This window comes from Pungitius pungitius, chromosome 2, assembly GCF_949316345.1.
Source record: "Pungitius pungitius chromosome 2, fPunPun2.1, whole genome shotgun sequence".
Classification (NCBI taxonomy): domain Eukaryota; kingdom Metazoa; phylum Chordata; class Actinopteri; order Perciformes; family Gasterosteidae; genus Pungitius; species Pungitius pungitius.
Genome location: NC_084901.1, coordinates 16,443,642 through 16,587,820, shown reverse-complemented (window position 1 = coordinate 16,587,820; position 144,179 = coordinate 16,443,642). Strand labels below are relative to the sequence as shown.

Here is a 144,179-nt window from a genome sequence, read left to right as displayed (position 1 = left end):
CGTTTTGGGTTGAATTGTGCCTTTAAATAAGCTCCGCCTTGGCCAGCTTTATACACTTGTAAAAGGAAAATTCTGCGTTGAATACTGGAACATATTTTTCTAGCCATTAAAGGATTTATTTTTTTCTGTAGCTGCCGTTTTTAATTAAATACGATCTGAAAAGGAATGAACCTCACATCCAAATTAACCACATCGGTCCGTGGTGTGCAAAAAAAAAAAAAAAAACAGAGCAATGATTCTCGTTTTAGAAGAAATATTGATTCACTGTAAGATGTAAGAAATGGACTTTTATGGACTGCAAATCAAACCACATGGCGCGAGACAACATGTGCCATGTGATCTATCTAACTAAGGCTTCGAACGTGACAGAGATCGGCTTCGTTAGGAATAAAACAAGCTCTGGATCTGGACGCCATGCGCTCTGCTGTGGGTGGGCCGCGCAGAATGACACGCGCCGCGCACGTGCTGTCACTCACTGCACGCTTTTACACGCCAGTCTGACACAGCCGGTTAAGTCTCTACTCTGGACCGAACCCGCTCGCCGTTGTTTGCCCCGGGGGGAGGGGGGGGGGCATGGATGGAGCTGATTGTGAGGTTCTGACAAAATATCGAGTTCTGCAGTTTGCAAATCCAGGACGAGGAAAAAGCGCTTCGCACTGTAAGGCTCTGACGAAGCATGTTATTTGAGGGCAAAGGATGAAAATAGAGGCGATGTGGGGGGGCAGACTTCCTGTAAGGGCTATAAAGTTGTTTTAAAATCAGTGAGAAGTTCTGCGCTGCGCCACGCCAGCAGCACAGCGAGCGAGTGGACATGTTGGTGCATCACTCCTGCATGGATCGCATGTGGACTTTCTGCAAAGCATGCGCGCTTCCCAGAGGACGAATCCCTCCGTCTTTGATGGTTTAGATGACCGTTCCCTCTGGCGCCATCACCAGTCGACATTTTTGATGTCCTGTGAGTTGTTTCACTAACTTCTCAATGCAATGGCAGTGAAATGATGAGGAGTCATTGTTCCCAGAGGGTGAACCCTGATCTCTCGACTGTGTTCAAGCTTTGTTCAGTATAAACAAGATGAATTGAGATAAATTATAGCGTTATTAAGATGAGTTCAATTATAATTTTGTTATAATGTGGTTATTGGCAAGAAACTTTAATTTTGTTTTCAGCAGGGTTATGGGACGTTGTTAAAAAAAGGTTCTGCAACTTTCAAGACACGGATTATAATAATGACACTTGAATCGACTCCTTTAATGCTCTTTAAATGAAACCCTCATTGTTCCCTTTTCGTCTGAATTACGTTCCCTTTTCTCCAGACGCTCACCACATAATGCACACGACTCCATCAACATCGATGAGCAATAAAGGCCCCTTTCTGGATTTGTGTATAAAAAGCCATTCGCCACTCAGGCCCATGTTGCAACCGTAATGTTTTGATCTGGTTTCTGTTTCTCTCGCAATGTAAGTTACCCGACCGTAATGAGTCACTCTCTGCAGCGCCGCCCGTTCGAGCATGTGAACCAAACAAAGAGCCAAACAGCGGACGGGTGCGCTTACGCCTGCATTACGTTACGGAGGGCCTCACTCATCGCATCTATAAACCATTGTGTGTTTGTTTGACACACGGCGCTGGGAAACTCGACTTCCCGTCCTCTCGAAGACTGGGATCGGCCAACAGAATTATTTCATCACCAATTTATTACCACCTAATCCTGCAGATCTCTGCCTTGGCGAGGAGCTTCTCTCGAACAAGAGGACGGAAGAGGGCGGCCCTTAATCATCTGCTCTCCTGCTGGCTCCTCTGGTGAAAAAACCGGGGCCCTTTCCCCGTCTTCTCATCGCTGCTGCCTTTGATTTGGAGGACAATTCTCTCGTAACGAGGCTGTAATTAAGGGGATTGTCTTTGAGGTTTGGAAAAAGAATAGTGAGAGGATGCAGTCACAGCGCATTCAAGAGGTTTCTCATGTTCAGGATGATTACAGGCAAAGAGATGGGCCGCATGTGGTTGAAAAAAAAATGCCCCATATTGTAGTCTTTATTTGGAAAGTATCCGATGAGGAGGGGAGTCTTGATATCTTGAGATCAGAGAGGACCGGTAATTTATTCATTTTTAACTAGCACTTAAAACATTAAAGATAACGCTAGACCTTGTAGCTTGAAAGCAGAATGTTTACTGAAGGAAGGTTGAACGCATCGTATTGTAACTCAGCGAAACGTCGATGCGCGTTGGCTGTTCGCTCTGTTCCATTTTGGGGCTTTAAGCAGCACGTCTGACACGTGCACTGCAGAGTTTAACCACCCGGGAGAGAGCAGACGATTACATATTTGTAAAGATTTAGCAGCCGTTCAATCCGGAAAGCGGACAGTGTTCGGGATCAAACTGCGGGTTTTCCTCAGTTTATTTAAGTCGTCACAAGACACGGCGACAAAGGAAAATGTTGTGGACAAGCTGGTCGCAAAAGCCGCTCCATAAATCACATCAGCGGGAAGAACGAGGAATGCATGACTTCCCAAAAACATACAGTCATGCATTGTACACAGAAGGAGGTGAAGAGGCACAAATTACACACTTCTTTGTCTGGTTGAATCGTAAAAACAGAACTGCTAAGACTAATTAGCTCAGAGTGAGGGAGGGGGGGGGTCATGGGGGGGTCCAACCCAGTCGAGCTGATGAGCATGCTGTGAATAATAGCCCTCAGTTTGCACGCAGCGTACGAGCTAACAACCGCATTCCGAAAGGAAAGACCTGGGAGTGAAGGGACTCCATGAGGAGTAGCTAGGCAGTAAAAACCAGAGTGTGTGTGTGTGTGTGTGTATGTGTTGGCCAACCTCGATTTAGTCTCATACCCATTGCACACTGACGAACAGCTCTCTGGGGGTCAAGTCAGGAAAGCACAGAACACAGTGTTTGGAAAATAGAGAAACGCATAAAAAGAATTGGAAGCTGGAACAATAATTTGGGTTAATTTAGACGAAAAATCCTTTCCAAATTAATATGTTGGATGTGACTCAAGTAATTGTCATCCAAGCATGAGATATTCTTGGCGCTCTTCGGAGTGTTTAAAGAGGGTTTCCACCGTATTTTTGTATTTTGTTTATCAACGCTCCCATTCGAGATCATATTGGCCCTTTAAATCTTGACTTTTTTCTTTTCTTATATGACTCATCAACGCAGTAATAAATATTAAAGCCAGTGACTTTAAACTCAAGATTCACTTCGCGGCGTCTCTCAAAAATGAAATGAGTAATTCCCACAGCGTGACATTCACATGAAAGACTGCGTCTGAGCATTATTGAACCGGACGCAGACCATTGGCTCTGTGTCTTTGCAAAACACACAAAAGAGTTAATAAACCTTGATCACGAACAATGTAAATGACCCAGTTCTGGGATCGCACCACTGAGTGAGTGCAGCGGGTTCTGTGTCCTCTCCAGTGATCACTTTTTAAAGCATCTGGGGAAACACGAGACGTCTCTCTCAGCTCACATTTGCATCCCCACGTATCCTCCGTGATTCCGTACGGTAGCCTGTATATCACACAGGTCGAAAGGGGGGGGGGGGGGGGGGGGGGGGGTCAGTGATAAACTTCACTGCCAAGGGCCGGAAAGTTTGCCTCTGCGAAAGTCGGTGGCCTGCGAGACGTTGCTTATCGCCAGACCTCGTCCTTTAATGTGGGCCGCGAGATCGCGCCAAGCTGCACAAAGCAGCCGTTCAACCCCAGAGAGCATAAGTGTGGTTTCAGAGGGATCCCCCCCCTCCCCCCCCCCCCGACCCCCCCATCCTGGATGCTGCCTCGCCATTTGCTTTTTTTTTCTTTTTTTTTTTGTTCAGGGGGGGGTGCTGCAGATGTGGAGTTAGTGGCTGGCACAAGTTACAGCATGGGACTTTGTGGACTGCGAAGCCTCACTGTGGCAATCAGGGGCGCGATGGACTGGACTGCAGACACTAAGTGGGCCGCTGCCAGCGCTTTGAACTGTGAAAATAAATAGTGAATAGGGCTACGTTGTGCTAGCCAGGCCTTGAGTCCTATAGTCATCCGTCTTGGTGTACACACCGGTGGGAGTGTTTGCCTTGGACGCCGGCCACCGCATGTGGTAGCTGAGGGTTCTTTCTTTTTCTTTTTTCTCTCTCTCTCTTTCTCTCTTTCGCTGGATCACACTTTTTTGAGGTGTGCATTCATTATAAGTGTGCTGCCGAATATATTTTAAAAAAAGAGGGGAGGGGGCAATGAGTCAGACTCATTTTGCACATGTGATATCTCCCCCCCCCCGTCCCTTGTCAGCGAGGGAATCTGCACACAAAGAGAACATCCCTGCGTCTGGTAGAACCGTTGGTTTTTGTCTCCCAGGGCTGTAGGGGAGGGAAGGGGGGGGGGTGGGGGGGTAAAGGATGTCGGCCACTCAGAGGAAGGAGGCCAACGAAGCACCTGGGACAGGTTGATCTGGATGTGTCGACGTTCCACAGGAACTTTGTTGGCCGGCCGGCGCTCTGCTTCTTCACGGGGGCGGGGGGGTTGGGGGGGGAGATTGGATGTCACCATACAACGTTTCTTCATACCGAATCCAACAAACATAACACCTTTGAATTGAAGCAGGAGCGAGGGGATTAAGACGGGGGCCTCTAACAAGACGTCCCCCTTGTTAACCGGGGGGGGGGGTGGTGTTTGGGTTTAACGAGGTACGGGTGGATTATAGGGTGCGCCTCGCATGCTTTGCACTACCCCGCTCTTAGTTTTGATTGCAATATCCTGCTGCACCGAGTTAGTTCAGTTTGGTGTCCCTCCACACGCCGAGAAACACTCTAGCATGTTATGTGCACACAGTTTTTGAGTAATTCCATGTTATTGCTCTTTCATCCCCCACCACACCCCCCCAAAAAATGGCTTCGCTGAGTGTGCATTCCCTTTTTTAATTCTACTTCATTCTGCTGAAAGACATTCACCGTTGGGAGTCAGCCAGTTCGACCACATTCTTCTACCGTTGGCAACTAAAACAGCTTCGCCCGAGCAATTGGAGTAATCCTCGAACCGAGTCCTCACAACGGGCTTCATTTGAATTTAAAATGCAGCTGGATATTCTGGCAGCCCGCATGTTAAACGTTCTATACGGTTTAGTTTTGCATACAAATGTTTTATCACGTTTCCTCTCCTACTCTCCTTTTTATTTCTCGCCTTGTTTTCTTAATCAGCTCTTTTCAGTCTGTTTTTGTGCTTTGTGGAAAACATCATAAAACGTATGTAGTTGTTTAGTACAGTGTTTGGGTTTTTATTATGGAACAAGCATTTTGCTAATTCTACACCACTGCGAATGTAAAAAAAGTTGCACCATTATCCCTTTTTGTGGTCCAAATGCAACAAAACAAGAACAAATGAAAAACAAAAAATAAAGTGCCACAACGACCACGACAACAGAACGTTTATCCACTCCTTTAAGGATACGAATGTCATCCAGAGAAGCAGGAAAAAGCTGTTTTCTATGTTTCCATCCGACAACAGACGCCCCCAAAAACTCAATACGCTGCAAAAGTGTGCTGCCACGGAGCTTAAAATGTTACTTTAGGATCCTGCTTTTACTGTCATGCCAAGCAAAGCCGCCAGGTTCCATCAACCGCTGACAGAAAACAGATCCCATCAGGACCTCGTGACATGTTAAAGGTGCGGAAGATGCCTCGGGCTGCTTTCACAAATTAGCCCGTTTTTTTTTTGCTTTGGTGTGCAGATCGTGATCCAGGATCAGATTTTCACAACTGGCTTCCCTCCATTCCCAGACTTTGCTCTTTTCCATCTGGTTTGGAACCAACTCCATCCTGTTTCTACCCGTGTGCCATCTCCTGCAGCGGGTGGAAAGCGAAATATGTTGGATAAAAAAGATAAGCATTGTCCATCTTTTGGAGAAACAGGTGCAGGAATAGTTTTACAGGCGTCTCTCAGTGTGCATTCACAGGATCGTAAGTGCTCCTTGTGTCCGCTGTTAAATAGAATTCATGGCAAACCATCACAAAGAGCCTAAGTGCTCATATCGCTAACATGAAGGTATTATGATAGGGATAAAGAACCAGATGTTGGTAATAAATCTAGATAGCGTCAACTCTGTTTCAGTGATTTATCCAAGATTTTGTTTTGTTTTCTTAGGAGGAACCTAAAGGTCAAGTGCAATAGGCATCAATATCAAAGTAAATGCTAATACAACTCAATGTATTTATTTTTCTTCCATATTGTCCAAATTGGCGTGCGATGAATGAATACGTTGTCACAAGTCGACCCGCCCCTTGCCAGATTTTATTAAGAGAAGATGGGACACCCGAGGAAAGCAACGCTGACGCATTTCTAGTGACTTTCTAAGACCGTTACCATGGTTACCAAGGTCGTTTGGACTGGAATGCCGTGTGTTTACGTTTTTTTTGTCTCGACTTTCCAACTTTAAAACAACTTTACTTTAAACCCTGCATCAACGAGCCGTCATTGTACAAACTCCTGTTCCATCACGCGGTCGGTGGCGGGCCGGGGACCTCGCCGATTCTGGCACAACGGTGGTCCCCCGGGCCCATGTGGTCCGTCGAGAAGGGAACCAGCGAGCGGCCGTGCCCGGCGTCGACGGACGAAGCGCCAGGCGGCGTTTGGCTGAACTCGTAGCGCCGGTAACCCTCTGCCACGCACGTGTCTCTGATTCCTCTGCATGGCTTGAATAGCAGCATCTTCTTGACATCGCAGATGCGGGTCATTATCCAGCATGTGTTTGTCATCTTTTTTTTTTTTTTTTCTGTATTGCGTATCCTAACAGCTCTTGAACTACCTTTTTTTTATCACTTTCGTTTCCTTAGTTTCTTGGAGGAACATCTGAGGGAGCGTTTTATGATTTAGTGCCTTGTTTAAATGAAGCTCACACGAAAACGGAGGTTGTAATATTGTCCTCATGTGGAACCTCTTGAAGATGACTCATGTAACAAATGGTGGCTTTTCAACTTCTTGGAACAATTAATTGCAAAGGCCTATGATGGTGTGTGAGTAAGACTTTATGCCACTGATGGCTCCTGCGACATGCTCAACTTGACCTTTAAGTCTAATTCATTTTGTTGTCTTTTTCTTTAATCTCTGCACATTTGTAAACATCATAAGACAACAAGCAGGATTTCTAGGCTATGCATATACTTAACCCTAACCCTAACGCTGTTTAATAATCACACCGTTTGAGGTTCTTTTCTTCGAGTTTGTTATTCCAAAGAGAGCCATATTTTTCCTACTATCATTATCCTGCTGGTTTTGCATAATTGGCATGAGGCATGGTTACTTGAGACAAGGGCAACCTAAGACACTCGCGCATACCGTCCGATGTCATTCGATGCAATGAAAGCTGCGCAAAAGTAACTCCGCCGCATTTATTTACTCAGGGTTGAAATGAGACATTTTCCAGAGGAAGGAGAGAGCCTGGAGAAGTCACACTAAAAGATTCCAAACACATGCTTTGCTGCCTGAAACTCGGACGGTTGAAGTGGTTTCGAAGAATCGTCTCCGTTTGCATGAAGGACTCGAGCCTCTGCGAGCGACTGGAGAGACGTAGACACGCGGAACAGAAGGCCAGTCTGTACAGAGGCCGACCAAGGCTTCAGTGTCTGACCTGCCATGTCAGATATTTGAAATAAGCTACCCCCACGACTGTTACTGTGACCGGCATATCCGATAAAAAATGTGGACCACAGCAGTGTTGGAACAGCACGTGCAAACAAAAAGGACATCAGTGCTTCCGTTGCTTTATAAAAACCATCACAAATATTACTGTCGCTTAGTACTTGAGTCCGGTTTTCTTTCAACATTATTTACTGGCGCTGACACGTCCTGATTTGACTGTTTAATAACAAGCCGCATGGGCAGGGAGTTAAATGCCTTTCAGACCCGAAGCGGATCGCTGTATTAAAAACATCCGAGCTCCATCCCGTTGTGGGGGGGGGAAAGGAAAAGTGAGCCATTTTGTGACGCAGAGCAAACAGAGACCATTGATTTGCATGGATTGATATTATTATTATTATTATTTCCCTTCACTTTGCTTTACAGAATGAGAACATAGTAATCGGATCTACAACCTAAAGGCTGCTTCCACATTCTAGTCACTATTTGAAAGCTTCTTTCCACTTTCAGGCCAAAGGAACAGCTTTTCAACCTGGCCCGACGTTGCCTAAACTTTAACCAACAACTTTTTACGACCACTTCCTCGGTCTGAGCACGCTGCGGTGGTGTTGTTTGGTTGGGACGGCGGCTCTGGGAACAGGTGCCGGTAGAGGCTTAATCAGCCTCAGCTGTAATGAGTCGGGTAATCACGTCTTCCCTCTTAAATCAGGAGCAGCGCCTGCAGGGGCGAAAGCGCGTAGCGGCAGCGCCCCCCCCCCCCCTGCCCCCCATAGACACAATAGCTGCCTGTGTTTGTGGGAAAAATACATAACACATGTGGAGTAACTTTTCTAAATACATCATACAAACTGTAATGAGGCGACTTTGACTTTTGTGAACCACAAACGGACGTAAATCAGTGTGTACTCTGCTGCGCTGTATGACATGACAGACAATGCAGAGTCATGGATGACCCACCTGGGGTCTCAGAGCCGAAGGTGATTGAGGGAGGGGGGTGGGGCGTTCCCCAGATGCCTCCGGTTTCACAACCAGGGGCTCAACCACCACGCCGACGTTGTTCGGAACCGCAACAACGCCGCGCAACATCCCGTTTATGTCCTCAGCTTCGTGGAGGAGATCAGTCACGTTCGGGTCAATTTGAACGAGAAGCACTTCTTTTGTAAGCTAAATGTAATCATCTTCCTTCACTTCCTGTCGCTTTAAGAGGCTCAATCCTTGACTGCAGCCTGAGTCGCGGCGCATTATCATCTCTGTCTCCCTCAAATTAAATTTGCTGAACGGAAGCGTCTGACAAATTAAGTTTGAGGCAGCTGGCATCGTGACGATGAGCTCTCTGGCTCCCTGCCCTCGTTGGTTCCGCTACCGGGAACCCGGCCGGGCCGCCCCGCCGCTAACGAAGCAAAAGAGGGGCCTGGGGTGAGAGGAGGTCACTGAGAGGAGGAGGAGGAGGAGGAGGAGGCAGAGCCAAATGGAAAATGTGTCCGTACTTTGAAACAATAGTTTGGCTGATTTAGACCGTCTCCGTCGCATTCTGCCTTCTGGTTTCACTTTTTCTCGGAAGCAGCCTCAATCTGCTCGGCCTCTCTGAGATTGATGCCTCCAATGCTTTCCAAGCCGCTCGACACACCGCTGCAACTCCCACTCTCAGGGACGTTAGAACAACATCGGGGGGGGGGGCAGGGGGGGGTTATATCCGCCGCCATGCGTGAGCACCGTGCTGTAGGTCTCCAAAGCCCGCTGTGAATCCAGGGGCTTGATCGGGTTGTTATGTAGGCTTAGCTTAAATTAAAAGCCAAACACACCCTCTGAGAGCATGAATGGCCTCGTGAACGCAACGCATGCCTGCCCCGCATGCGACGCCACAGGGCCGCCGCGTGTGTGGTACAAAAATAAAGCCTGCAGTCGAATGGGAGTCGTGCGCTGCGGCTCACCGGGGATTTCCTGCGGCGCAGTCTCCCGGCATCGCAGGCCGGGATAAACCCTGTGATCGGTGATGGGGGCCTCGCCGTGAAACACGTGGAAGCCTTGGCGCGTCCGCCCGAGAGCTGCGTCTGGAACATACCGCTTGGCTGCGGCAAGGACGGCAATGGCGACGGGAGCGTTGATGCAGTCAAACAAAAGAAGATGCATGGCGCACGCCGGGGAAACACCTGGTGCAATCCGGCACCCAGGGGAGAGGGGGGGGGGGGAGAGGAGCCAGGGTCAACAGGTGGGTGCAGACACTCCAGCGGAGGTCAGCCAGGGTTGAGTGCGAAGAGACAAGTGCTTCTTCTCTTTTTGTGCGTGTCTCTCATCTTGCAACAGTCACTTCTGGTTCTCATTCCACCCGGGTAGTTAACTCCACACACGCGGGATTTGTGCAACAAGGGGGGGCCTCACACAGATTTTAGTTAATGGCTTTCTTCTGCTTTCTCTGTGGTTTTAGTGCTTATTTGGTCACGAAGAGGCAGAAGGAGTCCATGCTCCCTTGAATGTGGAGACGGAAAAAGACGTGGCAGAAGCCTTGGGAGATTTGGCGCTTTGTTTTTTGGATGTTGTGAGAATAAACGCTAAAATAAATACTTTGGTACCAAGTTGATGCTGTATGATGTATTCCTCTTTTCTACAGTAAAAAAGGAAAATTCAATCAACCACTAAATGAATGTAACCGATGATATCAAAAGGTTGGCTTGATTTCTTTTATCATTATTGGGTAGTTATGGAAAACATTTTGATTGGACACGGAAGGAGCGTCGTGGGAGAGGATTATTTAGACCATGGACTCGGTCTTCAGAGGGGGCGTCGGTCTCAGATGACAAACAAACACAGCGTTAGAGAGTGAAGTGAAAGAGGAGCTGAACCTGCTGAAATGTTACACGGCACATGGACTTGGAGGAGAATCCACCGGGGGCTACTGTGCTACACGGTGGGACGCGGTAGGACCGCGGCGCTCCCATCCACGCTTCCTCTGTGCCGCCTCGGTGGAGCTTGAGCTGATGGGAGTTTCGCAGAGGGTCTTGTTATTTCTGCAGTCGTTAACCTTTGCTTTGGACTGAAGGGAAAAAAAAATGATAGAGGCTGAAAGGCAGATGTTTGCTTTTGTATGCCACATGTCAGATGTTTCAACACGTACTGTACATCGGGCGGTTCCTGGTCACTGAAGAGCCGCTGGAGCCTCTGCTCCAGCGCTTCTGTCTCCAAGATGTTTAGTTACTTGGAAACAGAAGGGTCAATGCTAATGATGCCTGTGACATAAAAAGGTGCTATAAACCCGTTGATGCGTTTATTATATGTATATTATATATAACAGACATTATTAATGGGATTATTTGACTTTAAAAGCATTATCAGCAAAATAAAGGTGCTTTATATATAGGGTTCAATGTGGACCTTCTCAAGATGTTTTGTGGTATATTTAAATTAATTTGATGGTCTTGTTCATTTATTGTAATTTTGTCCAGGGCGTCATAGCTCTACTGGATGAATGTAAGGGTTAACAAGGAATGGAAATAAATGAAATAGTGAGCTGAGCCTCATGCTGCCGTGTAGCTCAGAGATGCTCCACGAGGGAGACAGCAAGATGTCCTTCAATCATAAAGTTACAGGTTTGATCCCCAGACAGAAAGTACTGAATGCTGGTTGCTCCTCTGGTGTTTGCAGCAGTCCTCTGCTCCTAAAGACCAGGGTCAAAGTTGATGCACGTGATGAATAAAAAGTTCAAGATTATGGTTCTGGCCAACTTTGAGGTGTCTTCTGATTGTTTCTGGATTAACCTCTTTTATGCAATTCACATCAGTATTTCTTTGTTTTGTGTCTTTTGACTTTTCGTGTCACTCTTGGAAAGGAGATTGTTGAATCTTAACAATGCTTTCCAGCGTACATACGAATGTACAACATTTTCAAGAGCAAGAGTCTCTAAAACTCGGCCTACTAATTGAAAACTTCTACAAACTACAATGCATTTCTGAAGCAATGAATGGACTCTTATTACCCCACATGACACTCACACAACCTAAATGGAGGGCTTGCATGTCAGGAGCAGCTGGCGGTTTACAGGGAGACACCTGTGCGGATTAATCTCCGGTGTCAGGTTGAGTTTCGCTCTCCCAGCGGCCCCCCAAGCCTAGACTGATAAATGACTCCCAGCTCTGTGGACGCATAGCTTACTGACACACATCTCACAGACATGCTGCTCTGATTTCACAGTGGAAGTCGCCGGATAGAAACACATTCAAAATAGAACACAGTCATTTTGCCCATCTAGGAACCAGGGTCGTCGTGGTTAAACATGTTATTTTTTGCAGTCTCGTACCTTTTTTGCTTTTTAAAAAACAAGACTTCTGGAGGCCTTAGATGTTGATAAAAGTCTTGGTTGTTTTCCATCCATCTGAAAGTCTTCACAGAGTTGATTGTTTCTTATTGTATTGTCACTAAAGTGACAGAGAATTCAAGTTCAACATTTTCACATGATCTTTTTTCACCTTGAATGGAATATATAACAATGAAGATCAGGAAACATGGGAGGAAGAACGAGGTTGACATGCAACAGCAGCCCTTGAACCCACATTGTTAGGGCTGCGCGGTATGCATTGAAACTGCTGGGCCTCCGGAGCGCCGTCCATGATGGTGTTCTTGTAGCAAAGGAACATTGTTTGTCTTTAGGAATGTTCTGCTGTGCAAAACGAATGATTTGTAATGCCACACAGAAAAAGCTTGATAGAAAAATATTTGGCCAAAAAATATTTCTGAATGAATGGTCGGGTTGTTTGGTCAAAAAATATCATGAATAAATTTTGCAGTTATGTTGAAAATGTACAAAAAAGTAGTTTAAGAAATCTTAAGAAAAAAAGTCTTGCTTGAAAAATACCATGGAAAAAAGAAAAAAATATATTTAGTGGAAATAAAATAATAAAAAATGTTTTCATGTATTTATTTTGTAATATAAGAAGTAAAAAAATTGACAAAATATATTATGTTAAAATATATGGAAAAGACATTTAAAAAATGTTATTTTAAAAAAGTAGGAAAATGTGAAAAAAGATGTTGGAAAAAAAATTAGATTCAAAATATGTTTGGTCGAAGGGAGGAAAAGTATGTGGAAATATATGTCCAAAATGTAATTGAAGAAAAAAAAGTTAGCTAACTACACAGCTGTACATATCACTCAGTTGCACATTCTAGGTTAACATGGGAACTGCAGTTGCCACCCACACACCAGACACAGAGCAGCCAGAACGTTGTCCATCATGAAGATGAAGCTCGCCGCCAAAAAGTAGAACCGTAACCTTCAAGCCAATCTGCAAAAGCAGAGAAGGTTGGAAAAAAAATCCAAAGGTATTACTGCAACCCAGAAAAGTGTCAGCGGAGCTTTGGAAAGGCAGGTGGCTTCGAGGAGGACCAGTGCTGCAGCTGGGTCTTGAATTATTTTTAATTTAGCTGCTTTTACAGTTCACAAACCGCATGAAAACACAATGCAAATATAAACTCTCCCTGAAGGAATACACTTGTGACTCCAGCTGAATTAATAAATACCAGTCCAAAATAAAAGCCCTTAAGAATGGCATATAAGAATGGTTGTCAGATAAGGAGCGTGAGGGTTGTAGAGAACAAAGTAAACAATAGTGAAACGCTTTTCTCTTGTGATCTGATGGATTCTGCTCAGAATGCTGCTCTCCTCCTGCGTTTTAGAACCATTGGACAGACCAAGTGTGGGTTGGTGGACTTGTAGCCGGAGACGGGCTCCAAACACCGGGACGGGGGGCCTAGACCGATTAAGCAACAGAAGGAACTGTCACCAAATCACTCGTATTTGATAGTGCTACATTTTAAAATTACCCTCAGGTAAGAGTTTATCTTGAAAGCTGTGTGTAGAACACACTAAAATCTTTTATTCTTTTACATATTTTTTTCCAACAACACAAACTGGGACGTGCCACAGTTGCATCAGAGAAGCCACACATTCCAGCCGGCTATTAAATACTGAGCAGCGCGAGGAGGCGTGAAGGCCCCTCGACAAACCGCATCAGTGCACAGCGAGACGAGTCCAGCGAATAGCTCGGGACGACACATGCGAGCTATGCGGACGATTTGCTTCCCCCCCCAGGGGGGGTCACGCCCCCCCCCCCCTCCCCGAAAGCGCCATAAAAACAGACACGCGAGGCTGCGTGCGCCCGCAAACGCCCCCCGAGGCCTCTGGCGGCGTAAATCGAGTTCCTTTTTCTTTTTTCTTTTTTGAATTGCGACGTCTTCTTTTCGGAGAGGCGTCCCGCGGGGTTCAGGCCGGAGCACATCTGGTTCGCATGCGCAGTTCGAGACCGTGGCAGACGATGGCTCGATTTGATTTCAAATTGAATTTATGCAAAGCGCTGTTTATTATGTGCTCCGAATGTTTACGACGCAGGTATAAATATAACCAGAGCTGCCCTTAATTCTTAAAATAAATGACAACCCCCAAAGCAGCCGCGTCGTGCCCTTGGATCGCGTTACCCCCCCCCTCGGCGTGTTGCCCCGCGTATCAGTCCCGACGGCGCTGTCTACATTACGTCAGCACATTAGGAAGTGTGGAGGGTTTTCCAAAAGTTTAACTTTTTTAAACTTTTGGTCGAAGTCAGTTATCCTGCGGCAGAGAGAAACAGCGGCAGAGGATGAGGTAATCTCCCAGCAGCACAATGCCCGTGCAGCGCCGTGTGAGGAAAGTAGCTCTGTAGTAAACAGTAAAGGAGAGGAGTTGAAGTGTGATGAATTGTTAACCCCCCCCACAATGCACAGCTTTCCTCGGCATTACGGTGCTTTTTAAATACACTGTTTTGGTTCACCTACAGCTCTTACGGCAGCCTTTTCGTTTCTCTCTAGCCCCTAAAGAGGCACTTACACTACCGACTGAGCGACAAATCCGCATGGGATCTGTTGACTAGGAGAGGCTGATTCTCACCAGACTTTGACTTGTGGTTTGAATTCAGATTTAATAGGTCAGGTGTTGTGGTTCCCCGCAGGTCTAAACGGCTTCCTCTCGAGTCGCTGCAGAGCAACACGGTCGCTGAACGTGAACAATTCCAACATGAGTCATCCGCTCCTCGCGTTGTCCGCACACTAATCACTAATTAGGGGAAGAAGGGAGCCTTGGCATGCGCCGTTTTATAAGTTGCAAGCGGCGCAGACTTTGGTTTGTGCCCGAGTGAACCCGTCCGCTCGGGTCGGACGTCAGCGGCGCAGTTCTGAGGACGAGCCCAGCGGGCCAGCGCCCACCTCCACAGAGTCCGGCCTTTGAAATCATTTCAGACGGTTCAGAATGGCAAAAAAAAGGGGGGCAGGAAGTGGAATAGTGATGGCAACGCTTTTTAACACTTTAATCCTATTGTCGATTTCAGGGATTAATGCCGTTTCATTGGTCTTGTTTATGTGTGTGTGTGTGTGTGTGTGTATTTGTGCGTGCGGGGTACAGGGCATGTCTGTGGTTAATGGATGACCCAAAACAATAAGGGTCTCACAGTCAAATACAGGTCAGTCACCCTGAACCTCGGTGCTGTTTGGGATATTTTCTTGTGTTTTACCAACAATACGGTGAAACAGGAAAGAATAGGGAGGCCAAAAACAGTGTGCAGGGACCAGATATGACCCTGCAGGAAGCTCTTCATTTCCCTCACACGGAGGTCCGGGCTTTCTTTTAAGAATTTGGGCATTTATTGCAAAACTCTTTTGGACGCACAGTTGCATTATAGCTAGAAATGAATAATAATAAAAAAAATAAACTGACATGGATGTCACCCTTGTTCAACTGGTCTGTGGTTAAAAAAGAAGAAGAGAGCCGACACTGAGGCCGACCGACACAGACTTGTGAAATAACTTCTTTTGGCTGAAGCTGAAAGAAAAAAACTTCTGTGAAAAGTCGAGAAAGGATGTGTGTATATATATATATATATACGTATACACACACATCCTTACACACAGACTACTCTTATTGTTGGATATAGCGGTTACCATGGAAATGTTCACCACAATAATATAGGTATTCAGGGTCCTGCTCCATGCTCTGCTACAAAGTGTTTGAAGGAAGAAATAAGACGCGCTTAACTTCTAGTCTTTTTTTTAGATCAATAAAGTTTAGTTTGTCTCTATGAACAAAACTCTTCTTTTATAAAAAGGGTTTTCCAAGACGACTAAATTAATTACAATTGTGCTTCCTGAAGTAGAGGTGTTCCAAAAGTCTGAGCTTTGTCACGGTTTGGGTCCTCTTCCTGTCTTATTTTGTAGTTTTCTTGTGTCTCGTGTCTTGTGTCTTCCTGTCCTGTCATGTGATTGCCCGATTGCTTCCACCTGTGTCCAATCACCTGCACCTCCCTTTTGTATTTAAGCCCCGTGTGCCTGTTGTCCCTTGTCGCGTCATTGTCTTAGTCGGTCATCGTTGGTGCGCGTTCTTTTGCTTCTGTTCGGTTTTGTGCTGAATAAAGAGCACATTTTGGAAAACTTTGAATCCTGCGCTTGAGTCCTCCCTTCTGCCTGCACCAGCACTCCAACCTGACAAGCTTACTGTCTAATTTAAAAGGGACGGGCTTAACTTGTCAAGCTGACCTTTAAAATGTATACTAGCTAAGCTTTTTAGATAAAATAAACTAGTTATCTAAAGTTCAATTTCAATTTAATGTAAATGAGTCCAATAGTGTGTGATGTATACATCAGAATCTAATTATGCCAAACAAAACAAATATATCCACCAAAGGGAAATAGTAGCCTTTGTGAGCCGTGAGTCGAGCCAGGTGGAATAAAAACTCATATTAATTCTTTTGATAAGTCTCTGGAACACATTAGCCTTCATTCAGCAGACTTTGCATCCATACGCCGTTGTTTCACGGGGCCCAAGTAGCCAGAATAGCTCATTAGTGGCTGATCCCAAAGGGGGGAACGATGGCCTGCCACGAGGAACATCACGCACATGAAAGACACCCTCCAACCGACAGGTGGAAACATTAACTGCCGTTGGCAGGTTGGGCTAACAAGCTGCAGCGCGTTTGCGAGCTTTTAGGGATGTGTGTGCGCACTGCAGCTAATCAACCACAGAGGACTGACACAATGTAAAAGGAGGCAAATTACTGCGCTTCTCCAGGAACAACGCGGATATAAATGGGTGCGCTCGTAATTGATTCCTCATTTTCCAAGAACTTCAAAAGCAACCCTAGAGTTTAAAAAAAATCAGATTAAAGTTCCGGATGAGTCGTGTAGTTATCGGACAAACGGTGTTTAACACACTTTTGGAGTGAATGCATGATTTTATGCTAATGCTCATGAAACATTTTGTTGGGGAGATGCTGTTTTAGAGGTTTGTCTTTGGGTTTCTCTTTACATTCATTAAAAAGCAATCCAACTTTTGGAAGGTGGGATACTCTGGCCTGGATGAAGTCCTCCAGGAGAAGAAAAAAAACTTGGAGAAGCACTTATTAAATTCCCACTTTATTACTTAGTTTACATAGTTTTACATATCCACCATGGCAAACATCTGACATCCATTCAAACTATTTAGTCGACCAGGATTTAAGGCTAAACAAAAAAGGAGCCGATTGGATGTCAGAGTTGGAAGTCTTGGAAGTCTGAAGTAAGCGTCATGAGTGAGCACTTTGTTTAGATTTAGTTTATATTTTGAAAAAGTGACCAGATATTGCATGCCGATGTCTGAGATAAAGCATGCCGGGCCACAGTTACAGTGTTTATGCGATCTTTAACATCCCAGCGGGTTGTTTATCGTGATGGGATTCGATTACCTCGCTCAAGTTTTCCCAAAGCGAGCCATTTGTTGATGCTCTACTACGATCAGTGTCCACTTGTACCGGCTTTATTTTTGTCGGAGATCCCGCTGGGGGGGGGGGGGCTGGCCTAGATGAATTCATACAATCATCCTTATTAGGAACATTCTTTTTTTTGCATTTGAGTTGAGAAACTTCTGGGCTTCAAGGGCATGATTAATGATTAAAAAGGAGAACTCATCTTTTGAAGCTCTTGGAGACATCAAAGCATATTGTTAAACTTAGCCGTGCTTTAGGATATGAGCTAACACTTAAAATGCATTAAAGTTGTTTCACTGAGTGTGGCCACTGATGGAAACTGGCAAAGGAACTGGAAAGCTTTCAAGCGTTGGTTCCATTCAAGTCTATTTACACTACGAACGTACGTTTGGTCGGGTTTTAACGCAGGCCAATCTTTGACCATATCAATGTTTACACTCACATAGAGACGGTTCCTAATTGAACTCATCTCAGCCAGAAAAACGTGGCAATGTTACAGCAGGTCTTTCGTAAAAAAAAAAGCTTACGAAACTCTCAGTTTGGGATGAACAAAAAAGGAGAGGCATGTTTGAGCCGCGAGGTGTGAACCGTTTGTTCTTTCACAGAGGACAGAGATGGACATTTTTCAGAGTGCTATCTGGCCGTAGCTTCTGGTTGTACTGATTCCTCATCTTTTTTTTTTTAAAACTTGTTTCCAGTAAAAGGGAAACTAATCGCCGAATCTGCTTTGTACTGTACTGTTGTTTAGTCTCGCACACAGACAGCTGGTCATCTCCCCAACCCACGATAACAAACACAAGGCCAAAAGTGTTTCTATCGACATGTTGCCCACAAGCGTCCAATCCCGCGAATGAATGTGCTTTTCATCCGAAAAAACCCAAAACATTGAGTGGTTGGATGGTGGCCTGAAGGTTAAGTTGGAGGTCAGAGTGACGAGGACACAGCGTGAGCTTCATCCGACCCCACCGTGAGAACCATCAACCAGGTAGCAAGGCACCCTAGAAGGAAAGACCGTTAAAATAGACAATTTTTCTGTAAGGCGAGCTCAGAGAATTCAAACACCCCGGTTTCACCTCAGTCTTCTCCCCAACTATTTCAGTGATTGTGATCTGTACCTGTGGAGTTCCCCAAAAACAGGCTAAATAACAAGTGTAGGATGATCAAAGTTTGTCGGACACGAGCGGTTTCGCTTTAAGTCAAAAGGGTACGGAGGTTTGGATGAATCAGTCAAACTGCTCCTCGGCCTTCACCAGCAGCCTGATTAATACGACTAAATTTGTTTTTGTGTCAAATCATTCAGTCTGAAAGTTCACGTCAATGTTACCTGATTTCTAATTGGAACATGGAGATATTTTGTTCAGTAGCAACAGAGCTGGGGAGATTGTTGCTAAAAGTCATCTTGAAAAAATAAGACAAATGTTCAAAATAAACCCTACCCTAAACAGCTGGTGGCGATTTAGAGGTCTACGATACACTAATATGTCTGGTAGTCCTGCGAGAACTTTCCCTTACTGCTGCCATAACAAAAGATTAAATAATTATATACTGGATTATCCATTTTGGGGGTGAGCATTTAGTCTTTTATCTGGACCAATCAAAGCGGCGATTAGCAGTGCAGGTTGTTGTGCTGGGCGGCGCCACGAGAGAGAAGCTGGTCTGCATTAAAAAGGAGCATCGGAGCACTGCCCGGGATCACAAAAGGTAAATGAAGAAATGTGTTTTTCGGTAAGAAGAAAAAAAGCCTTCTATGCGCGGTTGAGTTCAAGAGTTCACCCTGAGAGTGAATCGATGCCGTCACCGCGCTCAGTACACACGAGAAGCCGCTCCGTCCTGAAACTCCCCCGATAATCCCGCCGAGCGAGTTGACCTTTGGGTTAAAACGTCCTCAGACAGATCCAAAAAACAGACCGCTTCCTAACGCTAAAAGAGAGGTGTCTTCTCCCCACCATTTTCTTCTGCCATCGTGAACCAATCTAAACCAAGCCGGCGGAGTGTTCCCACTGGAACGACGATTAAACGAACAAAAAAAAACGCAGGGCCGTGCGACGAAGCGAAGGAGAAGGGATGGGGGAAAGCGAGTCGTTGCCAAAACCTTTGGCCGTGTGCAGCAGCATGTAACGCACAGCGGAACACAATGGGTTTGTGTTGAACACAACAGTGAGGGCTTTGGCTTGTTTTTGCACCTGTACCTCTCCCCACAGGTCACCCTGCGATGTGACAACCGCGGCCTTGTTTTGTCTCCGGCGTCCCCCCCCGGGTCCTTTAATTGAATAATCCGAATGGGATTAGTGTGCCGGTCTTTTTGAAGCCTGGTGTTCTCTGCCCACGGGTGGAAACATGGAGACACGGTGCTTCTTTTGATCAGTGCAATCAAAATCAACTCCGGTTTTGGGTCCACGAGCAGGGGGGGGGGGGGGGGGGGGGGGAGGGGGTGACCGTTCCCTTGTCGGCCTCCGAACGCGTTATGAGCTTATGGACACAAAGCGATCAGCTGTTGTGTCCCGTCTGCGTTCAGGTGGACTCATTTATCGGAGGTGGGCGCTTTCTTGCATCCAAATTGAATGTGAAGCCTAACATCCTCTGAGGAGTTTCGATAACAACAACAACAACAACAACATATTTCCCAACCTCCCGGGGTGCAGCTGGGTGTGTGTTTGCCCCGGACATCTGAGCTAATTAGCGCTTTCTGCCAGGATGGGGCGGGGGAGGGGGGGGCTTGGGTTCTCAATCTATAGCTCGATTCACAAATTCCACCTCCCGGGACCGCCGTGTGTGAGAACCGGCTCTGCCGACTTGTTTTGAGGAGAGTTCAAAGTTATTGAGAGGAGACGGCCGCTTTGTGTCTCCTTTCATCGGCCCGAGGAGGCTGAAAGGAGTGAAAAGCGTCACCATGACGAGCTCAGTCATCTGCGAAAATAAGTGCCCGTGTATTCTCACTATAATTAACACGCAGCCACACACTACGGCGCAGTGAGGCGCTCGCGCAGCCTGGGATGTGAAACTAGTCACCGCTATATTTGTCTTTCTATTTCGTTACCAATAACTAAAATAATTGTTTAGTTGATTGATTTAAAAGTGGCAAATGTTTTATTAATTTTTTAATTACTTAAATAGTTGCCAATTTGATTTCTGTCAACCAACCGGATCTAATTTATTATTTAGCTTGAATCTTTGTATAGAATAAGAGATTTGGCCTCATTTGACAAATCTTGCTTCAAGCTGTTAATATGTCATCTTATTGGTTATTAAGAGGACATTCAGATTAACGCCTTCGTCTGATGTGTCAAACGCTTTCCTCTCGACAGGTTTCACCCTCTGTGTGAGTGTTTAAAACAGATTTGGACTGGTTGAGTGTTACACATTTTTCATTTTGGTTTTATGACAGAAACCTTTGGCGCGTAATGAAACAATAAATCAAAGGCAAGAAGAACTTGGCCATGAGGAAACGCGGCGGGGCCCAGTCGACTTTCACACACGAGCACGAGCTCAGGTTAAATAACGTCCGACGCCTCACAACGAGAGCAGAGTGGCTCGCACATGGCGGGGGTAACTGTGGTAGCTTTTGATGTCCCGGCGCGCCTCACAAGCTGATTAAACACGGGGTTCCTAAAGGCTGTGGAACACCGGGGACCACTCTGCACAAACCCAGCGGCATGTGGCGTCGCAGTAATTAAGTTATTAAGTCCTCAGCTAGATGTCCATCCTCTCCGCAAGCTGTCGCGGGGGCCAATTCGTGGCTCAAATTAGATCCACGGCTTACTGCAGCCAGAGAGTAACGTGGCTAATTCTGCAAGGAGTAAAACCGAACCAAGTGTGTTTGACCATGTGGACCTGTTTAAGGCCGAAATGTGTTCCTCACATAGCGCAGCGCTTGAGGAGTTATGGATTAGCATGTGACATGCAAACAGGTGCAGGCGGACAGGAATATCCACGGGCTAAGCTAATGTTTACAGCGCGTGAGTCACAGCGGGCGTAGTGATTAGCATTCCACCTCCGACCGCATTAGCAACACAACCAGTCACTGTGTCACGCTCCGTGCTGATGTCCAATCGGCTCCTTGGAATAGCGTCCACATCTGTTGATACCAGAAGAGGTGCGGGTGGAGGGGTGGGGGGGGGGGGTATTGGAATACAAAACTGCATTCCATGCAGTTCCTTCTCTGCGTGAAACACAAAATATTTGAGCAGTTCATATCTGGTACTTCAAGATGATGGATACAAAACAGGTGGTTATTTGCTAAATCAAACAAGAGCATTTGGAGCAGGACTTCCTTTGTTTATGCGAAGCAAACTGTGAATAAATACAGGACTGGAATTAACTGGAATATATACATATATATATATATAGTCCCTTTAAAAAAAAACACCAGGTTCTGACAGTCCAGTCCCGGACCACGGCGTGCACGATGCTACCCTGCTCTTTAATCGGGTCACAATGACCATTCTGGAGCGCCGGCATTATCCGAAAGCGGGCTGCCGCTCTGCAGGCCGACCCACCGACCCGGAGGTCATTGCGTTTAAAACAGATAACTTTAAATTCAGGAGAGCAAACCACTGAGAACTTCAATTGGATGTTCCTGGAAACGCAGTGGTACACATTCCAAACCCTATGCTTGAATATCCATCCTCATGTAAAGGATACGGAGAGCAGGAGAAGACCCGCTTGTGTCTTTCTATTTACTTTTGACCTTATCTGCCATACCAACATCTTAATATACTTCTGCCCAGCAGGGGAAGACGCTTTTATGCATGCCTCTGCACCCCCGGAGATAGGGTTGACTATCACTTTCTTTTCATCACAAGAGAGAAAAAACTGACACAAGCACTTAGTCTTGATGCAAAATTACTTGGTTGTCTTGCAGTGATTTAACAGAATGCTTCTGCAGCGGGAGGAATGCAAATGGAAGAAACACGGGCAGAGCCTTCTGGCACGCCGCGACCACTTGGCATCGCAAACGGGCTACTTAACTCCACCGGGGAGAGAAGTGATTTTTAAAATCCGTGAAATTGAGGAAGTAACTGTGATTTATTGTGACAAAAGGCGGAGGAATGTGAGCGGGCTGTGCTGTAAATACTCTGGTATCTCTGCTGTGGGGTTCACAGAGGCCACGAGGTTAATCCGGATGATGGAGGTTTAAAGATTGCTGTCCAAACATCGGCCTCTTAAACCCACGTGCTTCTCCTCTACAACAGGACAACAGGAAAACAAGCGCTTTGTGACAGGCGTCGCTCTCGGGTGGATTTCCGCTATTTGCAACAGAAATTGCGTCGACTTAGATGCTTCGCAAAGAGGTCAGTGAACAACCGAAAAAACCCCAGATCATTTAAATAAGTAGAATCAAAATCCTAAAAGCAAAGTAGGTCTAAGTGACGACCTTTTGTCTCATATTGTACCAGTAGAATAAAATACCATTTTTATCACTCACTCAGCTTAACCAGGTCATGTGGTTTGCTACTTCAGCACATTTTACCCAACAAATGTTACAGTGAATTGCAGATTAACATTTAGATTAACATCCTGCGCCTCCAGTCTGGAGAATCACAGCTTCATGCTCCCCCAAACGTTGACTAGACATATTTGAGCAGATCTGAGGAGGCCAAATGTTTTGCTAGGCCCCCCCTCGTCTCTCTGAGATTGCCCTTGACATTTCTGGGGAGGTTGTGAAGTTTTTCGTGGGCTCTAGGGAGAACCACACGGCATCAGACGAAAAGATTGGGGGGGGTGGGGGAGGATGGCTTTTGCAGAAGCATTGGGACGACTTTAAGCTGTACAGCAGAGATGCTGACATGCACAAGTAAACAAAGTGGCCGACTAACCCTGCGGTTTCCTCCTTTATCAGCGACATCGTATGCGCTCTTTCATCTCGCTTTTATTTGGGGTTTTCTAATTGTAGTTTAAATCGTTGCTGCTGCAGTGACCCAGTTTTCCCTCAGGTCATTAAAGTTTTGTTGAGACTGAACTAATCTGCAGATCTGGATGAAATTATGCAGCACACCAGTCCGTTGGTGTTGTTTCAAGCTTTCACTGGATATCTGCTTCAGTCCACAACTTGGGGGAGTTTTTTTTTTTTTCTTCTCATTTTTCCCATCATCCTGCAGTCCACCAGGCGACCATGGGGGGGACACGCTTCGGCTGTTTTCGGGAGTGGACGCACAACTCTTTTTTATGAGGGGCCGTTAAGGACTTAACTACTGAGACACTCTCACACACACTACTGAGACACTCTCACACACACTACTGAGACACTCTCACACACACTATTGAGACACTCTCATACACACTACTGAGACACTCTCATACACACTACTGAGACACTCTCATACACACTATTGAGACACTCTCACATACACTACTGAGACACTCTCATACACACTATTGAGACACTCAGACAGCATCTCACTATACAACATGAGAGCATCTCACTATACAATGTGAGAGAATCTCAGTATACAGTGTGAGAGCATCTCAGTATACAGTGTGAGAGAATCTCAGTATACAGTGTGAGAGAATCTCAGTTACACCGGAAGGCATCTCAGTTACACCGGAAGGCGGAAGCAAAGAGCGCTGATTTTGAACAGCGCAATGCGCCAATCATACGCGCCCTTCCTTCATATGCCTTGAAGTCTGCGGTCGCCCGTCCAAGTTTATAAATACTACCATATTTAAGGGACGGAATGTCATTTTAGGACGTTTTCAGGCGAGAAATTAGGTGTTTAAGCAACATTTCTGCGGTCGGTTTGTTAACATTCAGCCATCGTAAAAATATCCATGGAGGACGTCGGAGACGTGAGGCGTAGTTAACGGGACCACCTGATGCCCCCAGCACGGGGCGATCAGCCTCATCTCACGCCGCAGACAGCAGCCTGTTCTCGGCCAGACATCCGTGAAATGCTCCGCTTCGATCCACTTTTCCGTAGCGGTTATATATACGATAGTATAACTAGGATGAGTGTTCATAACCTCTAATCTGAGACTGGTGTTTGTTTAATGGCTATTTTGCGAGCAGAGTTTAAATTCATAACCTTAATAAACTATACGTAAACTAGACTGTATCCATAGTGTGCGCGCTTATTGTACTGTCTATCATTGTGGAATAAAACTAATCGTGTCTTTATTAAAGGTCTTGTGGGGAGACCGTCATGGAAACCGGCAGCAGGGCATCAGCTTCAAAGCGAAGGATAATAATCGATTAAATAATACATTAAAATCCAAATATTAATTAATGAATATTTCTATTGTAAGATCCACTCGTGTCTCCGCTACGGAAAAGTAGATACAATGTAGGGTGACCATATCCATAACACCATAAAAAAGGACAATATTTCGTGAGGCTCTAAATCAGGGGTGTCAAAGTCGTTTCAGGTTAGCGGGGGTGGCGCGGACGTTACGGCCAGAGAGGGGGGGGGGGGGCGACAGTTTTCACAGCGCAACTCCAGAAAAAAGGAGGACAAATACGCGTCAGGGCATTGCAAATCAGGACGGTCCAACATCCCCCTAGTAGTAGGTGTCAATTTAAGTAGTCAATTTCACAGAAGTCTGGCCGAGAACAGGCTGCTGTCTGCGGCGTGAGATGAGGCTGACCGCCCGGTGCTGGGGGCATCAGGTGGTCCCGTTAACTACGCCTCACGTCTCCGACATCCTCCATGGAATTTTTTACGATGGCTGAATGTTAACAAACCGACCGCCGAAATGTTGCTTAAACACCTAATTTCTCGCCTGAAAACGTCCTAAAATGACATTCCGTCCCTTGATTATGGTAGTATTTATAAATTTGGACGGGCAAGCTCGGACTTCAAGGCATATGAAGGAAGGGCGTATGATTGGCGCATTGCGCTGTTCAAAATCAGCGCTCTTTGCTTCCGCCTTCCGGTGTAACTGAGATGCCTTCCGGTGTAACTGAGATTCTCTCACACTGTATACTGAGATGCTCTCACACTGTATACTGAGATGCTCTCACACTGTATACTGAGATTCTCTCACATTGTATAGTGAGATGCTCTCACACTGTATACTGAGATTCTCTCACATTGTATAGTGAGATGCTCTCATGTTGTATAGTGAGATGCTGTCTGAGTGTCTCAATAGTGTCTATGAGAGTGTCTCAATAGTGTGTATGAGAGTGTCTCAATAGTGTGTGTGAGAGTGTCTCAGTAGTGTGTGTGAGAGTGTCTCAGTAGTGTGTGTGAGAGTGTCTCAGTAGTGTGTGTGAGAGTGTCTCAGTAGTGTGTGTGAGAGTGTCTCAGTAGTGTGTGTGAGTGTGTCTCAGTAGTGTGTGTGAGTGTTGAGTGTCTCAGTAGAGTGTGTGAGAGTGTCTCAGTAGTGTGTGTGAGAGTGTCTCAGTAGTGTGTGTGAGTGTGTCTCAGTAGTGTGTGTGAGTGTTGAGTGTCTCAGTAGAGTGTGTGAGAGTGTCTCAGTAGTGTGTGTGAGAGTGTTGAGTGTCTCAGTAGTGTGTGTGAGAGTGTCTCAGTAGTTAAGTCCTAAACGGCCCCTCATACTTTTTGTTTTATTGTCGTGTCCTGTTAATGGTGTCAAACCACGGTCAAGGCAGAGGTTCAGCGCGTCGGCCACCGCCGAGAGACTGCTTCTCAAAACTCCCCAAATGAAAAAAACAAACAACAACTTTAAAGTTTGAAATTATAGTTTACAAGAGTTCTTCGAAGCCGACGCACTGGGAAAAGATGATTGTTTGCGGTGTGTGTAGAATATGTGCAGCGTCCATGTTTGTCCATTGATGCACATTCAATGTCGTCTATAAATAAAATGTAGCAGCAGAACCAAGCTGCCTGGACCGGCTCACTTTTCTTGCCTTTATTTCCCCCGTTTTTTGAATGAAGACAGACTTCAAACACCAAAAACCAAAAAAAAGGATCACAGTGTAATACGGAGACATCGCACAAGATCTGAATCGGTAATGTAATGCACGTAATCACGAACCAGGGAGAACGGAGGCCACAATCAGCGGTCCTTCCTCCAGGAGACCGCTGTCAACGTTGATTTATTTGTCTGCTGGCTTTCATACTCTCATAGCAAACCAGAGAGCACTCTTTAGGTCTTTTGGCTGGGTGAATTGGTTATTGATGCAACAAGTAATACCACTGTAACGTTCCCTATAATGGTATAAATTACTCAAGATTAGACTGCCAATTTTAGTAAAAGTAGTCCTAAGTACAGTAAAACCACCAATTCTTTGGAAGTACACAGGAGACTTTACTTTGAGATTATATTTCAATCCGTTTTTGTGTTGCCAGTTTGTAAAACCTTGAAGCGGTGATCCCACCAAAAACCAATACATTAATTTTTGGTTTTTAGCTTTTTAACGACTTTTCCATCTTCCCAAGAAGAAAATTCTGGCGGAAACAATGAATCCCCATTAATTTCTTTAAAGGTTTGTGGCACCAATCACAGAGAATTTGGGCACAGATTAGTAGATTTGGCAGCTTGAATCTGAAACTATCAACCGTATCTTCTTTTAAAAGCCAAGGGTTGAATTACTCAGGGTGGCCCGTGCACGCAACATTCCTGGTCCTCTTCTCTCTTCAGTTTCTTTATCACAGCTCAGAAGTTGGACAGCAGAGAGGAGCGCGTAAATCCACTATTTCAGCGTCCATTTACAGTGTGGCAGCACTTCGTGCTGATTGTGTGCCAGGAACACCAAGGCTCTCCTGGCTGAGCTCTAAAGCGCCGCCTCTCTTAATCCAGCCTGAAGAATCACACGCACACGTTCGCACGACCAAGTTGATAAAAACTGATGTTGAACCACTCAAAATGAACCCAGAGGAAAGCTTCTGGATACCGAAAAAAGGCTCTCGAGACTCCGAGCCTCGCTCTCCTCCCGTCCAACCCAAGCGAACGGAGGCACCGGACCACCTTTCGATTACTCGATCGCATCTCTGCGGACCTCGGGCCGCTGGTGTCTTTCGGCGCCGCTAAGTGGGAGGTTGGGCCTCTCCTTCCCCGGAACGCGTGTTGTTGTGGGGATCATTAGTCCCTCGCACAGCTGATGCAGAAGCGCGGAGTGACGAGCCACAGCGGCCGAGGGGACCACGGGGACAAGGATTGACAATTAACTCCTAAACTTAAAGACAAGGAAAGAGCAGCTGGATTGGCCGATGTGTTGCAGAAACACTACTAACTCAGTACGACTATATTATTGACCAATTAGGAAATACACACTTAAACACATTTAGAAATCCCCAAAATGTCCTGTTCAAGAAGTCAAGCGAAGCACTAGAGCCTTTTCCCTTATTCCCTATCAGTATGTGAATGGGTATTTATGCAGTCAATATTTTGCTTATCAGACATATCCAGCTCAGCCAACGTGAGAGTCGGTCGCACCTCGACGGAACACCTGCAACAACAGCGACGTGACACCTTCAAAGAGTCATGGGGTGGAGGAGGCCATTTATTTTACCAAATGATGGTAGTGAGCAGTGATTAACAGCAGAACACCATCAGTGCATTGATTTACATGGAACTGCTGACGATGGCGCTGAGCAATTAATCCCAAAGATCATGTTTTCAAACCACAGGTGAGGCGATATCTTATGAAAAGGTGAAATGTGTGTAAATTTAAAAATGCCCAAACTGCAGAAAGGTGCCGGCCTACGCATCAAAATTTACATATATATACATTGCATGGGACTTTTGTTACATGAAATCCACAAGCGAGAAGTGGATGGAGAAAATGGAAGTGGAAGCCATTTTGGACCGATGGAGCTTAAGGACTTGAAAAAACAGTTCATTCAGCTCCTTGTTCAGCAGAACCTGACTCAGGACTGCTGACACCGGCATCTACCGTCTACAACTTTGATTACTTCAATACATTCATGTCTCTGATGAATTATTTTGTTTTTGCCAGCAGAAGTTTCCATACTTGTGGCCACAGAAGACTTTTGGGAGGACCAGTAAAGCTATCACCATCCATATTACATACCCTTACTCAAGATGATGGCACCAAGCGCAGGAATTTACTGCCATCTAATAACCTCGGAGGCTGCTCCGTTTGCTGAGAAAACTAAATGTAGATCGTCCTGGCCTGTGGGACAGATGGAAATGGAGGCTTGTGTGGGTTTCTGTATCTGAGGGATACATCTGATCACATACTGTGTTTGTTGACACTGTTTAGGCAAAGATCAAGTACATGAGTCCCTTTGAACCATCTCATAAAAAGTACTGGTTCAAGGAATGGGTGCCAAAAAGAGAGAGAAGCAATAATAGAGCCCATAATTGGTGTTATATATGTATACATTCAGTATAATCGAATGACTTTCTGTCTCTTTGTGAACTCTTTTGACAGTCCACACCCTGCTGCCAAATCACAAGAAATCTATTTTCCGAGCGGGTCTGAGGAGCCGCTCTCTCCGGCTCGCCTCGCCACCCCCCCGAAGACGGCCTTTAAGCACCAGCGTGCATTTTTATATCTCAAAGAGCTGAAGTCAAACAAGAGGACGGCGCAGGCGCCAAAGAAAGCAGATTGTAAGGAAGGAATACGAACCAGGTGCAGAGTTTGGAGGCTCTTCACAGGACTCTCACCACTGAATTTAAGCGCATGGAAATATTCATGCAAAGCCTTCATGGCCGACCAGCTGAACCTCCTACTTTCCTCTGAGCAGTCTATTCGGCATGCATTTTGTACAGTTATCACTGACGGGCTAATGATTATTATGAATACAAGCAACATATAGCGGTTAGATCATTTATTAATTGAGTTTTGGGGTAATATGTCTCGTCTGATTGGACTCGAGTCGGAATACAAATGTCCAGACTTGAGTTTCATGACCTTGAAATGACAGAGGTCTTCTAAATGTTTCAGCAGTTTTTAATTCAGGTCTTTCAGCTTAAACATAAATAGGATAAAATACATACATATTGATAAGGATCTACTGTTTAGTTTAGAGAGGGGAGAGACTCTCAGCAGAGGGGACAGCGTGTAGACCTGGGTGCTACGCTAAGAGGGAACGAGGAGTGCCTGTTCAGCATGGACTCCATCAGTTACTAACTCCTCCCTTCGCTCCACCTGTCACGTGCGCGATATCATCATCATCATTCCATGCATAAATAAGGCGGCGAAAGCGAACACCGAAGAGGCATCTGCTTACATTGGCAGCGGCTAGGAGAGCAGAGGGGGGGGGGGGGTTCAGCGGCGGGTCAGCAGCGATAGGGGCTTGTGAGAAGCAGGACTTCAGCATCTGTCCAGAGCGTGGAATCCTTTTTTTCCCCCTTTTTCTATTTTTACGCGTGATTTCACGGTGTTTGAAGAAACAATGGGGGGGGGGGGGCAATGTTTGGTTTCCTTTGATTGATCAAGGAGGGAGAGAGTGTCTGCATTCAGGGTTCAGGGGACGCAGACGTTGACCTCCACGCAAACCAGAGACAAAGACACACTCTCTGCTTTGTTTCCCTAATCCTACTTTCTCCGTTACAAAGAAACATGTGTATTAGCAGAATATTTACTGATATATTTAAATATGTATAATACAATATATTTTAATCTGGCCTCGTCCAACCTCCAAGTGTTTTTTTATGATTTTGTAAAGATGAATAAATATTTAAAAAAAGTTTTTTTAATTTTTATTCTTAGGACAACCGACCACCCAAAACAACTCGTTACTCTAATTTATAGGGACACGTCGGTTGTGTCACTTCCCCTCCACGACTTGAAAATTACAATTAGGTCTTTTTATTTATCTTTTCAAGCAGTTTAATGGACAAATGATAACGGGACCAAGGAAAACATTCAGACTCTGAGAAGAGCTGTGGTTTATTATCTTAACTTTTTCGGCGTCTCCGACTGGCAATTATGAATTGGAACTAGATGAAACGGAGCGTGTGATAAAAACAAAAAAATCTAAAAGCCAAAAGAGAACAAAAGATGTCTCCGGGTCGAATGTGAGGCGTGTTGAAAGTATCACCGGGTGTTGAGGGTTGTAACCCCGGGGCGGCGAAGGGCGGGAGGTTTTCATGTCGCGTGGGAACTCCATCTTTGAACCTCATCACAGGAGGACAACCAATCCGCGCAGGTTTTAGTTCCCAGACACCACACATTCCGTCTGGGAGGCGATCGAGGGTTAGCGGCGGGCGGGATATCGTTTCTGGGGATCCGGGGGCCGGTCTGATCCAAAACAGTGTTTCAGAAGACGCTGGGAAAGAACCGCCATCCAACCTGATCCTCGCCGCCCTGTTTCTGCACTCCGGCAGTGACTTCATAACCCAAACCAGACAGAGCGTAGAAAAACGAAACCTCTCTCCGGAGCCGGCGCGTGAAACGCATTTTTGCCCCCCGAAAAAAGGCCCAATCCATCGCGCTCCCAATTCGAGTTGGCCACCTCTAACTCAGCGGCAAAGGTTTGGTGGCCGAATAAATGCCGACGTTGGTGCCCCCCCGCCACGTCAGAGGCGAACCCCACGACGGGCTCCGGTATTGACATGTCGCAGGGCGTCGACAGTTCTCATGATGCGGATCGAAACGTTTCCGTGGCGATGTCGCCATCGGCTCGTTTTCCCAAGGTAGCGACTTCTCTCTGTCAACTCTGCCCCCCCCCCCCAAACAAAAACACATGTGGATTCTGTGCAAAGAGGCAAATATTTATCCAGCGGTTTTAATTAGCGCAGCAATTTCACTACTAAATTAAGCATCTCCATCATAAGTCAAGCACTCTGTTCCAGAAGCCCATACACACACACACAGAAAATACACAAAATGCAAATAAAACCCCACCAATGTGGAAGCAATTTATGCTAATTAGGCTTTTATTTATGACCCAATAATTGGATACATTTGAATTGTTGATGATGTTTTTTCTACTTATTTCCACCCCCCCCTCCTCCCTCGCGCGCCCCTCCCTCTCTCGGGGGAAGATCAAAGCATGAGCACTCGAATGGAAGTTAATGGTGCATGGCTGCCGTCCTGGTCCTGAGTGGCAGCGATCTCTCCAGCCAAAGGAAAACAGCCAATTTGGGGTCTACGTGGACACAATTAGCACGATTTATGTGCCCCCTTTTTCGCGGCGGCGGTCCCGTTTAACCGCATGACGTCGCTAGCGATTTCTCCGGACCGTTTCCCTCCCTTTGCCTGTTTTTTCACCGCATCCTGGAAGCATCCGTGAAGCCGCTGGCAGACGCGCGCGGAAGCCCTTCGAATCGTAAAAAAGCTAATTCCTGGAGCTAATTCCGAAAGTGGCTCGCGTGATCTTGGTAGCGCCGCCGCTGCCGCCGCGTGGTGGACTGCTGGCGCGGAGAGCGCGCGGCTTTGGTCAAACACAACGGCCATCTCGTGCAGCCGATCCTTCCAAAAGCACAAATTAACCCGCTCGCAACATTAGACGGGGAGCAAATCATTTCTCTTCTTCTTTATCCTTGTTTTGTTTTTTTCTTTTGTCGCTAGCTGCTTAGCTCGCCTGCAGCCCGGAGGCCCCCCCCCCCCCCTGAATTTAAATGAGCCAAAGTGGCACAGCCCGGACCGAGCGGAGGAAACAAGGTGCATTATGTATGTGGGAGGTAACCGTGCCATTGAGAGACAATAAGCATGAAGGCCCAACCTTTGGAGGCGGCCGACGGAATGAAAAGATTAAGACTTGAGAAAAGATAGCAGGGCATGGGAAAGCCCAAAGGGAACCGGGGGCCGGCTGAAGCAGCCAATCAGGCGACCGGCCTTCTCCCTTTTCTCTTTTTTTTTTTTTTTCTCGCGGAAATTAATGTGCTCCCATCAGCTGCCAGAGCGCGCGGGCGCATTCCTCCGTAACCAAAAAGTGCTGTTACTTTGTCTTTGATTGTTGTTTCCAAGCTACACACATGTGGGGGGGGGGGGGGGGGGGTGACGACTATTCAACTCCAAACATTCCACCAGGTGTTTGCATAAACCCGGGATCGGTGGGGGGCTTGTTGGTCATGTGCCAACGAGAAGACCCGTAATGTTCTGATGGATTTAACGAGTCGTCCTTTCACTTGGTCCAAACTGTCTTTCTGTGTAGTTCTGGGTCGGGATCTTTTTTCATGTCTATCTATGGAAACCAAACACTGATTCATGCGATTTAATGGTTTCCTTTCAGTTGTCTTTGTTTCTTCTTATTATCATTATTGTTAACTTTCAACTGCTTTGTTCTAAAATCTCTTTTTTTGATAGTCGCGCTGCCATCTTGGCCGGAAGCCTTTTGTAAAAGAGATTCAAGGTCTTAAAGGGTTCGTATTCTCAAGATAATATAAAGTCATTTGGATATTGCAGTGAAACTGTCACAGACTTTCATTTAACGCTTCTCTCACACAGGCGTAGAATCGGGTAAGGACGATACATTTAGGGCGTACGTACCACATGAGACATTACATGTCATTTAGCTGATGCTTTCATCCGAGGCGACTTACGTTGCATTCTTCACCCACTGTTCTTGCATTTTTGCCAGGGGAGCAAAAAGGGGTTGGGTACCTTGCTCAGGGACACAACGACGTGGCACATGGGGCGGCCAGGGTTTCGAACCACCAACCTTGTGGCTCCTCCCACCACGCCCTCTCTACTCCATGCGCCACCGTCGCCCACGCAGCCGGCGGGTCAGAGGCAGCAGGCCCAGCTGTTGCTCCGTCACACGTGTGTGCGAGTTACAGTTTACATACGTGCTCCACACACTTTCACGCTCCAAACTCCAGGGTTTCATCACAGCAGGCCGGCTGCAGATGAATGTGTGGCGATTCCATGCGGCGCAGAGCAGCTGTTTCTGTGTGTCAGCAGAGAGAAGACGTGCGACGTCGCATTCGTGTGCTCAACCGTTCGGCTCTGCAGTGTCTCTCCTGACCACCAGGGGGGCGGCTCTCTGGCCCTTATACAGTAGAAGTCTATGAGAAAATGGCTCCACTCCTCTCTCGATTTATTCCCTCTGTAAACATTGTAAACATGAGTTTATGGTCACAATCTCCAGTTTCACGTCTTCTTTAAACAACAGAAGCCCAACGAAGACTCTCCTTTGACCACAGCGGCAGCTCAAATGGCCTAAACATTTTCCGCACAGATTGTGGATGTAGACAATGTGGTTTGGTGTGAAACATTTAAATAGTCGTTTGGTTACAGTCTAAACTCCAACGAGGAGCTCACGGCTGCTTGTTTCTGCGCTCTGATCCCTCTGAATTCATCCATCTTCATTGGCCCCCGAGGGGGGAACCTTCTTTGTAGCAAGACGCTAAAAAAGCCCATCACACAGAAAAAAAAGAAAATAACCAATGACCTAACTACCTGGTTACAGACAAATCAAGCAAAGAAAACAAATCTCGGCAAAGTTAAACATTAAATTAAGCTGCACATGTGTAAGAGATCTACATATTCCTGTTTAGAATGTGCGTGCCATACCAGACGAATTGTTTCTCATACGAGCTAAATCTGAGGTGAGGTCTTCCTGAACGATACTGCATGCGCTGAAGAAACAAACTCCTTCTCCTGGGTTCCTGACTGTGGAGAGGCCTGAGCAGCCACAACGTCCCCCTGGTCCATGTTTGTTATGCTGAAGTGAGGAGATCTGGGCAGCACGGACGGCAGCGCTTTTCAGCTTCTACACTCATCGTCTTTTGAAGCCAACACTAAAAAGAATAAATGCTACTGTCCTGACCAACAAAAAAAAAAAGAAGTGGCTCCACACAGAAGTCCGCCATGAGCTGCAGAAGTCCACGAGGAAATACGGCGTATCCCACAGCTTTGATCTGCTGGAGGGAAGTACAGCTGATCACGGAGGATAATACGGCGCTGAGGTTGTACGGTGTCATTAAAATGTACAGAACAGACTCTTAGAGCCAAAGTCATCATAAATGTGTGTGTGTGTTCAGAAGTGGCGTTTTGTTACCGGTTAGCAAGCATTAGACATTGAATTAAGAGCTGTTGACAGCATCCAAGTGAGGGCTCGGTTCAGAGAGAGCAGCGGGTGTTTCAATGTAATTAATGATTGTTTTAACTTGTGACTAATGCCTTGTGTGTGTGTGTGTGTGGTTGATAGGGTTAGGGTGCAAAGCAATGTGACTGGTTTTCTTTTGTAATCTGCTGTGACTGCTCTCCATCCTACTTCCGCTACCAGCGATGCTGATGCTGAGTCGCTCGAGTGCAGCGACACAACCCGCCTCCTCAAATGCAGCCAAATCGTCACAGTTATATCTTGGCGCTGTTTCTGCCTCCGTTTTATGTGCGTTGTAGAAAAGTATTTTATCTCCTCCATAAAACTGTGGCGGTTTGCAGCGAAGAGGTGGCCGGAGGAACAGTAAACGTTTAGACAGCCAGTCCACCGCACCACCAACATCTGTCCACATGTGGACCTCTGTGTGTGTGTAATGTTGTATTCCGGTCTTGTTGACCATCATTTATACAATGTTTTCTTGTGTAAGCCACGGATCACGGATGATATGTACCAGAACCCTCCATGATACGGCTGGACGGAGATCTGGTCCAGACTGAACCCGTGTGATTAAAGACCTGCAGCCACAGAGTTTAAAAGCCGAGTGCCAATGACTCTTTTGAGGTCATTTCTAAACATAAGTAGAAAAGATTATAAAACAGACACGTTTAAAAGATGTTAAATATATATAGATAGGGCCGGATGAAGGATGCGAAGAGTTGAAGCAGGTAATACAACTCACTGAGGACAACTAGTGGCCAGGTGAGGAACAGCGGGGCTTTAGAGCGAGTCCAGTTGCTGCTTCCTTTCAACGGTTGAACGATTAAGACACTAAGAAGGCCTCCATGGATTCACTTCTGGAAGGACCTCGGGCCTCCTCGCCTCCTCGCCGGCGATGGAGCTTTACACTCACAGCCGGGCCGTGGAAGGCGGGGCCGGCCCGCCGCCTCCCACGCGCACGCATCCATCTTTCCCTTTCATTGGCCCGGTGCTCCGCGGCTCGCTGAGGCTTTCATGTGCGTTGAAAGGCACCGGCTGGCTGCACTACACACCGCATTGAGGAACACTTAGCGAAGACGAGCTTTGATCCAGATGTTGGTGGAGGGGAGGGGAGGAGAGGGGGGGGGGGGGGGGGGGGTTGTGTGATAATTTGTGGGGCCGGTTGATGTTGTTTCACCGGGGGATTTGTCCATCAAGCCGCCGAGGCACACGAAGACTCCGCTAATGACGGGAGACACGCTGAGGGGGGAAACTGTGACCTCTGACACCTGGGGAAGTGACATTGAACATTCTAGGGGGGAGAACAACGAGGGACTAAAGGAGACCCTCCTTCAGCGTGGTGGTGGACACGTGACGTCATGTCTTTGGTAATATTTCTGAGCTAATAAAAGTGGTGTTTTCCATGAAGTGGATTTCCTGCACTGCTGCAAAACCCACTGAAGCGAATTACTTGGCTGTTTGACTTCCTGGTTCCACGTGATGATCTGATCCGTTGCGTTTTCTTTTCATCCCACTTGAATATACTGCACGTCAAACAATTGATAAATAATGACAATCTTTGCCGGATGAGCGGGTTTATAATTAACTCTGGACCTTCTCCATTGATTAAACGGTGATATTTGACTGTGATTTGTTTGAAAGACTGATGAAAATAACTCTCACCGCCTCCCTTTTTGAAACGTACACATTCAAAGGCAATCCGAGAGTCTCTTCCCGCCGACAAATGAGAGCAAGAGTGAAACTCGTTCTTTGTTCCAGCAACGAATGTGCTTTTAATTATGAGTCATTTAGATGAAACTCGGGGGGAAGAGCTGCAGCTGTTTGAGGACACTGAAGCGCTGAATAATCAATCTCTATAAACAAGCTCGTCGGGAGGATTTTTTTTTTTTTTTTGCACTCTCAGTTTTAAGGAAGCCACTTGCAGCTCAGGGCCACATCCTTCCATGAATACATTGGAGATCATCTGAATGGAAATTATGTTTGGATGACATTGGACACGCTCAGAGGGAGTAAAGGGATCAAAGGTCAAATAATCTGTGGGAGCTGTTTCTGCCTCCGTTTTATGTGCGTTGTAGAAAAGTATTTTATCTCCTCCATAAAACTGTGGCGGTTTGCAGCGAAGAGGTGGCCGGAGGAACAGTAAACGTTTAGACAGCCAGTCCACCGCACCACCAACATCTGTCCACATGTGGACCTCTGTGTGTGTGTAATGTTGTATTCCGGTCTTGTTGACCATCATTTATACAATGTTTTCTTGTGTAAGCCACGGATCACGGATGATATGTACCAGAACCCTCCATGATACGGCTGGACGGAGATCTGGTCCAGACTGAACCCGTGTGATTAAAGACCTGCAGCCACAGAGTTTAAAAGCCGAGTGCCAATGACTCTTTTGAGGTCATTTCTAAACATAAGTAGAAAAGATTATAAAACAGACACGTTTAAAAGATGTTAAATATATATAGATAGGGCCGGATGAAGGATGCGAAGAGTTGAAGCAGGTAATACAACTCACTGAGGACAACTAGTGGCCAGGTGAGGAACAGCGGGGCTTTAGAGCGAGTCCAGTTGCTGCTTCCTTTCAACGGTTGAACGATTAAGACACTAAGAAGGCCTCCATGGATTCACTTCTGGAAGGACCTCGGGCCTCCTCGCCTCCTCGCCGGCGATGGAGCTTTACACTCACAGCCGGGCCGTGGAAGGCGGGGCCGGCCCGCCGCCTCCCACGCGCACGCATCCATCTTTCCCTTTCATTGGCCCGGTGCTCCGCGGCTCGCTGAGGCTTTCATGTGCGTTGAAAGGCACCGGCTGGCTGCACTACACACCGCATTGAGGAACACTTAGCGAAGACGAGCTTTGATCCAGATGTTGGTGGAGGGGAGGGGAGGAGAGGGGGGGGGGGGGGGGGGGTTGTGTGATAATTTGTGGGGCCGGTTGATGTTGTTTCACCGGGGGATTTGTCCATCAAGCCGCCGAGGCACACGAAGACTCCGCTAATGACGGGAGACACGCTGAGGGGGGAAACTGTGACCTCTGACACCTGGGGAAGTGACATTGAACATTCTAGGGGGGAGAACAACGAGGGACTAAAGGAGACCCTCCTTCAGCGTGGTGGTGGACACGTGACGTCATGTCTTTGGTAATATTTCTGAGCTAATAAAAGTGGTGTTTTCCATGAAGTGGATTTCCTGCACTGCTGCAAAACCCACTGAAGCGAATTACTTGGCTGTTTGACTTCCTGGTTCCACGTGATGATCTGATCCGTTGCGTTTTCTTTTCATCCCACTTGAATATACTGCACGTCAAACAATTGATAAATAATGACAATCTTTGCCGGATGAGCGGGTTTATAATTAACTCTGGACCTTCTCCATTGATTAAACGGTGATATTTGACTGTGATTTGTTTGAAAGACTGATGAAAATAACTCTCACCGCCTCCCTTTTTGAAACGTACACATTCAAAGGCAATCCGAGAGTCTCTTCCCGCCGACAAATGAGAGCAAGAGTGAAACTCGTTCTTTGTTCCAGCAACGAATGTGCTTTTAATTATGAGTCATTTAGATGAAACTCGGGGGGAAGAGCTGCAGCTGTTTGAGGACACTGAAGCGCTGAATAATCAATCTCTATAAACAAGCTCGTCGGGAGGATTTTTTTTTTTTTTTTGCACTCTCAGTTTTAAGGAAGCCACTTGCAGCTCAGGGCCACATCCTTCCATGAATACATTGGAGATCATCTGAATGGAAATTATGTTTGGATGACATTGGACACGCTCAGAGGGAGTAAAGGGATCAAAGGTCAAATAATCTGTGGGAGCTCCTCGGGAAGATCGAACCAATCTGATCCCCCCCAGGATAATATTCAATGCTCCTGAAGGTGCATGATATAATAATAATAAAAATACATGACCACCAAAACGATTAAATTTAATATCTAATTTCAAGGTGACAATACAAAATAAAAAAATGTCATGCAGGAAAGAATAAAACAGTAGTTTTTAAATAAATACTTTTTTTTATTCTGTTATTGGCTTTTTACAGGTACAAAGCATACACCATGTTATAGTTTTATCAAAAGTGGAAAATACTGATGTTACGTATGTAACACATGTAAAAAATAAGTCTTATTTACTTTCCCCGAAAGTAAGAACATACATTTCAGCATATGAAAATATCCATAAAAACACAGCTTACGTAATTTAAGTTAATAAACAGTACAAAAAAAAAGTAGAAACCATACGTGTCAAAATAATGGACAAAGACACCAACAACAAATGACTCCATGATTTCACATGAATGAAAATAAAATGTACACAAGTTCATAGTGTTTTAGTTGGGGACATGTTTATAGGATCCATACACCATCAAACGCTTGGCTGCTTTCTGGCAGAAAAAACGCACAACACTAAACCCCCCCCTCTCCTCCATCCACCTCTTCCCCCCCCCCCCCCGCCCCCCGTACTGAAATCCTCAAATGACTGTAAGGCAGCGGCCATGATTAATCCTCACTTGGAGCGTCTAGCCAGTCTTAAAATAAAATAATTTTAAAAAAGCACCACAATGGCCGTGACGAGAGGAAAAGGGATCACGCCGCTGGCGGGCGGGGGGGAGGGGGGTCGCACCGTGCGAGCAGAGCGGCGCCGACTTCCACGCCGAGGGGGCCGCGTCCCCTCAGCTGCAGGTGAAGCCGGATCAAACACACGTGCTTCCGTTTAAGTAAATTAGAAAAATGGACCCCAAAAGAAGACGCGGTGCTCGGGTAGTTTCCTTTCGGCCCGTGAGTGTTATCGAGCGTCTTATCGCTCGGCTGCGAACGCGACAGAAATGTTTTTAAAAGCCAAGGAGCGGCAGTGCTGGTAATAAAACACAGACATGTTGGATCAAGATAACAGGAGCGCAGCTTCGCAGTCACTAAATTCAATTCTTTTTTTTTTTTTTTCGAGCAGGTTTCGGTGTGAATGGAAACGTTGCGACGAGGCCCCCGGAGGAATGAATGCACGAACGTACAGTTGACTTTGGACCTTTAAAAAAAAAAAAAAAAAAGACTGGTAAACTATTCCCGAGGTGGCTCATGACAAAAAGTCCGTCACGTTACAGGCGCCACACGTCTGCCTTACTGCATTGAAAGTCGTCTTTTAATTCCCAATGAAGAGAAGAAACATGTAGTCCAACGGTCTCCTGAAATGTACAGTCTTCCTTTTTCATTGTTTCCGGGTCGAATGTCCCGAGGAACGCGGTAATAAATAGCCTCATACATATTGCTCGGCCTCCCCCTCGTTCAGGATGGTCACCGAGCCGTCCCCGCTGTTCATCTCTATGTCGTTTGCCGCCGCGTTCTCCGGCAGCAAGGCCAGGTCCTTGAACACGTCTACGTAATGTCCGAAGCCGGGGCCCCAGCTCAACAGGTTGTCCCAGTTGAAGCCCCCGGCGGCCTGCTGCTGGCCCAGCTTGTGGGGCAGCGTGTAGTGCTGCTCGCTGGGGGGCACCTGGGGAACGCCGGGCCCCCCCTCCGCCCTGCGACTGGAGTAGCGCCTCTGCTTCAGCCTCCCGCCGTAGTCCTCGTCGTCGGCGTCCGACTCGTTGACCTGCGAGAGCTTGGGGACCCGGGAGCCGTAGGACGCCGGCTTGTCCCGCTCGTACTCCATCTCCGAGCAGGTGAAGGAGTCGTGCGAGTCGCTCTCCGAGGAGGACTCCGGGGCGGGGATGCCGTCGGCCGGGTTGCGGACCCTCGACAGCGGCCTGCGGCAGTCCTCCTCCGAGCTGGAGCGCCCGTGGTCGGCGCTGCAGATGCTGGGGTTGCGCGGGCGCAGCGTGTTCAGCCGCTCCACCTCCTCGATGGACAGCCCCACGGGGGGGCCCGTCTCCAGGGGGATCTGCTCGATCGGCTGCTTGAGCCGACTGCCCGGCCTGGAGGCGTGGCCGTGGCCCGCCATGGTCTGCGGGCTCTTGCTGCGCCGCCCCAGCCGGGTGGCGTAGTTGAACATGGGCGGCGGCGGCGGCTGGCACATGTCGGCGTGATGGTGGTGGTGGTCCAGCGGGCTGCCCTCGCGGCGGGCCAGGTTGAGCTCCCTGGTGGGAGTGTTCCGGTAGAAGGAGGACGGCTTGGCGAACGGCGCCGGAGAGTGTCTGGAGAGCGGGTTCGGCGTCGGGCACGCCGAGTGGGAGTGGCTGAGCGGGGTGGACCTCAGCGCCTGGGTGTACTGCGGCTGATAGGTGTAGCTGGTCGCTCCGAGTGGGAGGGGCGACTGCCTGGCGAAGCCCAGCGGGCTGTGTCTCTGGATGGAGAACTTGGGCGTGTGGCTGCGGAACTGCTTGTAGTGCTGGATGATGTCGGCGTCGGAGGGGGCGATGCTGCTGGCGTTGTCGATGTCGTAGTGCTCGATGTCCGCCTCCGGGCCGCTGCAGGGCGCGCAGGGGGCGCTGGGCACGGTCTCGTTGCTGTGGGGGAGGTCCGTTTCGTCGTAGATCAGATAGGGGTTCTCCCTCTCAATGATGTCCGGCTTGGGGTTCCCCTCTGGCTGTTTCCGAACCGTCATGTCATCTCCGTACGGCGGGATGTTATCCGGGTCGTCGAACGCCACGTTCTCGCTGCCCTTTTTCTTCTTCGTCTTCTTCTTCTTCTTCTTCTCCTCCTTGGGTTTCTTCTCCTTGGGCTCCTTGGGCACTTTGGTCTTGTTGCGACCCCTGCAGTGGTTGCACAGGATCAAGCTGAGCACCACCAAGGCCAGGACGGTGGCGCAGCTGCCGACGATGGCCGGCACCGCCCAGATGGGGAGCACCACCTTCTCGGAGGAGGGGCTCTCGCTGCAGACAAACCCGCCGTTGTTGGCCGACTTGCAGACGTTCCCCGCGGGGCACTGGACGCCCAGGCACGCCACCAGGGTCTCGCAGCTCTTGCCGGTGTAGAACTCTGAGCAGACGCAGGTGAAGCCCGAGCGGGGGTCCGGCACGCAGCTGCCGCGGTTCTGGCAGGGGCTGGAGCCGCAGTCGCCGGGCGCGACGCACTGGTACGTGTACCACTGGTTGACGCACATCAGGCCGTCCCAGCACGGGCTGCTCTGGCACAGGTCGGGACCCCTGCAGCCGATCTTGACGGACGAGCTGGTCTTGGTCAAGGCGACCAGGCCGTGCTCTCCGGCGTAGGGCAGGTTCTCGCCGTTGTACTTCACGTAGGCCAAGCAGCCGTCGAACCCTGTGGATGGAAGAAAATAAACGGCTCAGATAACAGGAAGCAGCCGTCGACGGCAAACGAGCGTGCAGCGGCGGTCTGGAGGGGAAGCGTTTTCCGACCGCCACCGGACTAATTCTCCGAATGAACGCTGGTTTTCTTCCTTTTAAATAAGAGGGAATTGGAGCTATAATCAGAGCCAAAGCCGTTTTGTTTAGATGGGAAATTGGTTCAACATTAGGACCAAAAAAAAAAAAATTGAACTTGAATTTGAATTTAAAAACATCCATCGTTGGCCAATTTGATTTGATTTAAAGTTTTTCAAATGGTCAGAGCCCTTGTAGCTTAAAGACATCATACATCTGGGTTGAGTCAATGTGTCTGTGTCTAATTATATTTTTTCCTTCGCGTGTAGCCCAACAGCGCTGCCTCGCCGATTTAAAGCCTTCCCAGTGCAGATGAAATCTATTCGTGCCTTCCTCATTAGCTCTGGAACAGGCAGCGCACAACAGACGCACCTTGAGGAAAAGCTCGTTTCAGAGGCCGCCTGCCACAAGTCAGGCTACACGTCTTTTATGAATCCACAAATAAGTCAACATGCTCATTTTTGACCATATTAGTGCATAGTATTAGTTTACTTTTCCTCCCCTTAAAATTTACTGTATTGCATTACCTCCCTCTGGAAAACCCCTCTTTGACCTTTTACAAACATCAGATCTGTGATTTAAATCTCAACAAAGATGAGAGTCCACAGAGATCGGACGAAACCACCAAAAAGACCTCAAAGGAGGTTCTGAGACAAAGTCAAATTAAATCAGTATTAGTTATTTTGTGCATGAATGATACACTAAAAAAGAAACATTTATTTAAGTCATTTTAAACTCACAGAAGGTAAATCTAAGCAGCACCAAATAGGGTCAGAAGTTTGAGCTGCAGACTATAAATTCATTTGGGGAAAAAAAGGAGGTTTGTGCTGGAATCAAAGGGAACAGTATGTGCATGCGTACACATTTTTAGTATATAAGTGTTTGTTTTTTTACTTTAGTTTGTAAACACTGGGCGAGTTTCTTTGGAAGCTTCAGCATGACGCGACCCGTAAATATGCATGTACATTCCCACACATACACGTAAATAGTGTACATTCAACGAGGGGCTGAGAGGAAAACATCTAAACTGTGATTAAAAAATGACATACCTCTTGTCAATACTTTGAAAAAAAAATGTGCGAAAGAGACGTTATCTAATGGAACATTTGGGTAATTTAGGAGAAATCTACCAAAGCAAAAAGACAAAGCAGTAAAATAAACCTAAATGTCTTTTTTGGATGTTTGTAAAGCCTTGTTTTCCTGCAGTCAGTCCAATCCTACGCAGGAATTAAAACAACATTGTTAACTAAACATCCAAACGAGGGGGAGGGCCTCACCTGCAGCGGTCTTCTGCTGGGCGGGTCCCGGGGGGATCCCTCCCAGGGACAAGGTCACCACGCCGAGACCTCCGAAGTCCTGGGTGGCGTGCTGGATGACCCTGGAGTGGCTGCCGTCCACCAGCAGCACCGTGGTGGAGCCGTTCTTCAGCAGGTGGAGCGTGTGCCACAGGCCATCCGCCAGCGCCGCGTCCCCCAGCGTCCGCTCCACCTTCCCCCCGACGCCCGCCTCCGAGACGTAGTGGACGTTGCCGTTCCTCAGCTGTGAGCCGGGGGGACAAAGCAGGGATGCGTATGTTAGTGCGCACATTAAACCGCAGATGATAGATAAGAGGTGAGGAGATGGAGTGGATGAACTCCTTAATTCCTTAATTCCGCCTGCTGGTATAAATCGACTTAATACATTTCAGCCGGATGATGAACATTGTTCTCCGAGTAGGGCAGCTTCTTCTTCAGATTAATGCACTGGGCTTATCACGTCAGCGTCAAACATGAACCACGAGAGGAAGACTCCCCTCGGCCTTCACCCAACTCTCTCCCGCCCCCCTCCTGCAGCGCTCTCAGGATCCGACGCTGTGGTCAGAGATCGAAAACCAAGATGCGGCTCGTCGCTCGTGAATCTTTCTCCCGGCGCGGGACGCGCCGCCGTCAATCCCCGTCTCCCAGGACCTTTCGGGCCGGCGATGTTATTCGGGCCCAGAAGCCCGGCGATTAACCAACTCAGACGCAGTTCGTCCGAGCGGCCACTGGTGAGGGGGAAGGACGGCGCGCTTTCATCAATCCATCGAGCTCGCTCGGGCCTGGGCCACAAATTTGCGGCTTTTAACTGTGGATGGGAATCCCATAGGCGTGCTCCCGTCTTCGATGGAAAAGTAATCCGCGTTTTCCTCCCTTTTTCAGAGACCCCCAAAAAATCAGCAATGATAAGTAGCTTCCCGAAAGAATTGATTTAAAATGGGAAAAGCGGCCGGTGCCCCAGGCCAAAGAAAACTGCGCTGGAAAGCTGGGAAACCAATCAGGACGTTTATCTATTAAACATCTCTGAACAAGTTCTTTTTTCTTTTTATACGTCAGTATATATAGCTCAGACTCCACACACGTACATATACTGTGGCTATTCCCCTGCTGTTTTGCTGTTTCAGGCGTCATGGTATTTATAATACTTCCCTGGGCTGTTTAAGGAGCAGGAACGAGGATTCATAGACGAGAGGAAGTCTGACATATTACAGGGGGGAAGAGGACAAATGAGCGCTCAGGCCTCTTTGGGCAGCTGCCCAGGACCAGGGAGAGTGCAGAGGGGGGGTGTAGGGGGGGGTGCACAATATAAGTGAAGAAAAGGAGAATTGCACGAAAAAGGAGGTGGCTGAGTTTACCTAAAGGACACACACACACACACACACACACACACCCCTGCTGCAAACGCAGTAGATCAGGACCTCGGCTCTGTCGTCTCCAACGGGTGCATGATTTGATTTGTGTGTTGGCGCCGCGTGGAAACTAATCACGATTGTGAACTAATTATGACTTCACTAATGAGCCTTCTGATCCTGGCTGACGAGCAGGTTAGCGACGGCTGCCATGCTAAACTGGCGGCTCAATTAGCAGAGTAACAAAGGGCAAACTGAGCTGAATCTCCTGCTAGGACGTCTGGTTCTTTTGACTTAGGAGGGGAGACTGTATTGAAATGTCCCCCCCACACAATCAATTAGAATTTGGTTACAAATTTCACTGCACGTATACGTTGACCCCGATTCTCCATCGGACCACACAGGTTTAAGAGGGATTGAGCAATAAAGCTCTTAAAAAGCTATAAAGTCAAATAGTTCGAAGCTCTGTTTTTTATCTTTGGCTTCATACAACCTTAAAAAAAAAAAAGATTGACGAGAATAAACAGCAGAAATACAGGAAGTAGAAGTGGGCGGGACTTCTACATACCTAAACTGAACTGTATTCATGTGTGCATATTAATTTGTTTTAGTAGGAAGCCTTCCTATTGTTCTTAACCTTATAGTGTCTGCTACATTCATTGTCTGCTGTTGTCTGCTAAAAAAATCTAAACTCTAGACTTCCTCCCATGACCACTTCCATAAAATGTTTTTATTGTGAAACCACGACTCGAGGTGCTGCGATTCATTATCTGAAGTTCAGGGTAGAAAGCATTCTGGAAGAAAATACAAAGTATTCCGGAGAATTGGGACAAATGTACCAAGCGAGGCGCTGCGGTGGGTCCTTGTGACTCCTGCACCAAGTCAGCGTGCACCTCCTCCCCCTCACCTTCACAGTGGTGTAGTTGCTGCTCTCCTGCACGTGCAGCAGGGTGACGCTCTTGCTGCGCGTCCTGAACTTGACCTCCAGGCTGCTGGGGCGCGCGGGGTCGGAGGTCGCGCCCTGCAGCAACCGCCTCAGGAGGACGTCGCGCTTCGGGCCCTGCTTCAGGGAGTAGTCCAGGCGGCCCGTGCCGTCCATGGACAGGGCCGTGTCCGCCGTCATGTCTGCGGGAGGGAGGTGGAGAGCGTTACTAAGACCCGCCCCCAAGAATTCACACCGCGGACGACCCTCAGGGTCAAAATGATACTCCTCTACCTCACGGCTCCTCGGCTTCGTCTAACTGTGGCCACGGTTCGAACGATCATCGATCATGCTGGTGGCTTTTGGGGAGAAATGATTGCCGCTTTACCTGCTGTTTCATACCTGTGTACTGTTGGGATATACGACTTTATACAAGGCATCCGGGACACGATAGCTGGCTTTTTAAAGAGCTATTTTAAATAAAAAGTACTTGACCAATACCTGAGCAATGATGGCTCTCTGTATTCTTGTTGTTCTGGTTCTGTTCCCTTTATGGTCGAATGCACTTATTCTAAGTCGCTTTGCATAAAAGCATCAGCTAAATGATAAGATAAATAAGTCCCTGAGCTTCTCGCACGTCCTACTTTAGAACAACACAGCAGGTACTTTGCTGGTGGGTAAAAATGACTCAATTCACTGTAAGAACAAAGAATAAGATGAGTGGCAGCATCATTATATTTTAAACTCTTCTCTCCTACGTCCTGACCTCACTGGCTTCTTGTTTATTTGTCTCTTCCTGAAGAGGAAACACATAACAGAGAGAGCACGCATCCTTCTGTATTAGATGGAAAAGTGCTGTGAATCGTTTTCGTGCCACGAAGCAAGCCGCATAATTCCCCACGAGATCGACCCTGACGGGCAAACAGAAAAACCAAGTGCAGACTTCTCAAGCTCTTTGTTTGTTCCCAGTAACCGTTTGAACGTTTCCAATTGAATGTGGAATGGATAATTGGTAACAGTGTTTGACGTAGTGTAGCACCTCACACAGTAGCTGCATCTTTCCGGCGGTCTTCATCAGCCTCAAATGTCTCTCCGTGTGATTCTCTGATGTTGAGAATTAATGTCCTTATAACCCACTAACGCTTTGAAATAAAACGCATATGTGCGGCTGGTATTAAGCCACGCGGTGCGGTGCGATGACTCATCGTTCCGGGAGTGAAGAATCATAAATAATCAAGATGGAATATTCCTTTAACGAGTGCAGCCTCAGCGATAAAACTTCTAGAAAGGCGAATCGAATGCACTCCGTACTCACACTTCTCACAGAACCTGCCGGTGAAGCCGTCCACGCACTGGCACTGCTGCCAGGACCAGCGGTCCAGGCAGGTGCCCCCGTGTCTGCAGGGGCTGGCGGTGCAGGCTCCTTCCAGTCTCGGGCATCTACAGACACGACGACAAACACCACGTCAGTTTGACAGGTCAGCCGCTCAGCAGCGGGGGAGAAGGAGGGGGGGGGGGGGGGGGGCGCCGAAAAAAGGAAGAAAAAAAGGGGCCAGATGAGCTGTGATTTTTCTCTCCCGTGCGGCTACATAAAAAACTGCATAAAGAACCCCGAGAGGATTAGCATATTAAAAGATCTGTTCTAGCCTCACTATTCAGCAGCGATCTCCGGAATTCTGCAATTGGTTTCCCCCCCCCACCCCCGTCAAATAATCTACCGTTTGTAATAAATAAAAAAAAAACATCTTTTTAAAAACTCTGGCGAGCGTCTGGGAGTGTGAACAGATGTCCCACAGCGAGAGTCGAGGAGGTTAGAGAAGACGGACAGATGGGAAGAAGAAGGAGATGATGGAGAGGGGGTGAAAGCGGGAGTAAATGGGTGGCGGGAGGAGGGCATGAGGGAGGGGGGGGGGGGGACCTGTCAAGGATGCCACGCGATGCCAGCGCCTGACTGGGCTCCAGCGGGCGGCCGTTGACGGCGAACTCCATGATGCAGCCGACAAAGTCGTGGGTGGCGACCTGACCGCGGCGGTGAAGGACGGGTTCTATTGACCCGACGCCGCCGACCGAGAGCCTGTTGGGCTGCACGTCCAGGATCCTGCACACACACACACACAGACAGAACAGTTAAATGCAGGCAGACACAAAAGTGCACATGCACACAAATCAGAGACGCGCACACAATGCGACAGAAAGACACCGCGGGTCAGCAAGTTCCACAACAACAGGGTCCTGAGACCCTTACAAAATAAACCTTCTGCTCTCTCTCTCTCTTTCGCTCGCTCGCACACATGTGAAGCGTTGAATGTTCACATCACAGCGCCGTGTGGAGGAGATGGCGACCCGGCGATTCAAAGACGGCTTACATCAGATATCGTAGATTTGCAATCATTTGACTTCTTTCATCGGTGCACAGTAATGTACGTGTTTTGCATTTTTACTTTTACACTGTATAATTTGCATCCATCTAGATAAAATGAGCAAAAAGGTAAACAAATAAAGAGTGTACGTTCTCCACAGAGCTGTGATATGTTCTGCAGTCCTTTCACTATTGCAAGGAAGGGATAACAAACATAAAGATTTTAGTTGCAACGCGCACGTAGCTCAGCTGTGGGAGCAGAGTCAAACTCAACAAACACATGGGGTGCATGAACAGATCTAATGAAGAGAGCTTTTGTCAGACTATAGCGGGGCAACAAGCAGCTAAACGATGCTAATATGTTCTCACAAAGTGCAGAGAACCTAATATGGAAAATGTCCTTGTGCGTTGAGTACCTAAAACTGTCAACGCGGTTGTATACAGCTGGATCACAGAGACGGAACATCTGTGTACTTTAGGAGGGGGGGGGGGGTTTCTCACCAGTCCGTGTGCACTGCCACATTGCTCACGGCGCAGTAGCCTGGTTCCTGGTCGTCACCACACAGGTCCACCGTCAGGGAAGCAGCCTTCGTGACAAAACACACACACACACACACACATGAACATCACGGCAGAGTCAGTCATTGGCCTGATGGTACGTCATCTTTTGGAAGCGACTCCTGAGACTGGGGGTGACGTAGTTGGTTGTAGTCGCTCCGTTTCTCTTTCTTTATAATCACTTGCACGAGTCAGCGAGTGTGTGTCACTCGTGTCGCTTTCGATGCAAAGGTGCCGACGTTTATTCAGCCAGTAGGACACGGAGAGACTCACAGTACATGCACTAAATACACAAACAAACACAATATCTGCATTTTTTATATTACCGTAATTTGATTGTGTACACATCTTTATCACTGGAACCAAAGCCGACTTGACATCATCTCATGCACATCACGTTCCCTCCACGGTCACGCTTCAATCCATTCAGAGTCACTTCCAGCGCTACAGTCATTTCTCCCACAGCCTTAATATGAGTTTTGTCCACCAAATGGCATGCGGGCCAATTACTTTTCATCAATTCACCGCGCTGTTTGACAGACAAGCGGCATAAGAGAAGCCATACATTACGGTGAAACATTACAGTGAAACATTTCCTATTTCCCGTTAATGGTACTAAAGCTTTCGTCCAGATGTGGCTTATTCTCTCTCTCTCTCTCTCTCTCACCGCCCTACCAGGAAGAAACTAAATGGGCTGGTAAAGAAAACTGTCCGGTTTAGTGTGTGAAAGTGTTGAAAAACCAGCGCAATCACGCTCCACCTCTCCTGGACCTTAAGTAAACACGGACCACACCGGCCCGGATCTACGACCCAAATCACTCACGCGCCCTGTCGCTCGCAACAACGAGGCGCAGGACACTCTCTGAAGTACAAAGAACGTTGAATAAGCTCCTTTCCTGTGATCAAAGGCGCCGTGGCCTCACATTGGGGTTGAGATTGCACTGAATGGGTTCTTGCAGACATGAAAATCCCTTTTTTTTTTGAGGGCTTGGCGGAAATGTGAAGGAACCGCCTCTGGAGATCATTTGTTTCCGCCATGAGCGATTTTAATGGAGGCAGCGTTGCTTTTCTTGTTGTGGTGCAGACACGGAAAAAGAGATTTTCTGCTTGTTTCAAGTGTAAATAATTAATCTAACCAAAATCTTCACGATTAGCTGCTGGTGCTAATCAGCTACGGCGAGCCCTAATTTGCAAAACCTCAAAGAACACAACAAACAAAAAAAAGCTCTCTGATTAGATGATCTCAGCAGTGGTCACATGATCACACAAATGATCCATGTGTTACTCAAAGTCAATGTTGTGTTTTTGCTCTTTGCAACCCTCCTGATTGCTTGAGCAACAAAGATTAAATCAATGAGCAGTTTCCCGACTGAATCCCTCTGATAAGGTCAAACATATATGTCTACATATTCAACACATGGCCTATTGGATAAATTGGCAACCGGCTCTCCTGTTCTGAGCCAAACAAACTTCATTTTTCATCATTCATCATTCTTTGGATGAAGTCTATAGTTAGTGGAGTGGTACCGTTGTGCTGCCTCTGAAGCGGTGCGTGACCTCGTCCGTGACCTCGTCCGTGAGTTTCTGTCTGCTTTCGAAACATCGGCTCGGATGAAACCCACCGCCGAAGTGACCCCCTCCTCCCGTCTGCAGACACGGCGATCGGGTTCACTTCTCGGAGCCGTTACGCGCACGCCTCCGCACGGGCTGCTCGCTGGGCGCATGGCGTGGACCCAATCGCAGGTCTCTCCGACGTGTGCTGGATGCCGCCCCCCCCGTCTCAACGCGGACTACTTAACGACTCTAGCAGCTTCCTAAGAAACTCTGGGCGCACGGTGGGAAGTGACAGATTTGAAGTCCAGCGGGAGAGCTACATTACAGGAACTCTGACAGGGCCGGTTGGATTCTTTACAGCCCCCCCCCCCCCCCCCCCTCTTCCCTTTGCCAGCAACGCAGGGGCATTTGGGATCCTCCTACTGTAAATCACAGCGAGCGATAAAGTACAATTACAAACCTCAAAAACCATAAGCTGAGCCCCCCCGTGGTTTGGAGCTTTTCTCTACGTAGCCCATAAGAAGTATTAATCCTTCCAGCATTCAAACAGACGCTCTTACCATCCCGGCTCTCCTGGCGATCACTGTGTGGAACTGCCCGTCCGAAACTTTTATCATGGTCATCAGTTTATAAGTTCCACTTCCCAGGTTGAAGGAGAAGCGCATCCGTCCCTCCAAGATCTCCAGAGCCAGGAACTCGGCCTTGTCTCCGGTCTGGTTGTCGTGGTTGTACATGAGCAGCGCGTTGCTCTTCAGGGTAGCAAACTTGATATAGATGTAGTTGTTGTTGGGATCCAGGGACGGAAACTCCATGTAGGAGAGCTCCTCGAAGCCGTAGCTGTTAAGTTCACAGTGTTTGCCGAAAACCCCTGAGGAGGGAAACAAACCCAAAGAGGAATCAGAGAGGAAGCCAATGAATGATTCACACGATAAAAATATCTACAGATAAAACAGAATCGTGATCAAGCGATATAAGTTCTTTATTTAGTTATAAAAAAGCAGACATTAAAGGCTGTCAAGTCATAATTTTAGCCTTTTTGAAAACTTAATTTTTGATGACAGCAGCAATAGAAATCGTGGCAAATGGAGAGACAGGATGAAATGTGTCCACATCCCAATTAATCTAGCATAACTTCATTTTCTTTAGCGAGACAGCACGACTGAAACGTCTTGTTTTCTACTCCACAGAGGCTGGCCTATGCCCTGAAAGGTTTCCTACTATTACTTACCAAATGGACAATGACAGTAATATCCGTCCACCCGATTCTGACAGGACCCGCCATTAAAACAAGGGTTACACTCACAGTGATTGATGATGGAATCACACGTTTTGCCTGGGTTCACAGAACAACACAAATTAAAATGGATGAGGTGACAGACAACACAGGGAAACCCCGAGGGGACCACAGTTCACTTCCCCCCACCAGGCAGAGTCATGCAGGTCTTTCATCACCTCACAGCTGAGAAAAGAAAAAACCTGGGTCCAACAAATCATTTAAAGTTTTACCGTCTGTTTGAAACAATCGTAAAATATATAATATGAAGCTGTATTGTCATCTGTTTTGGTGCAGTTTCACTTATTCTAAAATGTTTTTTGACACAAGTGATGCTGTTGTGGAATAGAAACGGCTTGTCCAAGATGACATAATTTGATCCGAAACATCTTGAAACCTTCATGATCTCACTCAACTGGCAGAATTGTTTCTCACTAAGAATAATCGTCTTTTTCAAAACTCGCTGAAAGATCAAATAGTGTTTGGATAAGGCTGTTGTTTTTGGTTCGCACAAAGACAACCGTTGCAATGCATATGGTAACATCGTGATAAAAGAACGTGACAATGACGATGCAGATAATGGACAGGAGCGAGACAATAAATGATCCATGCACGAATGAAGAAAAAAAACTGACAATGAACCTGAAGCGAATAGTTTTCAGGTTGTAAATCCGCACACAAGTCGCTTAATGGAGAACGATTCTGCTGCCAAAAAGCAGGCGGGGAAAACAGGAAGTTGAGAGTTCACTGTGAGACCATGCAAACTACTGTAAGTCAATAGGTGCACTTCTTCAGCAGGGTCATTTATCTTGATAATTTTCTATCGTCATAATAAAAAGGGACAGTAATGACTTGACTTGAGGCAAATTGTCTGCCACGGCCGCTTTGAAAATGTCTTTCAGATGCTGAAGTCAGCGGCTGGACAAAGAATAGGATTGAAATGACCGTGCTAAGTAATTGCACTTAAAATCCGCTCCCATTTGGTTACGGGTAATAACGCAGTGTATTCATTACAATTGAAACATAAGAAGTCCTGATTGGATCTTTCATAAAACGGTTCCATTTGTCATAAAACTCGAACCAGAGGCGAATGAGAAAAGCCTTAATGCAGAAATCTTTGTGTGTCCAGTTGGATTAAAACGCTATCTGTGTGTGGTCATAGCTGCATGCACATGAAGGCCGCAGTGAAACGCGATACCGGTGAGCTGTGTACGGAGTCTACACTCGTCCTGACACGGGTCAGCTTCAAATCATCCTTTTTATTAAAAGCAAACATGGAGTTGATACCCCCCAACTAGTAATCCAAAAAACAAACTGTTTTTGGCAGCCGTGCTTGATAAGCTATGGCTGCAACACCTCTTAGAAACATTCAGAAGAAAATATTTTCCTTGGACCCAAAGTACATTATCTTGAGAGTGGGTGTCCCCATACGTCCCCTCACCCCCCCCCCCCCATGTGACTTGCGTGTGCAGTACCTGCGAAGCCGGAGTTGCAGAGGCAGTTGAAACCGCCGGGGAAGTTCTGGCAGAGCGCCCCATTCTTGCAGGGGTTGGAAAGGCATTCGTTGACATCCCTCTCACAGGCCATCCCCGTGAAACCTTCAGGGCAGGTGCAGGAGAAACCCCCCACCAGGTTGTGGCAGGTGCCGCCATTGTGGCAGGGCGATGGCTGGCACTCGTTAATGTCCGTCTCACACAGGCCCCCGGTGTAGCCCGGCCTGCAGCTGCAGGCGTACGGCTGCAGGGGGTGGTTGGAAACAAGGATCACTGGGACGCTTTCCTCTGTCTTCATATCAGGCCCGACACTGAGACGCCGCTTGCAGCTGCCCCCATTCTGGCACGGGTTGCGCGTGCACGGATCATGGTCCACCGCGTCTATTTGCACCCCGCTCTGCCTGTATAAAATGTCTTTGATGCTCTGGAAGAATGTGGCCACGCCACTGGGGTTGACATATTGTCCGTGGCCGCGTTTCACAGCTGCCGTGATGAAAGTCTGATTGTTGAGTTCAAATGCTCCGTAAAGCAGCACCCCGGTGCCCAAGCCCGCCAGCTGAGAGTTGGCAATGCGCAGGAAGCTGAGGTAGTGGTTGGTCAGGAAGTTTCTAACTCCTTGAGACTGGAGTCGAATGAGAATGCTGTTGTCCACCGTGGCATTTGTGAAACCCACGAAGAGGACTCGGGCCGTGTTGCTGACCGAACCGTGGACGCCGTCGCTGCTGCGGATGGTTAGTTCGAAAGTTCCGTCCGTTGAGCGCGCTTTGGAGTTGAGGCTGCATGTTCCAGTCGGGATGTTAAACAGGCCCGAGGACGGGGGAATAAGTGAGCAGTGGAATCTGTCCTGGATGTCGGGGTCCTGGGGTTTGACATCTCCCAAAGAACCCCCAGGAAACATGTTCCCGAAGTAGTGGACGAAAATTTCCACGGACCTCGTTTCTGAGGGGTTGTCGTTCTGATCGTTTATTTTGACGTGAATAGTTCCCGTGGAGGACATTTGAGGCACACCAGAGTCCTTGATCACGACAGAGAGGTAGAAGTTGCTAATCTGTTCCCTGTCAATCTCCCGACTGGTGGTCAACACTCCGGCCGGACTAAGGCTGAAGTAGCTATTGGCCGAGCCAGAACCGAGGAGGCTGAATAGGAAAGGGCCCTGGTTCGGTGGTAGATCCGGGTCGGACGCCGTTAGCGCCGTAACGACAACGCCCGCTCTCTGATTCTCCATCACCTCGGCGTAGGCGGCTGTCAGAGTGGGACCGTTATCGTTGATATCTTCCAGGTTCACTATCAGGGTGGTGCTCCCGGTTGCAGGCGGCGTGCCAGTATCCACAGCGAGAACTGTGAGATTGTACACAGGAGTGGTTTCTCTGTCGAGCTCCGCTGCCACCGACACCTGGCCGGTTTTCGGGTCGATTGTGAAGACATTTTCATCAAAGTCAGGAGCGATGGAGTACGAAAATCGGCTCCAGCTTGGGACCGAGTCTGAGTCCACAGCACTCAAAAAGGTAACGAGACCCCCGGGCGACAGGCTTTCACTAACCTGCACGTCGTACAGTTCTTGGGTAAAAACGGGGGGGTCGTTGGCATCAAGAATTGTGATGTTCACAAACACCTCGTCGATATCCGCCCCGCGGATGCTCCCGGCGTTCTTTGCCAAAACCTTCAGTGAAATCTTTTCCTCTTTCTCGCGGTCCAGACTCCCTGTGACGTAAATCTGGCCCGTTTTCCTGTTGATGCCAAAGCCCTTCTTTCGACTCTTACCGAAAATGAGGTAGTAAACCACTCCATCGTCTCCTTGGTCTCGGTCGCTGGCGAATACTTCCCCGACCACTGTGCGTTTTGGAGCGGCTTCAGATATTTCAAAGTAGTACTGCTTCGAGACAAAGCGGGGTACGTATTCATTGGCTCCCTTCAGCTGAATGTTGACGTTGGCGAAGCTGCAGCGCTCCTCGTCTGGGACGTTGAAGGCCTTCACTGTCAAATGGTAGACCTGCTTGGCCTCGTAGTCCAAGAAGCCCTGGGTGGTGATGGTGCCCGTGTTGGGGTCGATGACGAAGAGGTCGCTGTCCGACGACTGGATGACGTACGCCATGACCGCGTTGGCCCCCGAGTCGCGGTCGACGGCGTTCATTTTGACCAGGGTGGTGCCGCTGGGAACGTTCTCCTGCACAACGGGGAAGTACTCGTCGGGGTCAAACACGGGAGGGTTGTCGTTCACGTCGCTCACGTGCACCGCGACGGAGACGTAGCTCGTTTTAGCGATCCAACCGCCATCGGTGGCTGAGACTCTGAGAGCATGTTGCTGCTTCTCCTCAAAGTCCAGAGGGCGAGCCAGGGATAAGACGCCCGTCTTACTGTTAAGTGAAAACAGACCATCGTCGTTGCCTGAAGTAATATCGTATGTGATGAGGCCGTTCATGTCTTTGTCTTTGTCTCTGGCAGACAGAGTCCTGATGGCCGTTCCCACAACAAGGCTCTCGGATACGGTAGCCGAGACTTGGCTCTGCGAGAACTCCGGCGTGTGGTGGTTCTCCTCCGTGACGGCGACCCGAACGGAGGTCCGCGAGGACAGAGGAGGGTTTCCTCTGTCGGTCGCCGTGATGTCGATGAGGAAAAATGTATTCGCGTCAGACGTGAGGGAGGAGGCAACAGTGATCCAGCCGCTTGTTTTATCTAGCTTGAATTTCCTGGAGCTGTTTCCTCCTGTTATCAAGTACTCAACCTCAGAATTAAGGCCAAAGTCTTTCTGGTCGTGAGCTACAATTCTAATCAGCCTGGTGCCGACCTTGACGCTTTTGGTGACCGGGGTGAAGTAGCTCGATGAATTAAACTCGGGCGGATTGTCGTTGCTGTCCACGATGTTCACAATCACCGTCGTCTCGCTCATCAGAGGCTTCAGCGCCCGGTCCGAGGCTGTGACTATGAAGCTGTGGCGGTTTATATTAATGCTACTAGCGCCCGTCGAGTTCTGATACTTCAACTGCTGCTTCACAAATATCTCCCCGGAGCTGGCGTTGATTCGGAAAAACTCAGACTGGGACCTAATGAAATAGAAGATTTTGCCATTGAATCCCTCGTCGGGATCTGTGGCGGACACCTGTGTGACCAGGGAGCCCACCTCCGTGAGCTCAGGGTAGTCCAGATAGTAGGAGGGACGACTAAACCTGGGGGCGTTGTCGTTGACATCCGTAATAAATATGGTGACATCGGTGCTTACTGTCCAGCCGGAGTCGTGGGCCGACACCTTGACGACGTAATGGCTCGTGTCTTCTCTGTTAAGCGGCCTGCTTATTGTTATGTCTCCTGTGTTTGGATTGACGTTGAACGGGAGGCTGGTGTCAGTGATGGAATATCGGCTAACGGCATTCGAGCCGGCGTCCTCGTCTGTGGTGGTGACCCTGGTGACGGTGTAGCCCACCGGGGCGTTTTCGGCCACCGCGGCGCTGAAGATCTTGGAAAACCTGGGCGCGTTGTCGTTCAGGTCCAGCACGCTGATGAGCACGTTGACCGCCGTGTTTTTGGGTGGCAACCCGCGGTCGGTGGCTTTGACCCTCAAAGCGTACTGAGCCGCCTTCTCCCGGTCCAGCGGCCTGGTGGTCCGTATCTCGCCGGTCGCTCTGTTCACGCTGAAGCTGTTCTCCTTGTTTCCGTCGACGATGGCGTATTCGAGCTGCCCGTTGGGCCCGCTGTCCAGATCGACCGCAGAGACCATCAGCACCCGCTGAGGCGCGAGGTTCTCCAGTATTTCAGCGTGTAAGGGATCCTTATCGAACACCGGGTGGTTGTCGTTCACGTCCAGCACGGTTAGTTCCACTTTCTCGTAAGAGGAATAAGGTGGGAATCCCTGATCTCTGGCCTCAATCCAGAGGACGTATTTCTGAACGTGCTCGTAATCTAAGGGATGTCTGATGGACAACTCGCCGGACAGCTGGTCGACATGAAAGGCGTTATCCAGGTTGCCGCTGGCGACGTAATACGACAGTGGCCCTCCCCTCATAGAGGACCCGGTCACCGTGGTGACCACGTGGTTGGTCGGCTGGCTCTCCGGGAATGTGAACGCACGCTCCGTCAGCTTGATGACGGGGAAGCTTCCTCCGGTGACGAAGCGGACCGTCACCGTGGTCGTGTCCGTTCTGGGGTTCGCGCCGCCGTCTTTCACTCGAACCGTCAGAGTCACTTCCGAGTTCCCCGTTAGCTTCTCATTGGCCGTGATCGCACCCCTGATGGGGTCGATCTTGAACTTGTCCGAGTTGCGCCCTACGAGGGAGTAGTGCAGCTGGGCATTGGAGCCTGAGTCCTCGTCGGTGACAGTAACGGCAAAGACCAGCGACCCTAAAGACACAAATTAGTTTTGTTATGGTCATTTTTCTTTATTTTAAAGATGCTAAGAATGCAAAAACCTGCACATAAACACATGTTAGCTGTGCTTTTTTGATCTACTTAAAAACTGGATGCCATGTTTGGAGGTGTTTGCTTTCTTATGTGTTCACTGAACTGAAGAAACAGCGGGACCCGGCGGCTTTCAAAGGCATGCACTGACCTGCTGCCGTGGAGGCGGGTATGTGGGTGACGTAAGGGTGGTGGTGGAAGCGCGGGGGGTTGTCGTTGATGTCGGCCACCGTCACCGACACGGTGGCGGAGCTGGACAAGCCCTGAGGCTGTCCTCCGTCTGTTGCCACGACCAGCAGCTGGTAATTGTTCCGGTCCTCTCGGTCCAGCAGGGAGCTGGTGATGATCTGCCCTGTGGCCGGGTTGATGGAGAACTGTCCGTGTCCTCCGCTCAGACTGTAGCTGTGGGGAGGAAAAAGTAGGACAACTTTCAGCGAAAGCTCTGTGAATTTGATGAAAATGAAGAACTAACTTGTGAAAACATTCTCCAAAGTAATTTTCATTTTTGATTGCTTTAACACTCATGTCTATTGGAAATCTTACAAGGTTGAACTATACAAAGTAAAATTAATAAAAACCTTTCAAAAGAGCCGAAAGTTGTGTCTTTATGCTCCAAATAAGGCAGAAAAAATATGAAATTACACTATCATTCTTTTGTTTCTTAAAATTAATTATTTTTAGTGGTGCTACTTTAGCTTCTGCAGTGTGTGCCCATCTGTTCTTGATGATAATGTTAAGAATGACCAATGACCGTGTAATGAGTAATTCTTCTGAAACTGTGAATCCGAGACTGAAGGCTCTTTTTAAATATTGTCCTTTTGTGGCCTAAAGAGAGCGCTATTTCTGCCTTGACAAAAGCACATTTAATAGAAGAATATGCCCCCGTGATGGTCACCGCTTTGTTTGGTTAACGGACTGATTGCATCGACTGCAGCTGCTCTGCTGAGTGCTCACAGGGAGCCACTGTGGTTCAGTCCGGAGAACTCAAATAAAAAATACATGACAAACAATACCAATGAAAGACCACATAACACGCGCCTACTCTGACTGAGGGGCCACAGTGTGGGGCGTCCAACCTAATATCGTGTTTCACCAGCAGGACCCAGACGTAAATGTAAACTGACACGTCCATGTACACACCAGTGCATATTTTGAAAAGGGCTCCTTGAAAAAGCGTCGCCCTCCAGAGACGGGAGGACAAATTACAGAACACCGTGTGAAAGAGGAGACGACGCGAAAGCTTATTTGGACACCGTCAGCAACGTAAACTGTCACCAGACCCGAACACAGTCCAGAGGCTCGTCCGGGTCCGGGACATGCCTTTAATGGGCTGGGAGAGTCAAACTAATAACTGAAATTTACCAGTTCTGTTCTCCGTTGAGGGCCTCGAACCCCCGATGTGCACAACTCGTGCTGTCATTGGCAATTAACGTCCTCGTTATCGCGTTTTGGGAAACTGGAGCGCAGAGAGATACCCCCCAATGTGCACCCGGAGGAGTTAGGGAGGAGGGAGGACGGGTCGGACCGGAGTCGGTGTCCGGCTGGTGAGAGACCGGGCCAGGGGAGGGGGGGTGTGCAAAAGCTAAGGTCCAGCTCGAGAAGGGCGGCTGGAACAATGACTTTGGGCGTTGACTATAGCGCTGCAGTCTGCTTCTTAACTCCTGTCAACAACTGCGACGTCGGCCGGGAATTTCTCGAAGCTGGTGATGAGGTAAAAGGTTTCAGTGAAGGCGCGAGGAAAAGCCGAAAGCCAGTCCTGGAACGGCCGCGACACACGAGGGAACCGTAGCAGGGCGAAGCGGACCTGACTGCTTGCCGTGGTTACTGGATCCCGGGTTTGTTTGTCTCGTGCACCCAAAAGATTTTATTCTTGCGTTAATCGGTCAAATAAAGTAGAAGTTGGAATAAACCTTTTGTGCAAATTATCTACCGTTTCCTTCAGAAGTCCCTGGAAAAGCATAATCAAACTATGAGGTCATTTTTGTTTTATGACTTTTCTTTTTTTTCCTAATGTAATAGATGAAAGATGCAATTTCAGTTGTTAAGTGTTTTCAGAAAAATAAACCATTTAAAGATCATAGTCATTGTGATTTCAGTGAAATATCGTTTTGCACAAATAATGAATGAGCAGAAAAAACGGACCAACTCTTAGACGCAAGTTGGATGGATCTAAACCATGCACGGTACACATCTCGGTCTCAGCTATCTCGTTAGAGCATAACAAAAACAAAACATAGAGACAAGTCGATATTCTTTATCAGTGCAATCCAGACCTGTAGTGAACTGGTGTCTGCTGGGAAATGGGGACGGTCTTGTTAGTGTCTGGGCTCACAAGCCCGTAAATAGTCAAACTTTTACTCTTTATGTCTGTTTTCCTTTATTTTAAAGCATATTTACTTTGTCCGAAATGTTCTTTTAATATTTATTGTATTTTGATATTAAGACATTTGAAAGACTTTTTTGGGGGTCAAACATTTTTGAAAGAATAGAATGGAAAATCCTCCAAAGGGCCATTAGGAGAAGAAATAAACCAGCGTTAGGGAAGCCGATGAGTGCACGGGTCCGAGCGGTACCTGATCACGCCGTTGACGCCCACATCCGCATCGGAGCTGTTGACCAGCAGCACGTCGGCCCCCGTCGGGGCGTTCTCCATCACCGTGGTGTGGAAGGACGAGGCGGTGAAAACGGGCACGTTGTCGTTCACGTCGTCCACCACAACCGTCACCGTCCCCGTGCCGCTCAGAGACGGAGAACCTGCAGACGGGGGGGGGGAGAGAGGACACCCTGAGTGACTACGGCAGGAAAAAAGAAGCGAAGCAGAAGAAGCAGAGGACGGGACAGAAGCAGGCCGTCAGTGCTTTTTATTCCCATGGTACGTTTCCTAAACTGACACAATGAGGAATTCCCTTTCCGTGCCACAGTGAGCTGGTAAAGGAGGGGGGGGGGCGATTGGTAACATGTGAGCGCCATTAAGACCCAACATCTCTGGCTTTCGACACGCGGAGACTTATTGCACATGACTCGTCATCTGCACATTGAGGCGTTGGGGGGGGGGGGAGGTTCTCAGGCCGCCGGCTCTGGTTTCCATCGGGCCTCGTCGACGCAGCGCGGGGGCACATCAGAAGGGCTCAATGTCTCTGAAACCAAATCTTTCGGGCGTCCTTCCTGGGTTCCTCGTGGATTTAATTTCTATTCTAAGGTGCACGCCACTGAGCGAGTCTGTGGAATTCCGCTGAGGGAGAGGAGCTATTTTCAGCAACAATCTAACCGTTTTTCTCCCTCGGCTGGTGACAAAACAAGGCTCGCCCCTAGGAGGGGGGGGAGGGGGGGGGGGTTTAAATCAATAGCAGATGAAAACAACCCGCAAAGCAGAAATGACTGGAAGAAAAACTAAAAAGATTAAGACGAGTTCATAATCCGTCCTTGAAAGGCCTAAACACAAGTTCAGCCTGGGATTTGGGGACATCTTAAAAGACTTGGAGGTTATTTCAAGCTCTTAATGATTTGCATATATTTACATTGTTTAACAGGACGGGGAGCACCTGAGGACTGAGAGAAGTTTGGGATCTGCTAACGGTTCTTTTCCCAACCTCTAACTTGTAGTTGTTCCCCTCCTGCAGCTCTCTCCAGGAATCCATGTGTCAACTATAATACACCCCAGTGAAAACAATCACAATCCCGAGCTCGTGTCCCCCCCGTGCCTGTGATCTCAGCTCCTGAAAACATCAGATGCTTGAACTTTATTGGATTAATAAGAGATACGGAGAAAAAAAAAGATCTCCTAATGTGGAAATGTGCAAAAATCTAAACATCTGAGTCTGAGGCAGAAAAAGAGGGTGTTGAGGGGGTGTGGGGTCAGGAAAGAAAGCTTGAGGGACACGCCACGGATCTGCAGCTCAGCCAGCGCGGATTATCTTTTCAATTTAATAAAATTAGGGCAACACGCTCGCGAGATTTGTTTCAGATTCTTCTCACTTGGAAGTGAGATGGATTATCTTTCCCCCGGCCGCCTCCTGAGACAATTCATGGAAAACGACTTATTTCTGTCACACCATCAGTCTCCAAAAGGAAAGAAACATGAGCATCACCGAGGACCCGTTCGCTCTCGACTCATTGTCCAGGCGCTGGATGTTAACTCGAGCCATGTGAGCCACTAGAACACTTTGTTTGCAGACTTTCGCCAAAAAAAACCAAAAAAAAAACCTCTGATGGATCGCCATGAGCTTTGGTCCAGCTATTCGTGGTCCCCGGCGGATGAATCCAAAACTGAGGGGGTGAAGTCTAAAGGCAAACTAGGAAATAGATAAGATCTACGTACAGTTTATCACCTTGATACAAGCATACAGTTTGGTTCACCGAGGCGACAAAGCTAAAATAAGAACGTAACGTAACTACAATACGTCATTGGACTTTCTCTCCATTCAAACTCCTTCGGTCGCTCTGCGATGGGTTTAAAATTGGAGTTTATACATGTAGATGTAGTGTGCCCCCCCCCCCCCCCCCCCCGAGAGAGACGGGTCGGCGGGGTGAGGTTGAACAACTCAAGAAGTGTCCTAAGGAAAGAAACAAAATCCCCCAGAAGCTCTGCGGCTGCCGCTAAACTGCGCGGTGCCCGTGGGCAGAGAGGAGAAGGAGAACTCTGCAGCTTCTTTCAGGAGGCCACGGCCCCCTCCCCGCCCCTCCCTAAATGAGATTTACTGTAGCATCCCCTTGCTGCCTGGCCTTGTGATAATAAACAGACGTTGGACCTTGAAACATGCGTCCAGGTTTTCTGGTCAGAACAGAAGTGGCTGATGTGGGCTTTTCAGAATAAACACAGCCGAATACCAGAAGCAAATTAAATGACACAAACAGAAGTAAGAGTAAACAAATGCTTCGTCCCAAAAGGAGGAACAGAAACCATACAGCACTGGTCTTTGGAGAGCCGTGGGCTCCGCATCTCCAGCTGTAGCCAAATATAGACATGGTTATACTTCGAGGTGCTTCCGGTGTTTCCACCTTGACAAATATTTGTCATGAGAACTCTGCCTGTAAACAAATTACATTTATACAGGGGTCAAGTCATTTGGTGTCGAAGCGAAAAGAATTACCGGCTGCCCGAAACGCAGTCCCAGCTGAGTTTTGGAGAGCGAGGTTGTGTCATCACGGGGCTATTATGCAAACAAGCGACCACAAGCCACTTGGCGGGGTCACGCGTTCATGTGCGTTCATCCCGATCTGATCGACACGTGTCATCGTTCGAGGACGTCGTCATGGGAACAGATTAGAAGAAGCTCTGCCTCCTTCTCAGCTGATCCTCTTAATTGGTGATGGGACCCCAGTCAGCATGGTGCCTGTATCACTTTGAGCTAATCGGGCAGAGTGTGTTTGACAGCTAGCAGCTCCCTCAGACTGTTGTTGATCAAAGACGCTCCCAGGAGATAAGTGGCTTTGCGCACAAACGCCATTAGCTCCCGCCACTGGACGGAGTGGATGAGGAAAACAATTTGTTTTTGAGCTTCAAGCCAGCTGCCATGTTTTTCTGGACTCTTCTGTCACAGTAGTTTTCAAAAGCATTGTTTCCCCACTGAGAGCGGAAGCAGGGCAAGCTACAAGGCTAGCCCTCTGTGTGTGTGTGTGTGCCCTCCTTCCAGGCGTTTCACTTTTGCACAGGATGTGATGTCATAACCTGTTTACTGCCTCGGGAGAATGAACAACCTCTACCGCATGACCTTTTGACCTGCGTTGCGCCAGCACTGAGCGTTGCGGGGCTAATCCTGGGTAAGCCCACGCTGACCCCCTACCCCCCCGGACGGCTGTCGACGACGCTTCAAACGGGCCATTTTTCCCCATTTTTCCTTTCTCGCAGCATCGAGCGCCTTCCTAGCCTCATGGGGCTCACTGATATCACATCACCCCCTGGCAGCTGTCCCCAACCCCCCCCCATGCACACACAGACACAAAACCCGCTTTCCGATGCGTAAATAGTTCAGATGTATCTCGTTACATCGCGTGGGCCGACAGATTTAGTCATCGAGGAACACTATACCATGGCAGGTATGCAAATGTGTGTGTTGTTTCAAATAGCTGCGGGGAGGGGGGGCGCATTTTGCCGCACGAGTAGCTTGTTTCCGATTCTTACGCGCTCCCTGCAACGGTGAGAAAAGTGATGTAGAAACTAATCCCTGTATTTGAGGGGGTGGGGGTGGGGGGACTCAACAGGAGAGGAATGAGTGCAGAGACAGTGCCAGCGTCTCCTGCAAGCGGCCTTTCGCTGGAAAAGCCGAGGAAGGAGTGTCAGGGTCGGTGATTGAGACACCGGAGCAGAGTAAATGGGGGGGGGGGGGGTGTATGGTGAGGAAATATAGGCCTAAATTTGGTAGCTCACAATCTGGCCCACTGCTATGTGACAAATGACATCATTTTGCCTCGGAAATTTTGCAGCGCAGCGTCAGACGCCTGGTGGTTACAACGATTCCTTTTCTCTGTCCAGCAGGTTTGTAGATCTGTTTTTCTTCTTACACACGCCACAGTGTGACTGTCTCACTGACAGTCACAAAACTAATCTCAGGGAGACATTTTGGTGACTCCAGGAGAACCAGGCCTTCCATTTGTAGACCACTCGTCGGCCCGAAACAGACCAACAGATCAATACCGCTACCTCACCGCTGTCTGAAGTTGGTATCATGGAGCATAATCTCATTTCAGAGGTTGACCTTTGGTTGCTTAGGACAGAAAACCAGAGCAACCTGACACCTCTCTACCAGGTGATTACAGGCTCACTTGATCTGTATTCACCGCACGCTGGAGAGTTATCGGCAGCATCGCTCCAAAAGCCAGCGGTGTGTATTTCCTCCAAACCCACCTCGGTTGTTATTGCACGCCGGATGCAGAGGACCATGCTCTCTCAATCAGTAAAGTAAATAAAGGACCTTGTTGTGCCAGGTTTTGCCCCTGCGTGGACACCGCAAAAGGACAAATCCTGGCGATGACCCTGTCTCCGAGACCTGAGTCGGCCTCCATGCACACACAGACGTTACACTCCGGGGTGATGCTGGCATCTCCTCTCGCACAAAGCCCCCCCCCCGAAACCGTCCCGAAAGGGCTTCAAAGTTCCATTCCGTGTGCTAATATTTCACCTCTGAATCCGCGTCGATCACTTTGGTAAAAAAAACACAACAAGTGAAGAACTCCAGAGACAAATAACGAGCTCGCAGGACCCCGAGGCCTAACTAGACCCGCTGACCACCTGTCGCCTCCTCGTCCACCCCGCAGCTCCACAGACAGTATCCTCTGTAAGCCTCTCAACCCCAGAGAGCATTGTCTAACACAAGCATATGACCACGCGTCTAAGCACCTTATCGGTGTACGTTACCGCCGGACAAATCACATCAACCTCCAAGGAGGTGCCGTGGCCATACTCTCTGAACCGGGAGGGGGGGAGGGGGTGGTTAAGCGAGCTGTTTTCTGGCCGCTGCAGCTGTTACGGGTGCGGACTCGGCAGCAGGAGCCTGGCGGGGGACAGTGGGGGGTGGGGGGGGGGACAGTGGGGGTACGGGGACAGTAGCACCCGCCTCCTGGGAAAAAGGTCTGAGCTGCGCTAAGAAGCAGGTTTGAGTGTCTCAGCTGACACAAGAGATAATCTCTTCCTCCAACATGTGACTGACTGATGTTTTATGGAACCCCCCTCAAAAAACCGGATTCTCCCCCCCCCCCCCCCCCCCCCCCCCCCCCCGCCCCCCTCCCTCAGGACAGGACAGGTTGACTCAGGGAAGACGGATGAATGTGCAAACTTATGAGACAGCCCGTGTGTAGCCTGAAGCTTAAGGCTAAACGGTTAATTGCGGTTTATGGACTGGGGCTGGATTGTGCTCTTAAGGGACAGCGTAAATAAAACAGATCATTACTTGAGGGGGGGGGGGGGGATTGGCTGGCCTTGCGGCAAAATTGACATTTTTCTGCCTCTGAGAACCTGTTGCTTTGCAACAAAGCTTCTTTTAATGCGACTCGGTTGGGCTGCGGTGAATGGCCCCGGCGGAGCCGAGTGCAGAAGAAGCCGTCACCGTTGCACCGTTTGCCAAACACGGGCAGAGTCAACACGGGCTTTCTCACACTTAACAAGCAGTGGACAGTGAAAGGGACATCGGAGCAGAAAAAAGCTGCCAGCATAAAGAGGTAAGAGTGTTGTTCTCTGATAATACGGCAGTCTCGCAGGCATTCGTCAAATTGAAGCTAATGGTATGCTGCTTCTCGGTTATTTATGGAGTGCCGCGTCCGGCTGCTTTTTGCATCATTTCTTGGCCATATGTCACGGGTAGGGTTTGCGGGTGGGGTTTACGGATAGGGTTTGGCGGTCAGCGGGCCCCGGCGAGTGAAGCAAATCGACAGAACACAAGTGCTGCTTTTTTGCCTCATATTTTAGGGCCTGTGGTGAGATTTTATGAAGTGATGCGCCTCTTGTGTTTTTAATTTTTTTTTGGGTTAACAATGGTGCTTTTATTTGCTGTGTCGTGACATTATTTGGAAATCCAAATTAGGCGGTGCATCTGGGGAGCCAGTGGATCTTAACCAGCGTGCAAGTGAAGGACACACTGGGAGCACGACTCCCTCAAAGCACCACTCTATAATGTTCATGCCTCGGCCACATGAATCTGAGATATGATATTGCTAAGTGCTAAGGAGGGAAAAATATTCACACACAGTATAATAATGTACTGCTGGTCGTTAAAAAGAGAAAAGCAACAACTACAATGAGTTCTGGTAAAAAAATCTGCTTTACGAGAAAGTGCTAAACCAGATTCCCCAGAGAAACACTGCAAATAAACCTCATTAAAGAAGTGGATTTTGCCAAACCATTCTTCCAAACCCACACCAGCCCCCATTACCTACCAAAGCTATTTACACAAACACTCAGATGGAGCTATTGTTAAAGTGCACAAGTGAGTGGAAAAGAGAAATCAGGCCATCGGAAAAAAAAAAAAAAAACTCTGCAAGCTGCATGTTGTTGCAGTTTTTTAAAGAGCTCATCCATGTTACTGCTGTGTTAAAGTGCACTTGAGGAACCTGGTATTTTATTTGGCTACTTACTGTTTTGCCACCAGACTCTAGACTGGCTGAAGATTTTTTGGGAGCAAGTGATGGATATCTAGAGATATATCTAGATGGATATATAGACGTTTTGAATCTGCGTTGTCAGGTGTGCGTGCAGCACTTAACTTGCTCTAAGTTTCTATTAATGTAACGTGCTACAGATGAATAGATACCTGTTATTTGTTGATTTTGTTCAAAACATGACAGGAGATGAATCAATTGAAGGTGAAAAAGCTCTAGAACCACTAGGAGGGGGGGTTATGCACCGGATCCATGGGAGCCATTTAAGAGACTAAAAGGCCACGCTTTAAAGCAGTGATGGAGAGAAGAATTTCCTTCAGACACCAACATACAGCTGCTGGCAATTTTATTTTACTTACTGCGAAAAAAAAGTGAATTATTCTCTTCATGATCCTTTTATTCATGAACACTGGAAATAAGTGAATCGTTGGAATGAGAATGGAAAGAATGCCATCAAACCGGTTGGTTCTCAACAAAAGGTTATTCAGCTGCCAAAACATCAGACCAGCTGCCAGACACAGAAATACGTTTTCTTTAGCCACTATTACATAAAAACTCAGGGGCAAATGCATTTTTTTCAGATTCTTCCAAATGGCTCATACCGTATGAATCCAATTGGCCTGCAGCTGACTCTAGATGTTGGTGGGATCAGCTTCTCACCCTGCAGCCGCCGACGTCTCCGTCCGAGTTAAACTCAGAAACAACTTTCCGTAAACAGGGGGGGGGGGGGGGGGGGAGAGAGAGAGAATCCTCGAGTTTCCTCTCAACAGGACGCCTTGTAAAACACCTCCATGCAGCTTGAGCGGATGCCACGTTTCGGGAGGTGCCGCACACAGATTTTTTCAGATAATGGCCGGCGTTTGCCAAGTTCTGCCGCCTTCCCGAGCCAGAACCCATTATTGGAATCGGCACCCGGAGAGCTCTTTTCTTTCCATCCACTTCCTGACAGGCTTTCGGGGAGGGGGCGGGGGGGGTAGGAGCGCGGCAGGCACAGAGCGACTTGGAGCGACCCGAGGCGCCGGCCCGGGTGCTGCGATTAATCATTTTATCACCCACTGGAGCGATGGGAAGGGTCCCCCCCGGGGGGTGGGGGGGGGGGAAGACGGCACTCGATGCAACAAACACAACAAGCGCGCACACCGGCGGGTGAACGTCAGTGGATGACTCCGACTCACAGAACAGAAACAGCGGAGAGAAGGGTGCGAGTCGGACCAGTAAAGATAAAGGCAGACGCTAACGTGGTGTGATGAATGTCTGTGGTGGGAATCGGGTCACGGGAGACGGCAGAATCGGAGACATGTCTGCATGTCTGCACCATCCACCTTGGACATCTGCTGCCAGAAAGCGCCTGGGAGAACCATTTCCTCCTCGCTGTCTAAGCCGAGGCCTCAAAAATGTGAGAAAATGCTGCTGGGTAATTTGGCCGGTACCATGATTATGGGTTTTTTGATATTTTGATATTCTACCCCAAGTCCCTCTTTTTTTTTTTTTTTTTTTTGGAGCCACTCACCAACATTGCAATGAAACGTCCTGTCAAAATATTTTGGAATTGTTGTCAGGGCTCTAAATACGGCCTCCTTGTGAGGCGCACAAAAAAAAAAAAAAGGGATCGAATCCTAATGAGTATGTTTGCTTCTTGGTGCAACTTTGTCCACGTGGCACGGACCTCTGCAGAGCACATGGAAGCAAGGGAATCATGACGAAGGAACAAATAACCCGAGAAAGCTGCTCCTGCACGGCTCAAACGTGACAATCTGACCCAAACAACGAACGAGACAACGCACGTAACGGTCCAAGTCTCACTAAACCCCCGTGCACAGTCAAAAATACACGGCGCTATGACTGGTCACATGGTCAGCGCCTTGGAATGACACAGAAGCGCCGTGCCGGAGCGGCTGGGGGGGGGGGGGGGGGGGGGGGGAACGTATACTTAGCTGGGAAACCATGTGATTTGGCTGCGACGGGGATACGCATGTTCTCCTTTAGACTGCACATTAACCGGCCTCCATGCAATAACAAGTCAACCTTTTATCTGGCTATAACAAGCTCTACCGCCGTATCCAAATAAACAGAGGATGCTGTTCCCTTGTACCCGCTGAAAGGACTTCAGGCGGATAGGTCCAAAAAACACCCGCTATTTTGAAAGCTGAAAAAAAACCAAAAAAAACTCCTGATTGTTTAGTTTATGATGCCACAACAAAACAAAAAATAGAGCTTTGCGCACACTGTGAACCCAAAATGCCGTTTGTTGACACTGGTGTTAGTTTATAAAAACGTTATTTTTCAGCTTTTTTTTTTAAACCGGCCAATTACAAAATTGGTTTCTGGCTTTGCCAAAATTCTAGGTCTTCACCAGATGCGAGAGGTTGCACAGGTGGGGACGTCGCGACGCAAAGATGCAAAGACTCAAACGGACTCACCTGAGTCGGTGGCTGTGATCAGCAGGACGTACGTCCCTTGGGCCTCGCGGTCCAGCGTGCGGGTCACGCTCAGCTGACCGCTGGACGACAGGCTGAAGGCGCCCTCGTCGTTCTCGCCGCTCAGCATGTAGCTCAGCTGGCCGTTGGCGCCTTGGTCGTCGTCCCTGGCGACGACCTGGGGGGGGGGGAACACAGGAAAAAAAAAGCCTCTTCAGGGACCCAAACCATCAAACTCCATCTTGAGCAAGAAATGTGTTTTTCATTTTTCCAGCTGCCGAGCTGCAGGTTGTCTGGAGTATAAACAGTCAGAGGCAGCTTCAGCGGCGTGGCAGCCGTGGTGGAAAGTCACATGGAATACACGTAAGCGCGGTTTAGCCTCTGCGATCCAATATTAAGCAAAAGACGATGAGTCACAACTCGTCTTCTGATGTATGAAAAGTTGAATTTGGGACCAATAAATACCACTAGTATTACGTGGCCGGGTCTGACATTACTGGCCATTTTTTTTACATTACCGCTCAATTGACAATTCAATTCAGTTGAGTCCGGTTGGTGCTTCTAATAAAATAAATACCATCGATAGTCTTGCAAAGTAAAAAAGTAAAGAACTTCAAAACCATGTTTAAAGTCCCAGTGGAACGGAAGTCGCGGCGTAAGAATCTTCTGTACTGTGACAGATCCCCCCCCCCCCCCCCGTCGCCTTTTTTTTTCTTCTGATAAATATGTGGCTCAATTCACACAGGCGACTTGAGGTGGCAGTGACCCAGAATGACCGTCCTGCCGAAGCAGCTGAAGGCTAATCACCACCACGGTGCCGGGCGGCACTCTGAAGGTAATTGTTGAGGGAAGGAAGATCATTACTTTATTCACTTTGTCTAATCAGACGTTCCCAGGGAATCCACAAAAAAAAAAAAAAACCTGAGTAAGAAACTATTAATCAAGTCTTTGCCTTTCATCCTGCATTAAACTACCCCGTTGCCCCCTGTTGCATTGTGGGCTCTGCCGTGTCCTTGTGTAGTAGAAGCCTACCTGGACCCGTTCCACCACGTAACTGTACCCTCATTTCCTGACGAGGTACACAAGCGGAAAAGAAAATGGAACTGCGGCATCACTGGAAATCAGTCCGACTCTTTTTTTTCATACACGGCTCATTTAGTCATCAGGTTGGTTGAGACGTTACCGGACCTCTCATGCAATTTAGCCCCGTCTCATATTTTGGCAAAAACCCTAACCGTGCGTATCAAATTGCCGCCATATATCATTTGTGTATCATTTTGTATGTATGATGTATTTTTCATGGCATTCAGCAAAAAAAGTGGTTCAGTGCACCAATACGACTCACATACCTGCACCTATTAAGTTAGTATTACTGAAAATGCAGTTAAGGCATTAGCTTGTTTAAGTCCTTAGAACTTCTTTGCCCTCAGGAAGTCTGTAAAACATCAAGGCACGTCTTCACAAAAAGGTAAAGACAAACACACTGACCTGCAGAATGTTTTCCGGTAGGTTCTCCAGGTTCTCCTGAACGTGGACGGTGTAAGGAGACAGCTCAAACTCGGGGGGGCAGTCGTTGACGTCCAACAGCACGATGTTGACGGTGGCCCGGTCCGCCTTGGGGCTGCTGCCTCGGTCGGCGGCCTGGACCACCAGCGAGTAGGACCCGCGCGCCTCGCGGTCCAGCTGCCTGGCCACCGAGATCACCCCCGTGACCGAGTCGACCCGGAAGTCGGAGTTTCCGTCGCCGCCCCCCGAGACGGAGAACCGGACCTGCCCGTTGGTGCCCTCGTCCGCGTCGCTGGCGAACACCCGCAGGACGTCGGTCCCGGTCAGGGTGTCCTCGCCGATCTCCACGTCGTAGATGTTCTGCGAGAAGCTCGGCGTGTTGTCGTTGACGTCCAGCACCACCACGGTCACGTCCATCGTCGAGGACAGCCGGGGTTCGCCTTTATCCGTGGCCACGACCGTCAGGGTGCAGTTGGACAGCTCCTCGCGGTCCAGCTCGCCGACCAAGCGGACGTCGCCGTCGATGGTGCCGATGCTGAACTTGCCGATGAAGGGCCCTTTGAGGGAGTACTCGACGTAGCTGTTGGGCCCGCTGTCGGCGTCCGCGGCCTGGGCGGTGAACACCACCGCGTCCACCGGCGCGTTCTCCTGGATGTAGGTCATCCGCTGAGAGGTGAAGGTCGGCGGGCAGTCGTTGACGTCCAGGAGGATGACGGACACCTGGGCGGTGCTGGTGAAGCGGGCCGCGGGAGGAGGAGCGAGGTCGTTGACCGTGATCACCAGGTTGTAGAAGGACTGGGTCTCCCTGTCCAGGGCCTTCTTGGTCTGGAGGACTCCGTCCTTGCTGATGACAAAGTGTCCCTGGGAATCTCCGGACGCAATTCTGTAGAGCAGCTGGGCATTCGGGCCTGGAACACATTGGGAGAGGAAATCAGAAGACAACAAGGTCGATTTTGGTTTTACTACAGCGGCATGTTGGTCAGCTCCACTCTTAATAAATGTTTTGTTCGGTAAAGTATGAAGAAAATGCATGAATCTCTCACGACTCAAAGTGACATCCTCGAAAAGGTCCAAACCGTCCCATTTGTTATTCGCTACAACGCATGACAAAGAGAAACATAAACCATCCTATTGGATTAATCTGGCAAAGGTTTGACACAGCTGCTTTAAAAAAAAAGTGACTTAAACGATTTCATTACAGCAAGATAACTGGGAGCAGTTGCTGCCAAAAGATACCAAACATCAACTAAGAATACTGTGTGAAACATTAAATTACATTTGTATTTTGTTCCCAAGGTTAAATGTGTTACTTTCCTCCAGTGGATAACAGACAAACCTGCAACCAAAATGTAATTATGTTGGAGCAATCTGCTATTGGGGGGGGGGGGGGGGGGAAATTAAGTCTTATTAAGTCCCCCCCTCTCTCTGTACTAATCAGGCTGAGGGTTTGGGTTTATTTTTAACAAACATTACTTGTCCAGTTGGCCTCACCGTGCCAAATAGAAAACAAATCGGAACCAGGAACCATTTAGTGTGGCCCTGAATTAAAAGAATGGCCAGATGACAAACAGTCGGGACCCCGCGGTTAGAGGTCGAATGTTGATATTTTCGACCAGCGCGCATTGTTGAAGGCTGCGTCTCGGCCGTGTGCCTTATCTGCATCCATTTCCACGCATTGTGCACGCACCGGCCCCCGGAGCTCCGTCCGATACTCTCGAGTACGCGAACCGGCCGCAGCACGAACCGCCGCTATCGAGAAGTCAAAAGACGGAAACTGGAGGTTGTGTTGCATTGAAAAGCAAAGATTGATTCAAAGTGTCGATGGGTGCGAACCATCCATCTTTGAAAGCCCCCGGGCCTGAGCCGCAGCACTGCCCTGGAAGTGGTAGGGGGGTGGCGGGGGGTGAAATGAGCTTAAATTGAGCGTCTGTAATTCAGCTCAACGGGGTATTCGTGTGGAAAGCGCCGGGCTTCTTCCCACACTCAGCCGTGTGTTTACAGTACACAAGTAATCCCTTATCAAAGGCTCGAGTGCCACTTCCATTCCAGTTCAGACCGAGTCGAGGAGGTCGGGGAGGTCGGGGTGGGGGTGGGGGGGGGGTAGGAAGTGGTAACAATGGCGGCGTTTTATTCTGACAGCGCAGGGGGCAGCGGCCGTGTATCTGCCGCGTTTCGTCGGGGTGTTCGTGCGAGACGCAGAGTAAAAATAAAAAGGGAGGTTGGAGAGCTTCTGTGTAACCAACTGTCATAACGAAATGACAGGGCTGCATTAAATTAATCTGCTTTGGGCAAACTTGCATATTTTAGGGGATTACATAACTGCTTCAGACATAATGACATCTCTGGGATACCTGACCGCAGTTATGAAATATTGTCTCCTGAAATATTTTCCTTGCAGTAAGTCAACTTCTCCGGATCTGGACGTGTGGCCAAATCTTTCTAAATATGTCAAAGAAAAACATTCCTTATTGTTCCCTTGAGATTGTATTTGTAAAGCCAACAAGAAAATATACATGGAAATTAGTACAACGTCAAATCAGTGCCAACAAAAATGTTGATCATGGAGGTGTGTAACGGTTGCCAAATCCATTAGCAATAGATTAATGATAGATTAAGTCGGTACTTTGCCAATAAAAAATTTAAATGGATGCATCTATTAGAGCCTGATCAACATATTATTTCATCACATATGTCTAGTGACATGTTTTACTGAGTTGATATTCAACGCGTTTTACAGATTCGAGTTTCCGTGGATTCCAAAAATAACCCTTGTATTATTTTATCCAATAAACTAAAATCTTTCTCCACTGGTGCGTTCCCTTAGCCCCGCCTCCCACACCACCCCCGCCGGACGTACCGTCGTCGGCGTCTGCGGCCCCGACGGTGACCACGGCGGATCCGGGCGGCAGGCCCTCGGACACCGAGGCGCTGTACGTCGTGGCGTTGAAGACGGGCGCGTTGTCGTTGACGTCCAGCACGTTGAAGTAGACCCGGACGCCGCTGGCTTGGCCGCCGCCGTCCCGCGCCCTGGCCGTGAGGATGTAGTAGCGCTGGGCCTCGTAGTCCAGCGGGCGCGTCACGTTGAAGACGCCCGTCACCGGGTTGAGCAGGAAGGCCTCGTCCTCGTCCTCCTCCTCCTCCTCCTCCAGCGAGTAGGTGACCTCGCCGTTCGCCCCCGAGTCGGAGTCGCTGGCCAGGATCGCCGCCACGATGGAGCCTGCGAGGGTCGGGACGTTAAGACTATATATATATATACATATATATTTATATAGCAACAAGCCTTCTATCAACTCACTGCCTGAACAGAAGCCAAACCCCTGGTACTGATGACATAAGAGGTGAAAACAAGGGCTGGTTTTTATTAGCTTTATTTACTTAATCGTATCTTCATTACGTCGTCACTTGGCTCCCGTTCTTTGATAGATTTCCAAATGGATCAAACATCAGTTACTGGGACTTTGACCTCTCGGAAGTGTTTTAAATCAAAAAGGAAGACACGGAGGATTTGGAGGAGCTGTAACGCTCCTATGAACGTATTCTTATGAAGACGCTGACAATTCGAGTTCCTTGTGAGCTGCACAGAAAGCCGGCGGCGAGTCTTTACCCGGCGCCGTGTCCTCGGGGATGTCGAAGGAGTACACGAGCCGGGAGAACTCGGGCGTGTGGTCGTTGACGTCCTTCACGGTGATGTTGAGCCGCATGTCGGACGACTGCTTCCCGTCGTCGGCGCGCACCAGCAGGGAGTATTTGGACCGCCGCTCCCGGTCCAGCTTCCGGGTGGCGATCAGGTCGCCGGACTCGGGGTCGATGCGGAAGCTGTCGTCCGCCCCGCTGACGATGGTGTAGGTCACCAGAGCGTTGGGACCCTGGGGTGTAAAAAAAAAAACACAGCATATTATAGTTTGTAGCGGATGGAAAATGAAGTCACTTTGCATAATCAGCGTGTAAGCCAGCGCTTACTTATACTAATTGATAATCCCTTTACGATGCATTTACAATGCGTGATGTATTAGAAATATGGAGATTATAAAAATACACTATGATCAGATAAGAATCAGGGAGCAGCGGCGGTTTCGGCTAAATTGATACCAGGCGGTTGGCGGTTGGGATCTAAAAATGAAGGGACAAAGGTTGAAAGTGTCCCTTAACAAAGGTTTAAACTTTTATTGTACGTTTTGAGAAAATCTGAGTTTCGCCAATGAGTGCAGTAGCTGAAAGAGAAGAGGACAGGCCTTGCCCAGTGAAGAGGGAGCCGCTCTCGCTCTTTGAACTTTTTTAGGGGCTCCAGTGTTCCTCTGAATGGGCCCCGACGACAGAGCTGGACATTTGTGTTTGTGCCGTTGGGACAATCGGAGATCAGACAACTGTCTCACTGCGCGTCCTCTGCCAACAAAAAAAAAAAGCGACATCAAAAAGCTGCTGCTATTCAGCGAGATTGAGCTCTGGTTACAGCCGGTTTAGAGCGGAGCTAAAAACGTCTGTGCATTATGCGCACGTCCACACATGCACTTAATGCTGGACAATGGTGCTCGCACAACTAACATGCGAGCAGTGGGGCTGTCCTCTGGCTTAATCTGTGGCTCTCAGGCTTGTATTTGCTGAGCAGGTCCTCCTCTCGCTGAAGGAAGAAAGGTTCCCAATGAAAATGTGACTCTCGCTGCTTCTCGTGGTGCAATATTCTTTTATGATTGATTTACAACAAGGTTTTTTTTATTTATTTATTTTAATTAAAGGGGCGCAATGTGTAAAAAAAGGCTAAATAACAATTTATGGCTATAGCCATTGCAGTTTCATATCATTTCTGGAACAGAGGAGAAAAATAATAAATTCTGTCGGTCACGGAGTGGATTTAAACAGCTTTCCCTTCTATGTTTAACAGACTTTCTGCAAAAAGCAACAAGTCCAGACACGCCGGTCGTTGGCCAAATGCTGCGGAAGGGACTCAATATCAAGTTCATCTTATCTCTTTTTTACGACGGATTAAACCTGGTCTCAGAACCAGGCCCCCATAATAAAAAATGAAAAAAATAACAGAGGGGTGGGGGGGGGGACGATCAGGAGGAACGTAGCGAGGCCACGCTCATCTAACCGCCCTGCGGTCATCAATCAGTGGCTCCAGATCTGGTAATCCCATCAGCCACCTGGGCTGCAGGCCCGGGACCCAACACCCGCGGTTTTGCCAATTAATTTTCTGATAGGGTTCAAAGGCAGAGCGAGGGAGATGGGAGGGGCTGAGCAGGGGGGGGGGGGGGGGGGGGGGCAGGGGGACACTCTCCTCTCCCTCGCTTTGCTAAACTAACATAGTAATTAAGATCTTTCACACACTCAAACACCTACGTACCAAGAGGGTGCCCTCTTGACCTTCACTTAAGTTTGACTACTTTACAGCTTGGGTTGTTTGGAGGGGAGGGGGGGGGCGGGAGAGGGGAACTCATTTACCACATGAGTGGTTTATGGGAGCGAGCGGCCCGCGCGAGGAGGGAGAGGTGCGAAGCGGCGATGGCGAGGCTTCCTGTATGCGACAGCGGCGAGCGCGCGGGCCAATCATAACACAGACTCCCGAAAAACAAGCAACATGTCGCGGCCGACAGCTCCGACGGGAAGCCCACGGAGGGAAGAGGTGGAGTAGCAACGCTACAGTCACAACTGCAGGGAGGGGGTCTTGAAATACACTTCCAGGGGGGGGGGGGGGGCGTGTGAGCCGCTGGAACACATCACCGTGAATTATGGGGGCGACGCGTTCTTCCAGAACATTTATCGATGCACTTTTCTTGATTAAATACGTTTTTTTTTTTTTTTTTTACTGACATATTTTCCACATTCAACATTCAAGGTTCTGTTCTTCCAAATGAGGTGAGAAACATTTTGCACAAAGGCCTCGTCAGCATGACACAAAAGAGCTTTAACTTTTATATCGACATCCTTCTCTTTTGGGGGCTGGAAATGGACGAATGGCGAAAAAACCGGATGCCTAGGAACAGCATTTTAATACCCCTCGCACACGAATCCCACATGTAGCACTGTTAAATTGGAAGGGATCATTACGACGTCTGAATTCATCCCGTCAGCTGGCCAACAGCTTGCACTCTTGGCTCCTCCGCGGCGCCTCACACATGTGGCTTTCTCAACGAGGAGCTGCGGAGCGCTCCGTACGCTCGGTGTCAGCGCGACTTAAGTTTCCTGCGTAAGGATGTGGGCAAAGAGTTGGCCCCGGGCCCCCTTATTTCTGGCTCCGAGCGAGAGCCGGGATGAAGTACAGGCTTCTATTTAAGCGAAAACCTATTCATGGCAGCACTGAAGTTTGGAGTAAACATCTCCCCCCCCCCGAATCTGTAATTCCAAGAAGAGGCTACTCTGCATTCTCTTTAAGTGTCTGCGTGCTTTTCTCCTGAGTTTGAATCCAGGAACGTTGCTCCACCGCAAGTTCTTTGGATCGGCCGAGGACGACTTCTACTCAGACCAGCGCGTGCAAAAGTGAACGCATGATTTGCGGAAAAAAAGAAGTCGCGTCGGCACGCGAGGAAAAAGTGAACAACTGCAGGCTTCGATTTCAATTTCACATGAGATCAAAGCTGTGAATGCTTTGGCGCAAATATGTCCTTAAAAACTCCCTGTTGACCAGCCTCCAGGAGTGAGATTTACAGTCAACATAGTATCCCGAACAAAGGGAAAATGGTCCGAATTGAGGCTTTGTACAACTTTCCTCACATTCGGATTAAAGAGAAGGGGGCGACAGCTGTGCAATAAACGACGCGTGTTCTCAGAAGTAAACATGAAATATGTTACATCTTAAGTCTAAATATTCTCCCTTTCTAATCTCTCTCGCCTCTATGACCCGACTTTTCCGTTCCCTTCCGCTGTGTCCTTTGGCCGTGGGTGAGGCACCGCAGACCTCGGAGGGAGAGCCGTGCGTTTCACTCACAGCGGGATCTCATGTCGTCCACATCCTGCCTAAAGCCGCCGGAGACGGAGCCTTTAACTAATTGAGAGTGATCCCGGTGATGCAATAAGAACTATGGGGGGGGCGGAGGGACAACAAAAGAAAAAATCAATGGCTCTGTGACACCTCGGCGCGTCTCAGATAACGTCATGACGAAGACAGTTTGTGTGTGTGTGTGTAGTTGATGTTTGCGTTCCTACGTGTGGATGAAAGGAGGAAAATCTGTAAACGCGTCAATTAACTCTACTTTAATCTAATAAAATCTAATAAAATATTGTGATGTTTTTTTGTCGATTAATCCATTTTCTGTTTAGTTGGCTGGAAACTTTCCCATTTTTACCCCAGTGCATGTGACTTTTTACAACTCATAAGGATAACGTGTAATAGATTCCTGTTGATTCTGCTGGTGCCTTCCTTCTCCACATTGAACAACTTCACCCACGTGCATACGATTCCTCTCATGATCGCAAGGTTGTTTCAATGGCTTTTCTGCCCTGAGTGTCTGCAGGTTTCGCTTTTGGCATGAAAACCGTCCAACTTAAAAAAGATACTAAAAGTCAAATTTTATTCCATCATTGACAGCTGGGTTGGCCTCCGAATCCCATTTGAATATATAGAGGTTACTCCACTGTAGGAAAACAAAATTGAGAGCTTATTTTCAGCTTAAATCACTCCCAGGATATCTATTCGGAAGGCAGTGGAGTGGAAAAAGGGAGGAGAAAAGTGCAAAAACGCTGTCAGACAGAATAGAACCTGGGAGAGCCATTACCTTGTCTGCATCCGCGGCTGTTAGCTGCATTATTTTGAAGCCATCTCCGACGTTCTCCTCAATGGTCACATCCAGAATATCATTGGGGAAAACCGGCGGGTTGTCGTTGACGTCCTGCAGCGTGATCTCCACCTGCAGAGCAAGAATAAACACGAAATCTCCGGTTAAAAGTGCCGCCTCGCGCCGCCTGCTAAGGCCGTTAGGAAAAAGAAGAAACCCGTGCATCTTCTTGGATTTCAGATGATGAAGAAGCTGTAAGCTGTAAGAAGAGAGATCTGCAGAGGAAAGAGCCTTGAAATGATGAGGTGTGGTAAGTTGACTTGAAAGCTCAAAAACTAGTCTCCCGCCTGAACAGCAGAATATTTTGAAATTGTCTATAATTGAAACACCAAAACCTTGGTTGAATTCGTAATACTACATAAACTAAAGTAGGAACTACTCTTATTGCAATTATAATGGGGGAAAAATATATAAATATGGTAGTTAAAAGGTCCTAACGTAACAGTTTCCAAACCCGGCAGGCGAAAGCTAATATTACCGTGACCCCGGACACTCGTAATTTGACGCTGTTTCCGGCCTTTTTTTTTTCATCGATCGCCTGGAAAACGTAAGTGATGTTCATTCATATCTCAACGAATCTACGTGTCAAATCTCATGAATATATATACATATAGATTTACATCCAACTACTGCAGGAAAGTTACTTTGATGAGAGAAAGTAGTAAGACTCAGTCGGGCCACAGGCAACGCTGAGCCGCCTTTATTACTACTTGGAGGTGTTGAAGCTGGATATCTTATTGTGAAAAGTTAGAATTGGGTTCCCGGAAATGTTGACATCATTGATGGTCATTTTGGCGACCCTTTAACCAATATTTAATCTCAGCAAAAAACAAATGTTTAAGAACATTGTTTTACCGGATACTTAAATCCTGGCTGGGTCAGTTAGTTTAGCCTAGTAGCAGTAATAATTAGACACCTGCTAGTTTAGGATAGCTCGTTAAGGATAGCTCGTTAGATAGCGTTAGCCGAACCTACTTTTCATTGTAGCAACTTAACGCACATTGGCTATTTAAGGCCAGTTTGTGACCTGCTTTTTGCAGCAATTGAATATTTGATGCTCCAACACACGAGTAAGTGTTTGTTGTGCCAAATAAACAATACTGTCAGTAAATTTAACCAAAATGGAGGAAAAAGCAACACCAGACAAACCTAGCTTAGCTTAGCGGTAGCAGACCCTGAACATTTCCGCCTGAACACTGGACAAGATGTGATTTTAAGTTGTAAAATATCGATTAATCACATTTCTTAACATGTTTTTGATAAATCCGAATGACTCATTTGAGAAGAAAGCTGAAAAACAAACCAGAAGACGTGTTCACTGAAAGGCAAACCGTAGCGTTAGCACTGCTCCAGATACAATACCCCACATGTTCAACTCTAATAAACTAACATGCCAAGAGAGCTGTACTATTGTGGGTAGAACTCATTCCCACTGTCACTGGAGATCGCGGAAATTGTGCAATTTACAAATTGACTAGAAGCTCATTTCCGTAGAGTGAGCGTAACAGTAGAGCAAACTAACTGCAGCTCTGGGATTCTCACTTTCATGTCGTGGAAACCAAAATAAACGCACATTACTGTCGACCACAGACCCCCACGAGGACACATTTTGTCCCATACAATGTGTGCTGGTAACCTAAACGTATTACAGTAGCAGAAGTTTTTTTGTAACTCAAATGAGGTGATTTTAATCAAATCAAAGCAGCATTTAGCTTTTTCTTATTTGCCATTGAAATGCAGGCCAGCATAAGGATCCCTAACGGGGCATCCTGTTTTGTAGTTGAAATACCTCAAATCCAAAAGTATGCGGACAGCTCTTTCTCTTTTCCTTCACGTGTATTTGGGGAGGCCCCTTTAATAACGGGAAATGTTTTCGCTCCGGCGCGAAATATTTCAGACAATAGTGTGCTTCCAACTTTGTGGCCCTTTTCCGGGTTCAAAACGAGACAATGCCCCCCCCCCCTCGAATGCAACAAAGCCAGGTTGTTTAATTCCCACCCTGCTCCACACCTCACGTGGGCCACGCTTGCACCTACGGCGGGACGGAGACATTTACGCCTCCAGATGCTCTGTGTCTAGTGCGACGATATGACGTCTCCACTTGTGTCCCACAACTTAAACTGCGATCCCCCCCGCCTCCGCGTCCGCTAACCCAAATATGCATTTCAAAGGCGGGTAAACACCGCTCGCTTTTTGAATCATAAACAGACATTTTGCTGCACATTCTCTGTTTATTGACTCTATAAATATGGAAAAGCCGTGTTTAAATTCTCCAGTGATAGGATCTCCATTAATGTTGACAGTTATTATGGTAATTCTTGTGCCAGGCGTCACAAGATGCTCCAACTTCGCTTTTCCGCACCCCCACCCATCAAACACACACACACACACCTACACAGATGGAGCTATGTGTCAGTGAGACGAAATAGGAAATGGGAAAAGAACAGTTGTCAAAAGTCTACAATGGCTGAAGTTTTTTGAGGCAGCAAGAGTTTCCCAGCAGGCATTTATAGAGCGGACAATAGCCCTCAAGGCCATAAGACCACCGAGGTGGTGTGTGTGTGTGGGGGGGGGTTGCAGATACAGCAGCCTATTCAAACCTGGCTATGGACAGGAAAAGCATACATCACAAATCCCAGAAATCTACAGCTGAACAGAAGCAGGAAACTAGCTGCCACAGACTCCTTTTGTACGGAAACAACAAAGAGAAGTTCAGTTCATTAAAGATGACCCAGAACAAAAAAGCTTGAGGGAGCCGAAATGGTGTCACCGCCTGGCTGAATAAAACATGCTGTTTGCCGCCGCAACGACACCGACTGCAGCCCGGGCGAAATCTGCTGCGCGTTATTAAAACCCGTCACTTACTCCTCTGAGTGGCTCGTGCCAGGACAGGGGGGGGGACGGGACGTTGTCCACTTGTTAAACCCACTCTGACTCTGTGTATGTGTGTGTGCATGAGTGGAGATAATTACAGGAGAACAAGACAGATCGTGTCCCCCGGGTCACCGGCGAGGGGAAGAAAAAAAATGTAGCACGCAAAACGAGGCCGCGTGGTGACAGCGGCAGCTCTCGAGTCAGCCCAGGGACCGGGGCAAAGTCAACAAAAACCCCTTGATGTGTAAATAATGCAAGGCCCACTTCAGACGAGAGAACTAATTAGGGCAGAAGTGCAGTTTTGAGAAATAATTACGCTTCCCCCGAAAAGGAATTATTGCCCGGGCTCCCGCGGGACGGGAAGATATCAAAGGAAAATATTACAGAGCAGAGGAAGAAGAAGCGAGGTCATGTGTGTGTGGAGGGGGGGTTGTTCCCTCCACCTTTGGACCCAGGGCGTCCCAGCGGAGGCAGGTGAAACACATTAGTTTACGAGGCAAAAGATTGTGTTTCATGAACTACTGTTTCAAGTTGCAGGTGCCGCCAACTGGCTGCCAGAGTTGTATTATTTATGGAGAGGCATGAATGATTCACGCGTGAAGCGGTTTCCTGGGGGGCTGTCGATGACGAGGCCTTCAGTGATGGAAGGTTATTTGTCCGAGAGGTCGGAGAGAGAACGGCGCTCCTGACGCGACCGCGATGAATGAATCTCGTCACAAGAGCTTAATGATGAACGCGGGACTGACGAGGTGGGATGATTTAGTTGTCTGATGTAATGTAATCTAGTCTCCTTTTCCCCGAATTTGAATTTAAAACCAGTTCAGCCACATTTATATGAAGGCGTGTTTTTACAATCACCCCTAGCGACATCTAGCCATGCGGCTTGGTTTTTAATGTGCCGACATTTTGAGATATCTGCAATTTCCGCGGTGACCCAAATTCGAAAAAGAATTATTTCTTGTTCCGCTAAAGCATGGGAAAAATTAAACAGAAACTTGTCTTTTCAGTAAAATGTGAGCCCATTATCATAAATATTGAGCTCACAGAAACTTGCAGTCCGTTGGAGAACTGTTGAGCGAGAGGTCTGTGGATTGTGACCAAAGAGTAACCAAAAAACATTGATTCTGGAAAATCATGCTGCTGTTGAGTTTTTAAGTGTGATTATTAAAGCTTTGACCATTAATCCGGATGGATAATAAAAGTATCTGCACGGCTGGCAAAATACTGTGTGTTTCTGTAATTTTGGTAAACTGACCCTCAAAAAAAATAATTAAAGTATCGCTGTGTCATTCTTTCACATTCTGTTAAAGAGACTTGCTTGTTGAAGTGAAGCAGACATCAAAGTATAGAAACTCCCCCTCAAAAAGTAATGGAAAATACAAAAAAACCCACTTGTCTAAGTGAGGAGAAACAGTTCTGGTTACAGCTGAACGTAAAAGAATCCCCTGCTTCCCAGAGCACAAACGACCTTTGCCACGTCGCCCGCACCTGAAAAAAAAAGTTCTACTAAACCCTCTGCAGACGCCGAGCACAATCCCATGAACACTTTGGACATATTTTGTCAGTTACCACTCGGTTATTTATGGAAATTCATATTAACATAAGTATTTGTGCCAAAAACAGGACAAAAAAAGTGGGCCTGTGAATGTTGAGCTTATCTGATGGTAAACGCTGCAGCAGGATGCGATCATTTCAACATGATTAAATGTCTCATTAGATGCTGTTGACGACTCGGGGTCAAAGGTTGGCACAACTTCCAGCTCTCGGTAGACTTGGCCTCCGAGATTGAACGATTCCACTTTGCATCACGCCTTTTTTTTTTTTCCTTTACAGCTTTTTTTTTTTAACTGAGTTGCACCCAATGTGGCAAAGAAACTGGAGTCACGAAGCAATTCCAAATATAACACTTCATCACTGAGCCGTCGTAGTTTGCTGTTAGAAGGAATAATTGAGGTTTTGGCGCTAAATGGCTAAACGGCAGAAAGCAATTCGTTCAATGTCATGAAAGCGAATATTCGACAATGTGTAAGTCAATTAACTAATATGATCCAATACTACAATACATCACATTAAATATCATTTAGGACTTACAAATAAGTGCACTTCAATCATAGGGATACAAACTCAGAAGAGCAAGAAACAAGAAAGTGCAATATCATCAAATAAGCCGATTTACAACTTGGACAAGTACAATTTAAGTGCTACAACTATGTGTGATGCACTGAGTCATCACTCTCATGCCTACAGACGCGGAGCCGACCAACAGACGCGCGGGCGAAACCTTTCGAAAAGCCGAACCCTCGCAGGTCGGTGAGGATGTCCCTAACGATTCCCACAACGGCTCCAGCAAAGTGCCGACATGCTAACTCCCCGCGCATTGGAAACGTCTCACCAGTCGTACGAAGCTGCAGCCCGAGAGCCACTGTCTCGTGTCAACCCTTGAGCAGCAAAGCGTGCGGCGTGATCCCGTCACGTCGGATCAACGCCCCGCTGTGTGAGGGGGAGATATGTAAAACGCTGCCTTCAACTAAACGAACTCCCAGCAACCTCCTGGAGACCTGTGCACAAGGACCATCATCATTTCCACTTCATCCTCCCTTCCTGTCCTTCCTCCCTTCGAGGCCGTTTTTGGAGAGGTTCTTGTTGACTCTCTATGGGGGGGAGTTCTAAAGGGTCAAGGACGCCGCTGAGAGTGGCACCTCGTCTTTCAACAACAGAAGGACACGCGACCGGGCAATCGAGACTGGAGTCTGGAGCGCGGTTTCTCCGGGCGTGTGGAGTGTGCACGTGTGCACGTGTGCATGTGTGCGTGCGCGCTCCGGAGACAGGAATGTGAGAGCGGTAACGTGCCCGGAGAAAAAAAAGCAGACAAAGCTGGACCTCGGCCAAACCTCTGTGCAAAGAGAGGAGTCAGGATACGTTCATCCCGACCCCGGAGCCCCCCCCCCCCCCCCCTCCCCACAAAGAAAAAAAAACACATCTGCAAAAAAACAGAGCTAGAGTGAGTAAGAGGAACAGACAGACAAAACAAAACAGGAGGGCCTGCAAACGATCACAATGCACCTCGGCCGTATGTTACCAGCAAGGGGGAGGAGGGGGTGGTGTCGGACAAATGGTTTCAATAAAGGGGATGACTTCTCGGCGGACCACTTCACAAAGTGTTACAAGGCTTGTTTGTCCACAGGAGGCCTCTTCGGGCTCCGAGCAGAACCCCTTTTTCGCATATGACAACAGAAGGAGAAGCACCGACGGGTCATCAGCACCAGCGGATCGTCTCACTGAGGTTCTGGCCCCCGACAGGGGGTTGGGGGGGAGTGGAAACAAAATCGTGATGGATTGTCATGTTTAATTGGCGCCAGCATCCGGGGGCCGAGAAACCGGGGGTTCTTCTTCTACTATAATAAACAGCCGTAACTCTTCCCCTTCTTATTTCTACCTGAGAGAGTTGGATGAAAAGTTGAATTAGACCTTGTGCAAGATCACAGCAGAACTAATGGAGGCGAGGCAACGTTTAGCTCTCCTTGAAGCCCGAGTACAATTCAAAGCCATCCCCCCCCCCCCCCAAATTACCACAGCCTATTAAATGCATCGCGTTATGCATCCTTGGATTAGGAGGTTAGAAGAACATCAAAACAACCACTTTCTGCTTGTGAGATGAAAAGTGGAAAACAAAAATAATTAGCCTATTTGTGAAAGCAATGCTTTGAAGATGCAAAAAGCGAGATGAATTTTCCTTTTTTTTTAAGGGGACTTTAGGGAAAGAATGGAAGGAGAGCCACTGGAGACAGCCGTCCATCGGTGTGGGTGCCACAGAGCTGCGTGCGTCTACGGCCTTATCGCCGCGCTCTCACCACAATTACCTCCAATTACGGCATTCAAATCAGGCAGACCGTGGAAAAGGGAGCAGAATGGACCCTACAAATAGATCCAATACACAACAACTCAACTCTGATTTTTAACAAGGCTTGTTAAATAATAAAAACATAGATTCAATGTATATTGCCATTTTTGGAAAACGTCCTACAGTTGCTTGTCTGCATTGCACTTTCTGCATCTGGTGGACTAACATGTTGAATCCAAAATATTTTTTGGCACAAGATAAGTTCACTCGCTTTTTTTCAGAAGACAATGTCAGCTTTTCAAATTGTATTTACAAAGAATAAGAGGTAAGAGAATGTGTTCCAGCCCTTAAAGACCCATGTCGTTCTCCAACTGATACTGAGGGAGGGGAAATCCCCCAAATTGAAGACCCAAGTTTCGTCTTTCACCCGACAGCTGCGATGCAACACTTTGCTTCGGCTTAAGCTCTCCAGAAGTGCAACGAAGTAGTCGGAATCCGTGCCACCTGGACCACCACAGCTTCAATAACTGGGAAAGTGAGCTGGTATATTTCAGAATTGGATCCCACTTTTAATGGAGGTTTTTTTTTTCCCCCACGCAAATTTGAGGCCTTTTGTCTGAAGCCATCATATATTCACGTGTAAAGAAGGAAGATTGTTTCCGAACGTCCCGGCATCCACTCGGCCTTTACATCAGTTCTATTAGATCAACGCTAATATCAGGCATCTTCATCTAAAGCCCAGGTAGCTTTCCAAGACGTCTGGTAGGTCCACGAGAGGCTCCAAAGACTCTTATGGCATTCATTTTTATAGTTGCTGTCGACCGGTGATGGATGCACGAGATTTCCAAGAGCTGGGCCCGGATGAAAAGACGCATTATTAAAGCATCTCAGGCTGGATTCGACCTGATTATTATCAAACGACGTATCCCCCCCCCCCCCTTAAGCTTATTCCTTCACCTACAAATGAATGACGTTAGATAATTGGCCTGCTGTAACCATGCTCGCGGCTGATTTGATCATCAGTCCATTAGATCTGGTCTTCCACCACGGATACGGTCTGGAGTTCAGAGCGCTTCAAAGGAAATGTTTGCTGGTGACATAGTTCAGCAGGGAGAGTGGGGCGGGGCCACTGGGGGGGGGGGGGGGGGTCATATTTGTCTCCTTTAGTTCCATCAAAATGATTACCTTCCTTAAAAACAAGCATGAGCGGGACAGCGAGTCCGGGAATGTGAGGACTGGCGTGTTTGGGTGGTGTAGAACACCAGCTTTAATCCAAAACAGGCCGAGGATTGTTGTGTGCAACCCCCAGCAGCCCCTGTTAATGTGAACCCCCTGCAGACATTAACAGTGGGAGGTGCAACAGGGTGGGGGTGGGAAGGGGGCTTGAGTGTGTGAACGGGAGAAGCAGTGGGAGTGGGGTGGGGGGGGGGTCATGCAGTAGTTGATATTGTGGCTGACCTGTGGTCCAATAGGAAGCCTAAAGTGTCACCTGTAGCCCTCCTGCTGGTTAGACTAAAAGTAAGATGGTGGCTTTATAGATTTGAGAATGGAAAAAAGTCTGTGGACGACACAAGGGGAACAGATTCAAAAGCTTTGTTCAACAATTCATCAGGCGGTTCTGGTTAATTTCACTCGTCACGAAACATGCCGACATGTAGCTGAATGACACAACGAATGATCGTCAAGTATTAGTTCACCTCTGGACCATCGTCGGCTTTTTCCTCCTGGCGCTTCGCGTTCAAGCTTTAAAAATACTAAAAAGCGGCGCTCCATAATGGAAATGAAAAAAATGAAAGCACGTCTCTTTACCGGGAGCGGGGGAAGTGGTTTGCCCAATTCAGAACAAAAAAATTAAAAGACAAACAGAATTTTGAGGGGTTTTTTAAGGGGAGTTATGCGCTATGTAGCTTCTCCAGACCAAAATCCCTTATTGCATCCATTTGTGTATTCAAGCAGAAAAAGTCCACATGAATAATAATGTGTCGGTAGCTCACTGGTTGATCAATGCAAACCGGTGACGCTCTTAGAATAAACACCGCTTCATCCTGAGCCAAGAAACCACCTCTTTTTTTTTTTTCGACATGAAATAATTCTGCTCTTGTTGGCGCGCCGTACATCTGCCGTGGTCATTTGGGCCTCAGCAGGAACCAGCTTGGCTAGAAAAACCCGATCTGAAGACATTCTGAGGGGCAAACGATTAAAAAAAAAAAAAAAAGAAAAGAAAGAAAAAGACGGGAGAAATGTTGATGAATATAACATGAGGTGGCATAAAAAAGACTTCTGCCAAATTACTTGACAATGAGGGACAGTTTCCCCCCGCTGAGGGCATTCATGGAAACAGACTGGAGGGCCCTGAGATGGCTCTGGCCCCCTCGTCCCTTTCTCACACGCACACACAGATACAAATGGGTGAAAATGCTAAACTCGGCACCAATCACAGGGCAGGCTGTGACGTGCTCATTCATACATGTGTGATGGTAGGACTGCCCCCCCCAACGTGCACATACCTCCACACGCACTTTGCCACTACAAGGAGGTCTTACAAGACTTCGCATGTTTAACTCTCTATTATCATCATGAAGATGGGCCTTCTTAATAGTTCCATCCATCTTAATTAACAAGCCATTTGTATGCACTTCAGCCTCCTGGACGGGGATAGCATGGGAAGAAATCCCGCGGCCAAAAGAGAACTCTGGGGCTCTAAGACATCATTAGCGGATTAAGGAAAGAAAAAAAAAAAAATCAATGGCCTTCCCATGTTGCCTGCACATTTCATTATCTGCCACTGTTCAAAGGCCTTTCCCAGCCTCATCCCTTTTGCATTGAACGGACGGCCTTCCAGAGGCTCGCTCCCCATTCCTTTAGAGCCCCGCATCATTTGAGGCCGCGGCGTCCGCGGTCTACGGGCCCGGGGGCCCCCAAACTTCAACGCCTCGCTGTCTGCGACCGAACGAGCGCGTCGTTCCGGGGGGGGGGCTGCCAGAAATGCGAGTACAATCGCCCCCGGACAAACGAAATAAGAAGAACTGCCCAAAGCACTATTTTTTTTCTTTTAAAAAGAGGCTCAGATTTTTGGGCAGATTTCTGGCGTTCTGAAATGGTCACTTGGTCTTCCCATAGCGCCTGTGTCTGCCAAACAAAAAGCAAATGGTTCAAAAACAGCCTTATGGGTAATTCGCCTTCACAGCCGTCGCTTCTTTTTTTTTTTCCTCTTCTGTTTTTTGTCCCGGGCGGCACGCTCGAACGCAGCTGAATAGCCGAGAGACAATTCATCTCAATTCGCCATTCAGGAAACCAACAGAGAGTATTAATTGTCAACTCATAAAGGCCCCATCGGCGCCCCGTGAGAGGAAGACTTTTTTTTTTTTTTCTCGCTCCCCGCCTCCTTTCTCTCGGCTCTCTGCTATCATCCATAACACCTTTAGGTTTTTTCTCCCCGGGGTTTATGGGGGTCAGCGCGGGGAGGTCGGGAGGTGATGATTAATTCCTCGCAACAGTTGCATTGTGGGAGCCCCTTGGTTACTCTAGGGTCAAACACCCCCCCCCCCCTTCAGTTTAGCACAAGGGTGTCATTTGTTAGTTGACCTCTTCCTGCGGCTCTGACATCTATTTTGCGGATGAGGGGAAGAAAAGCAGTAAAAGGGGCCGACTTCTGCACTTCATTTCCATCACTTCTTGTTTGAATAAATTCTCCAGAGTTTCACCTCAAAAAAAAAAAACAGGACAGGCCGCCCAGACAACAAGAACTTGTGGGCAATTGTGAATTTGAAAACTCAGACAACAAAAGAGCAATAGTGTCCCGAGTTGGAACGAGAAACCAGCAATCACTCAAACAAAAAGGCAAATATCAAAGTCTGACAAAGTTGTGTGTTTACCAGCGGAGGGGAAATGTTTAGTCTGGCAACAATAAGAAAAGAGGCATTATCAATATCTGTTGCAAACATCGTGGGGATGAAACAGGAGATGTGCAGCGTATGCCAGACTCACTCCACACCCAGAAGAAAACACACAAACAGAACCCAGACAAGTGGCATATTAATTCCAACATTTACTCAGCATTTTAAACAAAGGATCTTTACGAGATAATGTTTGGACTGAGCTGCTTCGGGTAAAACACAAACACACACGTCTTTCTACAAGAGGGCAGACAGGGAGGAGGGCAACGACTCAGGGATCGGGCTTTTGTTTTTCCCCCCCATCAGTGTGTGATTTTAACTGGATGTCTAACAATATATACCACAAAACCAAAGACACTTTCATCACTTGGGGCCGGTACCGCTGCTAAGAAAAGACGCTACATCAAAATAAAAAGAAGGAGGCGGAGGAGGAGGATCTAAGTAGGTCTTACAGTGTCACATGTGATCTAGTCACCGACAGGAGCAGTCGCTACCTGCACCTCCACCTGTCCAACCCCCCCCCCGGTATGCATGGAGGGCCACCACCACTTGTGGCCGGACGGGACAAAGGGAGAGGGTGTGGGGGGGTGGAGGAGGTGTAGGGGGATATGAAGGCAGCAATTCAGAGACCAGAGAAAGACAAGTGAGGCCCTAAAGCGCGACGATCTGCTGTTGAAGATGCCTGACCTTTGAGATGGATGTCAAATCAATGTAGCGGCCATGTTCACGTGTATCTTGGGTGTCCATGTTCAAGTGTTCATTTACTTTACTCAAAGTGATTACCACACAAAGTTTTTATCACAACGTCACGCAGAAATCGCCATTTTGCTTTTTACCATTTAAACAGGGAGAGAAAACTGTTGAATACCTGTTCTATTTCTTTGCTTGACAACAATTAAATTCTAGAGGAATTCCTTAAATACAAATAAGCTTTTATCAGCAATACCAGCCTGTTTAACCCACTCGCCCAAGTGCTTCCATTCTCTCTGCTCACGTGCACATGCCTCCAGTCTCTCCCTCTGTTTTTCCACTGCACACCAGCGCTGTAGCTCAGATTTCAAGTATATCAAGCTCTGGGCCACCACTGTTTATCCATAACCCTTTTAAACAATGGCCTGAGAGCTAAGAAATGCACACAAAAAATGCGTCTTTATATCCGCTTTCTGTGAAATCTAGAGGACACCAGACTGTCACGCAGCGAGAGCTTTATACTCCATTACAGTGATTTCCGTCCGACTTGAAGCTCGGTCATCAGCGGAGTGCTGGATTCCCATCTCTCTCGACCCGGGGGGGGGGAGAAAGGGTTTCGCCGAGCAGCCCGCTCCTCACACCCGGGAGCCGCTCAGCGCACAAACGGCCGTCTACTGATGGCGACTCGAGCGGTTCGACGGCCATCAGTTCGATGGCTTGTTTGAACTTTCCTTCAGATAGCTAAACTTGCTAAAAACCTGTCTAAAAGGACTTCCAGCTCTGCACTCCCGAGCGCATTTTTCCTACATAGTCAACCAATGCTTCTTTGTTTCAATCCACAAAGCTTAAGAATTCTACCTTTTTGAGGAATGTTTTCATAGTTGGGTGTAAATCAGCGAGATCCTCTCTGGCTCGGCATGTCTCCACAGGAATGCCTTTTCATAGCACGGTAGCCCTTAAGACTCGGAGGCCTAAAAGAAACCCTCCAGGCTGGATGGTTTGGTTTGACCCAGCCGCCCATAAAATGCTGAGAAGATCGACCCTTTTTTTTACTCAGTTCCCCCCCCCCCCCCCCCCCGAAGCTCCATGCGGCGTTCTGTAATACGCCGATTCAAACTCGTTGGGCCGCGTGAAGTTTAATTGAATTGCGAGCTGTTAATCCAAGGAAAGAAAATCAACTAATCCAGATTAAGGTCAGCCAGACGGGGAATGGATTTTTTTTTTTTTTTTTTTTTTCAAAAGCACTCCCTGGCCTTTTTTAAGAAACAGGCTCATTACTAGAGAGCAAACATGCTGACGTGAAACAAACACCAAACGGGCCGCAGGGGTTTTGTCACGGCGTGAGAAGATTTTCACATAATCTCAAACCAATGGCTGCTTGTTTCTGCTAAACCGAGGACCCAAATCAGCAAGAGATCAGTGTGGGAAACGCGTGGCCGGACCGATCCGTTCAAACAAAGAGCTAACTGCTAGCTGCTAGCGCTGCAGCGAAATAGCTCTCTGTTGCTACGGTGACGATCCTTTTCTCTGAGAGAATTGCAAGATTATGTCATTTATGCTCATGACATAAATGCGGCAGCAAAAGTGAATACGGATATATATTGTGTGAGGTATAAAAAAGCGACTGCATTAAAACAGTTCATCTCCTGCACTATACAAATATGTAATAAATGGTTTGAATCACATCAATCATTACATTCTGTATTAGCTGATGACACATACACAAAAGGGCACATGATATACAAATAAACCTGAGAAAAGTGTATGATTACTGATTATGGATTAATTCAAGGTGATGTTATTAATGATTCATGTGTCACTCTGCATAACTGTGCCCCATTGTCGTTCAGTTATTCGGGCGCATAGAGGTTTAGAAACGTCCCGTGGCGCTTTGAGGTGCTTTGTGTTAATCTCTTGAGCAATGACACATGGCGGCACTTTGATTCTGTTTCTAGTTGGCCCCCCCTTTGGTATGCAGTAATAACCACAGAATGTAAAGTATGGGGAGGTGGACTCACATTAACGACATCAAATTGGGTGTGCCTACACTGGTCCACAGCACAAGTTTAAACAGAGTTATTTCTATATGTTTTCACACACTCCGAGGCTCCCAAGCAACAGATGGCGGCGCTGCTGGATGATGCGTTCCAGCTGAGGAGGGTCAGACGGTGCCGCCGAGGTGGATGACGCGTGCGTACAGCTCCTCTCCCTCCACCATTGTGTGATTTCAGGTGGAACTGGACTCTTAACATTTATCCACAATGTCTTCATTTCTCTTTGGGCAGCAGTGAAGATAGAGAGAGGTGGAAGAGGGGGATATGGGGGGGGGGGGGGGGGGTGTCAGCTGTGTTTGGGAAAGGAAACTATTAATCAAAAAAAAAAGAAAGAAAAACACGGAGTGATATACGCAAGCCCAGGACCCCCGATTGTGACGTCTCACGTGAGGACCGCTCTTCACGTGAGGACCGCTCTTCACGTGAGGAGCGCTCTTCACGTGAGGACCGCTCTTCACGTGAGGAGCGCTCTTCACGTGAGGACCGCTCTCACGTGAGGACCGCTCTCGGGGATCCGTCACGGCAAACAAACTGACGGATGGGCCGAGGCTTCCGCAATTAGTGCATCGGCAGCTGGGGGAGACCCTTAGACACCCCTGGGTGTCTAGAGAGCGCTGAACGAACAGGGCCCACCGATGAACGCTGCCACTGGGAGCCGGAGAGAGCGCTCCTGAGGACACAAAGTGAATTTTGGGGCCAAAAAAAAAAACGAGAGGAGAGCGGCTCTCGGAAAATATTAAAGACATATGAAGTCATCGGCCTGAGGCCTCCATCAGGAGCTATTTCAGGGTCGTCGTGACGCACACGAGGCCATCAAACCCAAATGCCGGCACCTGGATTCCCACGATCGGACCTTGGATTCACGATTGGACTTCAGGTAGCGTCGAGGTCGGCGGCGGCGGCGGCGAGGGAAGGAGCGAGGGAGTCTGAGGAGTGTCCGCCTCCTCTCTTAGAGAATTAAGATAACCCCAAAGTGAATCAGTCAACGCGGTCCGAGGCTAATCTGACGCTTTCTGCATTATCTCAACTCCACTCAAACACGCGTATGAAAACAAACGGCGTTTTACAGATCCCCCATTCACCCCCCAGGAGTCAAACCGAGGGCAGCGAGAAGCATATGAACCGGTGAAATAAACCTCCACGCCAGATACCCTAAACGTCTGCCTAGAGGAGAAACAAAGAGAGCGCAGACGTCATCGCTTCAGAGAGACTGACGGACATCTTTTTTTTCTTCTTCTTATTCTTGGTTGGAGTTCAACAGAGATTGTAAATGTGATCCATCCAGAAAGGAGTGCTCTCCTCTTTCGATGTTGTTACTGGCAATGAGTGATGCTGTTTTCTGTCCAACACTATCCTCTTTTTTTTTTTTCTTCTCATCTATTCCTGAAATGCTATACGGTGAAAAATGTTGATCTTTTGGTCAAGTTTGGGCTAAAATCGAAGGCTTGTAATCAGTTTCTTTTTAAACCCGCCTTTGCTCGAGCGGGCAGTTTATTTCCATCTTCATGACGTTGTCCAAAGTTCGTTCATCAGGACTCGCTGCTGTGTAGTGGTGAAAAGAAACTAGGCCTGCTTTTTGTTCAAATGAAATATACAAAGTATTAAACTCTCCCGGCACGATAAAGATCTATACAATGTCAAATTTAAGATTTTCCATGCATTCCACAAGTGTAACTAACACAAGTGAATTTACGCTGCCTGTAACCTATGACATGAAAACGAATGGGATAATTAAACTGCTATTGACACTAATTAAACGTTCTCCAACATCCAGATTTAGAAGATAAACATCGCTGAGCCAGATTTAGACCAAACTGTAATTGACTGTGGCCGTTGTGTCTGTAAATCAACTTTACAGCCCTCATGTGGGATTTACAACCAAACTAACGACGCTATATGCTCATGTGAGACTTTCTGCATGTGTGACGATAAAAAGTTTAACTCTGCAATTCCACACCTGGTTTTTAAGAAAATGTTATTTAAAATCCGCGGCAGGTTTGGAGACAACAGATGGATTATCAATCAGAGGACTGTTTATAGTGGACGGAATAACCGACCGACTCGTCCGTTTACTCTCACGTCGAGAGCCATTTAGTCAGAGGAGGAGTGACCGGTGTTTTTCTCCATTTATGCCTCTGAGGAAGAGAAGCTTTTAGCAGACTCTAAAATGACTGAAGAACTGGAGAAAGACTTGAGTGGGGAAGATCCCAGGTGGCCCCGGGACTTTCCTAATAAAGGGCTTTTTGGAGCAGAAAGGACAAAAAAAAAGAGACACACAGATGCGTAACCAGCACGTTTCCTTCTTTGCTTCTAAATATCTAAAGAAGAGCAACAGAAAAATCCGATCCCCGAGTCACAATGCGAGGGGAAACAATGTCCCCCGTGGCGCCGCCAAACCCCCTCCAGGCCGGACCGGGCCGAGGCCACGCGGGGCCGGAGGAGGTCGTGAAGTCAAGTCAGCAGAAGAAAGGGGGAGGAACGCAACACAAGGGTGGCGATTGTTTGGAATTCTCGCAGCGCAGCCACCACGGCTTCCTGTTATTTGTTTTGTAGTAAATGCTGACTCTCGGGCGGTGGGCTTGGGGGGGGGGGGGGGGGGGGGGCTGCCCTGACACAAGTCCTGTTCAGTGTGTGCGCGGCTGCGTGTTGGCTTGGCGTAGTGCGCGAGTGAGAGCTTGTGTGTCTGCACTCAAAGTCGTTGTTTCTTGGCGATCAAGGTCCACTCGGAGGCGGCGATAACCGGGGTTCGGAATTGACTGATTCGCTCGCGTCGCCGAATGTGTTCCTCACCACCTGCAGAGTCCAGTTTGTAGACGCGGAAAAGGCAAAATTTCGTCCGCGCCCCGAATCCGACACTGCTCCGGTGAGTCGGTACATTTCACCAGTGAGTGATTTGACCCAACAGCATTTAAAAAGAGTCATACGAGTCTGCCGCTCTACTCCATCGGAAGCTAATGGGCCGGGGCCTTTTTCCTCGCCTCATTATCTGCTCCTGCTCCTTCTCAGCAACATAAGAGGGGCAGAGAAGAAGAAAAAAAACCTTTAATAAATGAGAACGAGGGAAAAAAGAGGGGACACTGCCAAGGGAAAAGTTGACTTGCGTACGGGAGTGACGTGGAGAACGCTGTGGGGAAAAGAGAGGAAAGCAGAAGGAGAACAAAAATAGAAGTAGAAAGAGAGGTTGAGAAGGACAGAGTAGAGCGAGATAACCTAAAGACGGAACAGATTAAGGAGAGCGAAACAACAAACCCGGAGGGAAAAAAAACTGAAAGGAAGAGGAGTAAAAAGCCAGCGCAGTGCGGTGAGAGCAGGACGCGGAGCACTGAGCAGACTCCACGGCGAGAGTTTTATTGTCTCACTACTTAATTGTAAATAACAGGCCTGGCCGATGTGAACGGCCATTCATTCGCCCAGACAGAGTGATTAATCCATGCTGGGCTTCGGGACAGCGTGCACTGTGTGTGTGTGTGTGTGTGTGTGTGTGTGAAAGAGAGAGAGAGAGAGGCTCTTTCCTTTCTTTCTCGTCTCCATCTCACTACCCTGCAGGTCCTAATTGGTTAATTTCATAAACTTTTTCAAAAGGGGCTCTCACTGCTCCCCTTAAATAAGCGCCCAGTTTAGCATCGCTACCTGCGGCAGCTCGGGCCTTTGTTTCCGCGGGGGGGGGGTTGGGGGGGATGAGAGTCAGACGGTGACCGCGGGGGGTCCTTTACAGGGATACTGGGAGGGAAACTGGGAGGAAGTTGCTCTGCGCCCAGCTTGAAGCTTGGTCACTTCCCAGTGTTTTGTCCAAGGGAAGAGTCCATGACCTGCTCGTTATTTCCTTCTGTGGGAGGGGGGGGGGGGGCTGCCGTGGTATCATGGCTAACGAGCTGGTCGGGATATTGAGCAAATCGTCCGCGGTGCCTCGAGGGGAGCCGCCCCCGCCGCCGCCATGCCGCGCCGACTGTTCGGAGATACAGTCGCTTTTCTGGGCCGCTCCGCTAAAGATCAACGTTCAACGAATGAGGCACAATTGCACGTTACCAAAAAAACAAAATGCCAATACGAGCAGGATTAAACGAGCCCTGAAATGGGTGCAGTCAGACGTCGAAGTGTCTGCATCAGTTACTCTTTTGGAAAAGAAAGGCATTGTGGAAAAGCTCGCTATCAAAGCTCGGGATCAGAGACTTTAAAGTGTTTTTCCCCTAAAAACGAGCGAGCCAGCCGGGGCCCTGGAGCCCCCCCCCCCCCCACACCCCACCCCTTCCGCGGCCAAAGTGGACGCCGCATGCCCGTCTGGTCCACAAAGGACTGATACCATCGAAGCCCCATCCCTGGCCTCCTTTTCCACCCACCTTGACCGATTGTTCCTTTCATTTAAATATTCACGCGAATTTGCGCTGCTGCGGTATCGAGCTTTTACGAGAGGGATTCCAGCCTTTGTACGGCGGAGGGCCCTTCGCAAGGCAGATAAAAAAAAAGCCTAAGTATAAACACGCTCCCATTAGGGAACTGGCGGGCGACCAGCCCTCACCTCAAAGGGATCTGCGTTATCTGCGGGGCGGCCCCCGGGTGATTCACTGCGGAGGACGTTGAGATGAGCCAGGTCCAGGTGAAGCCGCGGTCTACAGGCCAATCTGTCTCCATAAAAATCGACTCGCCCGGCCCCCGGAAAAAAACGACAGACGACGCGAGTGGTGTCAGCGTGGCGGGGGCCCCGTGTGCATCTCCTCTTAGAAAGCCGCTCTAAACGCACTATTAAATCAACCGGTGTATGAGCAGCAGTCCCGTTAAACACAGAGAAGGGACAGGAATTTGTCTCAGGTGGCATCTGTTTTCTACTTGTTTCACTTAAAGGTTGATGAATACTGTCCTGTGTTCCGTCCTGAAGGGGACGTTGAATTGACCCCTCTCGTGTGCAACACTAGAGGTACTGTACCGCCGCCGCCGCCATCCATCAGCGTCTCCGGAGCGCTTTTTTTTACGACTCTATTAAAGTGTTGCTGGGTCTTTGGCTATCTGCACGTCAGGTCTGCGGAAGACTGACATCATCCGTAAAGTAAGACAGGCAGCTAAATCTGAGTGGGGGGGGGTTTCATAAATAACGCAAGGTGGCAATAAAAATGGAGACTGGCGCACCGTGGGAATCCGTTCCGAGGCAGTTTTCTACGCCGCGTGGAGCCTCATGAGGAGTAAATGATGAGAGTCCACGTTGACTCAAAAGCATTGAGACAAGAGATAGAGTTTCAGTAAAAGTTGTGCAGAAAATAAACATAAACTGAGAAAAGGAATATTTTGCGTGTTTCAGTGAGGGGGCCAAAACAACTAAAACAGCAATTTCAACCTCTTCAACTTCCTTTTATCTTTTCGTGCCGTTAGCCATGGCCACTCTTCACTAATCACTAAAAAGCCATTTTTTGCTTATTGAGGCCTCTTATCAGTTGCTGTTCCCAACTCGGCATAAATCCCAACGATTAAACGACTTCAAAAACTTTTTTTTGAGGGTGGGAGGGGAGAAAGTGGGGTTTTCAAAGGGGGGGGGAGCCGACAGGATGAAAAGAAGCTGGGGGCCCATAGAAATGCAAAGGAAGTGACCCCCCCTTTCTCTTTTTTTTTCTTCCCTCCTTGCAAGTCGCTTCGGGGTAGGAAGTTCCCAGCTCCGCCACTTCATTAATTCATGCTATTTAACAAGCGGGATTGTGGTGGGGCTTCTTCGGCCCCCTTCACACTGGAACCAACAACAGCGCCATCAGTAACTGACAACCCCCCGGGCGGAGGGGCTGCGGCCTCCGGGGTCCACGCTGCAAACAAGAGCCACGGGAAGCAGAACCTTGCCATTCAAGAGTTCAGCCATTATTTGTCATCCCTGGTTTCTCCCCACCATACACATCCCCAATCAGGGGCCTCCGGGGGTGGACGCCCGATTGGATGAATCTCCCCCGTTTCCTATTAGGGGTGAGGGGTGGGGGGGTGAGGGGTGGGGGCTCTCGTCAGAAGGAATCAGTATGCTCATCTATAACCACGAGTTAATGTTCGGTTTGTGAGATGTGAGTCTCTTTCTTTCTTTCAGGGGGCAGAAACAAAACCAAAGCCCCAAAATGTACAGTCAGTGGAAGTCAGTGTATTTCAATAATTATTAACAGATGGAGTTGATTATGTCTCATATGCTTCAATCAGTGTAGAAAATAAATGCATTATGGGCTTTAATTGCTTTAAGATTGTTGATACGAGTTTGGACCCTTCGAGGGGGACACAAAATTATCACAGAAAGTTAATGAACTTAAATTGTAAATTTATATTCTAGTCTATTCTTCTAAACTGACATTATTTCAGGACTTGTAATGAATGAATAACAAGATCGAACCCTTTAAATTTATGTCAAAAGATATTTATGTCAACTTTCTCAGTCTTTAAAATGAAAAATAGGTGCGAATCATTGAGGGGGGGCGGCTACGTCGTTCAGACACTCCTTTTCAGCCGTTCGTTGTACCGACAACTGGAACAAAAAACTGATGGAGGGAGGCGTGCGACTATGGGACCACAGCCGAGTTATCCTCTCGGGGAATTATTCAAAACTAAACAGCGTTAATGCCTATCTCAAAGAATGTTACCCAGAATCCTCCAGGAGAGCCTACCAGGGCCCCACATCACTCAGCGTGTCCAAAGGTGTTGAAACCGGGGGGGGGGGTTACATTCCCGTATCTGTAACCCCGACCTCCAGATTTCAGTCGGCCTCAGCTGTTACGACCTGCTCATTTATTATCCTGCACAACCATCGGGGGACTGAGACTGAAAATAAACACTGAGCATGGTGTTATATCGTCAGGTGTTATCTCGAGTGCGTTATCGATTATGGCGAGACCCTAACGACCGGGGGGTTGAAGCGCGATGGGGAGAGGACGCGGCATCGTCCTTTAATTTCCTAATGCGGCGAATATGGGACGCCGATGGGAGGACCACCAGCGAAGGATTGTCCCTAAATGATCACAGTTGCCTTTCAGGGCCCGTGGAAATCCTCTAACGGGGCGATTCAGTATCACACAAGGCTTTTATCGTCGCCCCACTGGGGCCCGAGAGGATCCCCACTAAGACCCACAAAGCAGCGCACCAACCACACGCACACACACACACACACACACGCGCTTAAAGACGAGAATCCATATAGGAGATACAATGGTTGCTTTAAATTTAAAGTACTTTTTCTACCTGAGTCTAAGCTTCGCATTAACTCCACAAAAGGTTTTGAGTGAATGGTGTTTTGGGTGTTTGGGTGTTTTGCAGCGTGCTTTTGAGACCAAAATGTTGATTTATTGATGAATCAAACAAATCAGTGAGCTATTTTGAAAATGAATTAATTGCTGATCTCATTTTTCAAGCAAAGACGCTGTATGGTTAATTGAATATAATCTCAAATGTATTTAAACTAAATAATTGACTTAATTAAATGAGAAAACAAAGGCAAACAATTCTTAATTGGCTTGTTTAAAGCGCGTTTGCAAAGAAAGGGGGACTAGTAAACGTAAAATGTCACAAAATCCCTATAAAACATATACTGTATACTATTCTCTTACAGATACAACCTGTCTTTTCTCAAAATGGGATCGGAATATTAAGTTGGAAACAAAATAGCTGCGGGCATCCAGAATTTTCTAACGAGCCAAACCGCAAAAGCTTCATACAAACAAATACTCCGATACGTCTTTGGAGAGGACAGAAAAATGATGCCACTAATTCATTTGAAGAGAGCTCATCTTTTTAGCTGGAATGGATCTGAGCAAAATCAAAAGTGATGTTTATTCTTCAGATGTACACAGAACCAAATGGAAACACTTGCAATTAATACATACACGTCTCCTCCCGGAGTAAACTTCATTCCCATTACCGGGGGTTAAATATATATCGTGACTGATGTAAAAAAAACAGAGAAATGTAAGTGTACCATTTAGATGACAAGCCTCTGGTCTCTGTGTCTCTCCCAGGACGGGACACATCTCCGCTGGATGAAGTCATGTCAACGTTTAGTGCGCTCTTGCACAACATCATGCTCTATTCTATTCAGTGTTTTTTTTTTTTTTTCCAACTGGCTGATGACTTTAACATACATTAATGGGTAAAATGGGTAGACGCTACTTTTTTTCCCCCCCTCAACCAAACAGGGGGAAATGCCTGGGAATTACCTGTTGGACCCAGGAGATCCCTGCGATCCGCATGCCAAAACCCTCACTTTAACAAACAAAGACAGCGAGGCAGGGCTCGCTCATTAATTCCACTTTGCTTGATTTTGCACGGTTTTCAATGAGCGCTGAGCGACAGAGCTTCGGGAACAAAAGGCCCGCATTGAGACATCTTCACTTCTGTGGCGAAAATCGTCAACAGTTTGACAGGGCCGCCGTCACGCCGCCGCGGCGGCGAAGCTGCCACATTGGCCGCTAATTTGGCAGCGGGGAAGTTTTCCGATCCGCCTCCCCCTCACGGCGACTATGGCTTTAAAGAAAAGAGTCCTTTACGCACTCTTTCCAAATTAAACGCAATATACCGTAACATCTGTTTGCTGGATTGGGCTTTGCTCAGCTGGGTTAAGTTAACCATCCAAACAGTTCAGTGCTTTTTAATGTAACTGGTGGGAAGGACGGCGGTGCTCAATTAACGGTGAAAAGCGGAAATCCTGCAAAAACACTTTCTGGGACGTTCCTGTTGATAGAAGCCGTGAGTTTGGGACAGGAAAAGGAAGAAGAAACATTTTGCCGGAGCTGATGTGTCACATTTCATGACTACATTTCCTCTTATTCTGCCCTGGTATTGTTCCATCTGATAACTAACGATGGAACGGACGGCCCCGGTGTCCCCTTTAGGAGGCGACAAAAGCCGCAACCCCCCCCCCGAAGGCTTGTCGACATCTCGGCTTGTTTAAGACGTAACCTCGGCGGCCCCCAGGCGGTGCAGCTCTTAAGGCACGGCAGCAGCGCGAGCACAAACCTCAGCTCAATCGGTCGGATTCTCACCAAACTCAGGGAGGGGGGGGAATATGAAAAAAAAAAAACACTCAAGCTTAGAGTCAATACAGACGCTGCACCACACAGCTCGCCTGGCAGGCAAAGCTGTCACCCTTCAGCTTGCACCGGTCCTACGGAGAGAGAGACAAGCCAGCTACGAAAACAGTCTGCTGGTGCCTCGGATCACGAGAAGGAGCGACGGGGAGTGAGGTAATCTCAAGGTAATGGAACATGATAAGGGAGAAAGAAAAAAAAAGTCTCTTTGCCAAAACAAGTCAAGATGACAATTGAAAGGTTTGTTTTAATTTGGACTACTTTTAGGGTGGAGGCCTCGGCAGAGGTGGGCGAGATGAATCCTTGACCCCCACAGTGTCTGCAAAGTTTCACTTCGTCTCAAGTGGGACAAACTGTTTTTTTTTTTTTTTTTTCCCCCCCACCATTTCTTTGTCTGACCCACTTTACCACCTCCATCAGTCGGCTGCGCTCGCTCCGGCTGCTTTTGTATTCTTACCCCGGGCCCCTCCCTCTCCAAGGGTTTAACCTCGGGTCACCGCCGACTTCTTAATCAGTTCGGCACATGACCGTTCCTTTCAATCCCCACATACCAGGGGAGAAGCACTCCCTGATACAGTAAATTCAGATAAGAGCTCAACACCCCCCCCCCCAAAAAAATAATAGAGGGACCATATCCCCTCGTATGAAAGCAGGGGCCCCGATACATCAATGGAACAGATTTGGGTGTGGGGTGGCGTCAAAGCACTTCTCCAGAAAATCCACACTTCAAAAGGAGCCAGTATTAGATCGAGCGGGGGGAGGAGGGGGTGTAAAGAGGATAGAGTGCCTTGACAAAGTCTGCCGTGCCAATCCACTGTGGTCACCAAGAGAAAGGAAGGAAAAAAGATAAAAATCTGAAGGGAACCAAGATGTTACTGTGTGTGTGTGTGTGTGTGCTCCACAAAGTTCTTTGAAGGACACAGGCGGGAGTTTCAACCGGCCTAATGGCTACCAGTCGGCTTTGATGCCCTCAAACTAAAAATCATGGACTCGGATCTCCTACTGTCAGCGCCACACGGTTTCAGAGTGTTGGATGTTGTTGCCGTTGTGGCTCTTTCACCAAGCACCGGAAAGATGGTCCCAAAAGGCAGCATTGACTGGCTGTCAAAGGATGGTGAGAGGGGGGGGGGGGGGGGCTGGCCCCGAAAGCGAGAAGGTGAGAGGTCAAAAAGTCCTCAGAAGGGTTGGAAGCCAAGTCAGGAGGGGTTAGAGAGCAGCAGTTGTATTTCTTTTTCCTAAACATAAACCCACCTCACCCCCCCCCCCCTCCCCTCCCCCACCCCCATCCCCCTCTGTTAAAAACACTAACAGCATAAATTAGCGGTATTGCTATTCCTCCCACATCATCTCTAAATCCTTTGGTTTAGCTGGTTCTTTTAATCTGCGGGATAATATAAATAAGCCTGAGGATGAACGTCAGACTCCATGATTACGGCGGGCCGATGACAACTTCGAATCCTCCATCTCGTGGGATGCAGAAGCCGCGAAAACAATGACAATCTGAGGTCGGGGCCTGGACGGAGTGCACGGTGGAGCATTCTTCGGCATCAAATCCAGTTTCAAACTATTTTTGGCAACCCTTGGCCCCGCATTAGCTGCTTTTTTTGGAACACGCCGGAAAATCCGATACCAGAAATGATTCCATCCTTCACATATCCTGGACGTCTGCCCGGGCTAAGCCCACGTACAGTATTTATCAGGAGGGAAACAGAGACAGCGCTTACTTCAAAGAGAGGCCTTGATAAGAGTGACCAGATAACCTTCAACCAAGGCCACAACATGTTAAAACAAGAGCGACAACTTAGAAGCAGGATTTGACGTACAACAACGTTGATGTTTTTTTGAAATGTCAGCCGGCAATATGCTAATAATTTGAGCCATTATTTGTGTTTCAAATTAAGAATTGCACATGGTCGCGACCGAACAAAAAAGGTTTCGGATCGCATCGTGGTATTTAAATGGACTGAACAGCGGACAAAAGGAAAGGGAACTCGATTGGACTGCAGAGCGTCAACGAGAATATTTCTCTGTGAGGATCGCCCATCGACTACACGCCGTATCGGTAGGTAGTTCTTCAGAGTTCGCTTGGACACACGTAGCTCGGCAATAAAGAAAGGTCCTGATCATTTTTGACCAATCACAGCCATTGTAGGCGGTGCAAAACAAACAAATCTGGACTGCCGATGGTAGTGAAAGTGAAGTGCCACAAACCCTGAAGGATCAAAGTTTGTATCCAAACACTAGTACTAGTACATAACTGAGAACTGTGGCTTCCCGTGCACCCCCCCCACACTCTCCTGCAAATGAAGATGACAAACAGCCCGTGCACTCAGAGGGCGTCGGGGGTCAGAGAATGAAGCGGCCGACACCTCTGCAGCCACTTGACAGGATGAAAAAAGAGCGGGAGACGAGGGGTGGCGGGTCGTCGGGGAGAGGGTGGGAGTAGCACTTGAGGCCCGAATGGAAGACACAAGCCTCCCAGCAGCAGCAGTCAGAGGCAAGGGGGGACACAGGGGCTACTGTTCCCATTGAGGTCTTTGTCTCCCGGGCGCTCTCTTGTTTTTCCTCAGCAAACCGTGGGTACAATGAAGGCGGCGTGCTCCCCTCCCCTCCCCTCCCGCAAAGGGGCTGTCAATACTGGACCTATCAGACCCTGAATGGCCGAATCAGCCTTCCCATGAAAATCAAGTCAATGACCTGCTTCCCCTGGCTCTCCTCCTTGTGAAGTGGGTGACAGCTATAATTTCAATAAGTGAAACAGAGGGAGAGAGCAAGTAGAGAGAGAGAGAGAAGGAGCTTTCTCACATGTTGCTGAGGGTACTTTGCTCCGGACTCGGCGTCCTCATATAAAATGCATTAATTCCTTCGCTGTGAGCTCACCGTAAAAGATTCGATTGTGGCCGATTCGACATAGTTTTCCGAGCTCCATTAAGAAAAAAAAAAAAGAGGGGAAAACATGATGCCGGGAATGCTAAGACAATTTTGAACCAAACATTTAACTTCAGCCTTCTGACCCAATCAAGTGGAAGAGAAGACAGGCTTTGTCCACCTTGGCCCATCCAAAAAAAAAAAAAAAATTACCCAAAGGAGGGGGGAATGGGGACGGGGGGGAGGAGGAAAAGAAATGTAAAGATTTTGCCAAGCTTTTGTCACGCTTTAAGGACTGGCTTAGTCAATTGCTGTCAGATCAAGAAGACAGAAAGGAAAACAGCCGTGGTTGCCTTATTTAAAAAAACACTTTATCTCGCGGCCAAGTCGGGAGAGTCCCCATAGACAGAATTACACAGTTACTTTTAAAGGATTTGCATTTAAAAGATGGCGTACAGGCCTGAATGCGGGTCGTTTCCCCCGTGACCATAGAAACACTAGAAAAGGTGGAAAATTCAGTCCGCTGAACTTTAAACGACTTTATTAAAGTGTCACTAATCAGACGTGAAAGACACAAGGTTTTAGTGTTTGGGCAAATTTACAGAAAAACCAAATATAAAAAAAGCCTAATGACCTGTTAAGAGCCTTGTTTGTGTCCCATTCCATAATAAAGAAGGGGCCATTGCTCACGTCAGGAAAAAAATTAATAACCCCAAATATTCAAAGAATTTGACTAGAGCGCCGTGCTGACGAATTCTGGTATCAGATCAGAGTTATAATAACAATTCCCTCTTGGCGGGTAATTCATTTTTGCAAACTTTTGCCCAAATCCAGACAACAATTGACAAGCGTACAAAAAGTCCCGAGTGGTAGAAATGTAACCCAACACTTTTTTTACAAATTACAGATGATAATTGCTTGATTCAAAAACATCCTGGCACGCATTTCCCCGCAGAAAAAGACAAATTCCTAAGCAGAAAATTGCAACCATTACAGCTTAATGGGATAACAACCCAAAGAATAATCCCTCGCTAACAATGGGGAGGTTTGAAAAGACTCCTGTGAGTCCTGCGTGGTGTCTGCCAGCGGAGAGCTGCGTTTTACAGCCACCGGCCGGCGATGTAATCTCCGCTCAATGGGGACCTGGAGAGAGAGAGAGACTCCGTCTCTGTCCCCTCCGTCCATTGATCCGTACATCGCGTCCACAAAGAAGAGGACTCATTTCCATTCGACACCGACTGCACCGAGGGGGAACAAATAAAAGTGTGGGGGGGGGGGTTGGTGGATGAATTAGCATCGGCGCTACAGATGAAAAGAGAGCCTGTGATCTTCCAGGCTGGTCCTAATCATATATACACGCCACAAATGAATCATCCCGGGAGTTGATATCAGCGCACGAACTAATTAACGAACTGATGTGTGCAGAGCAGCGGAAAAACAACAATGTAAACAACCCCATCAATGCAGAAGGGTTCATTGGTGTCATAATGATATGAATTTGATTTTGTGACCCGAGCACTGTTAATGAGGGGATTTCTTTTTGAAGACGAGATGTTTTCAAACGGCGTGGAAGGGATGCTGGTATTCTTTTCTTCTCTTAAGCACAGATCCTGCTCATGTATTATTTCAGGGTGGGGGGGGGATGGTATTTCCTTCCATTCTATGTAGCCATTGGTTGACAGCACAGTAATTACGTTATTCATGACCATGAGTATATGTGTACACCACCACCAGGCATCTACAGTCAATTTAAATCAAAAATATATACTTGGCATCAGTGTCAAATCCACTTCATGCTTCAACATTTGCCCCTCAGAGTCATCCACCCCCCCCCCCCACACACACACACACAAAGAGGTAGATATACAGTACAATTTAAGTTAATAGCAAACAGCACCACGTCCACGCAGCCTCCCCGTGGAGCCAAGCACCGGGGGGGGGGACAGATGGGGCGCTCTGACAGTCCGCGGATCAAACTGGTTCCATATGACCACAGCTGGCACCACTCCCGGCCCCCGGGGGCAACGAGGGCTTCCTCGCCGTCCGAGCGAGGGGCCAAACTCTACGGCGGGGGCGGGGGGGGGCTCGCGAGGAAGAAAAAAAAAGCGAATATATCTCGAGTTTCAAAGACGATTTGAAATCTGATGACCATGGCCCGTTACTGATTGGTTCCCACAAAGCGCACACTTGATCTTCTACATCAAAGCTAAATGTGGAGAATTCTTTGCTAAAAAAAAAAAAAAAAAAAACACTCCCGTTCCAAGACGTAAAAAGATGTAAACAGATATTTCCCATCTGTGACGGGATAATATGCCCAAATATCCTACATCAGGCTGGGGGCGGGTTTTTGTGAATGAGGCCCCGAGGGTGCGTCGGTCTCCATAGAGACCACGCCGCACCGTTTCACGGCCTCCGGGCCTGCAGCGAGGCATGATGGGAAGCAGTGACCACATCGTTACCGGCCGCTCCTCGGCCTTGTCAGACGTCAAGAGGCATAAAGGAGGCATGCGGAGTTCACACCCGGGCTGCCAGTCTACCGCGTTCGCCCGCACATGCGTAGACACACACACACACACACACACTCGTCGGCCTGATGAAACTCCGGCGCGCTTCCTAAGAGGGACGATTCACACCGACACACACACACACACACACAGCGGGTTGTTTAGCTGCCAAGACGAGAGGCAGTGCATCCGCTCAAGTCCTGCCAAGTCAGGTCAAAGGTCACACAGATTCACTGGGAAGGTCCTGAGAGCGCTCGCTCATTATCGAGTAACGGCATCGGTTGGCACGGAGCCAATGCGAGCGAGATCCCCTGTGACATCCGCCAGAGGGATTAGCGGGATTAAGCGGCTGGATGACTGCAGCGGTTTTTGGAAGGGGAGAGGGGGGGGGGGTGAAGGTGTAAACACGCTCAGGATACACATGGGTGCGTTTTCCCTCACACAGACACACACACACACACAACGTGTCTCGTAAGCCGCGATGACCCCGATGACATCACTAGGGTTATTTTTTGCAAGCTTGATAAAGCCACTGAAGACATAATACCGATGCATTCCAACACGATGTGAGCAGTTTACTCCCCACGATGAGTCAGTTTCCCTCTAAAAGGGACAAGCTCAATGCTAAATCCAAACGTCCTATTCGTCCTGTAACCAACTGGGCAACACAGACCAAAACATTTCAGTTGGAAAAAATAGCCCCCGTATGACAAAATGTATCATTATTTCTTTTCATTTCTAAAGGTCAACTGGGTCTTTACACCAGTCTCCCTCACTCTTACACCAACAGACCACTGCACTTCTGATGGCAGCCCCCCCACCCCCCCACACCGGTGGGTAATATCTGATCACCCTCCATGTAATACCATAAGAACACAATGTCCTGGGAGGCAGACTTCATTACGACCTGTCCGTCAACAGCCGGCCAGCCAAGTTCAGACAAAGTTTCGGATGATTCATTTTTCCGGTAGGCTCCTATTTTAAAAGTCCCCCCCGCCCCCCCCCCCGTTCATCTCTGGGAGCAACGCGTCAGAACCGTAGACGGATAACTCGAGAAAAATGAGCAGAGGGTGCCAGGATTTGGACCTGTGCAAAAAAGGTATGCGGCGTTGTTTAACGGCGAAGGCATGTGCCGTTACGTAAGCAGGCCGGCACGCGGACGCACACAGAGCCCGGGGTTCTGAGAGAAGGGAGAGTCGCACTTTTAAAATGACATCCACACGCACACACACACACACACACAATAGAGCCTGGTGAAATTTGGCCACCTCATGCATTTGTGCAGGGAAATCACAGAGTGGGCGAAAAAGAGTTAAGAGTAAAAATAGCACATTTGAACAAAGGTAGTCGAGACCAGAGCCACAGTCACACTGAGATATCAGCAGCTTTAATGAAATTGTGTCCGACAACAGGGACCCCCCCCCGAATGTGAAAGAGAGGCTGAGTCACGATGACTGGATCCCGCACATAGCTGCCCAGAAGCCTCACCAGCAGGTTTCAATTAAACAAGCCCAAGTGGAGGCGGGTTCACCAAAACGGCGAGCTATTTGGAGCTCTTTTTCGCTCCGTTCAGATCAGTCGTCGGAAATGTGTTTTTAAACCCGGCATCTTGTGCAGAGCCGCGCAGGCCGCCCGGGCGACGCTCGCGTCCAGCGCGTTCTCTCATATTCCACTGAAATAAAACAAATAAATACGATTTCTAGTTTGGAAATGCGCCTCCGCCGGGATCCAAGAGTCTCCTTTGAATGAGATAATAATCCCTCAAAAAGGGGGGCTCACGCTCTGCAGTTATTGTCTCAGTGACCACAAGCTACAACAACCGCTGCAGAGCGGACGATGTGTGCGCCCAATTTCAGGAGGGGGAAGGCAAGCCAGGAGACGGGGGGGGGGGGACGCAAGACCCGACGAGAAGCACCTGTCAGTTCAATAGAAGCTTAAAGAAAAAGAGGCACCCGATCTCACTCACCACTGCGTGTTATCATGCAGGTTGATGCATCATTTTTGCAGATTCTAGGAAAATAGAAAAAATAACATGTTCTGTACTAGTATATCTCTCCTTACGAAGCTTTGAGACATCATCACTTAACGAATTGTTCCAGCTTTTTAATCAACACGATGATAGTGTTTACACAGAGTGACATATTGAAATAAACACATCATTCTGCAGAGTTTTCCCCTTAAATCTTGCTTAACATGTTTGGCATTATTTTAAACTTTGGGATCTCCACTATGATTTGTATTGAAGTTCACCGGGTTCGAACAATACTGCAATGCAAGACTCAATTGCACACTGCAGGGTTGTTGGGGATTTAGATTTGAAAACAAAGGTAAAAAAGTAGTAAAATAAGAATTTCATGCTATGAACAAGTTGCAAGTTAAAACAAGGGGAAAAAGTCCATTGTGTCACTGGGTTGTCGTGGTCTGAGAAAAGGCCCAAAAGCTTTCAAACAAAGAGCAAGAACAGAATTATGAGCCACGCTCCTGCATGATTCTAAAGATCCAACAACGTGCACAGCAATCGAGTGCCGGAAAAGTCACGGTGGGACATTCTGAAAGCAGAAATATTTCAATTCCAAAATTGAAAACATCTGCAAACCAACTGCGGCTTGGCTTACTCTATTTCTTTTTAGTTAGGACTTCGCAGAAGAGCCAAGCGAGGGAAACATTTTGAACGCATTAAATGCAACAATCACAACAAACAACAACACAACTAGACAACATGTAAATAATAAAAATAGAAACTCTGTACTGAATGCTGAATCGCAATTCTAACCTCTTAATAAAAAAGGAGAGCAGGAGCTACGCTGGATCCCCGGATGGAAAACTCATAAAATAAGAGGGGAGATAACAATAACACGGGCTCTTGCTCGCTGGTGCCAGTCTATCTTTGCTTGTCTCCTGCCTCTGACACTAAAGCCCTGCTCCCGCCCCCCCCCCTCCAGCTCCCCACCCAGCTCCTAAATTGTCTGTCCTGCTGTGGGAGAAACCCCTTCCAGGTGTGTGTCTGTGTGTGTGCACGCTTCTGAGAGTGTGAGAGAAGTCTGCACAAGATGGAATTGAATATCCGCCCCCCCCCCCCCCTTCCTCGTTGGATTTCCCGGGAGGAGGGAGGATCGGACCAAGTGTCCCTGCGGAGCTGCCCGTTGATGGACGGCCATCGAGGAAGTGAGATGTGCAGGAGACCAGGAGCGCTCTCTCCCTCTCTCCTCCTCTCCTTCTGAGACGGTGAAGCCCGAGCTACGAAAACAATGGAAATGTGCAGCGCTTATTCCTGCATGTGGATGTGTTGAGTTTGTTGATGCTAGGAGAGCTCGGTAAGTCACGTGAAAGAACAAATCATTCTGAGGCTGGGATCCATTATTACCGCCGGGAGCGTGTGCCAAAATCAACCCTCCACTCTCCCTCCCTCCCTTCTACCTCCCTCGTTTTACAAGTGAAAGTTGTGGAACATTATTTCTTTTCTTTTTTTTTCTCAAAGCTGGACGGACTTGGGCATATTTTATGGTGCCTTCACAGTCAGAGAAACGTGATGAAGAAGTCTCTGGGACGTAGTCATACTCAAGATATATTTCCCTGCTGATTTGTAGCTCTTGCTCGGGGGTTGGCGGATGGGGGGGGGGTGGTGTAAGGCCCGGGATCATAACTACACCCGATCATTCCCACTCTAATACTCCCGATCACGCCTCAAATCGGCGGTACCGACGGACAGGGGGCACTCCCGTCCGGGACTAAACTCCGGCCTTCGCGTTTGGTCCGAGGAGGCGAGCGATGGCCCCTCCCAGAATGACGCGTGGCAATCGAAGCAACCGCACAAGGAGAAATGTTTCTCGGATGTCAAAATAAACCCGATGATGCAAAACTCTGCGGAGCATGCACAGCTCTGGCCACATTAATTTATTATTCCAACCCAAAAAGGCCCTGCCATGACTTTGCATGAGGCTGAAAGGGGGCAAAAAAATGAGGAGGAAGAAAAAAAAAAAAGGTTCGCAGACAGACAACCGCAGAGCTGAAAAACTTTTCTTTCAATATACATTCACATTCCCTTTAAAAACAGACTTTAGTGGTAAACCAGGTTTAAAAATAGTGTGTGAATAATTTCAGTTTGAACCTGTTTAGAGGAGCAGCAGGGTGGAGTCACCGCACCAAGACAAAGCACTTTGCCACAGAAGACAATACGAGGAGGCGAGACAACGTGACGCTGTATCTCAAAAGGTAACTTTGTTGCTTTTACGTTGGTTTAAGTTTAAGGTACATACAAACACAGGACTGTCACTCAGGGGGCCGCTGTTCGTGTCCCGAGTGAAACCAACGCGTTTGCTGCGTAGAGTTATGTAAAAATATATATATATATATATATATATATAGATTTTGACAACCTACCTACATTGTTACGGCAGATTTGCTCTTTTGTTTTCTTGTGCGACACTTGGCTCAACGTTAGAGGCTGAACAATGCGACCCTGCCATTGACCTTTCAGCCCCAAGAGTGGTGTGCTGTGAGCTGTGCGGATCGCCGCTTCATGTGGAAAACAATAAAAAAAAATAAAAAAAAAGGTAAACAGGACGATGTGGGGAAAAACAACCTTAAATTATATATATATATATATATATATATATATATATATATATATATATATATATATATATATATATATATACATATACAGGTAGAACAAATGGAAGAAAGCAAACCTTAACCGTAAACCTGCACTTGAGAGGCGGTTTGAACTTGAGGTCAGTGTGTGCGAGTACTTTACGCACCGATGCACCAGCGAATGTTGATCCAACTTTTAGTGCGATTGTCTCGTAAAGCGGGCGAGCGCTGTGGGACGGTGCGCACGCTCCCCCCCCCCCCCCCCGTGGCCGCGACCACCTACCAGGAAGCCGAGCAGATGCTCACCTCCTCAACGGCCATCTCTAAAAGGCGCGTCCGGACGGATTACTGCATGAATTATTACGCTGGGTCACGGCCGGACCGGACTGTTATCAGCCTTTCTCACACACACACACACCCCAATTAAACCGTGGATTACAATGCACAAGGAGGCCGTTGTTCTGCATCGCTCCTCTTCCAGTGGGTGTGAAACGTCCCTCCTGAGGATCATTAAACTTTAATACTGAGCTGGCGTATAAATCCAATGTCATCAAACCGCTTCTTTGCTGCTCAGTTTGAATCGACAAAGGAGAGTGAATGCAGCGCTGCACAACCTTTCCCTAGAAACTGTAGACATCAATATTTAAATTTGTATTAATACGCCCTCACACACACACAAACGTTAGCATCTGTACAGTCCGGCTATCCGTGACCTTCCCCTCCCTGCCTCGTTTCACCTCATGTTGGAGGTTTTCAGCATCCTGCAAACACGAGGACATCCAAAGAGGTGAAGAAAAACTTAATTTTAACTTTAAGTTAATTAACAAAGAGATTTATGAATGAGACTAGTACACAACACAGAGATCTACACAAACAGATTGCTGCAGACGCAAAGCAGGGGGGGGTAAGAGACGCAATGACAGAGATGTACAGTTTGAATGAGGCGAGAGGGGATACAAACAGAGCCGAAGTTATGCGGAGCAACACAGTCCGCCTCAGTGGCCGTGCTTCCCAAAGACTGCCGTGGACAGCGATGTCCAGAGAGCCGAGGACTCATTTTCCTTCATTCCCCCACAGCTCCCATTACCACGGCCCGGCGCGTCCAGAGCCGCCCTCCCAAACCCCCTTTTTCACGGCTGTCTCCCGTACGTCCCACACCGGTGGTGGGAGGGGAGGAAAGCTGTCCGACGGGGGCATCCGTACACACTCCTAAATCAAGACGCTGGCACAGACCGAAAAAAAAAAACAGGAGACCCCCCCCCCCCCACCTACACCCCCCTCGATCCGCGTCCAGGGCCGCGCAACACTTTATCTGCGTAGGCAAAACAAAGGAAGGCCCGTTGAACACTCTGAGCGTGTTTACTTTCTGGGGAGAACAATGCCTTTGAGGGGAGGGGGCGAGGACTGATGTGGCCATAGTGGGCCTCTCCGAGAAAAAAAAACAGCGCTTCATTTTGATTCCCAGTGAGCTTAAGAAAACAGTTGTAGTTTGGTGTGTTGGGGCGGGAGGGAATGAGTGCAGGACAAGAAACAGATCACACCTCTTTTTCTCGTTCACTTTCCTGTGGTGCAGAATTTCAGCCTCCGCTACTTTTCACAAGTCAAACGGAGGTTTTTAGCAAAGGTTTTTTTTTTCTAAAAGATTTGCAGCCATTTGATTCAATTGTCTTGTTTTCAAATGAAGGACACGAGCTAAAAACATGTGTGGGTCACAAGAGGTGAAATAAAAGTCTTCTACGTGCCTTTCTGGCTCTGACCTTTCCCTTTGGTGCCTTAACATCAAAGTGACATAAACAAATAAAGATCCCTTTCTAGGAAATAAACATGCGGACATTTTGAAAAGGCTAATTGCTTTCCAGTGCAGGTGTTTTGTCTTCAACAGCTGATGGGAAACACCGGGCCGTCACATCACTGATTATGTTGAGCCCTCGAGTGGAACAGCTCCTTTTAGTTACTGGTTTCCAACCCCAAACAGAGGACATTGCAGGATGTGATGAATCAAAACTTGGGAGTGAAATAAAACAAAACATCCTCCTGAACTCTAGGAATGGAATCTGGATTCGCCGACGATGAAGGAATCTGCCGCCAAGAGAATCTCCTTGTTCATTTTACCATTTTTCGGAGAGGAATAAAGTATCTCTGGGTGATAAAGTCAGTCGCATGACAATACAGACGCACACACAACCACAAAGTATGAACATGTTAAGGATTAAAAGAACCCCGGCAGCCTAATGGAAATGCCCACTGCAAATCAGATGCGGGACAAAAGTCCCATCAGTCATGCAACGACAGGTCTAATCAACAATCACTGACAATAAAAAACGTTCTAAAGATGCCAAGAAATTACGGAGGAAAAAAAACAAAACAACTCTTTCCAAAGCGCGCTCCTGATTTGTTTAAGATCACGGCCGTCGATAGTGCATGTCCAGAAGGATTCCCTTTGTTTGAGTATTTCCAAAACATCGCACATGGTGCAAGGGAGGGGAAAGAAAGAAAATGCCAACTTTCTCTCATGAATGCAATCAATGGGGAGAAGGGGAAATGGAGAATGTGAAAGGGTCAAAAACCCCAGGGGTGGAAATAATCCCCCAGTTGCTACCGGGTATCTGGTGCATAAACACTGCAGTGGAAAAACATTAGTCTAAGTCTGAAGGTTTACGCTATTGTACCACACAGTCCTTTGAGATCCTGCTGACAGAGGAGACACAAAGAGGGATGTGACCTGTGCGTTTTAGCCAACAAAACTATGGCTGCAAACTAAGACTGTTGCATTTCAACCCAAAAACCAGCCCACATTTCCGAATGCGTAGGTCATTTGAATTCTTCCCAGTTATTAGATCTCACGCTTCTCAAACTGGAAAGACTGACTGCTCAGCCAGGTGGTGTGGTAAAGTCATCTCTCCACGGGGTGAGAAAGTTCAAGCTTAGCATGAAACCAATCTAGAGTTTAATGTTTGGGAAAGCGAGCGCCGAAGCGCTATGTTCTCTCATTAGCTCGACAGGCGGAGTCTGCAGGAAAGCACATCACCGTCCTCGCCGCAGACAAAGTGAGAGAGCGTTGATATTCCCATTTGGACCGAGCGTTACTTCAAGTTGACTCGACTAACACCATTTTGCCAAATAATCCTTGATATCAATAACATGCTGAGTGTTTTCTCCAAATAACTGATTGCTGTATTAGATTTCAGTTTCAACATTTGCATTAATAACAACTGTCAAATATATAAACTTAAATCATTTCACATCGGGCATTTTTCAAAATGCGGTAACACAAAACACATTTCTCAGGAGAAGACGAAGCTCACACCTTTTTGTTCTTTGCTCTAACAAATCCATTATATGTACAGTGTGTGCGCGCCACCAGGCCTGTAATAATACGGCATCTCGAGTCCTGGTTAAAATATCCAGAACATATACATAGAGTCACATTTGTTTTTCATTTGACAGACAGACTTGGGGTTCCTGCAATACATTACAGAAGACTTAACTCTCCCTCTGGAGGGAAAGCCTGAAAAAGGTGCATCGCTCAATGCAAACCCGGCAGGACAGCTTAAGTTTCACTCACTTTGCCCTCAGCGTCTTTTCACAGAGTCTTAAGGGGTCACCCAATTTTAATGGTCACTTATTGCCTGTGGAGCAGTTCCCTGTGGTATAAAAAGGGACCCCGGGACCACCCCAGTGCCAAAACAGCCCCGAGCTTGAGGGCTCAGAGTAATACTGGCACTGATGATGCATAGCTGCACAGGAAGACCTTATGAATTACTCTCCAACTTGAGACACCGGGGAAACTATCGAGGGTCTTGAACCTGAAACTGCAGCTCTGAATGATTTACGCCTACAGCGGGGAAATTGAAAAGTGGTCATTTTTTGATTTGTGCAGCTCATATCCGCTGATAAGAATGTTTCACTTCACTGAAGCAGCAGAGGAGCCCGTGCAGGAGAAGTGCAACACTCATTTTTTCCAATACTAGAAGAGGAACATTTAAGATGATTTGTTATGACTAGAATGTTTTTGGAAACGACAATAATAAAGTTATCTTGTCAGCGAGGGGGCTTCTAACTCATGTACAAGGAAACTATGATTCAATACAATGCAGAGCCATGCAAAACAAAGGAATTGAATGGATGCACGGGCCATAGGTAGCTCTGTTTTATGTGTGCCTTGGAGAGACTCCCTCCCCCTCCAGCTAAAAACCTTGATCTCATTATACTTATTCCATCCTAATGTCTCTTACAAATGCCAGTGAGTGAGTTCATGCCCTCGCCCTGCCAAACAGATCAAACAGACCGACACAGCTGAACCCAACGTGGCTTTCCAGACGAGTCGGCAGGTGCACTCACCTCAGCACGCTGCGTCCTGGGCTGGCTGGCGTCCGTCTCGATGGCGTACACATCCACCAGGTAAAGGTCGCTGCCTTGCTCTCGGTCCAGCTCCGCAGCCGTCTGTATCACTCCAGTGTGCCGGCCGATGGTGAAAAGGCGCCCCGCGGCTTTTCCGCCGCTGCGGACGGCCACGATGAAATACTCCACTTTGGTCGCTGAGCCCCGCGGGCTGGAGGCGTCCAGGGAGATGACGTTGGTGCCCGGCGGCTGGCCCTCCTTGAGGATGGTGATATACTTCGGCTGGGAGAAAACGGGCCCGTCCAGCCCTTGGAGGATGATGGTGAGCTCGGTCCTGGAGGTCTTGCGGCTGTCGCCGTGGTCGGTGGCCGACACGGTGAGCGTGTACATGAGCCTGGACTGTAACAGCTGGGACGCCAGACGGATGTCTCCGCTGTATCTGTCCATGATGAAAGTGTCGGAGTCCCCCTCCAGGAGCTCGTACTCCACCTCTCCGTTGGAACCCTCGTCGGGGTCAAAGGCCAACACGGTTGTCAGGATGGAGCCGATGACTATGTTGGGCTCAGCTACGAGGGCATTCTGAGACATAAAAGTGGGGACATTATCATTCAAGTCTGTGACCCAAATTGTGACATTTTTCAGGGCGAAGCGGCGGAATTCAACTGGAACGGCCTGGTCGGTAGCTTTGACTGTCAGCTCGAACAAATTTGAAAATTCTCTGTCAATTTCCTTGCTGGTGTAAATGAGTCCGGTGCCTGAATCAATGCCGAAGTGGCCCCCCCGGGGAATCTGTTGGACGATGGAGTACTCCAGCTGCCCGTTTATGTCTGCATCCGTGTCGTGAGCCGCAATGGTCATGACTGAAGCTGAGAGGGGAAGATTTTCGGGGATGGATTTGAAAATGTCCCCGGGAGTAAATATTGGGGGGTTGTCGTTGAAATCCCTGACATGAATGACCACAGGAACGGATGAGGAGCGGGGCGGTCTCCCATTGTCCTTCGCCGTGATGTTGAGTTTGTAGAGTGACTGAGTTTCAAAGTCCAGCTTTTTATCCAGAAAGATGCTGCCGGTGTTGGCGCTGATGCTGAAGGTGCCGTGGTTGTTCGTGGCCGTGATGCTGTACGTTATGTCGGCGTTCTGACCAGAATCCGCGTCGGTGGCGGTCACCGAGGCAACGAGCTCCCCTATCCTCATGTTTTCCAGGACGTCCACAGACACAGAGGATTTAGGGAAGGAGGGGGAGTTGTCATTCTCATCCAGGATGCTGATGCTCAGCATGCAGGAGGAGGTCAGGGGCACAGCTCCTGCATCAGCAGCTAGGATTTTTAATGAATAGGAGGATGTAGATTCATAGTCCAGCTTCCCCACTAAAGTTACTTGTCCGGAGCTGCTATCAATAGTGAACTGACCTTCCTCGTTCCCCTCTGAGATGTGATAATGAACCAATCCGTTTTTGTTCTCGTCCACATCAGAGGCAGAGACCCGCAGCAGTTGAGTCATGTTTGAAGCCGACTCCGAGATGGAGGCCTGGTAAATGTCTTTTGTGAATTTAGGCGGGTTGTCGTTGATGTCTTGAATGTAAACTTGCACTTTGGCCTGGTCTCTGAGGGGCTTGGGGAGACCCTGGTCTGACGAGACGACCACAAAGCTGAACACGGCGGCGCCTCTTTGTCTCATGAGCGTCTCGCGGTCAAACTGTAGCGTGCTGGTCAACTCCCCCGTGATGGCATTCAGCTCAAAGTTGGGCTGCGGAGTCTCAAATGTGTATCTCACCTCGCTGTTTGGGCCAAAGTCCTTATCCTCAGCAAAAACGTGGCCAGCCAGCGACCCCCTCCTCTGCTCCTCCTCAAAATGAAACACATAATTGGTGCTGTTAAAAAGGGGGCGGTTGTCGTTCACGTCGTCTAGAATCACGCTGACGTTGACGGTGGCACTCAGCGGCTCCACGGCCCGGTCCTTGGCCACGACCACTAAGTTATATCTGTCTTGCGCCTCTCGGTCCAGCTCATCTTTGATGTACAGCTGCCCATCTGGAAAGATGCCAAACACATCCCTGGTGTTGCCCCCTGCGATGTCATACATAATCTCCCCGTTGAGACCGGAGTCTTTGTCGGTGGCCTCCACTTTAAAAAAGCGACTGTTGACAGGCTCGGACTCCAGGATGACGACCTCGTACGAAAGCTGGTCGAATACCGGCGAGTTGTCATTGACGTCATAAACGCTGACGATCAGCACGAGGTCGGAGCTGTGCCGGGGGACCCCCGTGTCTGACGCCGTGACCTCGACCTCGTAGGAGCTCGTGGTGACCTCCAGCGGCCCGGTCAGCGTGATGAGGCCGTGCTTCTCGTGAATGTGGAACAGTCCCCTGGGGTTCTGCTTGAGGCTGTAGACCACCACGCCGTTTGTGCCTTCATCGGGATCCGACGCTTTGGCCTGGAATATGACGTGACCCATGCTCCAGTTTTCCACTGCACTCACATGCTCCACGGCGTGAAAGAAACGAGGGCCGTTGTCATTTAGGTCCTTCACCTTGATGTTCACCAGGGCCTCTCCCGTGATCTCCCCAGCTCTCGCTACAACCTTCAGCTGATAGAAGTCCTGCTCTTCTCTGTCTATCTGGCTTGATGCTGTGATCTGACCTGCGCTGTTCACTGAAAAAAGCCCCCTGTGGTCACCCGAGGTGATGAGATATGAAATGTTTGTGTTCAGATCTACGGTGGTGGCTGACACGGTGCCTATAACCGTCCCGATGCCCACGTTTTCAAACATGACAAAGCTGTAGACTTCCTGGCTGAAGACCGGGGGGTTATCCTGTGTGTCGATGACGGTCACAGTCACTATGGCCTGGGTCTGTGAGCGCAGGCCTCCACCATCTGCAGCTGTGACCTGCAGCTGGTAGGCGGTCTTCTCCTCTCTATCCAGGGGCACGAGCGTGGTAATTTTCCCTGTGTTGCTATTGATGCGAAACTTGGAAGAATCTCCAGCTGTGATTATATATTTGAGCGTGCCGTTTCGGCCCAAATCGGGGTCTGTTGCTGAGGCGGTGGTTACATAAGAGCCCTCGGGCTCGTTCTCTTTCACGTTGGCAAAATACTGCAGCGGGTAGAAAACCGGCCTATTGTCATTAATGTCCCTCAGCGTGATGTTGACTTTCCCTACAGAGTGCAAAGCGGGGCTGCCTGCGTCAGCTGCCTGGACGTGGAGCAAGTAGGAGGCCCGCTCCTCCCTGTCCAGCTCGGCGGCCGTGCTCAGCCGCCCCGAAATCGCATCCAGGCGGAACAGCTGCTGGACGGCGGCCGGGGTCTCCCCATCGAACGAGAAGCGGACAGTTCCGTTGGCCCCGACGTCGTCGTCCGAGGCCGACAGCACCAGCAGCTCGGTGCCAGCGGCGGCGTGCTCCGCCAGCGAGACGTGGTACGCGCCCTGTGTGAACGTGGGCACTTGGTCATTCACGTCGGTGATGTTCACGACCAGTTTAGTGTAGGAGATCTTGGGCTGCAGCCCCTGGTCTTTGGCACTAATGTTGAGCACAATTTCAGATGCTATCTCCCGGTCCAGCAAAGCGGCGCTGGTCACCAGACCGCTGTTCTCACTGATGGAGAACCAGCCCAAAGCGTTTCCAGACACCAGGGAGTAGCGCAGGTTGGCGTTCTGCCCGGAGTCGCCGTCGGTTGCAGAAACCCCTTTAATGTAGCTGCCTTTCGGTACGTCCTCGCTGATATCCACCCTGTACAGTGTTTGCTGGAATATGGGCGGGTGATCGTTGATATCGTTCACAAAAATGACCAGACTGGCGAAGGAGGACCTGGCGACGGGCGTGCCGTTGTCCGACACCGACACAGTCAGGTTGTATGAGGAGATTCGCTCTCTGTCCAACACACTGGCCACTTTGATGAGACTCAAGTTGGGCACGGGGGAGGTGTGCACTTCAAAGTGCCTCTGCTCGTTGCCTCCCAAGATAGAAACGGATATGTTGCCGTTGGCAGCGGGGGAGTCTGAATCTGAAACAGTGAGCAGAGCCACCACGGTGCCGATCTGTGCGTTTTCGTCGACGGAGGCGAATTTAGAGGTGGTGGGGAAATACCTGAACTTCACCACTGGGTCGTTGTCGTTCACGTCTAAAAGTTTGATGGTGGCTTCTGTCCTGCCCGACAGGGAGGGCACCCCGTTGTCTACCGCATGAATAGTCAGGGAATACTCCCTCTTACTCTCATAATCCAAACCCTCTTTCATAATAATAGTACCTGCATGGGGGTCAATTTGGAAAGGTGTTCCCTCATCTAAAAAATACCTGACCTCAGAATTGGCTCCCTCATCCCGATCTGACGCTGTAATCTGCAGAACACTTGAGCCCACGGTTGCATCCTCAAAAATGCTGTTCTGATATTGTTCTTGGTCGAAAACGGGTGGGTTGTCATTTATGTCTTGAATAGTGACGTTCACTTGCATGTAGCCAAACTTTTTGGGTTCCCCTTTGTCCTCCACCTCCACCAGCAGCTGATAGAAGGGAGTGACTTCCCTGTCCAAGCCTCCGGTGGATACGAGGTGCAAGAATGCGCCCTCTCCACTGGGATTGACCGTAATATCCAGGCGGAACCTCCTCTGCTCGTTGCCTTTCACTATCCGGTACGTGGTGTGATCGACTCCGTTGCTCCCGATGTCGGAGTCCGTGGCCGTGTCCAGGATCACTTGCCGGCCGCTGCTGGCGTCCTCCTTGAAGGACACGACGATGGACGCGTCCGGGAACACCGGGGAGTTGTCGTTAATATCCAAAACTACTATGCGCACCTCGGTTGGGTACGTGGGCTGGCTGGACAGCACCACCACGTTGATGACATCACTCTGCAGGAGCTCCCTGTCAATCACCGAGGATGTGTAAATCACTCCGGTGGTGGCGTTAATTGCAAAAAGTTTGTGGTTCTCGCTGAAGCGGTAAGAGAAGCTGGGCTTGGTCTCTATTTTACCCACGTAGGTGCCGACGGGCTGCTCCTCCGGGACCTGGAACTCTTGACGGACCTGGCTGGACGCGGAGTAGCGCGACAGAGTCCACAGCGCCAGCAGAACGAAGTGAAAGCGGCCCAAGCCCCTACCTGTGCGCGCCATGGTCAGTCAGACAGAGTCCATGCCGAAGACGCATCCACTGCACTCACCAAAGCGCTGCATTAGTTAGTGAGCAGCTCGTCATTCACTGTCCCAAAGTAATCCACAAGTGCTCTTCTTCTTCCTCTGATCCCGCGCAGCGTGCCAGTGCAACAAGAAGAAAACCCTCCTTGAAGGGAGACAATGATTCCTGCACAAGTTTTAATTCAACTCCGCAAAAAAAGAAGAAAAAAAGGCAGGAAACTGGCAATCCTTTGAAAGATGAAACAAAACGTCCTCACTCTTGCAAGATGCACGAAACTATAATAATATTTAAAAACACAAAAAAAAGTTCATCCAAAGTTAGCGAGCGGGTGCGCGGCGTGGAGAGCGTCCCGCGGAGTAACGGCGCTTCGGTCATAGTGCGCTCAGGAGCCCCTGTAAGTTCGGACAAAGCTGGAGAACCACAAACTCCCTCCCATCGCCGATCCCATTGGACGCCTGTGCTCCTGCCCGCCCTCCCACCGCATTACCCCCCCCCCCCATTGTGTCTAGCGGCCCCGCTTGCAGAAGAAGATGTCAATCACATGAGACAGGTAACGATGCCCTGAGCGCTTTTAATTACTCCGCTAACAGATTAATGGGTGTTAAAACGCTTTCAATGAGCGTAGGATAAAAAATGTTTTCTCAAAATAACTTACAGACACACACATCCTACGACAGAAGTCATGCTCCTCGTTTTATTTAATACTGGGACTAATGGGGGGGATATTTATGGGCATCAAATGGGTGAAGATTTCTTTGAAATCAAATGTGATGACTAAAAAGTAATGTTTGGATTGTTACCTGTACCCGTACTATAATGAAACCATTCAATTATGATCGTATGATTAGAAACAAAAGGACAATAACTTTCTACAGTATATGTTATAATGATTTGCATTGTAGCTTAAACACTGGAATGTATGTCTTTCTATGTACAATCAATGTCTTCTATTCCGTTATTCGGGATTCAAATGCTATCGAAATATATGATTCTAAATTAAGGAAGTTCATTTTCAGTCATTTCCTGACTTCATAAAAGCCATCCAGGTCTTTGCATAGAATTGAAGTCCCAGGAAGTTTCTTTTTGTGGGTAAGTAGTTCTATCTAGTGGCCAAACGATGGTACTTCCACCCAAAATACATTTCAGTAGATCTTTCTGATGAGTTTAAACAGACAGAATTATGAAAAAAGCAACCAAAAAAACTGATGGAAAATTTGGAATAGTCACCAAAACATAAACATAAAAACTTGCATAATGATGGAAATACATTTTTTTACCAGAACAGACAAAATGATACAAAATATTCACGCAGAGCTTAGAACTTCTCTTCCATAATAACCTTGTATTTCTTCCCGATGAGCAGATCACTGATAATATTTGACTCAGTAAATTTTGAATATATGTCTTCCCATTCAGTCTTTAGGACTTCTCCAGCAGTGTTCGCATTACAGTTTTACGGAGTAACATTAGAAAGACAGTTAGCAGAGATAAGGCGGATTATAATACTACTGCACAACCTTCACTGGTAACAATGTGGGTGAATTCAAGGCATCAATCATTTCCAAAAAACATGTTTCAATGAATAGCCTCAGGTCACATGAATCCATCGAGAAGAAGGAGGAATGCTTTGGATCCCACACGTGGACGATCTGGGAAGTGACGTCCCTTCGTCCGTCCTTACGTCACAACACGGAGGATAATTACAACCCTCGTTTAAAAGGAACGTAAATGTTTACTCAGGCTTTTGTATTTGACAATTTGTGGCTTTTGTAATCAGGCCGCCTAGACATTAAGCGGGCCGTGAATCAGCGGCGCAATGGAATCACAGGGTGGACTGGACGGGCTCAGATTCAATGTTCTGGCTCTCCAGGTTTCCATCAAGCTTAGTTATTGATCCCATTCATGGTCGCCAGAGGAAGACTCCTGAGGATTTTGGTGGAACTTGTTACGGTGCGGGTGTACAAACTCTCCCCATCACGACGAACAGTCAATACTTTTAAAGACGTCACCGTGAGCTAAGCTGAGCTCAATGGCTCTTGTGCTGGAGGAAGAAATCTCAGGTGAGGAGAACTGTGGAATCAGAGAGGACCTGGAATGAAAGGAGAGGAGTCAAAGGGCGTCTGGTGGAAAGGAAAGAGACGCCGCTCAAGGGGAAAGTTCAAATGAACGGAGAGGATGAAGGAAAACACAGAGGAGGATGTTGTAACGATATGTGGCGGGGGATATTATTAAGCCTTCATTTGGTACATCTGGCGTATTGATTCTGGCTCTCTAAGTGCATTTTGAAACTGCAGCAGAGACCTAGTCAATCCGTAAACTACCAAACATTTCTCCCTATACATGAACTCATGAGCCCTTTCAGCGACTTGCTCAAAAACACTTCAACATGTGTTCCTCAACCACAGCCGACCACTGATGATTCTCGCGATGAGTCTCTCCCAAACCATATTTGGGTAAAAGCAACCTCTGCTGCTGCCACTGAATTTGCACGTATTCCGTTCAGAGTCCGTGCTGAATGAAACACCAGGACTGTATCTTCTGCATCAATCATGCACCATCCGAGTGGTTTTGTTGATACATTTTTGTTTGGAAAATTACTTTCCCGAGGCTGCGCACGGAGCTGCATGCAAAACAAGTTCGCAAGGATGTTAAAATGAAAGTGAATTTAAATTATCTTTGGATCCGTTGATGACAGATGTCATATAGAAATGTGGAGGAAGATTAGTTGAGACCATCAAAGGCCGCCTCCTCCACTCTAAATAAATAAAATAAGCTCAGCGATCAGCGTAGAACTCTCATAAAATCTATCAACGTATCTTGAAGTCAAAGCTCGGCCGCAAAGATCAAATGCAGGAGTCGGCGAGCAGATGAAGGTCTGCAGTAAGGCAAAGCAGCCGCTCGTCTCCTATGAAGTGGGAGGAAATGAGATCCGACCGGAATGAAGTGACGCATCGCAGGACAGTTCGCTTTGAACTTGAGTCAAAAAATGGTTTTAAAGAGAGGACAGATAATTAGATTAATCTTCCTGAGTGAGCGTAGCGTGGACACCCCGTCGAGGGCAAATTGGTCCTTTCCTTTTTTTCCTTTTTTAAAAAATGTTTTTACAAGCATGTCGTTGGTTCCAGTCTCGGGCAACAGGAGTTTGGCTGAATGGGCTTTTAAAAAGCAGCTACAAGAAGGGCTATTGTATGCCTCTGGGAGGTGAGAGCCAGCAGAACAACACTCCTTTCTAAACTCGAGTGTAACAGCGGATCCATCGCATGTCTGCGTTTGTTTAACGTGCTTCTGGCTTTTTTAAATGGTCGTCCAATGGTCGGACGCGAGGGGCCTGCTGTTTCACCGGCTTCCGCCCAGTCGCCATCCGCCTCGTCTGCTGAGAAAATGTTCAACATGTCAGCCATGTGGAAATGTAGGTTTACACAATACAAACCTTGTGACGGAATGTAACAGGAGGTATTTGAGTCTATTTCCTCAACGTAGTTAGTCAAAGGGGGAACAGGGCGGGGGGGATGACATTTTGACTTTTTTCTATCAAACTCTTTTTTTAAAAGTCTAGCGGCGTTTATAAATAAAAAAAACAATTTCTAACCCTCGTAAAACTGGTGGAAGCCACTAAAGGGGAGTGGCCATGGATGGATGCAGGGGCACAGGCACCGGGGCCCTTGGGGTCAGGGGGCCCTCTCACATTCACCAACAAAAAGTCAGTCAAAGACATGTACTAACCAGGAGAAAATTCAAAATGACCACAACTTAAGCATACAAATGAACAAAACAAACGCAACTATAAAGAAAAACAAAAAGGCAGACTACAAATGTGGAAAGGATGAAAAAACACAGAGATACACAGATTAACTGTAAAGAGACAACAAACGACAAGAAAGAGACACAAAGAAACTAAAGGGACAAAAAATTGAATAAAAATGATACGATGAGACAAAAAAACATGAAGATAAATAAAATGACAAGAAAGACCCACAATGGAAATACAAAGAGAGACAAAACAACCATAAAGACCCACAAAGACTACAAAGAGAGAGAGAAAAGACCACAAAGATACACAAAAAGACTACAAAGAGACACAAAACCACACATATACACAAAAAGACCACAAAGAGATACAAAAAGACCAGAACGAAGCACGAACAACTATATAACAAACATTTGTTTTCGGGAACTTGGAAGATTGAATAAAAACAAAAAATGCTGTGGACTTTGGAACTCTACATGCAGTACTCCAGCTGACCCACAGGAGTCACTGTTGTACCGTTAAAACCCACAATCTTCTACCAACGGTCTACAGAGCAAGGCAGCCCCTGTTTACAGCAAGATCATGCTGATGGAAATATGGGAAATAAAATGTATTTGTACGAGACTGCAGAGAGTCCAAAGACCAGAGCTCCGCCTCCTCACCGCACAAAGTCCACCAAAACAGAGTCACACGATGGTCCTTCACAGGTGCAGAGATATCATCACATATCTATTATTTAATCCCAGGGAGTCAACAATGACTTGGCATGTGTCATGAAAATAATTAAGCTGTTAATTAGCAAATGACGTTTTAACGTGGAAGTGGACACTGCTCTGCCTTTGACCAACAGGCCGTAATTATAAATTAGGGTTTAAATGGATACTGTGTGTCCGATTTAATGAAACGGGAATAGAAATATCTTTCCGCAGACTTAGCTGTTTTTGTATTACTCGCCCTCCCACACAGAGAGAAGTCAGGAGTAACAGAAGCCGGTTCAATAACAAGGTGACCTGTGCGTGATACCGATGGCGATGGAGGAGTAGCAAATGTCTTTGCTTATGCAGTTGATCCTGATTCAAGATAAAGAAATGCACAAGACTTTGAGCCCTTTGAAACTAATACGATACTGTACACACTGCACAGGAGTGAGGAGAACGGTGACAAGTGGCAGCGAGGGGAGTGTGGAGCTGTTCACGAGACCCATTCATCCGATTTTACTCCCTCGCCGGACCCCCCCCCCCCCCAGCCCCCTGTTTCATTAGATACTCTTTCAAAACACAGTGCTGAGGTCACAGAGTTCGCCCGACACATTTAAACCAATGTGAAATAAGCAGTCTCTTTTTTTAGGGGGAGGTTTCCTCGTCACACAAGATTCATAAGACATATTCAGTGGGAAATTAGAGACTTTTGTTTGTTTGTTTGTGTCTTCGTCTGGAACAGAAAGTCCCCGTCGAAACTCAAAATTGTTTTTTTAAATGCGACGATACAGCGGTATGATGACGCGTGCCTTTTGGTGCACGTGAGCGTGGTCCGCTTGGCACACCCTCCATATTAGCACTGTTAGCGTGGCTGTTAGCATCGCTATTAGCATCGCCGTCTTCCCTCAATCATCGACAAGCTCTAAAATTATGTTCTGCGCTCCTTTAAGGAAGCACAGAAAACAATGGCCTCTGAAATTGGCTGAAATAATATGAACTGCTTTGAAGCGATTGTACAGTAAAGCAAACGTAATGATTTGATGTTCTCATCAACGGGTCTCTTTTATCCAACAGCACACTGACAAACCCGCAGTGTTGGCGTGAATCCTTTTGCCTGCCGTACGTTCACGCTGCTGTTAAATCCTCAAACCGTTGGGCGCCGCCGTCGATGTCTGGACGCCACCGTCGAAGTCTGGACTCCGCGGGGAGGATTTATCTCGCTGCTGCAGACTCATCACACACGTTTAAAATAAACTCTTTGTTTGTTCGACCCTCCCGGTTGAAGTAGTGTTATATTCCATTTGTGCCAATACATCCCCCTTAAATCCTGCCCGGTGTAACCTTTCAGCGAGACAAGCTAATTGGGTTGCCAAGCTAATTGGGGACCGAGTTCCTTCCTTTTATGTCTCACATGAATTTTTTGGTTCAAGTAAACGCTCATTTCAAATCTCATTTCCCTTCTTCTTGGCATAAAGTCCTTCTATTGCTTTTCGAGGATGTTAACGGCGCGCCTCGTTTTCATGAACTAGCTTGTTACACGACTTGGCAAAAAAATGAAAAGAAGGCATTATGCACCATATCAGCGGGGGCACCATTTTCTAAATGCTCGAACACATTCCTGCTGTAGGAAAGTGTACTTAAGAGTGTTTATGATGTCGGTTTAGTGGATCCAGACTGCACTCTGGGATCGATGCCAGACTGATGGCCGCTCAGGTTAAGTACTTGGTTGGAGTCCTTTCAAAAAGCTCAGGTATTTTACTTGAGCCAGGCCCTATCGGTTGAATTCATATTTGAGTTGTCCTGGGGACTGTTGTGTGGAGGGATGGATCAATGCACGCTGTCTTGATTTCAGATAATAGGCCGAGCTTTCACACGCAAATGTGCTTTAATTAAGAAACAATCTTCACCAAAAGGCACAGAAGCAGTTATGCAATTATATTTTCCTACTAGAAATGACGACTCTTTTATCAGTGGTGCCTTTATTCAGATTTTGATGCTGTATGTGTTCATGGTGGAGCAGGTTTTAATCATCGAATAGCTTGTTCAATGGCATTTACAACACCATATCTTATTTCTTATAATTTGTATGGTTGTTTGTCTTAATCCGCTAAAAAATATCTGAGAAAACGTAAAACATTTCGGGAAGAATAATACCAGTGTGTATAAGTTATAAGTTGTATAATATGTTAAAATAATGCTCTTCAGAGAGCATCATTTGTGAATAGTTACTCAGCTTCCAAAATCCATAAGCCTCTACAGTTAAAACTACCCTGTGAATGAGCCATTAAGCGTAAACAGTCATTTTAAGATGTATACTGAGGTCACCAGGATCTCCATGTCATCACAGGCCGATCTAAAACCAACAGGTGACGTGACGATTCATCCACGCAGAACATCAAGGACCGATAACGATAAACTTTCTCATATCACACGCGGCCCTTCGATCCATCGCCGGTAAAAAGCTGTCGATTGTTTCAACTTTGACGATGTGAGCGTCGTGCCGGTTGAGATTAGCTCATCTCGGTTTGCTCACACGCGAAGCATGCGCCGTGTGTGGTGTGGTGTGTGTGTGTGTGTGTGTGTGTCATGCACAGATAAGAGCCCCAAGCTGTCTGAGAAGAAGAGTGTAAATCCTTCACTATACATTGAGCCGCCCGCTCCCCCCGCACTTCTATTGTTTTCTTCTATTATAATAGTAACTTTGAAAGTATAACGTTCATCAATGAAAAAACGTGATGAAGAATGATGGAGGGGGGGATCCCTTGTTTTGAGACGGTGTCGCCGTGGGAGGGGGGCTGAGGTTCAGATGGATCCCTGAGGCCGCCCCATTAAGCAGAGTTTAACACCGTTACACCGGTGTCAGACGCACTGCTGCCCATGAAGGTCCTGTTTCTTTTCCCAGTTTTGAATAAAAAGCTCCATTCACGCTCGGCTGAATCAGGAATAAAATCTACGTACCACATTGTATAATAAACGTGTGATGAGTGAGAATCAACATTGGGGGGGGGGGCAGAGAGGTCTAGTTGGCCGGCTGCAGGAAGCCGCTCCTGAGACCTGGCTGGATCCTGCAGACACCCCCACTGAGGTTGGGAGATGTTTTCTGCAATTTCCGACCCCGAGCTAATCTGTACAGCATGCTGCGTGGTGAGAGTGCGATTTTGGGGCTCGAGGGAAGGGGGAGTGTATGTGTATGTGTGTGTGTGTGGGGGGGGCGGGTTGTGACTGATTCGTTGCATTTGAACTCCCTCGTGTATGCGTTGTCGTGCCTGTAATTAAATGTGTGCTCCCGGGGAGACAGCAGGGTTTCTGGGTAATAAAAAGGCTGCTTTGTGCGCTTCCCCCCTCTCTCTCTCTCTCTCTCTCTGTGCTGCTTTAGTTTGTGTTTGTCGGCATAGCAACAAACCCCCAGACACGCTTTACATGGGATGCTGCTGCTCGCAAACATTAATCTCTGCATCTCCGCTCAAACCACAGGAGCTCAACAATGTTGTCTAATCTCAACTCGCCATCTCTAGCAGATGTCTTCATGCAACTCAGATTACAGAGGAGTTTTTATGACAGTTTTTCTTCACAAAATGTTTAGTTTGGTTTGGCAATTTGTTTCCCGAATGACTTGCGTTAAGGTAACCGATCTGTGAAAATGTTTCCTAGTTATTTGTTTTGGGGAAGAAGAGAGTCTTCCTGCCGCCTCTCCAGAAGGAACTCGAGCAGGTTGAAAGTAAACATTTCTGACATCACAACTGTGCATTTAGTTACTTAAAGAAAGGCTCTCCTTGTATTCGTCCTCTGCGCCACCGACACCCTCATGATGATCGTGCACAGTTTAGTCCACTTACCTACAACTGTCGAACAATGTGTGAAAGAGGCCGTGCTGGTGTTCCATGGTGTCCCCCCCCCCAGCACACACATCCATAACACGGCCATGAATCCACTTTCATCGCTCCTGCATTCCTCGGGACAGACGTCCGGTTTCTGTAAAGCAGTCTCAGGTTTCACTGTGCAAACACAGAGCCGCTGATATCTCCACCATCGCACTCATTGCTCATACAGTATCTTTGTGCTGGGGGGGTGGTTTTGGGCCCTGCGTTTATCTCGTATTTCATCTTTTGTGACAACACACAAAAAGCTGCAGACTTGTGGCCAGGCTTCTTTTGTCAGCAGATTCACGGAGACACAATAACCGCGTCCAGCTTTAAGGACATTTGTCCAAAGTCCCTCAAACTCTTCGATGCATAGATGAGTTGGTCCTAATTTTTGGGACTTGTCCTATTATTGTCCTTCTGACAACCTATGCACGATCACATTTCGGGTAAAACATGCGCTTCCTTTCTGCACGAATGACTGTGACTATCTCGGCTCTCCTCGGGCTGATGCTGATGCACCTTGGTTCCACGCTGTTGCTGTCGAGATCACAGTTGTGACCTCCTCTGAAGGGAAATGCAATGTGGTGCTCAGGCCTTTCGTCACACTTGTTATGAGGGATTCGGGTTTGTGTTTGTTTGAACCCAGCAAACGATCCGTGACTGAGGCCGTCTCAGAGCCGTGCACGTGCACATTGTGCAATAAAGCAATAGGCGTGCTAACCCTCTTTTGATATCATTCGATATTTAGGCCTCTAAAGACTTAATGTGTTTTTGTTATGCTAGGTATGCAGCAAAATACACCATTATGTCCCCATTACTAAGAATCGTGCAAAATATTTTTCAAAAATGACTCTGGTACTCAAGGCATTATCTTTTATTCATACTCATAATGGTGGTTATTAAATGGAGAGTAGCCAACCATCGTTTTCTTCATGGCTGTGTTAGACTGTATACAAGAGGCGAAGGATATTAGGCAAAAAATCAAGTTCACAAACGTTTGAACCATTTCGTGCTGTATTTCGTCATCGTGCCTCCTTTTACCTCCGCCCTCACTAATCCAGAATATTAACAATAGTCAAAATGATAGGGATTAGGCCAGCATTTAGCTATAACTATTACCGAAAATGAATTCAAACGAGCTTTCATGACAGCTAGGTCGCGCTGAATGTTGAAGCATCATGATAAAGCACAGCTGCTCATGTGACTTTAACTGTAGCACGGGTTCATGGGGGAATTAGCATGCTGGCTAGCGAACCAGCCAGCTGCTAAATGAGTCAAATTGGACCTGATGCTTTTCCCACACACTTGTCACAAGTAGGAAGAGCCGTGGCTATCCGCACATAATCAGTTATCAACACTAATTCACCCAATAATTTAATTCGCAGATGGCCTGATTTCAAGTCCCCATGAAATAAGAGAAAAAGTTTGTGCAGCGTTGTGATTATGTGTGATGCTGATGTTAAGCAGCTGGACGCATTTTAACCCCGACCTCCAAACCCCGCCGATACTGCAGATTATGGTGTTTGTTAATATCCGCTGGATTCCCAACATCACAACAATTATCACACTGTGGCAATCCCATCCCATCGAGGGACGCGGCGTTGTCGGGTAACATGACGTGTGCCTTTGAGAATCAATACCTGTGAGATTGGACTTTTTTTTGCAGCTGTTTTGAAGTATTGTATTAGTGTTTATGATTTGATGCTTTGCAGACCTGTTAATTGTAATATGGTTTGCAGGGAATACACTTGAAGCACAAATGGACGGAATCAAAGACTCCGAAATTCCTTCTCCAAGCCTCCCAGTCTTATGAATCCCAGAAGCTCCCCACACATCTCACATGTATTCCAGTGAGAAAAATGTATGTTGGTGTGTGCATTGGCAGCTGTGAGTTGGATTAATTATACACAGTATCTTCATGTGAGTAATCTGAGTCATTATATAGTGGCTCAATCCATTAAAATGTTAACATGACGTCCAAGCAGCTTTTCGCTTCACAGTGAACTCGGTTTCTTCTTCTTCTGACGAAAACCGATGTTCCGACATTCACTACTCACTGTGACGATATTAGAAGAATAAAATTAACATATTAACATAAACGATAAAATATTTCAGACTCAGTAATGAAGAAAAAAAGCATCCTGGTTAAACATTTATGGCTCAATTTGTTGTATTGATGCTTCTTAAAAGTTCCTTATTTCCAAGCCTCTGTACACAGACTTTTATTTAACAATGTTGTAAAAATGAACACATTTCTGAACTTATCCAGTTACAACATTCCCCACAGCCGGTGCCTTTCCTTCCTCTTCATGGACCTGAGTGTGGATCATCGCGTGAGTCCCACTCGTTTCCTCACATCAATGGCAGATCATTCCCACGTGGCTGAGGCCGGTTCAGCGCTGTCTACGAAGGACACATTTGGGCCGCATTCCAACAATCGTTTTCGACAGCTGCTCCACGGAATGACCCGCGATTAGCTCCACCGAGGTAACCGTCATCGCTCTGATCTCTGGCTTCTCTTCAGATAATTAAAGGAAAAGGCTTTCAGGGTGTTTACACAAAAACACGATCACATTCTGGGGAACAGCGTAGTCGCTGATGAGCGGGCGCTTTGTGTTTGATCCCCTCGAGGCTTCGCCGTGTGTCAGAGACCTGCTGGACTCACCTGCATCAACCAAAAAAAACCCCCTCCCTTCATCTCCACCTCTTCCTCCCCCAGGATGACGGGGCCCGGTGGACAAATGAGGGTTAGAGGAGGAACGGGGGTGGAAAAATGATGGAAAGGCGTGTGGGGAGGGGTATAAAGGGGAGTAGTGTAAAGATGGAGAGAAGGAAGGAATGCCAACAAGAAGAAGAAGAGAGAGCGAAGGAGATGGGTGAGGAGAGGATGAAGGATCAGAGGGTAATGAAGGCCAGAGGAGTAAAGAGGGAAGGAAAGGAAAGTAGCAGAGGAAAAGACAAAGGAGAGAGGAGGAGGGGGGAGTTTCAAAGAGGGGACGAAGGCAAGCAGAGAAGGACAGGAGAGGGAGAAGGAGTGTAGAGGGAAGGGGGATGGGAGGGAGGCCCAAACGCTGCATTGCTAGCTGTTGGAATAGCTTACTGCCCATGTGAGGGCGGCTGGTGGCTCAGTGGGGGGGGGGCTGTGACTTATTGACCACAGGTGTCGGACCCCAGGGCGACACCATCCGACCCTCAGCCACACTGCAGGAAACACCTGGAGGGGAGGAGGACAGAAAGGACCCCCCCCTCCCCGCCCAAAGTCTCTGCTTTCGTTCTCAGGTTCCACTTTTTATTTTTAAAGACACTATTCTGTACAGCTTTAGAACACTGATCTCAGTCGGTGCTACTACGATAACTACAATACAATTCTTAACATTTATGGATCAACAAGTCTAACAATTTTTTTTCTTCTAAAATATCATTATCAAGAAAGAACAAAAGAATCAATGGTGTATAGATGAATTTGTCCTGTTTCAGAACAGAAACTCAAGCTTGTGACTCAACCCTGTTGTACACAGCAATGTCCTTTTATCGAACATAACTAGGACTCTTTGGAAACTAAATGTACTACAGCCAGCTGCAAATGTAACAAACTTTTACCCTTTTGACCTCAACACTCGCACTGAGAAGAGTGCGTGTTCGACACCCTGTGTACTCTCCTTCTCACGCCTGATAAAAGCAGAGGCAACAGCTTGTAACCCCTCCCCCCATGCACTTGGTCAGATTTCTGGAGCATGAAGGATGATTGGCACCTGCGGCAACCCCGGTGTATGACGTCATCGGGTCTGTGTTTGCTGATTTATTCCGTGGAGTTCCGCCTCCCACTGAGGTTTCACTGAAGCTCTTCAAGTCATTCACGTTGCACGGCGTGATGTATCGTCATGAACTGTGGTTATGAACGCATACTGAAGCGCCAGTGTGCGTCCTGCTTTTATGTGATTTTTATTTTATTGGTGCTTTGGCATATAGTGCTCTTTTATTTGTTTGCAACCTTGTTTATGCCTCAAAGGATTCTGCTGAACTTTTTAAATGGAGTTAATACCAATGTTGTTTGAAAAAAGGAACAATAAACTCTGGTACACGATATGTCATTTGTTGACCATCCTTTGGAGGTTGGATGGATGGACTTTGGGGGGCACTGTTAGAGCGCCTGGTTACCACGGTTACAGCTGCGAGTGAGAAGGAAGATGGAACAAAACGCATCATCCACCTCATGGATAGTGGAGTTGAATCCCTCACATGAACAAAGTATTCTCAATGTTGGTGCTTCCAAACGTGATTTTTAGTAAAATATTCTCGGAATACACTGAAAAGGATCTTGGAATTTTAGATTGTAAACCTTACATTTTCTATTAAAGCATAATTCTTTAATATCTTTCCAAGATATAAACCCTACCATGTCAACTAACCATTCCCTTATGGGATGAAACATTGAAATAATAAACTAACTTCTTCCGGTTTCATCTTTTCTGTTTTATTATATTTCCTTTCATGATACAGAACAGAAAACCTGTATTATTCACTTCTTTTCCTACCCATCTCTGAGGCTTTATTAATCTCCAAACATGCAACAATACCAAGAGTTAATCTTCCTGATAAGGCACCAAGGAGCACTCACGGTACGTGTAGCTGCAGACTCGAGATCAGCCTCCGCGGAGCTTTAATCCAGAGCTCAGCACGATCTAATCTGCGTGAAGCGGTTCAAACAAATCCAGCTGCCACAGACAGAGCACCACTCAGGGCCTCCTCCGGGCGAGTAAGAGCCTAGTTTATGCTTCTGCGTTTTCAGAGAAACGCAAGGACACGCAAGGGTCGAGGGCCGTACAAAGTTGTGGAGGAAAATACGGTACAACTATGTACCGTACGAAAAAGAGGCGATGAAGAGAAACAGTGCGCGATGCACAGGGAAAGAAAGTCTGATATTTAAATAAACAAACCAACAACTTCCACACAAAAAGACGTCACTCCTAGTGTTCCGGCGGTGAATTGCTTTGCAACACGCGCAAGCCTTTTTTTCAACCATGAATTGAAACAAGTCCGTCGACACAAGACGCAGAACCAGAAGCATGCCCCAGCCTTAAGTGGGGGGGGGGATCAATACCCGAGTACAGCACAGCAGCTGCCCTGACAGCCCGCCCGATGGTAAATTCAGCACCGAGAGAAAATTAAAACATCAAGTGTCACGAGGTCCGGCTCATGTCAATGCGACAAACATGGACCATGTCATAGGCCAGGTGGTGCAGGCAGGCAGGCAGGGAGGACTCAAATGCGGATTTCCAAAATGTTATTTAACAATTCTCAAAACGTGAACAAAAAGCCGACAGAAAGATGTGGACTCACCAGTGAACATCGAAGAACATGTAATGACGCAACAAGGGGTACCAGGCACACAGGGCTTAAATACACAAGGGAGGTGCAGGTGATTGGACACAGGTGGAAACAATCAGGCACTGCAGACAATCACAGGACAAGGCAGGAAGTGAAGCTAACCCCAGGAACAAGAGACATGAAACTACAAAATAAAGAAGAAAGGAAGAGGAATGACAATGACAATGTTGGTCTTAATGGTCCATCACTTTGGTCGACGGTACACATTAACTTTAATCAGTGATTGGCTCAACCGCTTCTTAGACCGGCCGCATTGGGACGTGACCCAAGCTCAGCTGAGACATGCAGACATGCAGAGAGGACTTGCAGGAAAAGCGTATGTTTGCGCAGATATCTTAATTTACAAATATTACTGGGTATATTCCATGTTTCAAAACAAAAATAGACATATTGACAATTTGTAAAATGGATTTTAATATGATTTATTTAAAGGTACTTGGCTCGATGAGGGAGGGGAAGCCATATGATGACTGCAGAGAAAAAACAACAGCTCTTCTGTGTGAACTAAACTGAGAATGAGAAGCTTCCTATTGTTTTCGTTTTCTGTGTGATTCTTATAAATCCGCAGCATCATCAACATGTGATCAGTCGTATTGATACAGACGTCTTTCTCTCAGCTCCAAAGTATGTGTGTATACAACTCTTGACTCCAGTTTTATCAAAGTGCTTGTGCAGATTATTATCACCTCATTAAAATTGAAATAGCGTGTCTCTGTAGCACTAAAGGCCACTTTGTGTTAGAAATGAATTATGTATTAATTAAGCAGAATTAATTGTCACATCTGACTCGACTCAATATTCGGGAGATTAACATTGAGTCAAGCACAAGTAAGCACGAATAATTAACAGAATTATGAAGAATGTTAAATTACTTTTGTTAAAGATTAGGTTTATTGCCTATGATAATATATATATGTGGTTTTACAAACACAGAAAAATGGAATGGAAATTGATAACGACACATTTGTAGATAACAACCTCAGCCTTGTTTGCCAAGGTACGCTATCACCCTGAATATATGCCTACAGAAGGAATATCAGGAACTAAAAATTGATTTTTGCAACAAAAGTAGTTTGCTGAAGGTTAGGACATGATTAGGACATATTACTGTATTGAGTAATAGTGTATTGAACAAGTATATTTTTGCAAGACGGGCTATTGCCTCAGAAAGAAAGTCAAATACGTTGTCAGCAACATGGTGATGGACCGTGTTGTCCAAATAATATTACAAATGCTATGACTGATTATGTCCAGAAATTGTGTTTGTACAAAAGAGACGTGGATTCATCAGGCCTAAAAATCAAAGATCAACCAGACACGTTGGTCGGGTTAGAATCACAGAGCAGAAACGTTGAAAGGCTGTTGCATCTGACTTAATACATCACAATACTACACAATATAACAGTACATAGAGAGACAGCAGAACACTGAATGGACTCCTCAAACATTCTAAAAGATTTTGTATTCAGAACAGTAAAAGGATGGAATATATTTTTTTAGCTGAAGGCTGAAAAGTGTACGTGCACAACCAAATCCAAATGCATTGCTAATTAACTCCAATCCTTGAGAAAATAACTTTAGTTTAACTTTGATTCATTCTCTTAGCAAACATTGTAAACACGATCTTATGGTCTCAATCTCTAGTTTCAAACTGTCTTCAATACAGCGGGATGTCCATTTAGTGCAGTAGAGTTAAATTGACCATGAAGGAGAGTATGCGTCAGGGCGGGGCTATACTGTTACGGACATGTCACTGGCCGACCAAATATGTTAACCTCCGTTCAAAAGCAAAAACAAGTAAAGTGAGAAAATTGTTTCTTTTTAATTATCATTATCGAAACAATTTCATACAAATTAACTTATCAAACAGATTTTTTAGTTGTTGTGCAATTACAACATTCATACATTTTCTCAAACATGAAACAATCATCATGAACTATATATTTGACAACCTAAATTAACTTTGATTGTAATTTCACAAATAAAAGCACTCTACAGTAGCCAAATGTCGCTAAAAAAAAAAGCTGTGGATTAAAACACAATAGGTATTCTAGTCAAGATTTCTTTGTGATCTTATTGCTCGCAGATGTACATCTGTGAAGCAGAACACTCTTCATCGTTCCACTCTCCTACTCCCGTCGACCTTTTCAGAGTTTCTCCACAGTCCTGGTTCCCCTTCCCGTTGTTGGGCTGGTTGTCCTGCCAGAATCTGAAAGTAGAGAAATTAATGTTTTTTTTCCACATCACACAGACACTTGATCTGTGAGATACTTTTGTCCATGCACTCGGGCTTTAAGCTTACGTTGTGGTGACTGGAGTCCCATCCACCCACTTCCACGTCCCCTCTTCCTCACTGTCAGTCATTCCAATCCAGGCGTATTGGCTTGACCTCATTAAGCTGTTGACAAATGCCTGTTGGTGGAGCACAAAGATTAAAACAATGCAATATTTCACTCACTGTTTCCTTCTTCTCCACTTTTTATTTAGCGTAAGGGATGTTTCTTCCTCTCCAATTTCTACTGTATTCAAAGCTTTCCGCCACATTTCCTCAATTACTGTAGTTTTAATTTGGTGAAAAAACACATTTCAAGGTGGCAGTAGATGGAGCCAAAAGCAGAGACACGGGGAAACAGACGGTGAATTTTCATGAATTTTCTAAAGGTTCTGCCTTTTGCAGAACCTTTAGAACGGGGGAGCCCAAAATTGAGCAACAGGGAACTCAAAGAAAACCAATACAGGATCCAGTCATAAAGAATCACCAGCACAAGGGATCCATTCGGTGGAGCCAAACAGGGGACGTACCTTTTCCCCCCGGAGGCTCTTTTTAGGCCTCTACTGCGAAAATGGCAAACCCATTATAAAAAGTGTAATAACTTGTACTTTGTCTATTTTGACAATTTATTTTCTATAGGGAAATAAATGTTAGTGCTGGGATGTGTAACAATCACTTTATATGTTACCGGTAAATTACACACAAAAAATGATATTTTATATTTTGAGATTCGCCTCAACAAATAACACAAATAGTCCTATACATCCTACAAACATGGCGATGAAAGGGTAAAACCACATCTACATTATATCCCTGTCCAGGTTTCACGTTGTACAATGACTCGAAGAGTGACTGTAAAATCCATTACACAGCAGTCATTGTTGAGACATGCAAGATGGCAGATGGCCACACGTCTGTATTCTATTGACAAACGCCAAAGGTAACAAAGGAGACATTTATGATTCATACGTTCTATCAGCTTGATAGGTTTTTTACTCTCAATTTCGCCTGGTCTGTCTAAAAGAAATGTTAAAAATATCCCAAAAGAGGGACATAAGTTGCGTTACATGAGGTGTTTTGCATTACATGCGCCAATTATTACAGTTTCCTGAGTAAACAAAATGATTTTGACCCCTTCCAGTTAATTCTTTCTCTCTGTCTCACCTGCTCCTCCTTGCTGTTTATGATGACCAGATCTGCTCTTTTCGAAATGCAGTCTGCTCTGCTCAACCTCCACATCTTCCTCACAGTTGAAAAATAGTAACAGCTCTTTTCAAACTTCCTCCAGCCTCTCTCACAGGGTTGGCCTTGAAATTGGAAACATGCAGAGGAACAACATTACAAAAAAAAAAAAGTACCACTAAAGATCTCACCTCTCAATTTGTCGATCTTCTTCTCTAACTCATTTTTAACATTGGTCAAACTGCTGTACATGTTCTATAACTGCTCATTTCCCCCTTTTGGATTTATAACTAACTGGCATGGGATATTTGTCTCTGGTCAAGGAATTGGTCTGAAGAGCATCCTTACTTGTACTCCGTGTATTGCAGCTTTTTTGCAACTCGTCCTTGTTCCTTTGCAGGGAAGAGTAATTGCTTTGCAGCTGATCTCTGTTTGCTCTCAGAGTAACAGACAAAGCCTGGAACTCTTCTTTTTCTCTTTGCAAGGTTCGGTAGTTGGTCTGCAGCTGGTCTTTAGTTGCTTGAAGGGTCTTGTGATCAGCCTGTAGCCCCTGAAGGCTCTTTTGCATGTCGTTATTGCTCGTCTTCAACTGATCACGCTCTTCTGTTAAGGTGGTGTAACTTGCTTGTAGCTGGTCTTTATTTATCCTCAAAGAAGTGCAACTGGTCTGTAGCTGATCTCTGTTTGCTCTCAGAGTAACAGACAAAGCCTGGAACTCTTCTTTTTCTCTTTGCAAGGTTCGGTAGTTGGTCTGCAGCTGGTCTTTAGTTGCTTGAAGGGTCTTGTGATCAGCCTGTAGCACCTGAAGGCTCATTTGCATGTCGTTATTGCGCTTCTTCAACTGATCACGCTCTTCTGTTAAGGTGGTGTAACTTGCTTGTAGCTGGTCTTTATTTATCCTTAAAGAAGTGCAACTGGTCTGTAGCTGATCTCTGTTTGCTCTCAGAGTAACAGACAAAGCCTGGAACTCTTCTTTTTCTCTTTGCAAGGTTCGGTAGTTGGTCTGCAGCTGGTCTTTAGTTGCTTGAAGGGTCTTGTGATCAGCCTGTAGCCCCTGAAGGCTCTTTTGCATGTCGTTATTGCTCGTCTTCAACTGATCACGCTCTTCTGATAAGGTGGTGTAATTTGCTTGTAACTGGTCTGTATTCATCCTCAAAGAAGTGCAACTGGTCTGTAGCTGATCTCTGTTTGCTCTCAGAGTAACAGACAAAGCCTGGAACTCTTCTTTTTCTCTTTGCAGGGTTTGGTAGTTGGTCTGCAGCTGGTCTTTAGTTGCTTGAAGGGTCTTGTGATCAGCCTGTAGCCCCTGAAGGCTCTTTTGCATGTCGTTATTGCGCTTCTTCAACTGATCACGCTCTTCTGTTAAGGTGGTGTAACTTGCTTGTATCTGGTCTTTATTCATCCTCAAAGAAGTGCAACTGGTCTGTAGCTGATCTCTGTTTGCTCTCAGAGTAACAGACAAAGCCTGGAGCTCTTCTTTTTCTCTTTGCAAGGTTCGGTAGTTGGTCTGCAGCTGGTCTTTAGTTGCTTGAAGGGTCTTGTGATCAGCCTGTAGCCCCTGAAGGCTCTTTTGCATGTCGTTATTGCTCTTCTTCAACTGATCACGCTCTTCTGTTAAGGTGGTGCAACTTGCTTGTAGCTGGTCTTTATTTATCCTCAAAGAAGTGCAACTGGTCTGTAGCTGATCTCTGTTTGCTCTCAGAGTAACAGACAAAGCCTGGAGCTCTTCTTTTTCTCTTTGTAAGGTTCGGTAGTTGGTCTGAAGCTGGTCTTTAGTTGCTTGAAGGGTCTTGTGATCAGCCTGTATTCCCTGGAGACTCTTCTGCATGTCGTCATAGCTCGTCTTTAACTGATCACGCTCTTGTTTTAAAGTGTTATAACTTGATTGTAATTGGTCACTCTTGTTTCTCAGATTGTTGAAACTGACCTCGAACTCATCCCTTTCAGTAGTCAAAGCTGTGTGCAGTTGGCCTTTTACTTCAGTCAGGTTACTCAGCTTGGCCTCTAACTGTGGTCTTTCTACAGCTGAAGCATCACAACCGCCCTGAGGTCCGTCTCCTTGAAACCTGCCGCTGGCCTGTGTCCGGTCTGCTGAAGCGGGGCGGCTGATTATCTCGTCTGAGAGATGCAAAAAGACATTTTTAATAGTTGCTTAGGTCATTGGATTTTGAAAAGCTCATTCCTGTCACATGGTTTGCATTAAACATCATTCCAACTTTGAGTGACAATAATGGATAACTTACAGTAGACAAACTGCGCTATGTTGCCAGCCAACAGGACAGCACACAGCAACCCCAGACACACGGCGGCACATCTACACGGCTGCTTTTTTGTCTGAAAATCAGCTAAATTGAAAGTAAGAAAGCAGTTAAATGTAACTTCTAATAAATGGATTTTTGGAAACCCACACAGCAAAATTATTGTCAACTAGTACCACAAAGCAAGAATGGAATTTACATGAAAAACATTATATATCTAAAATCTTCAAATAAACACTTTCGTAACACTTGGCTAACATGTTTTATTGCTTGTACCTAATATTCTCAATATGATGACCGTCCATTTTATTTCAGGGTGAAATTATACCTTGGCTAACGACGCCGTCCATTGTGAAGTAATTTTTTTTATAAATGGTGTCATCGATTTCCATTGCATCCATTATAATAATGTTCAGATTGTCCTGCAGAGATGTTCATAAGAAAGTGTTACAGTCACAAATACAGTTTTAAAACATTTTGAAAACGTATTATTATAAAGAAAGCTCCGATTACTTGAATCCATTTTGTATTCACATATGTTAAGTCCAGTAAGAAAAAACAAATCTTGCTTCATTAATACAAACATTGCTACTAAAATGAAGAAGTATAAATCATCTGCAAAGATCGAGCCAAAATCTACAAACCAATTTTTGGTTACCATGAGCGTGTACATAACATGAATGAATTTGTTTGAATAATAGTTTGCACAGTCGCTTTTAATAGAATCGAGTGAATTAAAGTTGAATGAACTTACCTTCCATCAATACAAGTGCGTGCACATCAAGAGGCTTACACCAACCACGCAAAAATGAAGGTAATGGCATCGTTATTTATAAGGGAGAAATAGAAGGCTGATTTTAGCCACGTCATCTAAATGTCTCTGGTTGGTCAGTGCAGATCTTGACCTGCATGTCAGGTCATTTTCGGCCAAAATGATTTCAAGTAACCAGTTTGAATTACTTACATAAATCTGAAGTTTCTCTTCTCTTTTACCACATATTAACTTCTCACTGGCGCCAAGCCGCTGTCAGGGTTTCACGTGATAAGTCATATTTCACATTTTTTCTACAATGCAAACTCAGCTTTGTTGTGCTTGCTTTGAGGTTAACCCTTTGAGGTTGGAGGAGTGATAAAGCCACAGAATTACGCACATAGATATTATTTTAATATCTTATCTCAGCAATGATATAAGAATGTTTTTCTGTCCGTCTGATTGTGTAAAGATGAATTCATGTCTCTAAGAGCGTTATCTGTTACTGATGCCGTTCAGCCGCCTTGTTGCTCCTGAATGGCGTGAAATGGATTATCGTTGATTTAGCCGTGCAGTGGTACAAGATCTAAAGCCTCTGTGCCGGATTGGAGGTGATGGGGGTCTCCAGCAGTCTGAACTGTTTGGGTTTAATATCTTAGCTTTGTTTGCTAGCATGCCAAGAATCGTCAATTAAGGCGAAATACATTCTGATTGGAACAATATCTTTCTTAGTATTTAGCCGGATAAAAAGTATTACAAAAAAAAACAAATGTTGACCTAATGATGGAGCCAGATGAAAGGTTACAGTAACAGATCAGTTACATCAGTTACAAACATTGCACAGAAATTTATCAAGAATGTGTTCAGATATTGTGAGAACACGCTGAAAATCAGTAAATGACCAGATTACAAATCATTACTTTTTAAATATATTTAGTCTTTACGGAGTAAATACCAGCCGCCTTGCTCTCCTTGTTTGAGCCTCTGTCTGAAAGCTTGAACAGGCCGTGTCTGTAACCGAGCTCAACCACTTAGCATAATACAATTCAGCTGACAGAACACAAGTCTATTTCTTTCTTGCTTGTCTGAATTTATAATTCTAATCACCTCCAGGACTCCTGTCTGAATATTAAATAGTAAGGTATCAGTAATATGAAAATAAAGCGTTCAAAACATGGCAGTGGCGGAAAATAGCTCTCAATCGTATCATTATTTTTTTTTGTGACCCTAGTGGCCGTCATCCTTTCAAACCACAGGGCGGAGGGGGGGCCGAGGTCTCATGGAGATAAGGGGAAATAACTATTGCTGAGGGACGCCATCCTTCAGCATGTCACACCCTGCGCTGCCCTGAGCTGTTGTGAAAGCGCCACTTCCCTCTTCAACAGGAGAGGACTTCTCCACATGTCACATCTCTACGCGATCGCAACACGCCTCTTTGATACAACGCAAGCATGTTTACATGGACATAAACCTTATTTCTTTACTATTGTGACATTAGGTACATATTAAATAAAAGACTATGTGATGCCCCCACGTGGTGAGTAGAATTTAAACAAAAATCAATTTTACAAGAATACAAAAGAAAAATACCTTCTCACACCAGCGATCGACGTATCAATAACCCAAAGACTCTTTACATTTATATAATACATTTACATGAGGTATGATGAATTCATTTAATTGTAGATTGATTACTGATTACTCATTAACTACCACACACGTCTAATGTGTGCTTTGATGCGAAAACGAAACGCCAATCAATGCAAGAGCTTAAGCATTGTCATCGTGATTACTCGGTTGGTAACCATATTCATGTATTCGGTGTTGTTGTTTGTTCTTCACTTAGGGGTTGCAATTAGTTGTTACCTGGGAAACCCACAGCTCTTTCGGACTCCACGGAGAAGTTTCTGGCTGTCTGCAGTTATCGACACAGACAACAGACGGGCTCATTAGAGCCCAGATCAAATTCCCTCTGATGAGATTTCAGATATTGTCGTCTGTAAATGACCACTAGCAGTGTTTTTTATTTTGACGATCCCGCTTCTATGTTTTACGTGACTTTTATTTTGACCGCAAACTATCCTCACACGTGACTAATCGCTAGCGCTCACGTTGTAAGAAGTCACGAGAAGCCACGTTATAAGGCAATGCAGACTTTAAAGCCAGAGATTTAAAATATGACTAACCTTAACGAAGGTGTTCCCTTGAAGAGTTTAACATTCAGTGTTTGTTAGCCTTGGCAGTAAAGGTTCCATAATGATTTGTTAAGTTGCTAGCTAGCTTTATAACATCCAAAGCTAAGCTAATGGCGGCAGCCTTCCTGGGATAACCACGATATAGCATCCCTTTTGATATGCGGAGCGAGGTATGTGATTAATTGTAATTGTATTTCATGTTCATGTGAATGATAAGTAGACTAAATCATATGACTGTTGCCTGCTATGCAGTTATACACTTATGTTAAATTGTATTTGTCAAAGGATTATTTGTACCTGGCTAAATTGCCTCTGTTGTTCCCCCTTTAGTTTTCACGGTGTTGGTGCTATGCACACTCTACTGAAATAAAGTACACCCGTCAGGAAACACTCCCAAGTCTGTTTATTCAACGTTGAAGGGATGCTATAGTGAAAACTCGTCGCGGATGTGGAGTGAAAATTCGACGCCGACGCGGAGTGAAACTTCGACGGCGATGCGGAGTGAAACGTCAATTCAACGTTCCGTCCGCCATTCTATGAACGACACTGCCACCTGCTGTTCAAACGCCCTCACTTCAACCGGCACCCAGGCAAGATCGGTCTGCTTTTGTTTGCTGATTGCTGCATAAAATCACAGGGACTCTTTGATTACAAACAGTGATATTTATGTAATGGACTGAAGTCACCTTTATGAACGATACACCGTATATTTGATGCTCTGAAATAATCATACATCTGAAAGGTGCATTCACAGATACAGAAAGGTGATTTAAAAAAAAAACAAACAAAAAACTATTGAACAAACTGAACCTGTTAAAATGTAAATTCATTGATGGGTAAATCTGTATGATAGCATTCCTTGCTAAGCTGTTTGTGTGTTAGCCTACATTTTGTTGATGATAATCGCCCCGGTGCATGTTTGAGTTATTTGAGGTATTTGAGTTATTAGTCTACATTTCAGTAATTGAACTGTAGTTTAGTTGTTTCAATATAACCAAGCAGCAACATAACTTCAACAAAAATGTCACTTAATGGAGAAGAAGTAGCTAGCACACATGGCCCACTGATGGAAACAGATAACCCACAGCCAGTCAGGTCTAGTTCACGCGAAAGAACATTTACAGAAAAGGGATTAGAGATGCACAAACAGGAAGCGATTAAACACAAGAAAGAATTCATGAAAGCTTATGGCCACTGGAAAGAAGTTGCAGGGAGGGTTAGAACCGCACTAAAATCATTCTGTTCTCAAGATGAACTAAATGAAATCAGGGAAGAAATCCAAAGTCGACACAGTGCAGTAAGTGAATGTTATGAGCCCATTCAACGCAACCATGATGCCACCCCAGACGTTGTAGCGAAAATGGATGCTTGTATAGCACTCACTGCAGAGATCAGCGAAATAATTGAGATGCGGCTTGAAACTGTGGATGAGATCTTCAATCCAGAACTTGAGAAACTACGAGTGAGGATGGCACTTAAGAAGGATGAGTATGGATCTATCTTCGGACACACAAAGACAGATACTGTACTCTCTCTGGCAGAAAATTCCATCCACTCACAGGGCTCAAGCAAACATCTAGATGCCGGAGCAGAACTCGCAGCGCAACAAGAAAAGGCTAAAGCTGTGTATAAAATACAAGCTCAAGAAGAAGTTCTTAGCAAGTTAGAAGAAGAAAGGCAGCTAGTGCTCAAAAGGTTAGAAGAAGAAAAGCAAGTAGCTCTTAAAAGGATAGAGGCAAATGTGCGTCAGGAAAAGAAAAGACTACAGCAAATTCAAGCAGAGTCAGAAGTAAGAATAGCAGAGGCGAGAGTTAATGCATACGAGAGCCTTGAACATGACTTCAGAGACTGTCTAAAGGAGACTGATCGCACAGTTGAATCCAAAAGCCAGCTTAATCCTATGGCCAACGCATACCAACCTCCACAAGCACACGCCAGAGCACTAGCATCTCACGAGAAAGATAGCCTTACCCAAGCACTCATTAACTCACTCAGTATGAATCGCTTGCCTGCTCCTGAGCCACCAAAGTTCTCTGGCGAAGCCCTGAAGTATGTAGACTGGAAGATGTCCTTCATGGCCCTCATAGACCACCAGCCTCTCCCCGCTCATGAAAAAATGTTTTACTTAAAAAACTATCTGAGTGGAGAAGCACGTAAAGCTGTAGAGGGATTTTTCTATAGAAACTCAGAAGAAGCATATCATGGGGCCTTAAAGGTCCTGGAAGAAAGGTACGGAAACCACTTCATTGTGCAAAAGGCTTTTAGAGACAAGCTCATGAAGTGGCCCAAGGTTGGTACCGGTGATCCTGCTGCACTTCGAGAGTTTGCTGACTTCCTGCAAGGATGCGTTGAAGCGATGCCTCATGTGAAAGGATTGGCCATCTTGGACGATTGTGAAGAGAACCACAAGCTGCTGAAGAAATTACCTGACTGGATCACACGAAGATGGAGCAGAATCGTCACGGAAAGGTTGGACGAATCCGGGGATTACC

At 47.2% G+C, this 144,179-nt stretch overlaps 2 protein-coding genes across 3 annotated transcripts; both read right to left on the bottom strand.

Moving 5' to 3' along the window:
• Positions 1-38,693: 38,693 nt before the first annotated feature.
• On the bottom strand, positions 38,694-119,687 carry fat4 (FAT atypical cadherin 4). Of its 2 annotated transcripts, XM_037460776.2 has the most exons (17): positions 114,208-119,687; positions 77,458-77,589; positions 73,353-73,614; positions 72,606-72,965; positions 69,731-70,656; positions 68,246-68,420; positions 59,309-59,489; positions 56,887-57,137; positions 52,329-56,678; positions 50,809-50,913; positions 50,141-50,448; positions 47,970-48,055; positions 47,028-47,207; positions 46,425-46,549; positions 45,095-45,312; positions 42,821-43,082; positions 38,694-41,421 (listed from the first exon to the last, which is right to left on the bottom strand). In XM_037460776.2, exons 1-17 carry the CDS (start codon positions 119,308-119,310, stop codon positions 39,479-39,481), a joined length of 14,967 nt encoding a protein of 4,988 aa, XP_037316673.2. In that variant the 5' UTR covers positions 119,311-119,687; the 3' UTR covers positions 38,694-39,478. The 2 variants fall into 2 exon arrangements, with proteins under 2 accessions (XP_037316673.2, XP_037316674.2); XM_037460777.2 differs by lacking the exon at positions 50,809-50,913.
• Positions 119,688-133,929: 14,242 nt separating this feature from the next.
• On the bottom strand, positions 133,930-139,561 carry LOC119211587 (C-type lectin domain family 4 member F-like). Its single transcript, XM_037462602.2, has 7 exons — positions 139,496-139,561; positions 139,070-139,163; positions 138,727-138,828; positions 136,832-138,601; positions 136,466-136,608; positions 135,332-135,441; positions 133,930-135,238 (listed from the first exon to the last, which is right to left on the bottom strand). The coding sequence occupies exons 2-7, from the start codon at positions 139,140-139,142 to the stop codon at positions 135,103-135,105; spliced, it is 2,334 nt and encodes a 777-aa protein (XP_037318499.2). The 5' UTR covers positions 139,143-139,163; positions 139,496-139,561; the 3' UTR covers positions 133,930-135,102.
• Positions 139,562-144,179: the final 4,618 nt, after the last annotated feature.

Bases quoted from the DNA above. Each gene is read 5' to 3' on its own strand.
- fat4 (XM_037460776.2), bottom strand. From the start codon at position 119,310: ATGGCGCGCACAGGTAGGGGCTTGGGCCGCTTTCACTTCGTTCTGCTG. The intron at 77,590-114,207 runs GTGAGTGCACCT...CTTGCTCTGCAG, and splicing joins CCAGGACGCAGCGTGCTGAG to GTGGAGATCACGCTGCAGGA. The intron at 50,449-50,808 runs GTAAGTAATAGT...TTCCCTCCTCAG, and splicing joins TTACTGTCATTGTCCATTTG to GGGTTTTCGGCAAACACTGT.
- LOC119211587 (XM_037462602.2), bottom strand. From the start codon at position 139,142: ATGGATGCAATGGAAATCGATGACACCATTTATAAAAAAAATTACTTC. The intron at 138,602-138,726 runs GTAAGTTATCCA...TGCATCTCTCAG, and splicing joins CATAGCGCAGTTTGTCTACT to ACGAGATAATCAGCCGCCCC. The intron at 136,609-136,831 runs GTAAGGATGCTC...TCCAATTTCAAG, and splicing joins CTGCAATACACGGAGTACAA to GCCAACCCTGTGAGAGAGGC.